The sequence below is a fragment of the Salvelinus alpinus genome, chromosome 26 (genome assembly GCF_045679555.1).
Source record: "Salvelinus alpinus chromosome 26, SLU_Salpinus.1, whole genome shotgun sequence".
Classification (NCBI taxonomy): Eukaryota; Metazoa; Chordata; class Actinopteri; order Salmoniformes; family Salmonidae; genus Salvelinus; species Salvelinus alpinus.
Genome location: NC_092111.1, coordinates 12,778,175 through 12,922,353, shown reverse-complemented (window position 1 = coordinate 12,922,353; position 144,179 = coordinate 12,778,175). Strand labels below are relative to the sequence as shown.

The window sequence follows — 144,179 nt, the reverse complement described above, 5'->3', positions numbered from 1 at the left end:
AATTTGTCAGTAGACAAATTTTTGATTCCCCCTCTTCACGTCTCACTAGAGACGTGACAATAGTAAAACATCTAGCCATCACTAGTCATCAAATTGATACTCAGGCTCAGCTTCCTCAATAGCAAGGAGTGGGTACATCTGACCCCTATCGACCTGCTTTGGGTCAATAGCAGAGGTAATGACTCTAGTAATCAGAGTGCGAGCGCATGGAATGCAACAGCAACCACAAAGGGTTAGGATAGCCACAAAAACAGCAACGGACACTAGGACAGAGGAGATCAGGGTCTTGTAGTTACCAAACGCATCCATCCAGGAGTCCCACATAGTAGTGTCAACTCCGGAGTGTTGTTTCATCTTCTCATTAAGCATGCGAAGACCCTCTGGGGCGACGGTAAGGCTACCATCATTTGCTGTATTATTGGGAATGAAAGTACAACATTGCTCCCCAAACATGGCACAAACACCTCCGCGTTCAGCCAACAACATATCTACCGTGATTCTATTTTGAAATGCCATCAGGGATGTAGCTGCCAATTGGCCATGGACCGCCTCGAAGCCTTGTTGAGTCCAAAATCACACATTATTAACCAAAAAACGAGAAAATGTTAAACCCTCAGGTCCATCCCTCTATACAACCTGTACCAGGTGGGCTCGTCGCTACCCGGGAACTTCAAACCTTCACAACAGGGAGGACAAACATCACTTTTTATTCATTCGACAACCTCAACTACAGCAAACCAAGGGGTCCTCTTCTGTCAGGCCCACTCTCCTGCGAAAGCTTGATTCCGTATCAGCCTCTCCAACTGGAGCATCAAGCAACGGCATCATACCAGAGGTCCTTGCCACATCTGTAACAGACTTCTTCAAACAAGGTATGATACAGGCAGCACAGCACATGAGCATAAGAAAAACAACAACTAGAGTCAGAAATCCAGTAACCATCATTGTAGTGTACTTACCAAACCAACCACCCAGCCAGGGGAACAGTCCACTCTCCTCCACACCTGCAAGACCCTTCATCTCCACTGATAACCTTGCCAACCCACTCAGAGCTTTTGAAATGCTCCCATCCGGACTAGTATTGTTTAGGGACAAACGTGCAACACTGTTCTCCAATCATTTTACATACACCTCCCTGGTTGGCCAGAATCATGTCCAGTTCTAGTCTATTTTGTCTACTGGTTTGAGAGGTAGCATCCAATCGTTCAGCCATCCCCGTAAGTACTGTGTGGGTGTAGTTAACAAATCATTGTTGATTATAGTAGATATAATTGATCCAGGCATTCTGCTTAGCATCAACAATAGCTGGGCCAATAATGGGCAATAAATGCCACAGGCCATCATTCCTGTTTAATGTCTGGAATTCGTGGGGGACCCCTATTGGGACCCAACAGGTTGGTGTGGATGTTATCTGTACTCTCGGACCAAGGAGCGTCACGTTTCTGGCGTCTCCTGGGTTGGCCCCGAGCCTTTGTGTCATGTGCAGATCACAGGAGGTGGTTAGCTGCAACCTCAATAATAGTCAATGGTGTTATCAGACTGGCCAAAGCACATGTGCCCTGACAATCTCCTTTCAAAATGTGGGGTCAACCGCCTGGCAGGTCCACACATCCACCATACATCAGCAACACCTCTAGTTAATAGTGACATTAGTGATGCAGGCAGTAGTAGGGAGCCTCCCATAGTCTATACCTCTACCTGTACCAGTGATACAGCTGTAATATCCCCCATATGCCTTAACCCCCCATGGTGTCTTGTGGGAGGGACTTCTGTACCAGATTGGAGAGCTTAGGTGATGGCGTGGGACTTGGTCTTGAAGTGGTGGAGGAGGCCGGCTGAACCCTGGTCCGTTGGAACTGGTGGTGGTTCTGGCAGCACTGTGATGGTAACATCCCCATCGTATCCTAATCAGACAGCTCAGGACTACAAGCAGTCCTGTAAAAACCCCACCCTCTCCCAGAGAACACATCATCAGCCAGAGATCAAGCAACACTTTCACTTCTATGAACGTACACAGTGTTGAGAGGTCGGGGTCAGGGATTCTTCATTAAGGAGTTGATCCCCGAGCTCTATTAGCAACGGTTCTTCTCCTTAACTCTGTGATCATTCGGCAGTGTCAGTGTGTCTCACCCTCCAAGTGCGATATGCCCCCAGGTCGAGTGAATCACCTTCTCCTTTAATTCACCTGTAACGCATAAAATCCTGGACATACAAGTTTGGCTAACAAACAGTTTCTCATTTGTTCTATCTGATTATATATTTAACTTCTATACCCATTTGTTAGCTAGTAATTTTTAATTTTAAATTAGTTTATTATCCAATAGGCCCCATCCTATCCTAGACCACAGTGTACCCCTCTCCCGTTTGATACCTGGCTCTGGCCAGGTATCAACCTTACCTACTCTTAATAATGACTTAGGTAAGATTAGTAAAATATTATTATATTTAAATGCTTATGTATTTTCCTGCCCTATAGGCTTAAAATATCTCCTGTTCAAACCTCAATGTATCATTTCTTCTCCCATTTATTATTGATGACAAATGGGATTTTTTCTGTTGTATTACCAAATCAATAACAGCCCATTCAAAACCGTCATAGCCAATGTTTAAAAACAGAAACCTGACTCCTCTGTGGTTAAAACTGCAATTATGGTCAAGAGTTATAAACTCTATTATAATCAATTTACCTCAAAATTAGTATCCCAAATGACCACAATTTCATTATCCTCACTACATTCCCCCGTGGGTGATCAAACCACATGAAAATGCAATGAAAACAGGTCAAAAGGTTACATCACCTCCTTACATTCGTGTTCCATACTATGTCTAGACATACTAAAATAACCCTTTATCTTAAAAAATCCCTTGTCTAAATAAAACTCAGAAAATAATCCTCCTAATATATATATAAGTGTACTCCTTTAAGATATCTTATCTCTGGGAACACGGAAACCCTTAACCCAAACGTTTACTACAAAAACAAAATTATGTCACCAGCAACCAGGCTCCCCGTCGGCTGGGAGACCGTTGAGTGCTGCAATACTACCATCTTCTGTCCATTCTCTGCACAGCTCTCCACCAGCTCTATTCAACCTTCTCAATTTGAGCCATATTAGTTTCTTATTTTAACTTTTGTTTTATAATTATTATTATTATTTTTTAATCTGTTATTACCTAGTTAGACTAGAGTGTCCGTGACATACATCCATGGGGATCCGGTTATAGTTGTTCTATTAACCATGTGAAAGTGCCCAGGGACACCCCAAATATCAGTAGGAATATCACAAATAAGGGGCCGATATCCCTAGCCTTGCCCAGGGAGGGAGAAATGTCCCTCTAACTGGGCGAGGTTCCTTTTTCAGGGGAGGCGGAGTTTGATGCCGCATCACCTGAGTCAGGAGTGTCTTCATTTAAAATCGAATTTAGGCCGCTTAAATCAGCTCTGACTTCTGTCAGTGTTCTAGAAGGGATTGGGGCTGGAGTGCAATGTGTGAGGTGGTGCCAAGGTGCGCCTGATTTACCTTTGACCTGGACTGAGTGTGAAGTAACCTCCCTCACTTCGTACGGTCCAGTCCACCTGGGTTCTAGCCACTTTCTCTTGTGGACTTTAACCCCCACCCAGTCACCTATTTTTTACCTTCAGTGTTGGCGGATCTCCCGTCAGCTCCCCCTCTTGGACCTTGTGAATCTGTGTGGAGAGAGCTGCAGAAAGTTCTGTCAATTTTCCCACATAATCAGACATTACAATTTGTTGTACATCAAGGGCGGGCATATGACCTCCCTCCCTTGGTGGACCAGGCATGACTCTTCCAGCCATTATCTCATGAGGAGAGAGATGGGTGCCTGCACCTGGAGAGGCTCTCATGGCCATCAACGCCAGGGGCAGGGCTTCAACCCAAATCAACTTCAAACCTGCACATACATTTGATTGGCGCGTTTCACGAGGCTTTGAGATTGTGGCCTGTACACTAACCCAAACTTGTGCACAATACCCAATCTTTCCTCCACCTGTCTCAGGTGTTGGTTACTGAAATGGGACCCGTTTGTCGGATCGGATTTGCCTTGGAACTCCATACCTTGGTATGAGTTCAGTCTGCAGCCACTTAATGACTGACCTGGCATCCTCACGTGCTGTTGGTATTGCCTCGACCCATTTGGAAAACCTGTCTACCATTACCAAAAGGTACCTTTTCCCATTAGTCACATTATCTGGCCCCATGTCAGTGTAATCTATGCTGATGTCCTGAAAACAAGCGTTAGGGACTGGGTATGAACCCATGGGCGTTTGATATGGTTTCTTTGGATTGTGGCTACCACAAATGCTGCACTCATCACAAAATAAATCTGTCATGTCTTTCATGTGTGGGTGCCACCAGATGTGGGACACCTTCTGTAAAGTCTTTAGTTTGCCTTCGTGTGTGGGCCCATGAGCTTCTCGTATTAGTTCTGGACAGAGGTTTGCTGGGGCCACTAGTCTGCCATCATGACATCTCCACAGTTCATCAGGTCCTTTGGTGGCCCCTTTCTGTCCCCATACTGAGTGTTCATAGGGTCCTGCTGTGAACTGGAGTTCTTTTATGTGTTGCTTTGTGAGCTCAGTCCGAGCTGGTTGGGTCTGTAGTACCATTTGTCTCGGGGTGTATCCGCCAGCTTTCTTGACTGCTTTATCAGCTGCATCATTTCCCTCGTTGACTCTGTTTTTCAGTTGTTGGTGTCCTTTACACTTCATGATGGCCACCTTCTCAGGTAGTAAGACCGATTTAATCAGTTTTTCCATCTGTGCCTTGTGTTTGATTGGAAGGTTTCCTGTGGTGGTGAAGTTGCGTCTCAGCCATTGTGATCCATTCGTATGGACTGCTCCATGAGCATAAGCTGAGTCGGTGTAGATGTTCACAGTCTTCCCTTCAGCTCTTTCCAGTGCTTGTGTCAAACCTATGATTTCAGCTAATTGGGCTGATGCAGGTTGTGGGATGGTAGCAGATTCCAAAGTCACGTGTGATCCATCCGGAAGCTGCTGCACCACTGCGTATGCTGCTATGTTCCCTTCTTCTCCTCTATAGCAGCATCCATCTGTGTACAACCATAGGTCAGGGTTGGTGAGTGGTTCGTTCCCCAGGTCAGGTCTCAGTTTCAGTTCTTGTGCAGCTCTTTCTGCGCAGGAGTGGGGTAGTCCTTCTTCAGCATTGAGTGCGTCTGCCATGTTTTTGTCAGTGTTGACAAAAGTGATGTGTGATTGTGTGCATTTATTCTGGATTTTTGTTTTTCTTTCAGCGCTGAACGTGAATTCTTTGCTCATCAGATATGCTGCAACCCCATGGTGGGTGTGGATTTCCAATGGATGGCACATTACCAGATGAGCTGTTTTCTTTTCTTTTTTTTATTTTTTCTTTTTTCAATAGCTTTTGCCACTGCAGCCACATACCTGGAGCATGTGGTTTGTCCTACTTCAATGTGGTCCAGTTTGGAGGAGTGATACATCAACACTCTTCTCTCCCCCTCTTGTTTCTGGAAAAGGATGGATGATGTAAATCCTTCTTTTTCAGAAACATCCAGATGGAACTTGTTTTTGTAGTCAGGTGCTGTTAAGGCTGCTGCCACTGAGAGATCTGTTTTCAAGAGTGCAAAAGCCTTTGATGCTTCAGTATTCCAGGTCAATGATGAGTGTAGGTTAGTGGTGGGCAGCTTCAGGGCCATGGGGCATATTCGTCAGACATGCCCTGGAAAGGGGGAGGTGATTGCTGATTCGGGTCTGGATTGGGGTGATTGTATGCGGGTTGAAGGGCCGCACGTGGTTGATACATCATGGGACGGACCCCTCCCCCTCTTCTGTCCTGCATTCTCTGATCTAAGCATTCATTGAATTTGAGTTTGGGGGCGATGGTTGTGGCTATTTTGTCGTTTAAGCTATGTCTGGGTCTTTTACTATCTTGTTGTACTTAGCCCGTCACTGGTCGCTCTCCAGCGATGTATTCTTGGTGCCGACACAGACTTATCTCTTGTGTCCCACCTCTTTACACAAAGAATTTTATTGCCGTATATTTAGTGAATTATTTTACTATTTTCCAAAAGTATTTCAGCAATATCCTCTTGGAACAATATATTAGTAAATTCAAGCGTTTCTAAAATAATTATTAAAACAATTTTAGGACCTATTTTCAGCAAGTATTTTATCGGTATATGTTTTCCCAAAGTATTTCAGATGCGTTCTTTTGGAACAATACGTTAATAAATTCAAGCGCTTCTGAGATAACTATTGAATTAATTATGGGACTTATTTTTCTCAATAAGTTTTATTTCTCCATAATTAATGAATTATTTAAATACCTTCCCAAAGTATTTCAGTTATATCCTTTTGGAACAATATATTAGTAAATTCAAGCGCTTCTAGAATAATTATTTAATTAATTCTAGGACTCATTTTTCTCAAAAAATATTATTATCACATATTCAACTAATTAATTAAATACTTTCCCAAAGTATTTCAAACGTGTCCTTTTGGGACAATATATTAGTATATCCTAGCGCTTCTATAATAATTGTCAAATGAATTCTAGTCCTTAAGGCAATACCAACAGCTCAAGAGGGAAACATCAGATTAATACAATCAAGTCATCACTCAGCACGGCGGCCGCAACACGGCTCAACTTTGACTCGGCGGTCACTTCAACACAGCCTTACTGTAGAATACCAGTAGTTAACAATCAGTCTCGTGAAACGGTCAAGCAGTTACATTAATTTGGAGAGTTCAGGTTTAATTCCTATACTCCTAGTTCAAGCAATAACTTCTTACCAACGCTCCTAATCGAAAAATAGTTATCGCCTAGTCTCGGTTCTGCTAATGCAACTTATTTCATCAATTCCTCACTGTTACATCAGACTACTTGGAATACATTCAGAATATCAAGCATAGACTTCTGTCTACTGGAATGCCAACTCCAGTAGGCTCAGGTTCGCTATTACCAACTTGATCACACAATATCAAGCATAGACTTCTGTCTACTGGAATGCCAACTCCAGTAGGCTCAGGTTCGCTATTACCAACTTGATCACACAATATCACATTTCATCATTTCACATCATTTCATCAATTCCTCACTGTTACATCAGACTACTTGGAATACATTCAGACAAAATTCATTTAATTCCTCACTGTTCATCAGACTACTTGGAATACATTCAGACAAAATCCATTTAATTCCTCACTGTTCATCAGACTACTTGGAATGGGATTTTTAACGCAGATATCCTTACACAATGCCTTTGTTTTAACGTTCTTTATACAAATTTAACAGAAATTCATACTCACGCCCAGTCACTGATCTTAAATTTTGTTATATTCTATAATACAATATGCAGATTTTTGATTTAACAGGCTCTGCTTACCTTTATTTGTCGAGCTCTTAGATCAGTTTCCTGGGATGAGTTGAATTCCCGATGGCTCCTGTGAACAGGTCACCCGTCCTTCTGGAATCTGTCTCAAACTTCTCTTTTCTCACATCAACTCTCTATAGACCGAATTCAAAGGTTGACAAACCATCCTCTGCTACCAAGTTTTGTTGATGATTCGTTACTAGAGAAATGAGACCAAGTCAAGATGCTGGACAGGGTGGATCGGTATTTAGTAAGACAGTTTATTCAATGTAAAGATATCTGAGCAAAGCGTGCTGCACGGCCCCTATTCGTCTAGTTCTTAGAGAACTATCGGAAGAAGAGACCCGAAACATATTGCGCAGTTCAAGTTATACAGTAAATGACGTAGGTAGATTCTTGTAGTTCGTTCTCCTGACTGGTCGCGGTAAGTGGAGGCCCGTTCCCTCCACGCTGGTGCCCATGCCTCATTGGTTCCTGGCACTGTTCTTTGTTCCTGGAAACCCAGCCTAAAGCAAGGGTGTGTGTGTGTGTGTGTGTGCGTGTGCGTGTGCGTGTGCGTGTGCGTGCTCGTATAATGGCATTCCTCCCTTATCAGTGGTAATAAAAGGTCTGAGTCAGCCATTCTCCCCTACGTGGGGGAGTGAGGTTTGTATCTGTTACGGGCAGATGGTGTTTAACTGTGGGGTGTAGCAAGATATTTGCAACAAAGTCTGCTTTAACTTTTACTGCCTCAGAAACCCGGATCCGGGAGCACCCCCCACCCCCCACACACTGATTAGCATAGATAGCATAGCTTCAGAAGTAGATAGTAGCATCTAAATATCATTAAATCACAAGTCCAAGACACCAGATGAAAGATACAGATCTTGTGAATAAAGCCACCATTTCAGATTTTTAAAATGTTTTACAGGGAAGACAAAATATGTAAATCTATTAGCTAAACACGTTAGCAAAATACACCACTATTCTAACTCCATCAGTTTCTTACTCCTTCAGGTGCTATCACCAATTCGGCTCAACTAAGATATTGATAGCCAATAACCTATAAAAAAAACCATCAGATGACAGTCTGATAACATATTCATGGTATAGGATAGTTTTTGTTAGAAAAAAGTGCATATTTCAGGTAGAAATCACAGTTTACAATTGCACCGACCATCACAAATCCACTAGAATTACTAGATAGAGCAACGTGTATGACCAATTTACTCATCATAAAACATTTCATAAAAATAGACAAAGCATAGCAATGGAAAGACCCAGTTCTTGTGATTTCAGACCATATTTCAGATTTTCTAAGCGTTTTTCAGCGAAAACACAATAAATCGATAAGTTAGCATACTACATGTTCCAACGTTACCAGAGCATCGATTCCAGCCAAAGAGCGCTATAACGTAACCACCGCCAAAAGATATTAATTTTTTCACTAACCTTCTCAGAATTCTTCCGATGACACTCCTGTAACATCATTTTACAACATACATATACAGTTTGTTCGAAAAGGTGCATATTTAGCCATACAAAACCGTGGTTACACAATGAAAATACTAGGAAATCAAGCCTCAATATGTCTGACGTCATCTATCAGAGTGATCTAGTTTAATTAAAAGCTAATCATATACTTGACTAAAAAATACAGGGTTGACAGGAATCGAAAGACAAATTAGTTCTTAATGCAACCGCTGATTTACATTTTTAAAATTATCCTTACTTTTCAATACAGGGTTGGCCAAGTGAAGCTATACCAAACAAAATGGCGATGTATGCGTTTAAAATATTTCGACAGAAACACGGTTTATCATATTAAATATTGCTTACTTTGAGCTGATCTTCCATCATATTCTTGGGCAATGTATCCTTTCTATGTTATAAACGTCTTTTGGTCGATAGATGTCCTCTGTCCTTCGAAATGTCCACTAACAACGACCGAGACCGCGAAACGTTCCCAAAGCTAGAAAGTGCACGACAAATAAATTCCTCAGAATCGCACTAAACGGATATAAATTGCTATAAAACGGTTAAAATTCACTACCTTATGATGTTTTTAACAACTATAACGACTGAAAACATGACCGGAGAAATACTGCTGGTTAGAAAACGATTTGGAACGAGGCAGGTCCGATGGCCTTCACGCTTGAGGCGCACGTTGAGAAAGAGGGGTCTCTGTACATTTTTGTCATTTATAATGGCTGTGAACGTCCCATAGAGTTCATTGAAAACGTGATGACGTACAGACACCCAGAGGAAGACGTAGGTAGTGTCGGTTTCTTCATAGCATTCACTGTGGCCTTATAAACAGACCCCAGATCAGAGGTAAAAATTTCTGAAATCTGAACCCTGTCATGAAAAGTGCTGTAGAAATTGTTCTGTACCACTCAGAGACAAAATTTCAACTCCTATAGAAACTATAGACTGTTTTCTATCCAATAATAACAATAATATGCATATTGTACGATCAAGAATTGAGTACGAGGCAGTTTAATTTGGAAATGTAAAAAAAAAAATAATGCTAACAGCTCCCCCTATTGACAAAAGGTTAATAAGGAAGGCATTATTACAGTATTATAGCTATGTGTTAAGGTCAATGAAGACAACATTTCTTACACTAGGATGCGGGGATTGAGCTCGGGGCGATTCCGGTGTGAGTTATCTGGCCCAAATTTATTACTTGGGGCTCGGGCCGATTCCGGTGATAATTATCTGACCCAAATGTATTACTTGGGGCTCGGGCGAATTGGGGCTACTCTCTGGAAGATGAATACACGGGCTGCTTTATATAATTAACATTTCATAATACATTTTTCCATATTTTCTCATTGTTTCTGTGATCAAAACATACAATTAACATTTAAATGAAATGATTTTAGAGTCCTGTGTAGTATTTTGATACTTTGTGCAATTGATAAGCTTTAAAAACGTTATGGATGAATCCTCCCGAGTGGTGCAGCAGTCTAAGACACTGCATCGTAGTGCAAACTGCGTTGCTACAGATGCTGGTTCGACCCGTACTTGGCCGCGACCGGGAGACCGATGAGTCAACGCACAATTGGTCCAGCGTAGTCCGAGTTAGGGAAGGGTTTGGCCTGACGGGATGTCCTTGTCCCATCGCGCTGTAACGACTCAGGCACGCTGACACGGTCACCAGGTGTATTGTATTTCCTCCGACACAAAATGTTTTTTTTTGTGGATGGGTATGTATGTATAAAATGTATAATAGTAATATTTAAAAATACTAAATAGGGTAATTTTGTATACATTTATTTAAAATTTGCATTGGGCCGCTTCTGGGGGATTCTGGTGAGATGCCGGCAAAGTTGGCTGAATTCCGGTAGACGGAAACGGCCCGATGTACTTGGGCCGATTCTGGGCAGTTATTCATTTTTATTATCTCGTACTCGCAAATGCTTCAATGTATTTCTTTGTAGGCCTTGAAATAATTGAAATAATATAGCCTAAATAATTCATTTTCGTTCTTTGTTAGGCTCCCTGTCTAGCTCCTGCCCTATTTAGAGTGTTTATATGCTGTTTAATATGACATGTAGTCTGAAATTATGTTCGCTTCTTACATTAACCTTTTCATGTTTATTCAAATACTTTTCATTCAAATCCATATGGTTTGGTTTCAATACTGTAAAACCAATTGGTAGGTCCAGGTAGTCACAAAAATAGATGGATGTTGATTCAATAGTGATTTTAATGAATGTAGCGAATTTGGAGCAGGAGTATTGTTCCTGTGAGCTTGGAGCGTTTTTTAAAATCAGAGTGGTAGTAAAGAACATGGAGCACTGGAGCTAAGCACAGCTCCATGAGTGATGAGCAGGATTTCCAACCGCTCAACTCCGCTCACATACTCTGCCTCACATACTCTGCCGTGGACAAGAGCAGGGGAGGAAAGATCCCCTATATAGTAAAGGCATTGCATGAAACTATCATCGTCGTTTTAGCTTCTTATAAAAAATGTCATGCCATTCTACGTAATTCTACTTATTAGCGGAATCTCTTTTTAATACATTACCAAAATTAAAGGCTAACAATGGATGGATAAATAGATATGCCTGTGTGTTCATCTTAACATATTTCTCCAATGCCAAATCAGTGTGTCTTGTTTGCATCTAAACTGTCCCTGTTTGCAAAAAATTAAAGACGTCATTAGGAATCTGAACATGGTACTTTCATAAGTTAGGCCAACCTTTCCACCCCAGACAGAGTAGGCCAACCAACACAGAAACATGTCAGCTTTAACTGCTGGCTACTCTTCTTCCATGGCTTAACCCAATGAGGGTAGGTCACAAGTGTTTCACACCCTGATCAGTTTCACCTGTCCTTGTTATTGTCTGCACCCCCTCCAGGTGTCGCTTGTTATCCCTGGTGTATTTATCCCTGTGTTTCCTGTCTCTCTGTGCCAGTTCATCTTGTATGTTCCATGTCAACCAGTGTGTTTTTCCCGTGCTCCTGCCTTTTTTCTATTCTCTTTTACTAGTCCTCCTGGTTTTGACCCTTGCTTGTTTTCTGGACTCTGTACCCGCCTGCCTGACCATTCTGCATCTAGGTCTTGCCTTGTGCCCTTATAAGCTGTCTGGGTTTAAACATCTTCTATTGTACAGAAATTGAATATCTTAATCAATTGATTACTTCCCAAGCAAAGTCAGCCTCGGCATATCAAAGAAATTAAACAATGATAACCCCGTATCCCTCTGAGTCACGTCTTTCCTGGGTATTTTACACCGTGTTTCTAGAATAAAGCATTGCTGACCAAAGCATTGTCATAGATCAATTTATATAATCAGATCCATTTTATTTTCTTCAAAATCTTCTAAGCTAACAAGGGGTAGGCCTCTGCTTTTTGACATTTTCTTTAATAAAAGGAAGGCCTATGGTATACACCCTCAATTCGAGTTACATTTAACAGCCCTTCACTGACACGGAGGTAGAGATTGCATGGTGGGTGGAGGAATTTACCAACAAATCTATGGATATAGCAGCCTATAGCCTAATTTCGTCTGTCAAACAGGTAGGCCTACCTCTTATTTCTTAAATAGGAAGAACTAGGCTCCAACACAAAGCCCTCTTGTTGTTAGTAAAGTCTAATTAAAATGAAGACTGTTTAATAAATGAATTATGCCTATTTGAATTTTCCCACTTTCAGTAGCCTACCATGAGCTGTCCATTTGCAATTGATTGTGCACGGCTGCTCCATCAAGTTCCAGCACCACAATGTAAGTTACTCGAATCTGGCTTATTGTTAAGTCAAACTCTGTTAAATACATCATGGACAAGGAACATTGTTTTTAATCAATTAAATTATAGCAGCCGCAAGCTATCAAAGTTGACCTCTGGTCCTCCTTATCATCTTTACGCTCTCCTTCTCAAACTTAACCTTTTCTCAATATAGGGGGTGCTGTTTCAACGTTACCATTTATCGTTCCCAAAATAAACTGCCTCGTACTCAATTCTTGCTCGTACAATATGCATATTATTATTACTATTGGATAGAAAACAATCTCTAGTTTCTAAAACCGTTTGAATTATGTCTGTGGGTGAAACAGAACTCTTTCTGCAGCGAAATTCATGACAGGAACTGCGAAGGTCTGAAAACGAGGCTCTGTTCTCAGATCAGTTTAAAGCTCTGTATGTATCCTATGGGTCGACATGAACTGCACGCGCCTTCCCCTGGATGTCAGTAACCAATGAGAATTGGAATGGAGTTTCTACGTAGATCTCAGACCTTATAAAAGGGCATGGCATAGGGGGTGCGCTCTTTTCGACGTTCATCAAGACGCAAAGGAGGACCTCAGGATGGCATGCTCAAAAGCTCTCGTTATAGGCCTAAGATATATCCCTCTGTGATTTAATTCGATATAGGTGTTAGAAACATCATAACGAAGTTATTTTAAACCGAGTTATATCAGTTTATGCGAGTATATTGTGATTTTCGGAATTTCCTTAGTATTGCGTTTTGAACATTTGGGCATGTCTGCGCCACATAGCTATTGTTAGCTGCTAGTTCCAAAGTTGAAGAGGACGTTTTACAACCGAGCAACGATTCTTTTGGACAAAGGACAACTTGCCCAAGATTCTGATGGAAGCTCGTCCAAAAGTAAGAGCTATTTATGATGTTATTCCGTATTTATGTGGAAAAATGTAAAAGGATTTGTCCGCCATTATTGCGGCACTGGTCTGGCTGTAACGCACACTGTATGTCTAGTAACGTTAATTTTAAAAATCTAACACAGCGGTTGCATTAATAACTAATGCATCTTTCATTTGCTGTCCAACCTGTATTTTTTTGTCAAGTTTACGATTATTTATCGATTAGATTAGGTGCCTCTCCAAGATGGCGCCGGCCAGAATGCATGAAATGCTGCTACTGATCACATTGTATAACCACGATTTGTGCTGCTAAATATGCACATTTTCAAAATATTACACAAAACCTATATGCATTGTGTAATATGATGTTACAGGACTGTCATCTGATGAAGTTTATCAAGGTTAGTCCAATTATATATCTTTTGCTGGATTGTTACGATCGCTAACATTTGCTGCTGGTAAATGCGGTTGTGTTTCTGGCTATTGTGGTAAGCTAATATAATGCTATATTGTGTTTTCGCTGTAAAACACTTAAAAAATCGGACATATTGGCTGGATTCACAAGATGTTGGGCTTTCATTTGCTGTACGCTGTCTATTTTTCAGAAATGATTTATGATGAGTAATTAGGTATTTGACGTTGGTCTCTGTAATTATTCTGGCTGCATCGACGCTATTTCAGATTGCAGCTGCAATGTAGAACTGTGATTTATACCTGAAATATGCACATTTTTCTAACAAAACATATGCTATACAATAAATATGTTATCAGACTGTCATTTGATGAAGTTGTTTCTTGGTTAGTGGCTATTTATATCTTTATTTGGTCGAAATTGTGATAGCTACCTATGCAGGAAAAAAATGGTGGAGAAAAAAAAGTTGTGTCTTTTGCTATCGTGGTTAGCTAATAGATTTACATATTGTGTCTTCCCTGTAAAACATTTTAAAAATCAGAAATGATGGCTGGATTCACAAGATCTGTATCTTTCATCTGGTGTCTTGGACTTGTGATTTAATGATATTTAGATGCTAGTATTTACTTGTGGCGCTATGCTAGGCTATGCTAGTCAGCTTTTTTTTACTGATGGGGGTGCTCCCGGATTTAACCTTTTTAAGGACAAGGCCTAATCAAAAATTGTTTCCGGAAGAAACCTTTGACTCTCCTCCTGAACTGCCACCATACCCCTACACAGCACAGCCATTGATTAAGCAGCACACAAACACGTTTTTGATCAGGAAGAGCAGAGCATCTTCCTAGTAAATCCTAGTAAATTAGGATCACCACTTTTATTTTAAGAATGTGAAATGTCAGAATAATAGCAGAGAGAATGATTTATTTCAGATTTTTATTTCTTTCATCACATTCCCATTGGGTCAGAAGTTTACATACACTCAATTAGTATTTGGTAGCATTGCCTTAAAATTGTTTAACTTGGGTCAAACGTTTTGGGTAGCCTTCCACAAGCTTCCCACAATAAGTTGGGTGAATTGTGGCCCATTCCTCCTGACAGTCAGGATTGTAGGCCAAAGTACGTTCATCTCTACGAGACAGAATGCGTCCCCTTCCTGAGCGGTATGACGGCTGCGTGGTCCCATGGTGTTTATACTTGCGCACTATTGTTTGTACAGATGAACGTGGTACCTTCAGGCGTTTGGAAATTGCTCCCAAGGATGAACCAGACTTGTGGAGATCTACAATTTTTTTCTGAGGTCTTGGCTGATTTCTTTTGATTTCCCCATGATGTCAAGCAAAGAGGCACTGAGTTTGAAGGTAGGCCTTGAAATACATCTACAGGTACACCTCCAATTGACTCAAATGATGTCAATTAGTCTATCAGAAGCTTCTAAAGCCATGACATCATTTTCTGGAATTTTCCAAGCTTTTTTAAAGGCACAGTCAACTTAGTGTATGGAAACTTCTGACCCATTGGAATTGTGATACAGTGAATTAGAAGTGAAATAATCTGTCTGTAAACAATTGTTGGAAAAATTACTTGTGTCATGCACAAAGTAGATGTCCTAACCGACTTGCCAAAACGATAGTTTATTAACGAGAAATGTGGAGTGGTTGAAAAACGAGTTTTAATGACTCCAACCTAAGTGTATGTAAACTTCCGACTTCAACTGTATAGCCTAATATACAACTAATTCTAAGACACTGAGAAATATATACATGTTATCATTTACATGACCCTCCCCTGGACTAGATTTAAAAAAATACTAACCCTCCCTTTGACTGAAAATGAGAAAGCATGACCCTCCCCCATTTTCCTGCGTGTAACCATTATGTACATTTTGATCAGTCCCCATAGTTGCCGCGATGTCATGTGTCCTACTTATATAAGCACACTCATAACAACCTAAGGATTACAAAACTTCTATTCGATCAAATAAGCCACTCGTAGCTAATAGGCCATACCTTTTTTTGTTAACCAAATTCGACACACTCATTGACCGCGAAACAAAAAATCCTCCCTTGGTGAGCAAAAAAAAAGTAAACGCCACCTGCTGGAGAAAACAGTTTCTGGGCCCAGTTATCCCTTCGCTTCGCCTCTTTCTCTAGGCAAGAGTGATATAATACGAAGCAATCTAGATCTACTCAGGCTGTTAAAAAGCTAGCCAGCTTCAGTTAGCTTCACATTCCAGCTCAAGTTTGTCGTGGAAATTCGAATCAAAAGGAAGAGACTGCAGATTCTTCAACAACACGTTTTTATTATACGATTTGCAAATCTGGAGCTGATTCACAAACCACTCAACAACAGTGCAGAGTTAAGAGCCCAACAAACAAAAGTTAGTCTCAGGCTTTATAGGAAAATACAGCCTCTGTCTACGTGGCAGTTTAGCACGTGTGTGAGATGATGGTGGGAACATAGCGCCCAAACAAGTGATAACACCAGTTTTGTTACTCCTTTCTGCTGATAGTTGGCACTGCTGCTCAAGCTAGCCTCTTATGGATCTGACACTGCTTTCAGTTTTCGCCTAAAATGACATACCCAAATCTAACTGCTCAGGACCTGAAGCAAAGATATGCATATTCTTGATACCATTTGAAAGGAAACACTTTGAAGTTTGTGGAAATGTGAAGTTAATGTAGGAGAATATAACACATTAGATCTGTGATCTGTGAAATGCCAAAATGTAATATTCCAGGTTAGGCACAATTTAGATTTTGGCCACTAGATGGCAGCAGTGTATGTGCAACGTTTTAGACTGATTCAATGAACCATTGCATGTCTGTTCAAAATGTTGTCTCAAGACTGCCCAAATGTGTGTGGGTGCTGTGCTTTGGCAAAGTGGGTGGGGTTATATCCTGCCTGTTTGGCCCTGTCCGGGGGTATCGTTGAACGGGGCCACAGTGTCTCTTCCGACCCCCTCCTGTCTCAGTCTCCAGCATTTAAGCTGCAATAGTTTGTGTCGGGGCGGCTAGGGTCAGTTTGTTATATCTGGAGTATTTCTCCTGTCTTATCCGGTGTCCTGTGTGAATTTAAGTATGCTCTCTCTCTTTCTCTCGGCGGACCTGAGCCCTAGGACCATGCCTCAGGACTACCTGACCTGATGACTCCTTGCTGTCTCCAGTCCACCTGGTTGTGCTGCTGCTACAGTTTCAACTGTTCTGCCTGCAGCTATGGAACAATTGCCTGTTCACCGGACATGCTACCTTGTCCCAGACCTGCTGTTTTAAACTCTTTAGAGACAGCAGGTGTGGTAGAGATGCTATGAAACTGACATCTACTCCTGAGGTGCTGACCTGTTGCACCCTCTACAACTACTGTGATTATTATTATCTGACCCTGCTGGTTATCTATGAACATTTGAACATCTTGGCCATGTACTGTTATAATCTCCACCCGGCACAGCCAGAAGATAACTGGCCACTTCTCTCTAGGTTTCTAGGTTCTGGCCTTTCTAGGGAATTTTTCCTAGCCACCGTGCTTCTACACCTGCATTGTTTGGGGTTTTAGGCTGGGTTTCTGTACAGCACTTTGTGACATCAGCTGACGTAAGAAGGGCTTTATAAATACATTTGATTGATGTGCCTAATTGGTTTATTAATACATTTTCAAGTTCATAATTGTGCACTCTCCTCAAACAATAGCATGGCATTCTTTCACTGTAATAGCTACTGTAAATTGGACAGTGCAGTTAGATTAACAAGAATTTAGGCTTTCTGCCCATATCAGATATGTTTATGTCCTGGGATTTTCTTTTGTTACTTATCACGTTAGCTCAACCGTCCCGCGGGGGACACACTGATCCCTTAGAGGCTCTAGCCTATGTTCTCTTCACATCCCCACACAGCTGTGCCCTTGAAAGATATGAAAATAACAGGGTGGATGAAAAACGTGTCACTCTCAGAGGCTCTTTGTCTTTGGCTGCATGACCAAGTTGCTCAGAAACAAGAGGAAAAACACTGGCTTCTTTACTTTCATGAGAGAAACAGACAGTGGAAATGTACAGGTTTTAAGGCTCATGTGCATGTGCATAACAAAGTTTGTAATGTTGCCACCATAGGCTTCAACTGTATACACTTACATTTTTTTGAAAGAAAAGAAAAATTTGAAAGAAAAATTTGTACAAAATTAGCAAGCTACACTGTGAAGTAGGCTATTAGAAGTATTTTATTATTTATCATTAATACTGTCTTTGGTGTGCTTATCAATGCACACAGCAACTCCCCCCCCCACTCTTACTGATAAAATTGTATAAAGTCATACATAAGTTTTACTGTGTGTGAACTTTCAAATGCATTCTGTCATTACTAAATGTGTAATGTGATAGGTATTTTAAAATGACTATTTTTAACACCCCAAAAATTATTTGATTAATATGTTTAATCGGTAGTCTTCCTCAAATGAATCAAATCAAATCAAATCAAATCAAATTTTATTAGTCACATACACATGGTTAGCAGATGTTAATGCGAGTGTAGCGAAATGCTTGTGCTTCTAGTTCCGACAATGCAGTAATAACCAACAAGTAATCTAACCTAACAATTCCACAACTACTACCTTATACACACACAAGTGTAAAGGGATAAAGAATATGTACATAAAGATATATGAATGAGTGGTGGTACAGAACGGCATAGGCAAGATGCAGTAGATGGTATAGAGTACGGTATATACATATGAGATGAGTACTGTAGGGTATGTAAACATAAAGTGGCATAGTTTAAAGTGGCTAGTGGTACATGTATTACATAAAGATGGCAAGATGCAGTAGATGATATAGAGTACAGTATATACATATGAGATGGGTAATGTAGGGTATGTAAACATTATATTAAGTGGCATTGTTTAAAGTGGCTAGTGGTACATTTTTACATAATTTCCATCAATTCCCATTTTTAAAGTGGCTGGAGTTGAGTCAGTATGTTGGCAGCGGCCGCTAAATGTTAGTGGTGGCTGTTTAACAGTCTGATGGCCTTGAGATAGAAGCTGTTTTTCAGTCTCTCGGTCCCTGCTTTGATGCACCTGTACTGACCTCGCCTTCTGGATGATAGCGGGGTGAACAGGCAGTGGCTTGGGTGGTTGTTGTCCTTGATGATCTTTATGGCCTTCCTGTGACATCGGGTGGTGTAGGTGTCCTGGAGGGCAGGTAGTTTGCCCCCGGTGATGCGTTCTGCAGACCTCACTACCCTCTGGAGAGCCTTACGGTTGTGGGCGGAGCAGTTGCCGTACCAGGCGGTGATACAGCCCGACAGGATGCTCTCGATTGTGCATCTGTAGAAGTTTGTGAGTGCTTTTGGTGACAAGCCGAATTTCTTCAGCCTCCTGAGGTTGAAGAGGCGCTGCTGCGCCTTCTTCACGACGCTGTCTGTGTGGGTGGACCAATTCAGTTTGTCCGTGATGTGTACACCGAGGAACTTAAAACTTTCCACCTTCTCCACTACTGACCCGTCGATGTGGATAGGGGGGTGCTCCCTCTGCTGTTTCCTGAAGTCCACAATCATCTCCTTTGTTTTGTTGACGTTGAGTGTGAGGTTATTTTCCTGACACCACACTCCGAGGGCCCTCACCTCCTCCCTGTAGGCCGTCTCGTCGTTGTTGGTAATCAAGCCTACCACTGTAGTGTCATCCGCAAACTTGATGATTGAGTTGGAGGCGTGCATGGCCACGCAGTCGTGGGTGAACAGGGAGTACAGGAGAGGGCTCAGAACGCACCCTTGTGGGGCCCCAGTGTTGAGGATCAGCGGGGTGGAGATGTTGTTACCTACCCTCACCACCTGGGGGCGGCCCGTCAGGAAGTCCAGGACCCAGTTGCACAGGGCGGGGTCGAGACCCAGGGTCTCGAGCTTGATGATGAGTTTGGAGGGTACTATGGTGTTAAATGCTGAGCTGTAATCGATGAACAGCATTCTCACATGGGTATTCCTCTTGTCCAGATGGGTTAGGGCAGTGTGCAGTGTGGTTGCGATTGCGTCGTCTGTGGACCTATTGGGTCGGTAAGCAAATTGGAGTGGGTCTAGGGTGTCCGGTAGGGTGGAGGTGATATGGTCCTTGACTAGTCTCTCAAAGCACTTCATGATGACGGAAGTGAGTGCTACGGGGCGGTAGTCGTTTAGCTCAGTTACCTTAGCTTTCTTGGGAACAGGAACAATGGTGGCCCTCTTGAAGCATGTGGGAACAGCAGACTGGGATAAGGATTGATTGAATATGTCCGTAAACACACCAGCCAGCTGGTCTGCGCATGCTCTGAGGACGCGGCTGGGAATGCCGTCTGGGCCTGCAGCCTTGCGAGGGTTAACACGTTTAAATGTTTTACTCACCTCGGCTGCAGTGAAGGAGAGCCCGCAGGTTTTGGTAGGGGGCCGTGTCAGTGGCACTGTATTGTCCTCAAAGCGGGCAAAAAAGTTGTTTAGCCTGTCTGGGAGCAAGACATCCTGGTCCGCGACGGGGCTGGTTTTCTTTTTGTAATCCGTGATTGACTGTAGACCCTGCCACATACCTCTTGTGTCTGAGCTGTTGAATTGCGACTCGATTTTGTCTCTGTACTGGGACTTAGCCTGTTTGATTGCCTTGCGGAGAGAATAGCTACACTGTTTGTATTCGGTCATGCTTCCGGTCACCTTGCCCTGGTTAAAAGCAGTGGTTCGCGCTTTCAGTTTCACGCGAATGCTGCCGTCAATCCACGGTTTCTGGTTTGGGAATGTTTTAATCGTTGCTGTGGGTACGACATCGTCAATGCACTTCCTAATGAACTCGCTCACCGAATCAGCATATTCGTCAATATTGTTGTTGGACGCAATGCGGAACATATTCCAATCCGCGTGATCGAAGCAGTCTTGAAGCGTGGAATCAGATTGGTCGGACCAGCGTTGAACAGACCTGAGCGCGGGAGCTTGTTGTTTTAGTTTCTGTTTGTAGGCTGGAATCAACAAAATGGAGTCGTGGTCAGCTTTTCCGAAAGGGGGGCGGGGGAGGGCCTTATATGCGTCGCGGAAATTAGTATAACAATGATCTAGGGTTTTTCCAGCCCTGGTAGCACAATCGATATGCTGATAGAATTTAGGGAGTTTTGTTTTTAGATTAGCCTTGTTAAAATCCCCAGCTACGATGAATGCAGCCTCAGGGTGTGTGGTTTCCAGTTTACAAAGAGTCAGATAAAGTTCGTTCAGGGCCATCGATGTGTCTGCTTGGGGGGGAATATATACGGCTGTGATTATGATTGAAGAGAATTCCCTTGGTAGATAATGCGGTCGACATTTTATTGTGAGGAGTTCTAGATCAGGTGAACAGAATGACTTGAGTTCCTGTGTGTTGTTATGATGATCACACCACGTCTCGTTAATCATAAGGCATACCCCCCCGCCCCTCTTCTTACCAGAAAGATGTTTGTTTCTGTCGGCGCGATGCATGAAGAAACCAGCTGGCTGCACCGACTCCGTTAGCGTCTCTTGAGTTAGCCATGTTTCCGTGAAGCAGAGCACGTTGCAATCCCTGATGTCTCTCTGGAATGCTACCCGTGATCGGATTTCATCAACCTTATTGTCAAGAGACTGGACATTGGCGAGTAGTATGCTAGGGAGTGGAGCGCGATGTGCCCGTCTCCGAAGCCTGGCCAGGAGACCGCCTCGTTTGCCCCTTTTACGGCGTCGCACAGGGTCGCCGGCTGGGATCAGATCCATTGTATTGGGTGGAAGGCAAAACACTGGATCCGTTTCGGGAAAGTCATATTCCTGGTAGGAACGATGATGAGTTGACGTTAATCGTATATTCAGTAGTTCCTCCCGACTGTATGTAATGAAACCTAAGATTACCTGGGGTACCGATGTAAGAAATAACACATAAAAAAACAAAATACTGCATATTTTCCAAGGAACGCGAAGCGAGGCGGCCATCTCGTTTCGGCGCCGGATGTTTTGTCGGGGATGATGACCCAATCTTTGCGAGAGGGAGGATATCTGATTTAATTGGTCCAGTCATTTCATTCAGGGTCAGTGGAGTTAAGCCTGTTGCATGCTTCCCAGTCGAAACAGTTTGCAAATTTATGATGAAATTGTGAAGTTTTTGTTCGTTTTGGTGTATGTCAGGTTTTTTTGGCTATTCGCACACACGTCTTTTCTTGAGAAAAGTCGAATTTCAGTATACGAAGTCTATGCCCCTTCGTCGTGATTGGTTAAAAGTAGGGGTAGGAACTATGGATGGGATTCTTCAATAGTGTTTGCTGTCATTCAACGAGAGAGACTGGAGAGCGCAGCAGCAGCTAGGCCCTACTGTCTGCAGTGCACTATTGTACTGGACAAAAATACAAACGGCCAATCAAAGATGTGCATTTTTGTCACACAACACAATTCCACATATCTCAAGTTGAGGGAGCGTGCAATTAGCATGCTGACTGCAGGAATGTCCACCAAAGCTGTTGCCAGAGATGTTAATGTTAATTTCGCTACCAGAGAATTTGGCAGTACGTCCAACCGGCCCTACAATTGCAGATCACGTGTAACTATGCCAGCCCAGGATCTCCTTTTTTTAAAACCTTTATTTAACTAGGCAAGTCAGTTAAGAACACATTCTTATTTACAATGACAGCCTACCAAAAGGCCCCAACTGCAGGGACCGGGGATGAAAAATATAGGACAAAACACACATCACAACAAGAGACACCACAACACTACATAAAGAGAGACATAAGACAACAACATAGCATGATAGCAACATATAACAACACAGCATGGTAGCAACACCACATGACAACAATATGGTGGTAACACAACATGGCAGCAGCACAACATGCTAGCAGCACAAAACATGGTACAAACATTATTGGGCACAAATGCAAGAAGATAGAGACAACAATACATCATGCGAAGCTCCACAACTGTTAGTCAGTAAGAGTGTCCATGATTGAGTCTTTCAATGAAGAGATGGAGATAAAACTGTCCAGTTTGTGTTTTTTGTAGCTCGTTCCAGTCGTTAGCTGCAGCGAACTGAAGAGAGGAACAACCCAGGTCTGATGATACCAAGATTGAACTCTGGCCTGAATGCCAAGCGTCATGTCTGGAGGAAACCTGTCACCATCCCTATGATGAAGCATGGTGGTGGCAGCATCATGCTGTGGCGGTGTTTTTCAGCAGCAGGGACTGGGAGACTAGTCAGGATAGAGGCAAAGATGACCAGAGCAAAGTACAGAGAGATCCCCAGCCAGAGCCCGGACTTTGACCCGATCAAACATCTCTGGGGAGACCTGAAAATAGCTGTGCAGCAGCGCTCCCCATCCAACCTGAAAAAGCTTGAGAGGATCTTCAGAGAAGAATGGGAGAAATTCCTCAAATAAAGGTGTGCTAAGCTTGTAGCATCATACCCAAGAAAACTTAAGGCTGTAATTGCTGCCAAAGGTGCTTCAACTAAGTACTGAGTAAAGTGTCTGAATACTTATGTAAATGTGATATTTCCGGGGGGTTTTCTTTTATACATTTGCAAAACTTTCTAAAAACCTGTTTTTGCTTTGTCATTATGGGGTATTGTGTGTAGATTGATGATATGTTTTTTTTAATACATTTTAGAATAAGGCTGTAACCTAATAAAATGTGGAAGGCACTGTATCTACACTATGGACTTTTCTACAATCTCAGACAAGCGTAGGACAGCCCTAGTGTGTCACTGCCTCAGGACAGAGGTTTTTCAGAGTGCTTGGATTGGCTCCTACATTCACATGCTGCAGTCAGCCTACTACCGAACCACTTCCCCGGGAAAGGGCTAGTGCTCCTCCGACACTACCGGTTACGGAAAAGACACAAACAGCCCAGTGAGTCCATTCAAAGCTACGTGGCTAATCTGAAGTACTTGGCTAGTTTTTGTAACTACAGGGCACTTCAGAACAAGATCATCAGGGATCAACTGATAGAGGGGACGTTATCTGAAAATACATGGTAGAAACTGCTTTTGGAACTGAATAATTTAACTTGGAGCTATTAAAAGAGCACTCCAGGTTGAAGCGGCTTTGGAATGCTATTATATGCCAACAGACGGCTCTACAGCATACACTCGGCCCCCATCCAGTCTCACACAGCATCTTAAGCCCGCGCAGGCGCCCTACAGCGATCACTCGCTACGCACGCCCTACCACTTCGATAGCTGTATGGACACAGACACTGGCATGCCTGTGCAGCGGGCACACAGAAAAAAATTAAGAGACGTAGCTGCGGCAACCGTGGGGCTAGCTCTCACTTTTCAAGGGCTTCAAACTGCCCAGCCAGTGGAAAGATATGCAAGATGGACATTGTAGGCATGCTCCAGTTCCCAGTGCACTACGGCACCAAGCACCTACCGTCATTCACATTTCACGTTGCTAAGCTGGGTGCCAAGCTCCTGGGCCTCAACCTCTTGATCACACAGACCTGAGTGGGTCAGCTATCCACCACGTTATCTGCACATGGCAACAGAACTGGCCAGCTCTGTTTGATGGACGTGACCCTAGTCATGCGGTCCCTGCAGCGCATCTCCTTTGTACTGCGTGATGACGTCACAAAAGATCTCCAGTCATAGTTGGAGGCAGACATCATCAAGACAGTCAATACTGCCCCCTGGATTTCAAACTTGGTCATCGCAACCAAGAAGTCAGGTGGAATCCAGACCTGTGGATCTCCATGCTGTGAACAAGGCTGTTGTCCCAGAGAAGTAGCCCTTGCCTACAGCTGAGGTTGCTGACCGCATAATTTCACTGCTGCAGGGTCTTCACAAAGCTTGACCTGGGTTAGGATTATCTTCAGGTGCCCCTACACCCAGCCAGCAGAGACCTCACAGCCTTCTTCACACACGCTGGCGTGTTCAGATACACAAGCATGCATTTTGGCCTTAGCTCCGCCACCAGCTGCTTCCAGATTGTGATGAGAACCATCCTCGCTGGAATACCTGGGGTGGCAGTCGATCTGGATGACATCGTGGTCCACGGCCCTGACTTCCACATTCATGACCATCGACCCCACAGAGTATTTAATGCTCTAGTGCAGAACAACCTGACCCTAAATTGCGAAAAGTGCACATTTGCAGCTCCAACCATTGAGTTTGTGTGGGCAAAAGGCATTGCCCCACTCATGTCTAACACTGAAGCCAACCACCAAATCCCGGAACCTACCTCAGCCTCTCAGGTGGCCTCATTCTTGGTCATGACAGCCTACTACCTCTGGTTTCTGGCCCACTACTCTCAGACCACAGAGCCCCTTCGCCAGCGCCTCAAGAAGGACGAGCCATGGGCCTGGACTGCAGCCTGCTCAGAGGCGGTCCACTCACTGAAGAGCCAGCTCACCACAGCCCCAGTCTTGGCTCACTTTGACCCAGTCTGCCCCACTATCGTCACCTGTGACGCCTTAGCTGGAGCACTAGTAGCTGGCCTCTCACTGCTGCAGAATGGCATCGAGAGGCCGATCTCTTTCGCCTGTGTCTGCCCATGCGAAAGGTGGTACCTCTACGTGTACAGTAGGCTGTAACCGACCACCAGTCCCTCATGATGCTACTGTCAGTCTCAGGAACTGGCTACAAGTCACTTCGGCTGCGCTCGATGAGCCGACCGCAGTAGCACTATCAGCTGTAGGACTATCAGCTGTAGTTCACTCCTGGGAAGGATAACGTGGTAGCAGACCTCTCACGCTCCACCGACGCTTGACTTCCCTTCAGCCAGCCGTCTCACAGGAAGAGCTGAGGCAAGCATCTGAACAGGACCCCACGCTGTCTACCCTGCACACCCACATACTCACTAGATGGCCACTACGTGAGTACCTTTCCCCAGGGTGAAGCACGAACTTTCTTGCTGGGAAGATATCTGTGTCTCTCAAAGGTTTTGCACTGTGGTCCCGAGTGGCCTGTGTGCGCATGTTCTATCCATGGCGCACTAAGGTCAAGCAATGATGTCGAGACCTCACCTGGTGGCCAGGCATCGACCACAACATCGAAGCCCTGGTCAGGGATTGTGCTGCATGCCTCCTCAGTGGAAAAACAGGTTATTCTGCCCAACCCCCCCTGCAGTTTCTTGCATTGGCAATCCCATCCCTGGGAGCAAATCCAGCAGGACATCTGTGGTGAGATCCATAGGTACGCAGTCCCTCACCATCAGCGCTTCCTGGTGATGGCGTATGACATCCACTTTCCAAGTGGCCAGAAGTTGTTCCTGTCAGAACTGTCACAACACATGGCCATCGTGGACAGCCTGTTTGCAAGGTGGGGTCTCACCCTCACCACGGACAATGGGCCCCAGCTAACCTCTGCCGAGTTCTCCTCTAATCTCAGCAACAAGGGAATCAACGCATCCGCACGGCCTACTACAACCCACAAGCTAACGGAGGGTTAGAATGCTTCAACCAAACGCTGAAGAATGGCATCAGAGCGCACCTATTTTGTTGATAATTTGGACTATGAAAGTAACTCGTGCAATTCAGATGTCGGGATTGTGAACAATATGTGATTGAGTGAAGGAACATCAGATGCACTCTGAGTGGTAGCGCAGCACTTGAGTATGCGCTTTACCGCACTTCTGTGTTTTCCGATCACAATTCAATTTGATTACGAGTAGCCTATCAAGTGTGATAAACGGATATGATTAACAACGTGTTTGGCACACCCCCTATTGTTCACACCCCTTGACTTTCCACATTTGTTGTTACAAAATGGGATTAAAATGAATTGAATTGTCATTTTTTGTCAACGATCTACACAAAATACTCTAATGTCAAAGTGGAAGACAAATGCTAACATTGGTAAAAATTAAATAAATAAAAACACTAATATATCTTGATTAGATATGTAATCCATCCCCTCAGTCAATACATGTTAGAATCACCTTTGGCAGCAATTACAGCTGTGAGTCTTTCTGGGTATGTCTCTTGGTCCCTTTCAGACAATTTTTGTGAACTCAGTGTTCGCAGAATTTTTTTGTGGGGTGTGAACACTACAAAAGGAACTCATACCCCTCAAAAGAGCCCCGGAAGCAAACTAAACTGAGACCATCTCGAGAGGTAGTCGGAGATCGGTTTGCTTTAATTCCACGGTCCTGTTCCCTTTTTTAGGGCAATGTGAACACAAAGCTCCCCCGGTTCGCTTGTCATTATTTCCGCACCACACACTAGATTACTGAAACACAGTTTCACCCTGCTATAACCCCTCACATTGGTGCCACAAAAGAGAGAAGATGATGATGTGCAGGTTCGTGGAAAAACGTGCCGTTTTTGGATATTGATTAGTGATCGTTATGGAGGCACAGAAATTTCAAAATATCTGTGGAGTTTTGTACTGACATGATGTTCAGATTATTTGTTTGCAATACGTGATCTATAGGTTTAGATAGCTTCATAAGTTGTTTATTCGATTGTGGAGTTTGAATAGTGAGAATATTTGGTGAGAATCACAACATAGGGTACAAAATGAAGGTCTTGACGTTAACTCATTGAAGATGACATTTAAAATGGTAATTTTTTTACAAATAAAATATAAATTAGACTTTTACTTAACTAGGCAAGTCAGTTAAGAACAAATTCTTATTTACAATGACGGACTACACCGGCCAAACAAGGACGATGCTGGGCCAATTGTGCGCCGCCCTTATGGTAAGGGTAAAGTTTAGGATTCAGGGTACGGACGTTTCAATGATCCCGGATAGCACTAACCACAACGTCAATGTTAGCTCTTAAAGGGGCAATAGACTACATTGGGTGTACAATGTTCAATTACAGCATGATCTAATCTGCAGTATTGTTCTGCTATTTACTAATTATATTTACATGTTAATATTATCTTCTGATTATAATTATTATGTCTCATCTTTTAACTAAATGCAATCTATTAGCTTCCAAATGTAAGTAGGTATATCTAGCTGTCCGATAACATGATATGATGGAATGGCTTGTCCTGCACTTTGTAAAAACCCAGAGTGCATCGAGTGAATGTTGGAAAAATATCTTGGTTACTTTTTAAACATAGCAATGTGAATGCAAAGAGGAGGACTCTGACCACAAAATAGGTGAAGTGAACTGGCAAAATAATTGAGTCCTCATTCAAAGGCAAGGGCAGTGTGAATACAAAGAGAAGTGAATTATTTAGCTTTTTGTACCCCAGAGTTCACTTTAAAGAGGATTGGTTATTTTAAAGAGGGCTATATGAGCCTCCCGAGTGGCGCAGCGGTTTAAGGAACTGCATCGCAGTGCTAGAGGCGTCACTACAGACCCACGCTCGATCCCGGGCTGTGTCGCAGCCGCCCGGGAGACCCATGTATCATGACACAAGGCGAGACCCAGATGCAGACACAGGAGGCAGATGGTTGGAGTTTAACATGTTTAATAAATCCAAAGGAAGTAGGCAAGAGAATGGCCGTGGACAGGCAAAAGTTCAAAACCAGTTCAGAGTTCAGGAGGTACCGAAGGGCAGATAGGCTTGAGGTCAGGGCAGGCAGAATGGTCAGGCAGGTGGACATGGAGTCCAGAAAACAAGCAAGGGTCAGAACTGGGAGGACTAACAAAAGAAGAAAATGCAAAGCAGGGAAACAGGAAAAATGCTGGTAGGCTTGGACTTACAAGACGAACTGGCACAGAGAGACAGGAAACACAGGGATAATTACACTGGGGAAAGCAAGTGACACCTGGAGTTGGTAGAGATAATAACGAGGACAGGTGAAACAGATCAGGGTGTGACACCATGAGGCGGCGCACAATTGGCCCAGCATCGTCCGGGTTAGGGGAGGGTTTGGCTGGCTGGGATGTCCTTGTCCCATCGCGCTCTAGTGACTCCTTGTGGCGGGGTCATGTTTTCGCAAGACGCATGGCTCTCGACCTTCACCTCACCCAAGTTCGTACGTGATTAGCAGCGATGGAACAAGTCTGTAACTACCAATTGGGGAGAAAAAGAGGTAATAAAAAAAGCTATACAGTGGGGCAAAAAAGTATTTAGTCAGCCACCAATTGTGCAAGTTCTCCCACTTAAAAAGATGAGAGAGGCCTGTAATTTTCATCATAGGTACACTTCAACTATGACAGACAAAATGAGAAAAAAAAATCCAGAAAATCACATTGTAGGATTTTTTATGAATTTATTTGCAAATTATGGTGGAAAATAAGTATTTGGTCACCTACAAACAAGCAAGATTTCTGGCTCTCACAGACGTGTAACTTCTTCTTTAAGAGGCTCCTCTGTCCTCCACTCGTTACCTGTATTAATGGCACCTGTTTGAACTTGTTATCAGTATAAAAGACACCTGTCCACAACCTCAAACAGTCACACTCCAAACTCCACTATGGCCAAGACCAAAGAGCTGTCAAAGGACACCAGAAACAAAATTGTAGACCTGCACCAGGCTGGGAAGACTGAATCTGCAATAGGTAAGCAGCTTGGTTTGAAGAAATCAACTGTGGGAGCAATTATTAGGAAATGGAAGACATACAAGACCACTGATAATCTCCCTCGATCTGGGGCTCCACGCAAGATCTCACCCCGTGGGGTCAAAATGATCACAAGAACGGTGAGCAAAAATCCCAGAACCACACGGGGGGACCTAGTGAATGACCTGCAGAAAGCTGGGACAAAAGTAACAAAGCCTACCATCAGTAACACACTACGCCGCCAGGGACTCAAATCCTGCAGTGCCAGACGTGTCCCACTGCTTAAGCCAGTACATGTCCAGGCCCGTCTGAAGTTTGCTAGAGAGCATTTGGATGATCCAGAAGAAGATTGGGAGAATGTCATATGGTCAGATGAAATCAAAATAGAACTTTTTGGTAAAAACTCAACTCGTCGTGTTTGGAGGACAAAGAATGCTGAGTTGCATCCAAAGAACACCATACCTACTGTGAAGCATGGGGGTGGAAACATAATGCTTTGGTCTGTTTTTCTGCAAAGGGACCAGGACGACTGATCCGTGTAAAGGAAAGAATGAATGGGGACATGTATCGTGAGATTTTGAGTGAAACCCTCCTTCCATCAGCAAGGGCATTGAAAATTAAACGTGGCTGGGTCTTTCAGCATGACAATGATCCCAAGCACACCGCCCGGGCAACGAAGGAGTGGCTTCGTAAGAAGCATTTCAAGGTCCTGGAGTGGCCTAGCCAGTCTCCAGATCTCAACCCCATAGAAAATCTTTGGAGGGAGTTGAAAGTCCATGTTGCCCAGCAACAGCCCCAAAACATCACTGCTCTAGAGGAGATCTGCATGGAGGAATGGGCCAAAATACCAGCAACAGTGTGTGAAAACCTTGTGAAGACTTACAGAAAACGTTTGACCTCTGTCATTGCCAACAAAGGGTATATAACAAAGTATTGAGATAAACTTTTGTTATTGACCAAATACTTATTTTCCACCATAATTTGCAAATAAATTCATTAAAAATCCTACAATGTGATTTTCTGGATTTTTTTTTCTCATTACAGGCCTCTCTCATCTTTTTAAGTGGGAGAACTTGCACAATTGGTGGCTGACTAAATACTTTTTTGCCCCACTGTATGTGAAAACACCCTAAGAGCTTTTCACACCTGGATTGTACAATATTTGCCCATTAGTTCTACAGCTGCACCATCGAGAGCATCTTGACCGGTTGCATCACAGCCTGGTTTGGCAACTGCTCGTCATCCGACCGTAAAGCGCTACAGAGGGTAGTGCGTACGGCCCAGTACATCACTGGGGCCAAGTTTCATGCCATCCAGGATCTATATAATAGGCGGTGTCAGAGGAAGGTCCAAAAAATTGTGTCCTTAACAGCTTCTACCCCCAGGCCATAAGTCTGCTGAACAATTAATGAAATGGCCACCCGGACTAACACTATATTTAAACACTATTGCACACAGAGTGAGTGGATGCAACTTAAATGTTTACTCCTGAACTTATTTTGGCTTGCCATAACGAAGGGGTTGAATACCTTTTAACTCAAGACATTTCAGCTTTTAATTTTGAATGAATTTGTACATTTAAAAAAAAACATAATTTCACTTTGACATGATAGGGTATTGTGTGTTGGCGAGTGACAAAACATCTCAATTTAATACATTTTAATTTCAGGCTGTAACAACAAAATCTGGCAAAAGTCAACGGTTGTGAATACTCTCTTCAGCTTAATTAATGAAAAAGATCTAGGCTGATATTTTTATTTAATTTAAGTTTTTATCAATTGAAACAAAAACTTTATATTGTGGTATAATACGGCTCTACAGTGGATGTTAGCTGTGTTACTGTGTGTTGGTAACCAAGTGGGAATTTACCACATCTGGGAAAAACGGGTAATTACTCGTTAAATCAGTCATGAATCCCCATGTGACAGGGGGATTGGAAGGTTGTTGTGTACAACAGGGAGGGGCAATTGAATACAAGATTCTATTATTATTTAAATCTTTGAAAATGTCTTGCCTGTCTATGTATGGGTAATAGGGTTGACGAGTTATGCTCGACCCGCTCAGTTTTTCCCCACAAAACACCATAAAATGACAATTTCACACTAGGATTTGACTATTAGATCTTCAAGTGTTTCTTTTGAATTAATATTTTAAAAGGAATAGTTTCACCATATTAAAACATACAGTTATGAATATAACTACTGCTCCCCGAAGGAGGGAACTAGGTATAACATTCTATGGGGAGTCAATGACCAATCATCTTCACTTGAAGAAAACTGAAATCACGCCCAACGGGCAGGGTTGGGTAGGTTACTTTCTAAATGTAATCCGTTACTAGTTACCTGTCCAAAATTGTAATCAGTAACGTAAATTTGACATTCATTTTTCACATGTAAATAGAGCTTTTCAGTGATGCTCAAAGCATGCCATTCCATGAGCACAGCATTTATTTTTCAACTTGAATCAATGAGCCCAATCAGTCCTCCATGGCAACAAAATCATAAACAACAGAGTGGGACTGGCTAATAAGTCCTTTTTGGGGTCATGCTCAAGTTAAACAATTTGGCTAATCTATCCTTCCATATTTCCAAGTCGTATTCTTGAAGATCAAGGGGTATAACATTTATTGGAATGACTGGAATTCTGATAGACTTTGGTTTTTAATGTAAAGATATAATTTAATCGTATTATTATATGTAGTAGAAAGCGATGGGTTATAAGAAGCCTACATATCCAACCCATAAAGTTAAATGTAACATCCATATATGGCCAGCTATGTAATCTTTAACATTGATTTATCCTGCAATAGATGTCGTTCAATTGGTAACATACATTTTTGTCTTCTTCTAAAATCCTTTTATGGGGAAAGTAATCTAAAAGTAAAGGAATGTAATCAGATTATGTTACTGAGTTTGTGTAATCCAAAAGTCACGTTACTGATTACAATTTTGGACAGGTAACTAGTAACTAACGGACTACATTTAGAAAGTAATTTACCCAACCCTAGTAACAGATTACATGTAATCCGTTACTCCCCAACTCTGCCAAAAGGTCAATGGATGCCGAGCCCGCCCTCGGAAGCTCCTACCTTCCTGGCTATAATAACGGGGCTCGCATTAAGTTCCTCAATTCAGTACTGCTCTTCAGCGAGCCCAAACCCCCTGACGGCATGGGGCCAAAATATGTTATACCTCATTCCCTCCTTCAGGGAACAGTAGTTATATTCATAACTGTACATTCCCTTTCAGTTGGTCACTCTTTATAACATACAATGGGGACATACAATCACGGCCTAGGTCAGCTCAGAGGTACCAAACTAGGAGGCCCACGCCAGCCCAAGCTAACACAGGTTCCACCGGCTCCAAAAAAAAGGGTTACACAGAAGCCACATTTTTCCCTAATATTTACCCGAGAAGCCTGAACAATCAGAGCCTCATAAGGCCTGAACTGTCAGAGCCCCATATAGGGAACTAGAGCCTCCTGTAACTTGGCTATGTGCACTGATACACTGCCACTGCAGCCCAAGTCCATAGAACCTTCGGTTATTGCGAGCCTGAAATTTCAGAACCCGTACTTGGTAAAGCGCACACGCGTGCTGCATAGAAAATCGACCAGAGTCGATAAAGCAAGGCAGCCCGAGGCTCAAACCCACAGGAAACCCGAATAATGCACACTTTACGCACTGCTGCACTAGTTAAATCAGTCAAAAACCTTCACCCCAAGGCAGTCCAAGGTTCAAACCCACAGGGAACTAACACCCACTACCAGACACAGACATAAGAACACTATGAGCCACACTGGGAGCAGTTACATCCAAGCGATAAAACCTCAAGGGTATGTGGGGAACTCCAACTCGCTGCAGCACAGATATCACCAATCGCCATGTCGCTGAACAATGGCCAAGAATCCGCCACACCCCAATCCATCATGGCCAACTAATCATCCCCCTCATTCCTGTATAGCACTTTGAATACCTAAGGAAAAGTGCTATATAAATCCAATCAATTATTATTTATTATTAATAGAGTGAGCATGCACACCGCTTTGCTGTCATAAACCAGGAAGAAAGCCTCCACAATCCAATGAGAAAGACGCTGGTTAGAAAGCGCTCTACCCTGAGCTGGATTAGCGAAACAGACAAAAAACTGGTCACAAACTCAGATACAGTGCCTTCAGAAAGTATTCAGACTCCTTGACTTTTTTCACATTTTTTTAGGTCTAATCCTTATTCTAAAATGTATTAAATATTTTTTTCCCCTCATCAATCTACACGCAATACCCCAAAATGACAAAGCAAAAACAGGTTTTTAGAAATGTTTGCTAATTTAAAAAAAAAATGTTTTAATCACATTTACATAAGTATTCAGACCCTTTACTCACTACGTTGTTGAAGCACCTTTGGCAGCAATTACAGCCTTGAGTCTTCTTGGGAATGACGCTACAAGCTTGGCACACCTGTATTCGGGGAGTTTCTCACATTCTTCTCTGCAGATCCTCTCAAGCTCTGTCAGGTTGTATGGGGAGCGTTGCTGCACAGCTATTTTCAGGTCTCTCCAGAAATGTTCGTTTGGGATCAAGTCCTAACTCTGGCTGGGCCACTCAAGAACGTTCAGAGACTTGTTCCGAAGCCACTCCTGCATTGTCTTGGCTGTGTGCTTAGGGTTGTTGTCCTGTTGGATGGTGAACCTTCGCCCCAGTCTGAGGTCTTGAGCGCTCTGGAGCAGGTTTTCATCAAGGATCTCTCTGTACTTTGCTCCGTTCATCTTTGCCTCAATCCTGACCAGTCTCCCAGTCCCTACCGCTGAAAAACCTCCCCATAGCATGATGCTGCCACCACCATGCTTCACTGTAGGTATGGTGGCAGGATTCCTCCAGACGTGATGCTAGACATTCAGGCCAAAGAGTTCAATCTTGCTTTCATCAGACCAGAGAATCTTGTTTCTCATGGTCTGAGGTGCCTTTTGGCAAACTTCAAGCAGGCTATCATGTGCCTTTTACTGGCTTCCGTCTGACCGCTCTACAATAAAGGCCTGATTAGTGGAGTGCTGCAGAGTTGGTTGTCCTTCTGGAAGGTTCTCCCATCTCCACAGAGGAACTCTCAAGCTCTGTCAGAGTGACCATCAGGTTCTTGGTCATCTCCCTGACTAAGGCCCTACTCTCCCGATTTCTCAGTTTGGCCAGGCAACCAGCTCTAGGAAGAGTCTTGGTGGTTCCAAACTTCTTCTATTTAAGAATGATGGAGGCCACTGTGTTCTTGGGGACCTTCAATGCTGCAGACATTTTTTTGGTAACCTTCTCCAGATCTGTGCCTCAACACAAACTTGTCTCGGAGTTCTACGGACAATTCCTTCGACCTCATGGCTTGGTTTTTACTCTGACATGCACTGTCAACTGTTGGACCTTACATAGACAGGTGTGTGCCTTTCCAAATCATGTCCAATCAATTGAATATACCACAGGTGGACTCCAAGTTGTAGAAACATCTCAAGGATGATCAATGGAAACAGGATGCACCTGAGCTCAATTTCGAGTCTCATAGCAAAGGGTCTGAATACTGATGTAAATAAGGTATTTCAGTAAAAAAAAAAGGCCAGAAAAAAAGGCCACGAGCAGGGCAGTCTTGTAGGAAAGGACCTTGAAGTCCACAGACTCCAATGGTTCAAATGGAGGCTCTCACAGAGTACCCAGGACCAAAGCCAGGTCCCAGGTCGGTGCCATAGGGTTAGACGCTGGTCTGAGCCGACGCAAGCCTTTCAGGAACTGCACCACCAGAGGATGAGAGCCTGGGGTAGAGGCTTTAATCCCTACATGACACGCCGAGATGGCTGCCGTATAAACCTTCAATGTGGCAAGAAAGGCCATACTCAAAAAGCTCTTGCAAAATGTCCGTCAAAGAGCTCTGAAAAGGAGTTACTCCTTTAACTTCAAACATCAACCCTCAAACATGCGCCACTAATTTGTTTACAACCCTCTCAGAGGGCGCACGCGCCGACTGTACAGTCGTAATCACGTTCGAGGGTAAACCCCTAGATGTCAAATTCAACCTTTCAGGGCCAAACCCACAGATTCCATATCTGTGGTCATGGGTGCCAAATACTCCTGTACGCCTGGGACAATAGATCCCCACGACACGGAACCCTTTTATTATAATTTTTTTTCACCTTTATTTAACCAGGTAGGACAGTTGAGAACAAGTTCTCATTTACAACTGCGACCTGGCCAAGATAAAGCAAAGCAGTGCGACAAAAACAACAACACAGAGTTACACATAGGATAAACAAAAGTACAGTCAATAACACAATAGAAAAATCTATATACAGTCTGTGCAAATGGAGTAAGGAGGTAAGGCAATAAATAGGCCATAGTAGCGTAGTAATTACAATTTAGCAAATTAACACTGAAGTGATAGATGTGTAGATGATGTGCAAGTAGAAATTCTGGTGTGCAAAAGAGCAAAAAAGTTAATAAAAACAATATGGGGACGAGGCAGGTAGTTTGGTGGGCTATTTACAGATGGGCTATGTACAGCTGCAGCGATCGGTAAGCTGCTCAGATAGCTGATCCTTAAAGTTAGTGAGGGAGATATAAGTCTCCAACTTCAGCGAATTTTGCAATTTGTTCCAGTGATTGGCAGCAGAACGGGAAGGAAAGGCGGCCAAAGTGGGTTACATTGAGGATGATTGGTGAGATATACCTGCTGGAGCGCTTGCTACGGGTGGGTGTTGTTATGGTGACTAGTGAGCTGAGTTAAGGCGGAGCTTTACCTAGCAAAGAGTTATAGATGACGTGGAGCCAGTGGGTCTGGCAACGAATATGTAGCGAGGGCCAGCCGACGAGAGCATACAGGTCGCAGTGGTGGGCGGTATATGGGGCATTGGTGACAAAACGGATGGCACTGTGATAGACTGCATCCAATTTGCTGAGTAGAGTGTTGGAGGATATTTTGTAAATGACATCGCCAAAGTCGAGGATCGGTAGGATAGTCAGTTTTACAAGGGTATGTTTGGCAGCGTGAGTGAAGGAGGCTTTGTTGCGAAATAGGAAGCCGATTCTAGATTTAATTTTGGATTGGAGATGCTTACTATGAGTCTGGAAGGAGAGTTTACAGTCTAGCCAGACACCTAGGTATTTGCAGTTGTCCACATATTCTAGGTCAGAACCGTCCAGGGTAGTGATGCTAGTCGGGCGGGCGGGTGCGGGCAGCGATCGGTTGAAGATTATGCATTTAGTTTTACTAGCGTTTAAGAGCAGTTGGAGGGCACGGAAGGAGTGTTGTATGGCATTGAAGCTCGTTTGGAGGTTTGCTAACACAGTGTCCAAAGAAGGGCCAGATGTATACAGAATGGTGTCGTCTGTGTAGAGGTGGATCAAGGAATCACCCGCAGCAAGAGTGACATCATTGATATATGGGTGGGGACCCCCCACCCAACAGCTGGATGGTCTCCGGGAAGCAGGGTTGTCTGCCCACCCAGGAAAGTAGATCCGCACCCACATTGAAAGATCTGGGAAGGTGCATCGCCCTGAGCAACAGGAAATATGCACTGCTCCATACGAGCAGATAACGGACCAGGTTTAGGAGAGAGGGGGACCTTGTCCCTCCCTGCTTGTTGATGTACACCACCACTATCCTGTTGTCGGACCTTACCAACATACTGTACATACATAAGGACGAGCGATGTCAGAGTGGAATTGATTAAGATACAGTAGAATAGTATAGAAAACAGTATATACATATGAGATGAGTAATGCAAGATATGTAAACATTAAGTGACTAAGATACTGTAGAATAGTATAGAATACAGTATATACATATGAGATGAGTAATGCCAGATATGTAAACATTATTAAAGTGACTAGTTCCATTTCTTTAAAGGTGCCAGTGATTTCTTGTCTATGCCTATAGGCAGCAGTCTCTAATGTGCTAGTGATGGCTGTTTAACAGTCTGATGGCCTTGAGATAGAAGCTGTTTTTCAGTCTCTCGGTCCCAGCTTTCATGCACCTGTACTGACCTCACCTTCTGGATGATAGCGGGGTGAACAGGCAGTGGCTCGGGTGATTGATGTCCTTGATGATCTTTTGGGATTCCTAGGACATCGGGTGCTGTAGGTGTCCTGGAGGGCGGGTAGTTTACCCCTGGTAATGCGTTGGGCAGACCGCACCACCCTCTGGAGAGCCTTGCGGTTGCGGGCGGTGCAGTTGCCATACCAGGCGGTGATACAGCCCGACAGGATGCTTTCAATTGTGCATCTGTAAAAGTTTGTGAGGGTTTTAGGTGACAAGCCACATGTCTTTAGCCTCCCGAGGTTGAAGAGGCTCTGTTGCGCCTTCTTCACCACACTGTCTGTGTTGGGTGGTCCATTTCAGTTTGTCAGTGATGTGTATGCTAAGTAACTTGATGCTTTCCACCTGCGGTGGACAGGACACTGCGGTCCTGTTGATGTAGATAGGGGGGTGCACCCTCTGCTGTTTCCTGAAGTCCATGATCATCTCCTTTGTTTTGTTGACATTGAGTGAGGTTGTTTTCCAGGCGCCACACTCCCTGCCTATTTGAAGACTTGGAGGCGTGGCATGTTGGGGGCATGGCTTTGTCTTAGTGCTTTTTGGCCTCCCAGGAGACGGATTGTCATGCCAGTTAATCTGTTATGTTGTGTTCTGTGAATAAATGTTCAGCTTTCATACTACCAGTTCTGTAGGCTTAAAGGTGTGATATGTAACTTGCAGAGTGACTTGTCCAAATTCATATAGAGACGTGTGTTATATATCTATCGTTCTCATTGAAAATAAGTCTAAGAAGCGGTAGATATGTTCTACTTTCACTTCCCGTTCTTAAAACTTCTTGTCAATAGGGGGGCGCCATTTCGACTTTGTAAAAATTCGTTCCCAAATTAAACTGCCTCGTACTCAATTCTTGCTCGTACAATATGCATATTATTATTACTATTGGATAGAAAACACTCTAGTTTCTAAAACCGTTTGAATTATATCTGTGAGTAAAACAGAACTCAAGTTGCAGCTAACTTCCTGTCAGGAAGTGAGAAATCTGAAATCGATGCTCTGTTCCAGGGTCAGTTTATTAAATTGCATGTAATCTATGAGTCGACATGCACTGCATACGATTTCCCCTAGATGTCAGTAAGCAGTGAGAATTGGAATGGTGTTGCTAGGCAGATCTGAGGCCATATAAAGGCTCTTGGAACCGGGGGTGCGCTCTTTTCAACGTTCGTCATGGCGCAAGACAGACCTCAGGATGGCATTCTGAAAAGCTCTCGTTATAGGCCTTAGATATATCCGGCTCTGATTTTATTCGATATAGGTGTTAAAGACATCATAATGTAGTTATTTTAAACCGAGTTATATCAGTTTATATCAGTATATTGCGATTTTCTGATATTTCTTTGTGCTGCGTTATGAAGAGTTGGGCACGTCTGAAGACGACAATCTACAACCGAGCAACGATGATTCTGGACAAAGGACCACTTGCACAAGATTCTGATGGAAGCTCATCAAAAAGTAAGAACTATTTATGATGTTAATTCGTTGTTCTGTTGAAAAATGTAAAACTATTATTCCGCCATTAATTTCGGTGCGGTCTCGCTTTAGCGCACGCTGTATGTCGTAGTAACGTTAATTTTAAAAATCTAACACAGCGGTTGCATTAAGAACTAATGTATCTTTCATTTGCTGTCCAACCTGTATTTTTTAGTCAAGTTTATGATTAGTTATTGATTAGATTAGGTGCCTCTCCCAAGATTTCTCCCGACATTTTGTTGGCAGCTTGGCTACTATTCTCATTGTATAACCACGATTTGTGCCGCTAAATATGCACATTTTCGAACAAACAATATATGTATTGTGTAATATGATGTTATAGGACTGTCATCTTATGAAGTTTTGAGAAGGTTAGTGAAAAAATGTATATCTTTTGCTGGTTTATTCGCTATCGCTAACGTGCATGAATCAATGCTGCTGTGTGGTTGGCTATTGTAGTAAGCTAATATAATGCTAAATTGTGTTTTCGCTGTAAAACACTTAAAGAATCTGAAATATTGGCTGGATTCACAAGATCTTTGTCTTTCATTTGCTGTACGCTGTGTATTTTTCATAAATGTTTTATGATGAGTATTTAGGTAATTCACGTTGCTCTCTGTAGTTATTCTAGTTGCTTTGGTGAGAGTTGTGATGGTGGCTGCAATGTATTTTTTTCATTTTTCGAACAAAACATATGCTATACAATAAATATGTTATCAGACTGTCATCTGATGAAGTTGTTTCTTGGTTAGTGACTATTTATATCTTTATTTGGTCGAATTTGTGATAGCTACCTATGCAGGAAAAAAATGGTGGGAAAAAAAAGTTGTGTCTTTTGCTATGGTGGTTAGCTAATAGAAATACATATCGTGTCTTCCCTGTAAAACATTTTAAAAATGAAGAAATGATGGCTGGATTCACAAGATGTGTATCTTTCATTTGGTGTCTTGGACTTGTGATTTCATGAACATTTTATATATGATATCCCTGTGGCTTTAGGCTAGGCTATGCTAGTCAGCTTTTTTGATGGGGGGATCCCGGATCCGGGTTTGTGACTCGTTAGAGGTTAATTTTGGATTTTGGGGTCTTTTACTTTCGATTTTGTACACCAGATGAAAATACAATATTTTGGGTTATGGAAAATATATTTCTCAGCGGTTTAGATTGTGCAATGATTCTCTACACTATACTGAAATTATAATTTCACCAACCAGGAAACAGCAGAGCGTTTTCTGCATAGGAAAAAAAATGGGGCCAACAGAGAGGGCCGGCTCGCTTCTAGTCCTTAGGAAACTTTGCAGTATTTAGTTTTTTTAATGTATTATTTTTTACATTGTTAGCCCAGAAAATGTTAGCCGATTAACTCACCAGCATTACGACCAGTGGATCCTTTGTTCGCACCACCCAGAGAATGTCAGCTGATTCTAGAGGCCGACCCAAAACAACGGCGCCGGTGGAGAGGAATTCGGAGTGGTCTTCTAGTCAGACTTAGGAGGCGCGAACACCACCCACTGCTTCCGAGTATATTATTCGCTAATGTTCAGTCCTTAGATAACAAAGTTGACGAGATCAGGGCAAGGGTTGCTTTCCAGAGAGACATCAGGAATTGTAACATTCTCTGTTTCCCGGAAACATGGCTCTCTCGGGATATACTGTCAGAGTCGGTCCAACCATCTGGATTCTCAGTGCATCGTGCCGAATAAACAACTCTCCGGGAAGAAGAGCGGGGGAATGTTTCATGATTAACGACTCATGGTATAATTGTAATAACATACAGTAACTCAAGTCCTTTTGTTCACCTGACCTAGAGTACCTCACAATCAAATGCCGACCATATTATCTCCCAAGAGAATTGTCTTCGGTTATTGTCACAGCTGTGTGTATCCCCCCTCAAGCCGATACCACGACAGCCCTCAAGGAACTTCACTGGACTTTATGCAAACTGGAAACCATATATCCTGAGGCTGCATTTATTGTAGCTGGGGATTTTAACAAAACAAATTTGAGAGAAAGGCTACCTAAATTCTTTCAGCATATCGACTGTAGCACTCGCGCTGGAAAAACTCTGGACCATTGTTACTCTAACTTCCGGGATGCATACAAGCCCCTCCCCCGCCGTTATTTCGGCAAATCTGACCACGACTCCATTTTGCTCCTCCGTTCCTATAGGCAGAAATTCAAACAGGAAGTACCCGTGCTAAGGACTATTCAAAGCACGGCTGACCAATCGGAATCCACGCTTCAAGATTGTTTTCATCACGCGGACTAGAATATGTTCCCGGGTAGCTTCTGAGAATAATATGAATGTATACACTGAGGCGGTTACTGAGCTTATCAAGAAGTGCATAGAAGATGTTGTACCAAATGTGACTATTAAAACCTACCCTGACGAGAAACCGTGGATAGATGGCAGCATTCACGCAAAACTGAAAGCACAAACCACCGCATTTAACCATGGCAAGGTGACGGGGAATATGACAGAATACATTCCCTCTGCAAGGCAATCAAACAGGTCAAAACATCAGTATTGAGACAAAGTGGAGTCGCAATTCAAGGGCTCAAACATGAGACGTATGTAGCAGGGTCTACAGACAATCACAGACTACAAAAGGAAAACCAGCCATGTCGTGGACACCGACGTCTTGCTTCCAAGACAAGCTAAACACATTCTTTGCCCGCTTCGAGGATAACACAGTGCCACCGATGCAGCCAGCTACTAAGGACTGTGGGCTCTCCTTCTCCGTGGCCGACGTGTGTAAACATTTAAACGTATTAACCCAGCCCAGATATCCCTAGCCGCTTCCTCAGAGCATTCGCAGACCAGCTGTCTGGTGTGTTTACGGATATATTCAATCTCTCCCTATCCCAGTCTGCCGTCCCCACATGCTTCAAGATGGCCACCATTGTCCCTTTACCCAAGAATGCAAAGGTAACTGAGCTATATGACTATTGCCCCGTAGCACTCACTTCTGTCATCATGAAGTGCTTTGAGAGACTAGTCAAGGATCATATCACCTCCACCTTACCGGTCATCCTAGACCCACTTAAATTTGCTTACCGCCCCAATAGGTTCACAGACGATGCAATCGCCATCACACTGCCTTATCCCATCTGGACAAGAGGAATACCTATGTAAGAATGCTGTTCATTGACTATAGCTCAGCATTCAACACCATAGTACCCTCCAAGCTCATCATTAAGCTCGAGGCCCTGGGTCTGAACCCCGCCTTGTGCAATTGGGTCCTGGACTTCCTGACGGGCCACCCCCAGGTGGTGAAGGTAGGAAGCATCATCTCCACTGATCCTCAACACTGGGGCCCCACAAGGGTGCATGCTCAGCCCCCTCCTGTACTCCCTGTTCACCCATGACTGCGTGGCCAAGCATGCCTCCAACTCAATCAAGTTTGCAGCCGACACAACAGTAGTGGGCTTGATTACCAACAACGACAAGACAGCCAACAGGGGGGAGGTGAGGGCTCTGGGAGAGTGGTGTCACGAAAGAAACCTCTCACTCAAAGTCAACAAAACAAAGGAGATGATTGTGAACTTCAGGAAACAGCATCCTCTGGAAAGTTTTAAGTTCCTTGGTGTAGACATTACTGACAAACTGAAATGGTCCACCCACACAGACAGTGTGGTGAAGACGCTGAAGAAATTTGGCTTGTCACCTAAAACCCTCAAACTTTTACAGATGCACAATTGAGAGCATCCTGTTGGGCTGTATCACCGCCTGGTACGGCAACTGCACCGCCCACAACCGCAGGGCTCTCCAGAGGTGTTGTGCAGGTCGCACCACCATCTCAGGTGGCAAACTACCTCCCCTCCAGGACACCTACAGCACACGACGTCACAGGACGCCCAAAAAGATCATCAAGGACAACAACCACCCGAGCCACTGCCTGTTCCTCGCGAGGCGAGGTCAGTACAGGTGCATCAAAGGTGGGACTGAGAGACTGAAAAACAGCATCTCTCTCAAGGCCATCAGACTTAAATAGCCATCACTAGCACAAAGAGGCTGTTGCCTACATACAGACTTGAAATCATTGGCAACTTTAATAAATGGAACACTAGTCACTTTATTAATAATGTACAGTATACATATCTGGTATTACTCATGTCATATGTATTCTGTATTCCATACTATACCGTTGAAGTCAGAAGTTTACATACACCTTAGCCAAATACATTTAAACTACATTTTTCACAGTTCCTGACATTTAATCCTAGTAAAAATTCCCTGTCTAGTGGGTCAGTTAGGATCACCACTTTATTTTAGGAATGTGAAATGTCAGAATAATAGTAGAGAGAATGATTTATTTCAGCTTTTATTTAATTCATCACATTCCCAGTGGGTCAGAAGTTTACATACACTCAATTAGTATTTGGTAGCACTGCCTTTAAATTGTTTAAAAAGTTGGGTGAATTTTGGCCCATTCCTCCTGACAGAGCTGGAGTAACTGAGTCAGGTTTGTAGGCCTCCTTGCTCGCACGCTTTTTCAGTTCTGCCCACAAATGTTCTATAGGTGTCACGTTCCTGACCTTATTTCCTTTGTTTAGTCTTGTTTAGTTGGTCAGGACGTGAGCTGGGTGGGCATTCTATGTTATGTGTTTCTATGTTGGGTTGTCAACTAGCCTGATATGGTTCTCAATCAGGGGCAGGTGTTTTACGTTTCCTCTGATTGAGAACCATATTAAGGTAGGCTGTTCTCACTGTTTGTTTGTGGGTGATTGTTGCCGTGTCTGTGTTTGTGCGCCACACGGTACTGTTTTCATTCATTCGTTTGTTCACGTCGTGTGTTTTTCGTCTTCGTTGCTTTATTAAAAGATATGTATTCAACCCACGCTGCGTTTTGGTCCGATCCATGCTCCTCTTCAGACGAGGAGGAAGAAGAGCGTCACAATAGGATTGAGGTCAGGGTTTTGTGATGGCCACTCCAATACCTTGACTTTGTTGTCCTTAAGCCATTTTGCCACAACTTTGGAAGTATGCTTGAGGTCTTTGTCCATTTGGAAGATCCATTTGCGACCAAGCTTTAACTTCCTGACTGATGTCTTGAGATGTTGCACCAATATATCCACATAAGTTTCCTCCTTCATGAAGTCATCTATTTTGTGAAATGCACCAGTCCCTCCTGCAGCAAAGCACCCCCACAACATGATGCTGCCACCCCCGTGATTCATGGTTGTGATGGTGTTCTTCGGCTTGCAAGCCTCCCCCTTTTCCCTCCAAGCATAACGATGGTCATTATGGCCAAACAATTCTATTTTTGTTTCATCAGACCAGAGGACATTTCTCCAAAAAGTACGATCTTTGTCCCCATGTGTAGTTGCAAACCGTAGTCTGGCTTTTTTATGGCGGATTTGGAGCAGTGGCTTCTTCCTTGCTGAGCGGCCTTTCAGGTTATGCCGATTATAGGACTCGTTTAACTGTGGATATAGATACTTTTGTACCTGTTTCCTCCAGCTTCTTCACAGGGTCCTTTGCTGTTGTTATTATGGGATTGATTTGCACTTTTCGCACCAAAGTACGTTCATATCTAGGAGACAGAATGCGTCTCCTTCCTGAGCGGTATGACGTCTGCGTGGTCCCATGGTGTTTATACTTGTGTACTATTGTTTGTACAGATGAATGTGGTACCTTCAGACATTTAGAAATTGCTCCCAAGGATGAACCAGACTTGTGGAGGTCTACAATTTTTTTCTGAAGTCTTCGCTGATTTCTTTTGATTTTCCCATGATGTCAAGCAAAGAGGCACTGAGTTTGAAGGTAGGCCTTGAAATACATCCACAGGTACACCTCCAATTGACTCAAATTATGTCAATTAGCCTATCAGAAGCTTCTAAATCCATGATATCATTTTCTGTATTTTTCCAAACTGTTTAAAGGCCCAATCAATGTATTGTATGTAAACTTCTGACCCACTGGAATTGTGACACAGTGAGTTATAAGTGAAATAATCTGTCTGTTAACAATTGTTGGAAAAATTACTTGTGTCATGCACAAAGTAGATGTCCTAACCGACTTGCCAAAACTATAGTGTGTTAACAAGATATTTGTGGAGTGGTTGAAAAACGAGTTTTAATGACTCCAACCTAAGTGTATGTAAACGTCCGACTTAATGTACATGCAAATGTACATGCAAGGCTATTCCACCAAATTATGTAGGGTGGCAGCAGGTCAAGAAATGCTAGCAAAGACATCATAGGTAGTGTCCCAAAAATGTACCCCAAAAAATTTAAAAAAAACATACATTACTTTGTATCTTTAACTCTTTGTGTTTCATAAATTTCCTTCGAATCGCAAGAGGCTGAATGCATTCGGAAAGTATTCAGACCCCTTGACTTTTTCCACATTTTGTTACGTTACAGTCTTATTCTAAAATGGATTAAATAAAAAAAATGTCCTCATCCATCTACACACAAAACACCATAATTGCAAATGTATAAAAAAAAGATACCTTATTTACTTAACTATTCAGACACTTTGCTTTGAGACTCGATATTGAGATCAGGTGCATCCTGTTTCCATTGGTCATCCTTGAGATGTTTCTACAACTTGATTCTAGTCCACCTGTGGTAAATTCAATTGATTGGACATGATTTGGAAAGGCACACACCTGTCTATATAAGGTCTCACAATTGACAGTGCATGTCAGAGCAAAAACCAAGCTATGAGGTCAAAAGAAATGTCCGTAGAGCTCCGAGACAGGATTGTGTTGAGGAACAGATCTAGGGAAGAGTATCAAAACAATTCTGCAGCATTCAAGGTCCCCAAGAGCACAGTGGCCTCCATCATTCTTAAATGGAAGAAGTTTGGAACCACCAAGACTCTTCCTAAAGCTGGCCGCGCGGCTAAAGTGAGCAATTGGGGAAGAAGGGTCTTGGTCAGGGAGGTGACCAAGAACCCAATGGTCACTCTGACAGAGCTACAGAATACCTCTGTGGAGATGGGAGAACCTTCCAGAAGGACAACCATCTCTGCAGCACTCCACTAATCAGTATTTTATGGTAGAGTGGCCAGACGGAAGCCACTCCTCAGTAAAAGGCACATGACAGCCCGCTTGGAGTTTGCCAAAAGGCAGCTAAAGGACTCTCAGACCATGAGAAACAAGATTGAACTCTTTGGCCTGAATGCCAAGCATCACGTCTGAAGGAAACCTGGCACCATCCTTATGGTCGTGGCAGCATCATGATGTGTGGATGTTTTTCAGCGGCAGGGACTGGGAGACTAGTCAGGATCGAGGGAAAGATAAACAGAGCATAGTACAGAGAGTGTCTTGATGAAAATCTGCTCCAGAGAGCTCAGTAACTCAGACTGAGGCAAAGGTTCACCTTCCAACAGGACAACAAGCCTAAGCACACAGCCAAGGCAGCTCACATTGTAAAGGCTTCGGGACAAGTCTCTGAATGTCCTTGAGTGACCCAGCCAGAGCCAGGACTTGCACCCGATCGAGCATCTTTGGAGAGACCTGAAAATAGCTGTGCAGCGATGCTACCCATCCAACCTGACAGAGCTTGAAAGGATCTGCAGAGAAGAATGGAAGAAACTCCCCCAAATCAGGTGTACTAAGCTTATCGCATCATACCCAAGAATACTTGAGACTGTAGTCACTGCCCAAGGTACTTCAACAAAGTACTGAGTAAAGGGTCTGAATACTTATGTAAATGTGATATTTCCGTTTATTTTTTATTTAAAATAAAATATATTTTTTAATTCATGTTTTTGCTTTGCCCTTATGGGGTATTTTTGCCCTTATGGGGTATTGTGTGTAGATTGATGAGGGAAAAAGAATAAGGCTGTAAAGTAATAAAATGTGGAAAAAGTCAAGGGGTCTGAATACTTTTCCGAATGCACTGTATCTCACCAGTGAAAGCATCCAAGCGATCAAAACAGCGCAACTGTCTCTGTATGTGTAGCCCATCATGCTGGTCAAAAAGAGTATGACATTGTTGCCTCCCGTAACATTGAATGCAAGGGAAGCCAGCGAGCATTTGGCCTCCCTTGATAAAAAAATATATAAAATAATAGCCAATCAGCGTTGAGCTAAACTGAGTGAATTCAGCTGCGATCAAATACTTATGTCATGCAATAAAATGCAAATTAATTACTTAAAAATCATACAATGTGATTTTCTGGATTTTTGATTTTAGATTCCGTCTCTCACAGTTGAAGTGTACCTATGATACAAATTACAGACCTCTACATGCTTTGTAAGTAGGAAAACCTGCAAAATCGGCAGTGTATCAAATACTTGTTCTCCCCACTGTAGGTTGTAATATGGCTTTTTTTCCCCTGGCTTGGCTTCCCCAGTGATTTTACCCACTCATCGCTACTGCCCTATTCCCTATTTAGTGCACTACTTTTGACCAGGGCCCATAAGGCTTCCCACTGGGCACACTGGTTGAATCAACGTTGATTGTCTATTGTCTATTCGTCTATTCCATTTACGTCTGTGCCCAGTGGGTTTGGTTAAAAGTAATGCATTATGTAGGGAATAGGGTGCTATTTGGGACACAGTTTTTACAGCGTTAGGTCTGTAATTGCTTGTTTGAGTCTGCTCCCATGTTAATGTCCAGTACCTCTGTGTTTGTCCATAGTGATTCATTTGTAATAGTCTGTATGAGTGGTCCAGATGGCTTGTCTAGAGTTGGGACTTGTCCCAAATGGCACCCTACAACCTATATGGTGCACTACTATTGACCAGAGCCTGTGGAGTTGGTCAAAAGTTGTGCGCTATTAGGAAATAGAGTGCTATTTGGGATGCAGCCTTGGATGGAGCCTTGGAGTCGGGTGCCTCCAGCCTGGTCTTAAAACCACTGCATTCCATGGCGAATCAAGAGATTTGTGGCCCCATGACATCATAGCCTATGGAATGAGCTGACACAATCGCTGTGTGGAAAGTGACCTTGGTAACGAGGAGAGATTGAGTGAACTGGGTTGTGATAAGACATGATAAGTTATTAAACAAAACAGACGAAGACGAAAACGAACTATACTTGATATAACTAACAAAACAACAAACGATGTAGACAGACCTGGACGTAAGAACTTACATGTAACACGAAGAACGCACAAACAGGGAAATGACTACATAAAAACCGAACGAACAAAATGAACAAACAAACAGTCCCGTATGGTGCAACATAGACAGACACTGACACAGGAGACAACCACCCACAAACAAACAGTGTGAAAACACCTACCTTAATATGACTCTCAATCAGAGGAAATGAAAACCACCTGCCTCTAATTGAGAGCCATATCAGGTCACCCTTTAAACCAACATAGAAACAGAAAACATAGACTGCCCACCCAAACTCACGTCCTGACCAACTAACACATACAAAACTAACAGAAAACAGGTCAGGAACGTGACACATATACACATATACAGTATGGATGAATGCATAATAACCCTTTCGGCTGAACTCTGAGCTGTGCACACGAGGTTACATAACCCACACTCACTTTCATTCATTCACTCACTAACTTACCCTGTGAGCTTGAAAGAGCACAGTCTGGAGAAATGAAGCCCAGGAGGCCTGAGGCTGGCTCAGCACAGAGTGAGTAAACCTGAGGAGGGTCTCGGAGGAGGGCATTTCTAGTTCCAAAATGGTAGGGAACATAGTAGGGAATTCCTAGGCGGTCATTGAAAATAAGAATTTGTTCTGAACTGACTTGCCTAGTTAAATAAAGGTTAAATAATATATCTTTTTTTAAATAGTGCACTACTTTTGGGACCCTTAGCACAACGTCTGCTAATCTGGACAGCAAATCACTTCCTATTGATCGAGTAAGTGTTCTCTCTCCTCAGGAAGTGCATGAGAGACCCTGCACTGTATTTCACAGCAAGCTGGATTCTGGAGTCTGTTCAATCCATTCTTCAATCCATTATTTTCTAACAGCATCTGTCCTCCCAAGTATGAGTGTTTATTTAGGTGTGACTGTATTTTGTTTTGGCTGTCGAGTTCAGAGGTATGTGGGAGAATGGGAGAGCAAAGTGTCCTCACACAAATCAGAGGCAGTAATTTTACCCTTTGCAAATGGGTGCGGGCCGAGTCCACGGAAGAGGGGGTGGGGAACCTTTTATTGAGCTCATACTGTAATTAGGTACAGCTGGGAACGAAAGCTGAGGAAATAGTACCGTTCTCAATATGAAATTATTTTCTTATAGTCCCTCACTCACTCTTTCCCTACCACTCCCAGTTTTTCCCCTTGTTCTTGCCAAATGTCTTTCAGACACAGTTGTGTTCATAAAATATGGATTCTCTTTGGGAGTTTTAAAATTCTAAATGGACAAAGGGTGAGGGATGAGGAAAGAGAGCACATAGAGGACAAGGAGGATTGAGAGGAAAGGGTGTGGAGGAGAGAAGGAGAGGGCAAGTTGCCGGGAGGGACGAAAAACAAGGGAAGGATGCATACAAAGATCATAGGCAGGGGGAAAGGAGAAAAGAAGGGAGAAGGAGGTGGTACGGAGCGAGAAAGCCAGAACAGCTGGGTCAAGGTCTTGGTTTAAATCAGTTTCACAAAGCTAATAAAATCAGGTTTTGGAAATACATGATTCATTTATAATTGTTTTAACAACACAGTTTGAGGATGGTTTACAGTTGCTTCGCTAAGACATTGTGAAGAGAAATACAGATAGGGTTTTCATGCGTTATACTGAGAATAAATACAGCTTAGTTGTGGAGGAACAATGATAACATTACAAAGCCATTACATGCTATTACGAGAACATTATACATGAAAATAAACTGGCACAAGGCTTTCACAACAATCAAACTCTGTCTGACAAAACACATACACCTGACGTCTTGTTAACTACAATCTGAATGACTGGAAGATTAAACAAGCAAAAGGAGTAGGTAGAAATAAAAAAAACTGGAAATGTTTGACAGTCTTAAAAGTCTTTCATTCTCGTTGATATACTCTGGTGCACACAACATCCCCAGCGCTCATTGTCTGAAAGAAAATGACAACAAAATGAATACAAAACTCAGATAAATCAAACACATCCTTTCCCCCCCCCAAAACACAGTTAAAGGATCACTGTTTGTAGGCAATAGAAATGTATGCTTTACCAAAATTAGTTCACCATCATCGGTCACTTCACGGGTCCAGGCAGTCTTAGGGCCCTCCCCTTTCTGCAAAGTCTGCTCACAGCTGATCTTGCTATCTGTCTCCCAGCGAGGGGTACTCTGGAGGACATAGGAAGAAGGCCCATGCAAGGGTTTAATAAGTGACACTGCATGTTGTAGTGAAGTGGCTAGATAAACACAGTAGATCTGTGTGTGACCCTGAGGCTTCTCATTTGGTACTCAGTACTGTTGCGGCATGTTACTGCTTCTTCAAGTCTGTTAGGCGTTATGTTTGCTGCCCTCCACAAACCATAAAGAAAATGAGAATACTAAACCATCACATAGAACAAATATCAAGATACACACAGATTTTTCCCCACATGCTTATACAGACCCCTGATTTCATACACTGAGTACTGGCAAAATATGCACGTACAGAAATAACCAAAATATTTCATGCAACATATGTAGAGATGAAGACTGTGGAAATGGAGTGTTACGGTGCAAGGGCGTCCGTCCACTGTGTCCTCATTGAAGGACTGGCCTACGGTGAAGGAGACATGGGTGGTGCGTACGCTGGTGGAGGTCTGGATGGAGAGACTCTCTCCCTGCTGGGTGATCTCTACTGTAGGCCTGGAGGCTGCAGCCACGGCTATCTTCCTGACGAACACGTTCACACCTGGTCATGGGGATCAATAAGGTATCACAGAAGTAGATGGAGAATGGAGACCTTGGATGTGTCCTAAATGGCACCCTATTCACTACATAGTGCACTAGTTTTGAACAGGGGCCCTATGGGGCTTTTGAAAAGTAGTGCATTATATAGGGAATATGGTTCCATTTGGGATGCATCCATTGTGATGAAAAGCCATATTACAGCCATCATTCATAACCATTGATTTATGGGTAGTGGGAACGACATCAGCGGAGAGGGAGGGTTTGATCTCAGACAGAGCTCTCATTCATTCAACTTCAAGGGATGAGTAGCGTAGACCTGACACACAAATAACAGTATCTTACATCAGACTGACTTTCATTCCTCTCGCCTATTCAAAGTAAAATTCTTATCCCTGAATAAAAATCAGACAAACCTTCTCATTGGAGCAAAATTTATCTTTGAAGGGAAATACTGCTGTTGCCCACAAAGAAACCCCTGGAGCGAGTTAGTTGAGGAGTCCCAGGGTGCTGAGGGAATGTTAGTCTCAATACCGGCTGACTGAGGGGGCCCATTTCAGGGTTAAGTTCCGTTTACACTGGCTTTAATTACAATCTCATGAGGTCTTGGTTTGAAATGAGGGAAAATATAACATTCCTCCATGGGCTATTTGTCTTTACATTTTAATAGATGCCAAGGCCCTCCTCTGGCCTTTCTATGTGTGTGTGTGTGTGTGTGTGTGTGTGTGTGTGTGTGTGTGTGTGTGTGTGTGTGTGTGTGTGTGTGTGTGTGTGTGTGTGTGTGTGTGTGTGTGTGTGTGTGTTTAGGTGACTGAATGTGTAGGTGGATGGGTGCCTCAAAAAGGATAACAAAGGACTTTTAAAACAATAAATCAAGCAAGAAAATTATTGGAAATAATAATGAATGAATTCCCCATTAAAACCAAACATGTGCACAGAGAAGTATAAACACTTGAGTGGTATATGTGGCCACAGACCAAGCTGGTTTAACATTTCACCCCATAGCCAAGAGTGGGATGCTTCTCAGGACGCTTTAGTCTTTTCGTGCCTTTGGTCCTTTTTGCCACATTTCTGACACATTTTGGACATATCCTTGACAAAGGCTAGGGCTCCATAGATTGAAAAAAGGTAATTGCAAATGCAATAATAAGTGCATCTGTGATTTGCAGAATGTATGATGATCTGAGTCGATATATTTACAGACATGTCTACTACTACTTCAAATAGTATGCAAATATATAGCCGCGGGAAGTTGTTTGGGGGTGGGGATGCAGAATTTGTATTTTGCCTGCGCTGATGACGTCTATATGGGTCTGCTAATACAGGACTAGTAAAGGCCCAGTGCATTACTTTAGCGTTTAAAAAAAAAAAAAAATGTATTTCAGTGTTTACCAGAATTTGTATCTTGAGTCTGATAATTATCTGTACAAAACAGTTTATAGTACTTGTGGAATATAAAAATACTTGCTTGATATCAGTGGCGGTCAGTGCCGTTTCAGACGAGGGAGGACAATTTTTTTTAATGAACATGGCCATATTTCTATTACAGCATATTGGATGACTGTCGTTCATATTCTACTCACCCAGTTAAATGTAACAGCGATAGGTTTAGGCTACAACATGAAACTCAAATTTTCCCAATACCCATCATGAGGTTGCTACAACCTAGCCTATGAATGAAAGTTTACAACGTAGGTGCACACAGGTCGAGAGATAAATTTGATGTGACAGACAGTGACATTCAATACCGCCTTGCACACTCTTGCCTGCATCTAGCTGATAGTGGCTGTAATCATTACTCCAACAGTTGCAAACAAGAGTTTCTATTGGACAAATTCAGGTATGTTTATCCCTGTTTTGTTCTGTTTAGTTCTGTTAAAGAAACGTTTTTCAACAGAATCAACGGGCAATAAATTTGTAAAACCAAAGGCTTACCTTGACTTGGAAGAGTTCCAGGGTTGTGTTGGATAGACATAGCCAGCTAGTGTTTCAGTATGCTAAACTAGCTAGCTGCATTAGCTAGTAAGTGAAACTGAAAGTGAAATGATGAAATCTCTCTCGCTCTATATATATATATCTATATATCTTGCTTCTCCTTCATTTTGGAAGAAATTAATTTGTTCAAAAGTCTTCAACTATTTTCTTTCTCTCTCTTTGAGTCAACTACTCACCACATTTTCTGCACTGCAGTGCTAGCTAACTGTAGTTTATGCTTTCAGTACTAGATTAATTCTCTGATCTTTTGATTGGGTAGACAACATGTCAGTTCATGCTGCAAGAGCTCTGATAGGTTGGAGGACGTCCTCCGAAAGTTGCCACAATTACTGTGTAAGTCTATGGAGGACAGAAGGTAGCTGTCCTCCGGCTACACCATGGTGCTACCCTACAGAGTGCTGTTGAGGCTACTGTAGACCTTCTTTGCAAAATAGTGTGTTTTAATCAATTATTTGGTGCCGTGATTATATTTAGGGCAGTTGTATCAAAAAAAATGTAAATGTTTTATTTTTATGAAATTCACTGAGGAGGATGGTCCTCCCCGTCCTTCTCCGAGGAGCCTCCACTGCTTGATATACACTACCGTTCAAAAGTTTGGGGTCACTTAGAAATGTCCTTGTTTTTGAAAGAAATTACCTTTTTTGCCAAAGCCAGATGCTGATTTTTTTTTATCAGTCTGCTAATACTACTAAAAGGCGAAAAGGTGAGATTTTTTTTTTTTAATAACAGATTTTATTTATATTTATAATTTTAGGCCTAATTCAGATTTTTCAGGGGGTGCTACAGCACTCTCAGCACCCCTACTTCTCGTGGCTGTGTGAAAATACTCACCCAACGCTTTAAGGAGTTCTTCAAAGTTTTCAGAAGTCTTCATTTTCCACATCCCAGAGAAGTTTGCAATTTTACGGTCCATTTCTGATGTAAATAGTTTGTTATAGTAGTCGATCATTACAGAAAAAAGATAGTCAACATTATTATTTTGTTCTTTGCAGAACCATAAAATAAACTGTTTGCAGCTCTTCTGATTTTTCTCTGTGTTTTGTCTCTCAGATTGGGCACTGTTGCTTGCTGCTCTCTGTTTGCTCCCTCTGCCTCCTCTCTCTCTCTCTTTCATTGAGAGGTTGATTCAATCTGGTCGGCGCACTCCCTTTTTTGGCTCATGTCTTGTTTGGCGTAAGCGCGACACGCACGCCCTGGGTGGTAATGAATAGCAAGAATCCCACGATGGAACCAAAGACCATGGAACCAATGAGCACGCTCCACCCAGGTGCCTGTTTCTTCTTCTCAAGCATTGGTGGAAGAATCTAGAATGTTGACTGTATATTAACGTAAAATAGCCTACAGAAATATGTAGACGCTAGATCTATTACTATTACATGATATAATATTGCTTTTTGTAAGCTAGGTTACATACATTTTTAGTAGGTGTAAACTTTTATATCGTGCAAGTTGAATAGAGTAGGTTTTTATTGCCAAACAAACTGCAAGAAGATACCCCCTTATTAAGAAAGTATGCTTGCACTTTGAAGTTGAATGGCGCCAGCGGGGTAAATCTGGCTGTGGACCTCAAATCAAGAATTTGGGCAATTGAGTAATGGGATAAGAAAGGAATATAGTAGCTCCTATTGAACATGTCAAGTTTGTTAAAGAGGATCCCATCCTAAAGAAGATTAAGATGGGAATGTGAAATCAGATGGGTTGGGTTGGGTTAGCTCCTGGGTTGGGTTAGCTCCTATAGAAAGAGGAGAGAAGTGTAGAGGGCAATGAGATGATACCAAGATAAGAAATCCGGAGTTGGGTGATGTCAATCATAGACCCATGGTAATCATCCATATGAGGATATTTCCTATCATGGACTGGCTCTTATCAATGAGCACATTAGAAAAATTGCATATTGACAATAGATCAATAAATCAATCAAAAAATCATATTATTCTCAAAGAAGTTTATGCAATATAGAGCCAATGGGGTACAAGTCCTTCACTCCCTTTTACTGATCTAAATATAATAATAATTAAAAAAATATATATAAATATTTGTAATCATGCCTTAATTGCATTCACAAATCTATTAAAGAATAGGCTACCTTAAAGCACAGAAATGTTTCTTGTTTGACACATAGGCCTAAATTCTGTGAGAAACTAAGTTCTAGACCTTTCTGGAACAGAACACAGTTTCAAGTCTTTACATGTTTGTGTGTTTGCAAAATGACAGACATATATTGTAAGTAACTGAAGAAAGGCCACTATCTCTTCCTCATAGCTCTTTCCATCCCTTTGGTTGCACTCCAGTGAAAATCCTATCTTCCAAAATAAAAGTCATGACATTCAAGCAACTCACTTGTCATATAACAATAACGGAAAGTAGGGGAAGTGAGCATGTTAGTCTGCAATCATACATGTGAGTCTGCGACCATACAATTTGTCACCCTTTAAAAGGTGTTGCTTAACAGAGTGAGAGATCAAAGTCAAATGGACCACAGCAACAGAGGGAGACTGGGGTGAGGGTGTAAAATGAGACCCTCTCTCTCTCTACCGCTCTCCTCTCAATTCAATTTAAGAGGCATTATTGGCATGGGAGACATATGTTAACATTGCTAAAGCAAGTGAAATAGATAATAAACAAAAGTGAAATGAACAATAAAAAATTAACAGTAAACATTACACTCACAAAAAATCCAAAAGAATAAAGACATTTCAAATGTCATATTATGTCTATATACAGTGTTGTAATGATGTGCGCAAATAGTTAAAGTACAAAAGGGAAAATAAATAAACATAAATATAGGTTGTATATACAATGGTGTTTGTTCTTCTCTCTCACCCCCCCGCCCCATCCCTATCCAAATGTCCAGAGGTAATTATGAGACGCCCATTTCTCTCTCTCTAAATGTCAAGAGATAATTACCAACCAATTCTGTCCCACTGGTTCCTTCTCCTCCACAGCCTCTTACAACCCCCCTCCCTCTTCTCTTCTCTTCTCTTCCTCTCCCTCCTGCCAAGAACATTTCAACAAGTCTGGATCAAAACTGATACCCCTGGAAACCTAATACTGTATATTCAACCAACCAAAACAATTAAACCCAAAACATGTAGCCATGTTCTTTGCAGAATATTCTAGTGGTAAATATTCTGGTAAACATCCCCATGTCATTTACCTCTGCTTTCCCATTAGAGCAGCTCAATAACATACTTCAGAATTCAAATGAATTCACCCCCTTTAATCTCTACCTGAAGAATACTGTTGAGCCTGAAATCACATAGTGCACTACTTTTAACCACAGCCCTTTGGACACAGTCTATGAAGCTAAGAGGCCCAGCTGGGAACTTAGTTAGAGAAAGGAGAAGGTCCTCTGGTAAAAGGGAAATGTGAGGACGTCTAGGCCTTGTTGTAATGACGACCGGTATCATTTCAAACTCTTGATTGTTCATGTTTCCCCTGAATGTTGTCTCATTTTACAGGAAATAATCACCGAGGAGCAATTGAGGGAAACAGGCATTCCCAATGTATGATTGTGTGTCGGTGTCCTCATAGGGTCAATTCCATTTAATTTCAGATGACGTGATGATTGACATTCAATTCAAGAATAAATAAATAAAAGGCAATTAAAAAATAAGTTCATAAGTTCTAAGGATTTTCATTAGTTCATTAATTTGATTTGAATTCAGATGGCCTTAACTGATGGAATTAAAACGGAGCTGAGTGTAATGAATATTGTTACATTAATGCACTCCATATTGCCATTTTGTGTTGAATGGTGGAAACACAGGTAAGAAATGTAATGGAATAAAAACAACATAATCTAGTACCACCACATTGATATGACTTTTATAAAACAGAGCTACCTGATTTGTAGTAATTCAATATTTGTTGACATGATTATGAAATATGAATCTTGTTCTGTCCAATATAATAAAAAATATTTCTGTTGAGTGCATGATAAATGTAAAGCTTCATCACAGGATAGGATGTCGATGTAGCGCCATCTAGTGTTGAATGCGATTTTCTGATGATGATTTTCTATTATTGCGGAAAATAAGATTTTGTACTATTTTGCTTCCACCCTTACGACTGCATGTAGTGTACCAGTCACAAAATGTCTTTGTTTTGTTGCTTGGACGGTCATAGTCCAAGAGGGCAACGCCGGCGCCAGTAGCGGTCAGTGCCGTTTAAGATGAGGGAGGATTAAAAGAAAAAATCATGAGCATGGCCTTATTTCCATTAAAGCAGATTGGATGACTGTCATTCATATTCCATTCACCCAGTTCAATGTAACAGCGATAGGTTTAGGCTTCTACATGATACTCACATTTTCCCCGATACCCATCATGAGGTTGCTACAACCTAGCCTATGAATGAAGCTTACAACGTAGGTGCCCACAGGTCGAGAGAAACATTTGAGGCGACTGACAGTGACACATGGAGAGACAGTGACACATTCAATACCGCCATGCACAATCTTGCCTGCATCTAGGCGATCTAGGGCGTTATCATTAGTCCAACAGTTGCAAACAAGAGTTTCTATTGGACTAATTCAGGTATGTTTATCCCCGTTTTGTTCCGTTTGCTTCTGTTTAAGAAACGTTTTTAAACAGAATCGGTAGAATGAATACACCTCTTATCATGCAGAAATACAGTTCACTTTCATAGCAGCCATGATGTATTCCTTCTCGCATCTATAAGCTCTCCGCCTCTTACCTTTTCCCTTCGCTTGTGGACTTCAATGCACAACACATCAGCTGTATGTGACCAGGCGAAAAAACCTTTCCAAGCCAAACCATATCATAACCGCCACACAAAGCCTACATCATTGTCACCATATTAGCTAAAGTAACGTCATAGTCAACATAGCTTATAGAATTAATACGTTAGTAAACCCGCTACAATAATGCAGTAATGTTACAGTGTCAGTAAGCAGTTCAGCACTTGGCAATAAATTAGTGAAACCAAAAGCTTACATTGACTTGGAAGAGTTCCAGTGTTGTGTTGGATAGTCATAGCCAGCTAGCTAACACAGCATCCCTCTGTTTGACCATGGTGTTTGAGTAGGCTAAACTAGCTAGCTGCATTTGCTAGCTAAGTAATTGAAACTGAAAGTGAAAAAATGACAAATCTCTCTCTATCCCTCTCTTGTTCAAAACTGTTCAACTATTGTCTTTCTCTTTCTTTGAGTCAAATACTCACCACATTTTATGCACTGCAGTGCTAGCTAGCTGTAGTTTATGCTTTCAGTACTAGATATATTCTCTGATCCTTTGATTGGGTGGACAACATGTCAGTTCATGCTGCAAGAGCTCTGGTAGGTTGGAAGACATCCTTCGGAAGTTGTCATAATTACTTTGTAAGTCTATGGAAGGGGGTGAGAACCATGAGCCTCCTAGGTTTTGTATTGAAGTCAATGTATCCAGAGGAGGACAGAAGCTAGCTGTCCTCCGGCTTCACCATGGTGCTACCCTACAGAGTGCTGTTGCGGCTACTGTGGTCCTTCATTGCAAAAAAAGTGTGTTTTAATCAATTATTTGGTGACGTGAATATATTTAGTATAATTTTATCTAAAAATGGTCACTTTTTAAATGTTTAACAATTTTACAACATACAGAAGTGCGCTGGTTATCAAGGGGCAAAGTATGGACACGTTTTTTTGAACTGAGAGACGAGCTTAAAGTTTTATTTACTGACCATAATTTCAACTTGTCTGACCGCTTGCATGATGACGAGTTTCTCACACAACTGGCCTATCTGGGTGATGTTTTTTCTCGCCTGAATGATCAGAATCCAGGATTACACGAACTCTAAAATTAAACAAAATTATTGATTATTATTATTTGTGCCCTGGTCCTATAAGAGCTCTTTGTCACTTCCCACAAGCCGGGTTGTGACAAAAACTCACACTCATTGTTATGTGTAATACATGTATTGTATATTGTGTGTGTGGCAGGCTTACAATGATGGCAAAAAACAACATCTGAGAGTGCGCTGACCCTGGTGCTACGCAGCTGGAGGTTGAATGTTTGAAGGGGTACGGGACTATAAAAAGTTTGGGAACCACTGCCGTAGAGGATTGGAGTGATCCATATAGCTCACATAACCGTGGTTACATACGTAATCTTCACTCCAATATATTGGTATACCCGTACCAGATGTAGTCGGTGCTAGAGGGACCTGGCCAAGAAGAACGAAGCCCAGCTGGCCGCCACACAGATATCAATGAGGGGCACTCCTCTCAGTAGAGTCCAGGACGCAGCCACACCTTGTGTTGAATGTGCCACCACAGATCCCAGCCAATGGGCTGTAGTAATTGTGTCCACGATCCAGGGAAGAGGCCGGAGATGGAACAGGCCCATTGGCATGGAACTGGATTTGTGTTTGGGGCACAAATCAGCCAATCGTGCAGGTAATTGAGGATCAACAATCCTCGGGACGTGAGAGGTGCCATGACAGCGTCCATGCACTTTGTGAAAGTGTGGGGTGCCAAGGTGAGGCCGAAGAGAAGAACCATGAATTCGTAAGCCGTCCCTTCGAATGCGAATCGGAGGTACTGCCAATGAGCAGGGTGAACAGGAACATAGAAGTACGCATCCCTCAGGTCCAGCATCATAAACCACTGGTCCCTGGGCACGGCCTGCCCCAGGAGTGAGGATATCTCCAGCCGCAGGGTTTTCTTCAGGGGGTTGGCCACCGTGGTAACATGAAGGCTCCTGAAGGACAGGGGCCTGCACCGGAATTGGAGTCGGTACCCCTCGAGCATTGTGGACAACACCCAGGGGGACTCCACACCCTCCTCCCACTTTGCCCTTTGAGACCGGGAGAAGCGGCTGAGGCCGGGGAAGGGTGTGTCAGGGGTCCTGCCGGGGCCCGCCTCTCTGGCGCACCGAGCGCAGGCACGTCCCTATGGCGTTGACGGTTGACAGGTTGTTGCTCCACCGCACGCTGTGCCCCTCCACGCTGTCCTCCCTCAGCAAGTGGCGATGGGGCAAGAGAGGGACCTCACCGTCGTTCGGGTGCAGGTGGGTGGCGAGGTCCATCTGCCTTTTTCCCAGGGCCTGAGGAGGCGGCATGAACATCTCAGGGTCTCCCAGTCCCTACGAACCTTATCTGCTCCAGAATGTCATCAAGCCTTAGGCCAAACGTCAGCCCTGGGGTGATGGGGTAGTGGCAAATGTGCTCTGGAGAAGAGCTGGCAGATGGGATTGGGCCAGCCAGAGATGGCACCGGGAGGAAACCACCTGCGCCATGGCCCGTCCGTTGGCGCGGGCCACATCCCTCTGGAGCAGGGAAAGCAGGCGAGACAACTCCATCGCTTCCCGAAGGAGTTCCTCTGTGCCCTCTTGCAGCCAGGGCAACAGAGTCTACGGGTAGGCCTGCAGCAGCATGGTCACATTGGTAAGGCGGCCAAGAGAGCAGAGGGACCCATATGTGGCTTTCGAGTCCACATCAAAGACTCGGGGGGGGGGCTCCCAGCTTCAGTCGCGGATTCTGCCCTATAATCTCCCGGTCTGGGAGGACCATGGCAGCTATCATGGTGTCCATGGTCGGGTACTCCCGGAGGCCGAGTGACTCCGCGCCCGCAACATAACTCCATGGTCCAGTCTCTGCTCGAAGCGTCCACTGGCAGAGGCCCAGCTCTCCTGCAAGGTCTTGCGGAACTCAGCAGAGATGGAGACAGATGGAGAGTCATCACTGTCCACCAGTTTGATGTCCAGTGCAGTGGCTACCCAGATGAGTAGGCTCCTCATAGCCTCTCGAGCTGCTGGGGGGCGATGAAGCCCCGCTGCCAGCTTCTGATGGCCTGTCAGCCTGGTAGCCACACTCACGGTGGTGAACAGCACCAGCATTGTCCCCCAGGAACAGCCTATCACTGGCCAACAGGGAACAGCTGTCGTCGCCATCGAAGCTATCAACCTCCTGACGCAGGGCATGTGCTCTCCGTTCAAGGCGATCCCAGCGGTCCGACTCCTGTCCCCGTCCAGCACTGGCAGCAGATGGGCTCTGCCTGCGGTGGCTCCAGCCACGCTTCCTTTGAAGGGTACTGGGCCCAATAGAGGGACTAACAGCTCGCTGGCACACCACTCCTGAGGGAGGGAGCTTGTCCCCAGCCTGAGCCCGAGCGACCCAGTCGGGCTTGCCCTCCAATTGCACCAGGTGCAGGCGTTCTGAGAACACCGCAAAAAACAGGCATCGTGTAGGGCGCTCCACCGCCCTGGCAGGCTTTTCTGATGGCGGCTGACCACCTCCAACATAGAAGTGGCGTAAGTCAGAATCAATGATTTTCGAAAGCGGGCTACATGTACACTGAGTGTACAAAACATTAAGGACACATTCATAATATTGAGTTGCATCCCTCCCTTTTTGCCCTCAGAACAGCCTTAATTTTGCACTGTTGGTGGTAGGTGCACTTGATTCAGGTGCCCTGCCCCACCGGGTAGGCAAAGTGTTCCCATTTTAAACAATTTATCTTGTCTGAAAATACAAACTCCACATACCCAGCTGACCGGGAGATCTGTGGCTAAATCGAGTGCGCCTACTGCGCTGACCAATCGGATAGCTCTAATCCCTGTGCCTACCTACAGCTTCCACAACCACAGCAAAGTTTGATACTAGCCTACATGAGATTTCATAACGTTTAAAACCATGACCAGAGAAAGACTGTCAAAGAATACAGCAAAGAGCTGCTGTTTTTTTGAGTGACTTCATGTCTAATTTTTACTCAGCACTGTCAAGACTGTTTTTATTCAACACTATTACAAAACATAAAACACGCTTCTCTCTACTTCTACTCATGCTGCAGCTGCAATGAATGAGTAGCCAAGTGTATCAATAGCCCTGCGTTTTTTAAATTATTAGCAGCTTATTGTGTCTATTTTAATATCAAGGAGTATTTCACTTTCTCTAGTCATAGGTACAAATTAAAGGTCGACCGATTAATCGGAATGGCCGATTAATTAGGGCCGATTTCAAGTTTTCATAACAATCGGAAATCGGTATTTTTGGACACCGATTAGGCCGATTTTTAAAAATATATTTTTAACACCTTTATTTAACTAGGCAAGTCAGTTAAGAACACATTCTTATTTTCAATGACGGCCTAGGAACGGTGGGTTAACTGCCTTGTTCAGGGGCAGGATGACAGATTTTTACCTAGTCAGCTCGGGGATTCGTTTTTGCAACCTTCCGGTTACTAGTCCAACGCTCTAACCACTTGCCTTACATTGCACTCCACGAGGAGCCTGCGTGGCAGGCTGACTACCTGTTACGCGAGGGCAGCAAGAAGCCAAGGTAAGTTGCTAGCTAGCATTAAACTTATCTTATAAAAAACAATCAATCTTAACATAATCACTAGTTAACTACACATGGTTGATAATATTACTAGTTTATCTACCGTGTCCTGCGTTGCATATAATCGATGCGGTGGCTGTTAATTTCTCATTGAATCACAGCCTACTTCGCCAAACGGGTGATGATTTAGCACTGTCGTTGCACCAAACCTAACCATAAACATCAATGCGTTTCTTTAAAATCAATACACAAGTATATATTTTTAAACCTGCATATTTAGTCAATATTGCATGCTAACATGAATTTCTTATAATTAGGGAAATTGTGTCACTTCTCTTGCGTTCCGTGCAAGCAGTCAGGGAATATGCAGCAGTTTGGGCCGCCTGGCTCGTTGCGAACTGTGTGTCCATTTATTCCATTCCTAACAAAGACCGTAATTAATTTGCCAGAATTGTACATAATTATGACATAACATTGAAGGTTGTACAATGTAACAGCAAAATGTAGACTTAGGGATGCCACCCGTTAGATAAAATACAGAACGGTTCCGTATTTCACTGAAAGAATAAACGTTTTGTTTTCGAAATTATAGTTTCCGGATTCGACCATATTAATGTGTGTTATTATGTTATAATTAAGTCTATGATTTGATATTTGATAGAGCAGTCTGACTGAGCGATGGTAGGCAACAGCAGGCTCGTAAGCATTCATTCAAACAGCACTTTTGTGCGTTTGCCAGCAGCTCTTCGCAATGCTTCAAGCATTGAGCTGTTTATGACTTCAAGCCTATCAACTCCCGAGATTAGGCTGGTGTAACTGATGTGAAATGGCTAGCTAGTTAGCGGGGTGCGCGCTAATAGCGTTTCAATCGGTGACGTCACTCACTCTGAGACTTGGAGTAGTTGTTCCCCTTGCTCTACAAGTGCCGAGGCTTTTGTGGAGCGATGGGTAACGATGCTTCGAGGGTGGCTGTTGTCGATGTGTTCCTGGTTCGAGCCCAGGTAGGAGCGAGGAGAGAGATGGAAGCTATACTGTTACACTGGCAATACTAAAGTGCCTATAAGAACATCCAATAGTCAAAGGTTAATGAAATACAAATGGTATAGAGAGAGATAGTCCTATAATTCCTATAATAACTACAACCTAAAACTTCTTACCTGGGAATATTGAAGACTCATGTTAAAAGGAACCACCAGCTTTCATATGTTCTCATGTTCTGAGCAAGGAACTTAAATGTTAGCTTTCTTACATGGCACATATTGCACTTTTACTTTCTTCTCCAACACTTTGTGTTTTTGCATTATTTAAACCAAATTGAACATGTTTCATTATTTATTTGAGGCTAAATTGATTTTATTGATGTATTATATTAAGTTAAAATAAGTGTTCATTCAGTATTGTTGTAATTGTCATTATTACAAATAAATAAAAGAAAAATCTGTATCAGCTTTTTTTGGTCCTCCAATAATCGGTATCGGCGTTGAAAAATCATAATCGGTCGACCTCTAGTACAAATTCATGTTGTTCATGAGGCAGATGCGGTGCGACTCAAGTTTCGCCATAAGGTGGAAGACTATGTCCCTCTCTCTGGTCAGTCTCACCAGAGGAAATGAAGGAGAAAGCATGGACGGTGAGAATAATGCTGTGTTGAAAATCACTGGGAACTCGCGATTCTCCTACTTCCCGAGCGTTCAAGACAACTGGGAACGCTGACAAAAACTAGATCCGACTGGGGAAAATCGTTTTGAGCGGTCATCCAACTCGGAAACGCTGACAACTTTCTAGAACTCCAACTTTCTGACTTGAAGTTCACTGACGTCATGATTTGACCTTGTTTTTTCAGAGTTCCCAGTTGTCTTGAAAGCACCATGACCGTCAAATGCAGGTACACTATATATACAAAAGTATGTGGACACCCCTTAGTGGATTAGGCTATTTCAGCCACACCTGTTGCTGACAGGTGTATAAAATCGAGCACACAGCCATGCAATCTTCATAGACAAACATTGGCAGTAGAATGACCCGTACTGAAGAGCTCAGTGACTTTCAACGTGCCACCTTTCCAAGTGCTGTTATTGTGAAGTGGAAATGTCTAGGAGCAACAAGGGCTCAGCCGCGAAGTGGTAGGCCACACAAGCTCACAGAACGGGCCCGCCGAGTGCTGAAGCGCATTGCGTGTAAAAATTCTGTCTGTCCTCAGTTGCAACACTCACTACGAGTTCCAAACTGCCTCTGGAAGCAACGTCAGCCACACTGTATAACCCATGTGCGATAGTCATCTTGTTCAGTTCCCTTCCCTTTCTTGGGTACAGGAACAATGATTGACATCTTGAAGCAAGTGGGGACACCAGACTGGGATATGGAGAGATTGAATATGTTCCTAAACACTTTGTAAGAACATTGGAGAAGGACCTCCCAATGAAAATGTAATTGCTTGATTAATTAGGCCTGCTAATTTATAGATCAAATGATACATGTTTTAGGAATGGTTGGATCATACAAAAATATCAATAAATGGCAATTATAGGGAATAATTTATCTACACTAATTAACAAAGATGCACAAAATTATACATTTTGGGGAGCAATACTTGCATGGCAGTTTTGGACAAATGCAGAATATGCATGCCTACCCCACTAGAACAATATGTTATTTACTGTCAAGTAGTTGCTCTCAGCCTAGAACTCTACCATAATCCAGTTATGAATTGTCCCAGTATACATATATCTTTGGTGCATCAGGCTGATCCAAGTTGATGACATCAGTTGTTGTCCGGTGTTCTCCACGTGGGGTCGAAACCGTTAGCACCTAGACTAGTGACTAGTCAGTTCTACATTACGATAATGCAGGACAAGACACCTCAGCCACACTGTATAACCGGTGTCGTTACTGCCTCGTGTTTTTCCTTGTTGACTACTGTAGTATACAGCCACAGCTCTCCACACGTCTCACACGTGACAGTGAGAGAGGCATGACAAGTAACAGTTACTGGCCAATCAGTATTTATGTAGTCACTGAGTGGTTATATTCTCAAGCAATGAGAGCGCTGTGTACCATCTGCTAACCAACCACGGCCGAGCACACAGTTCAGCACGTGTAGCGCATGGTAGCGATTCACATGTTACCCCTCGCTGTACTGAGGACTTTGAAAGGTAAACGGAATCTAAAACGAGGGAAAGGAGTAAACAGTACTGAGACGTTGAGAACAGAGGACTCTACAACTATAGCGCGCCATCAACATCAGTGTTTGTCATTGGTTTTTGAATAAGATCTTCCTACAATTGCAATTGGAGAAGGAATACCGGTTATTCAACTAGTTATCCATTTGACTGTTTTATTGAATTGTCTAAGCATCGTCTTCATCCTAAAAGGTAATATATATATCATAGGCTATAGACTACTGTAACTTTTTATGTTTTTCTATACATATTTGCTTCCCCATATCTATTTTAACTAGCTTTGAACTTTCAAACCTGCACTCTTGGTTACAATATTTAAGCCAAAAGTCTAATCATTATTGGTTGTGCCTTAAGTATGCGCTGGTTCAGGATCAGCTTTCCCTGCTCTAGTCTGAACCTTCCATCTTGGCTAACGCCTCAAACCTGGAATCAGTTCATGTCTTTACAGTTGTTTCTATGTATGTTATCTATATATATATATATAAGCGCTTCATACAGTACAGACTAACATTGAAAGTAAAAGCATAGCGAGTTTATGAGAAGCATTCAATGAACATACACAACTTTGTAATGCGTGAAACAATGTAGCGTATAATGCAGCCTCTGTCATTTTGTTTTAGGATAATCAGTTAGTTTGATGTTACAGTGGTCAGATCAGATGTTTGAAATGTAACTAATAGCTGACAAAATCCTACAGCCATACAGTCAAACTCCACATGACCTTGTACGTCACACCCCCACACAGCACATGTTCACATGTATAACAAAGCAACAGCTGGTGGAGTTTATACCAAGATCAGTGACTAACAGCATTCCTTCTTGAATATTTATTAGGGGACACACCTACTAGTTTTCTGGAGCATGATGTGAAAACCCCAAATTTGCATTGTTATTGTTTTGTATTCATAGTTTTAATTTAAATTGTGATAGATATGACTGCAATTTTGTTAAAGGGGGGTTTTCTACATACAGCACTTGTTGTAATGCCTAGGTCAGCATTAACTCTACATCAGTTACTCTGAGGTATTTCTGATATTCCTTGTGACTGATCTCTCTCTTTCTCTAGGGATGCATTTGTTGAGCATGTCCACCAAATGGCCGACCTATGATTCCCGCTCCTCCACCCCCAGCTTCCTCCTCAGCGAGAGCGACGTGACTGAGGACGAGGCAGACATTGATGTCTTCAACTCCGAAAGTGAGGGAGATAGCTCAGGGGGTGGCAAGACCTGCTCAGTACCCTTCTCCCTGGCCGGGGGTGGCGAGGCAGCCCCTAGGTTACACTGGTCCATGGCTGGGAGTGGACAAGCAAAATGCTTTCCTCACACCACCACCTACCCATCCATGGTGGCTTCCCCTGGCAGTGCTGCGTTAAGCACAAAGGGAAGCACAGAGGAGACCATGCAAGGAGACCTGGCCTTCGCTCAGAAAGTGAGTTTTGTTGTTTAAAGACTGCTTTGACTGATTTGAAAATACTGAGTTACTGATTTTTGCATCCAGAGACATTATCAGACAGTGGATATATATGTTTTCTGTTTCCCTTCTCTCCTAGTGTTCAGAGCTGCGAAGGTTTATCAGACCCCTGTTGGAGCTTCTGAATGGACTCAAGACGGGGAGATTTGAGAGAGGACTTAGCAGTTTCCAGTCGAGCGTTGCCATCGACAGACTCCAGAGGATCCTGGGTATTCTTCAGAAACCTGAAATGGGGTAAGCAAACCAAACCATCTTGTGTATGTCTAGCAAATGGTAATTTATGGTGTAGTTACAAATTTACTTTAAATGTTTCATGTCGTAAAATGTTTTTAATGACAGTACTCTTTCCACAGAGAGAAATTCCTCCGCACCCTCCTGCAGGTAGAGATGATGCTGAAGATGTGGTTCCCCCATGTGACCCCTGTCGCTGCCACCCAGAAACCCACACCCAGTCTTCCGCCACGATGGCACCAAAATCAGCTGTGCATGCCAGTCAAGGTGGGTCTCTTACTGCTCTAGTTATCGCTGTTTAATATATCATTGTCATAATGATTCTCACACAATCTATAATATGTAAGACTTGTATCTCATTTGTTTTTCTTCACTCTTGCTCCATCAGAAGCGCAAGCTTAGCTGGTTGGACTCTGACTTCCCCAGTGCCGCCGCACCCAGTTGCAAGCGCCTGCAGCGCGAGGACAATTACCAGGAAATGACCTCACAAGACTCTTGCCCGTTGAGCAGAGACACCTATAACCTGTCATGTCTGACTGTCAGCAAGAGAAGAAAGGGAAATAAGAGGCTTGAAATGTCACCTTGCTCAGCATGTGGTAGCCCAGCCACACAAGACAGCCGTGTCTCCTCAACCCTCCTGGTGTTTCACTCACATCAGCTCTCCCTCCATGGACATCAGCCACAGAGGTGCCACGGCAGGCCTGGCACAGTGAAGACAGAGACAGATATTGCATCAGTGGAAACCCAAAGGAGGGGTCAGTCTATCCCCATATTACTGAGGTCCATGAAACAAGAGCCGGAGTAGAGGATATAAAACTGAACTCGGAAGTCATTGCACCGTTTGACCATTTTTTGTCAGTGTTGGAGAGTTATTTATTTTTTTATTGAAATGTACCTGGGAATATTTTTTTATGGTTGATGTGATAAAGCAGTGGTTTAATTTTTCAATTTTTATTTTATTTTTTATACTGATTTGAAAGAAGATAATTTTTGTATTTCAGAATTATCAACACAAATACAATCACATGAAATACACTATGCAGAAATATAAAAGGAAGTAACATAGCTCAAGATTTATGGAATACCTTTTAACCTTACATAAACTCAGTTAGTTATGATAAAGTTATCAATAGTAGTGAAGCATAAAACATTGACAATACAATGAAAAACATTACAAGAACCTGTTAATCTTTCAGCGGCTCCAGCACAGGGAACAGTGAAAAAGGCAGCTGATACAACTGCCACTAAACCTCTGCCAACCAGTGGCAACAAAACCATTGCTTTTATTACACACTCTGCCGAGTCTGTTAGCCACAGTTTAATGTAACTATTGACTAAATCCACCTCAGTGTGAATACTAACAAACCCAGTAGCATGCAACTGGAATGACAGCAACCACTAAGAACTACGAGAGGAGAAATAACAACTGTTAGATTTAAGGTATTACTCATAAAATAGGTCTGCTTGAAAATCCTGGGTGAGGACTAGAGCATATTCATTGGCTTAATGCTTTCTAATTTCATTGATTTATTTGATAAAATACATTTGTCCTTTATTTTTTTGATACGTTTGTCAGTTTTCTATGGTGTGAAAAGAAAATAATTTTGACGAATAAGTCATCGCCAAAACTATTTTGCACATGAATATTTTACATTTGATAACAAATGAATTTGTACCTTATAAATGTTACTATTGTGACGACGCAAAACACAAATAATTTTGAATCTTCTAGAAGTGTTTCTATTGGATTGGGAGAAAATACGTAAAAACCTGTCATTAGGCCATTGGGTATTTGAACCACAATGTTTTTGCTTAGCAATTATCATTCATGTTGAATGACTCTATCCCTGGCCACTTTCAGAGAGTCTCTTGAGCTGTAACTATCTAGATGGGGATAGGGGGGAAACCAAGAATAGCTGGGTACTGATTTGATCTACTGACTTAAAGATTTTTTTTTAACGACAACAGTTAAGCCTAATACAGGACAACCGAAACATCATGATCAAAATCAAATCAACATTTTGTGAATGTGTGTGGGTTTTGTATGGGAATGTCAGTGTTGTGTGAGTCAGTGTTTGTACGTATAGTCTAGTGAGTGTGCATGGGGTCAGTCAGTGCGAGATAGTCAGTGCAGATTTTTTGGGTGTCATTAATTGACTATTTAGCAGTCTTATGGCTTGGGGGTGAGTTACCATACTGGTAGTATGTGTTATTGTTCTTAACCATGCCAAGGAAAGGCCCAGGTAGAGGACAACAGAGAGATCACTGCATTAGTAAATACAGGTTACTGTGTTCAGGCAATGCACAACCCTTCCTATAAACTGTTCAAACAGCCCGTTGGGGAGTTTTTTATTTTTCCCGTGAGGGAATATTCTAATTTCATGTCATGTTTTTGGTGTATGTAGATCCTATGTTTTGCACATTTTCTCTGTATATCAAAAGAGGACAGATGGTTGGGCTGAGAAGGATATTTTGCTGTTTAATGTTGTCTTCCTTGATTCAATCCATTTCCTTTGCCTCCGCTCTTCCCAACACCCTCCATCACATTTTTTGGTTGGGCATAATATAAGTGTTTTGGTTATACACAATGTACTTGTGCTTAATATTTTATATATAATTGTTTCAGACCTAAATTGTTTTTGATAAATTGTACCCTTTTTGCTAAAATAAAGTCATGTTTTTGTTAATCAGAACTTGAAATCTGCCACATAAATTCAAATGATTGAATGACTGTGGCCCTGTGACATGAGAATTCATGAAGGCCTCCAGGCTACAGCAAGAAAGAAGGGGTGCTCGACAACCATGACAAAAATCCAACAAAATGGCTTACCAAGAAAAACGTCCAAAAGGACTACCGGTGATTCGAGGCAGAAATGAGTTGGCGCACTCAACAAAAAAGGCAGAGATTCATTTCTTATTTGCTCAAGATTTATTCCATTGTTAGGATGAGTACAGGTGACTGATGTCAAGCTGGCAGTCACCTGTACTCGTAGTACTTTTTTCAGATGAAGACGTCAGCCACCTCTACTCATCCTAACAATGGATTAAAGGGGCAATCTGCAGATGCTACAATTAATTTAGAATTTATAAATGAATGATGTATACCCCATTGATTCTTGAACAATATAACTTTTAAATGCCTCATGGGCTTTGTTCAATTGTCACACTCCCATCGGAACCTAAAATATAAGCTTGTTTTACTCCAATGTTTGTAAACATTATAAATGTATACAAACACTGTATACGGTATATTGTTTCAACTGTGGATATGCCCTTTAAAGCCTGAGCAAATATATATTATAACCCACTTGGTTAGAGCCCTGAATGCTGATTGGCTGGAAGCTGTGGTATACCACGAATATGACAAAACATTTAAGTCATTTAAACACAAAACATTTATTTTTACTGTTCTAATTATGTTGGTAACCAGTTGATAATAGCAATAAGTCACCTTGAGAGTTTGTGGTATATGGCCAATTTACCATGGCTAAGGGCTGTATCCCGGCACTGCGTTGCGTCTTGCATAATAACAGCCCTTAGCCGTGGTATGGTATATTGGCCATATACCACACCTTCGGGCCTTATTGCTTAAGTATCCAGCTGCAGTCCTATAGCATGGCTTGTCACCAAAAGTGGCCTTTCACTAAATATGTATATTATTACCTATACTATCTCCTTTCCTTTCCTCCTTTCCTAGTTCCCTTTCCTCCTTTCCCTCCCTAGCTCAATTTCCTCCTTTCTTTTCCAAGCTCCTTTCTGATTTTCAATTCCTCCTTTCCTAACTCCCTTTTCTCCTTTCCTAGCTGCCTTTCCTTTTCTCTTTTCCTAGCTTCCTTACCTAGTCAATTTTCTTCTTTCCTTTCCTAACTCCCTTTTTTCATTTCCTAGACCCCTTTTCCTATATAAATGTTGTTCCGTTCCTAGCTCCCTTACCTCCTTTGCTCTTCTCCTAGCCCCCTTTCCATCTTTCCTTTTCCATCTAGCTCATTTTCCTCCTAATTTTCTAGCTCCCTTTTCTTACCTAATTTTCCATCTCCCTTACCTTTCCTCCTTTGCTAGCTCCCTTTCCTTTCCTAACTTTTTAATTTGATTTTAAACACAATACAACCACACTGTACTGGATACAGTACAATGCCTTTGAAATCATCGAGAATGACACAAAAACATTAATTTCCATCGTGGTCCTCTTGAAAATAAATGAAAACAAAATATACACAAGATTATAACATGAAAACAAAATACTAGGAAAAGAGCTAGGAAAAGAGGAAAGGAAGCTAGGAATGGAAGAAGTCAAACGCAGTTAGGAAAGGATAGGTGGGAAGGGAGTTAGGAAAGCAAAGGATGGGAGGAAAGGAAGAAAAGGGATCAAGGAAAGTATGCTAGGAAAGAAATATATATATTTTTAAAGGAGGAAAGGAAGATAGGAAAGAAGGAAATGGAGCTAGGATAGGAGGAAAGGGAGTTAGGAAAGTGCTCTTGGAATGTAAAGGGAAAGAAAGAAAGATGCAATGATTTTAGTGACAGGCCATGCTGAGCTGCAGCTATTTAGCCACATAGTGGCGCTACATTCACATTAAATCGTCTGTTTTGAATGAGTTTTCTAGTAACGACCAACCAACTCTATAATAATACATTCCTTTGTTGCACAAGTTGTTGAAATAAAACCAATGACATAATATACGTAATCGTTAGCAAATACAGTAATAACTGAATGTACTGTTAAAACAATAGCAATTTACTAATGTGTACAGCCAGCGCGGCACCATACCGCACAAGTGCACTCTTGACTAGGTTGATCACAACGCGCGACAGGCAAGAACCAGCTAGCTTGTCAGTTCAAGGCCTGGAAAATGGCTGCAGGATCTGGCGCGTCAAGCGGCCACGGTCGTGGTTCGCCTGCGGCCCTAGAGTCAACTTTGGATCGACGGTTTCAAGGAGTGACGAACACAATGGAATCAATTCAAGGACTATCAAATTGGTGTATCGAGAACAAGAAATACCACAGTCTTATCGTGCGTTACTGGATGAAATGGTTGAGGAAATGTGAGTTGCTAATTTTAACTAGCTAACGTTAGCTGGTTTGCCTGGCTAGCTTAGCCAACTTTAGCTAGATAACTGTTAGCTAGCAACTTATATTAACATATGTAGCTATGGTTACCGATTGTTGAAACCATCTCATCTAGTTAGCTAGAATAACAGGTGTGTGTTCGTGACATTGGTGCACAAGACAGGGATGTCATGTGAAACAAAAGCCAGTTTGTTAGGTAACGTTAGTTAACGCGGGTGTGCGCAAAGTAGTACCCTGGAGCTTCTTAGCAAGCTAGGTAAATGCTGCCTTCCTAGCTAGGACTTGGAGTCTCAGCAAGACAATTCTGTCACTACAAGCTGTTGACATCTAACTAGCAAATGTTTGTTGCAACGTATCTGGTCAGTTGTTGACAAACAATGGCTTTAGGGAACGAATATTCTCCGCATAGATGTAACGTTAGTGCAAAGCTGTTCGCTATAAATTCTACCCTGGAATAGGTTCTCCTGTTCAGACTATCACATTCCTTGAAGCCATTGCCATCCCTGGTTTTTGTCTGGATGGATGGCTACCTTTCTCTGTTCTTAGCGGTCTTGATGGGATGAAATTAGAATCACAATCATCAGTTTGAATTAGAAGATGTGTCCAAAACAGTAAAATAATCAAGATACATGTTAGCCATTTCTCGAGCTAGTTAACTAGTTAGTAACTTTTATAAACATGTAGCTAGGCTAAGTGGTAACGTAACAAGTCAAACACTAGTTAACGTCATTGATGTTATTGCTACTGTAACTTACTGTTTACTACATAGTAGTTATTACACACTAAACATAGTAATGTGTGAGGAGCAGACATGAGTAGGCTAACCTCTCATTTTGGGAGCTTCAGTTGTTGTAGGCCTATAGGGAGTGTATAATGCTTGTGTATGGTACTAGCAATTATTATTGCCAATAATTGAAGATGCCTGGATGTATTGTGTTCTCCCAGAAACTGAAAAACGCTGTGCTGTTGCTATAAAGCCGTACAGTGGAGGTATCATAAAACCTAGCGGTCAAACAGGGAAATGGTTCCAATCGTTTTTATCACCATTCATTTTTCCCATAGGGGATTTTTAGAAACACTTAAAATAAGGACTGTGTTTCGTGTAGGCTTACCCTGGCGTAACGTTTTGATAACCATGTAAATCTCTCGGACAAGGTGACTTTGGCCAATATATTCTTCTCTATTTACTCTCTAATTTGAATAGCTAACTGACATCAAAGTAGACATAATGCAAAACTACAAATCCCTGCAAGCTCCTGCACCTCATCTCTAGCTGGCACCTTTGTTAACAGGTACATTTAAAGAAATGTAGCCAACTTATTCATTATTAACTACATTTAGCTAGCATTAGATAGTTAATCGAGAGATACTTAGCTTTGCCTCGATTCGGCAGTCTTGTCCATATCATCATGGCATTTGGAGTTCTTTATGATAGCCACATTAGCAGCTAATTAGCGGTGCATTTTTTTGGGGGGTAAATACAGGCAAATATATTGATAAAAGTCACCTTGTCCTAGAGAGATTTACACGGTTATCAAAACGTCACGCTAGTGTAAGCCTACACGAAACACAGCCTTTATTTGAAGTGATTCTAAAATCCCCTAAGGGAAAAATTAATGGTGAAAAAATGATTGGAAACATTTTTCTGTTTAACCGCTAGGTTTTATGGGTATTGTGACTCATACTGTGGTATTCTATATGCTTTCCTCTGCATTTTTGTTAATGAGCTTTGGTAGTCCATATTGATCATTTCAATATGTGCTGTGTTGTTGTAGTACTGCTAAAGTATGCCTAACTGTAAATTACGGTTTGATGCTGCTCATGTTTTAGTCCTTAAAGTGGCAAACAGCAGTTGAAACAATAACAAAGCGATCTCCACGCCTATGTTTCGGTAAAAAGCTGAGAGATGGGGCTGGAGAAATGTAACCACTATCAAATGCATAGACAAAGCTAAGGATGCAAGGACTCACCATCTATGATATCAAAATGATTGTTTCAACTACAGTACCAGTCAAAAGTTTGTACATGCATACTCAAGGGTTTTTCTTTATTTTCTACATTGTAGAATAATAGGGAAGACATCAAAACTATGAAATAACACATGTGGCATCATGTAGTAACCAAAAAAGTATTAAATAAATCAAAATATATATTATATTTCAGATTCTTCAAAGTAGCCACCCTTTGCCTTTTATGACAGCTTTAAACACTCTTGGCATTCTCTAAACCAGCTTCATGAATAATGCTTTTCCAACAGTCTTGAAGGAGTTCCCACATATGCTGAGCACTTGTTGGCTGCTTTTCCTTCACTCTGCGGTCCAACTCATCCCAAACCATCTCAATTGGGTTGAGGTTGGGTGATTGTGGAGGCCAGGTCATCTGATGCAGCACTCCATCACTCTTCTTCTTGGTCAAATAGCCCTTACATGCGGACCACACCGCTTGCGTCGCGTGTGGGAGCGTTGCAACATAAATGTACACATACATGTTATTCAATCATTGCAACCAAACTGCTCGTGCGCCTCAGCGAGCGTCTGCGTGGCCATGCGCTAAAATAGAAATTGGTTCTATTTGTGACGCTCAACGCGCTGCAAGTCCACCTCTCCCATCTCCTCATTGGTTTTTTGAAGCATATACCCACGTGGGAGATTGAAAAATGGACTGACGTCCACACTCCCAGTCGGTTGTGGTAATAAAGTTGGTAACACCTTAAAGTTGGTTGCGAACCGCCATATAAAGTCCAAAGAAGTAAAAAAGAAGCCTGAGGAAGGAGGAGAGATGACATAACGGTAAACCGAATTCCTTTCTCATCTGTGGATTAATTGTCGGAGTAAAGGACTTTGTGTATTTCAGGTAAAATAACAACCCAATGTTTATATCCCAGGACAAATTAGCTAGCAACAGCAAGCTAAATTTCCATGAATGTTTAATGCTTTTCGACCTGTCCCCAAATGAATATAATTGGTTCAGAGTTTGTTTTGATATTTCATGCTGCGTGTCCTGGTCGTGTCTGGTGTGTGGGGTACAAAATCAACATGCGTGCGATGGCGCATGCGATGGCGATGGCGCATGATCAGCATGTTACACAGCCTGGAGGTGTGTTGGGTCATTGTGCTGTTGAAAAACAAATGAAAGTCCCAATAAGCGCAAACCAGATGGGATGGCTTATCATTGCAGAATGCTGTGGTATCCATGCTGGTTAAGTGTGCCTTGAATTCTAAATAAATTACTACATATTTGTCCACCAGCAAAGCACCCCGACACCATCACACCTCCTCCTCCATGCTTCACGGTGGGAACCACACATGCGGAGATCATCCGTTTTCCTGCTAAGCGTCTCACAAAGACACGGCGGTTGGAACCAAAAATATTAAATTTGGACTCATCACACCAAAGGACAGATTTCCACCTGTCTAATGTCCATTGCTCATGTTTCTTGGCCCAAGCAAGTCTCTTCTTCTTATTGGTGTCCTTTAGTAGTGGTTTCTTTGCAGCAATTCAACCATGAAGGCGTGATTCATGCAGTCTCCTCTGAACAGTTGATGTGTCTGTTACTTGAACTCAGTGAAGCATTTATTTGGGCTGCAAGTTTTGAGGTTGGTAACTCTAATGAACGTATCCTCTGCAGCAGCGGTAACTTTGGGTCTTCCTTTCCTTTGGCGGTCCTCATGAGAGCCAGTTTCATCATAGTGCTTGATGGTTTTTGTGACTGCACTTTAAGAAACTTTCAAAGTTTTTCAAATTTTCAAGATTGACTCATCTCCATGTCTTTAGTAGTGGTTTCGTTGCAGCAATTCAACCATAAAGGCTTTAAAAGTTATAGAAATTTTCCAGATTGACTGACCTTCGTGTCTTAAAGTAATGATGGACTGTCGTTTCTCTTTGCTTATTTGAGCTGTTCTTGCCATAATATGGGCTTGGTCTTTTACCAAATAGGGCTATCTTCTGTATACCCCTCTACCTTGTCACAACACAACTGATTGGCTCAAACGCATTAAGAAGGAAATAAATTCCACAAATTATCTTTTTACAATGCACACCTGTTAATTGAAATGCATTCCAGGTGACTACCTCATGGAGCTGGTTGAGAGAATGCCAAGAGTGTGCAAAGCTGTCATCAAGGCAAAGGGTGGCTACTTAGAATCTCAAATATAAAATATATTCAGATTTGTTTAACACTTTTTTGGTTAATACATGATTCCATTTGTGTTATTTCATAGTTGTGCTGTCTTCACTATTATTCTACAATGTAGAAAATAGGAAAAATTAGGAAAAACCCTTGAATGAGTAGGCGTGTCCGAACCTTTGACTGGTACTGTATGTTTTGAAGATGTATAGTGTTTGTTTACATTTATAAACATTGGCGCTTATATAGGTTATAGGTTATATTCTTCCAGAGTCAATGGGTAGACCTGCATATCATGAATTTCTAAGTCCCAAAATGGATGTAACAACTGCAGATTGCCGTTTTTAAGGTAATTTTCTGTGAGTGGGAAATTCAGTGATTGTGGTGAAAGAGAGCGGGGAGTGAGAGTGAAAGGCTGGGGGAGAAAAAACAATGACATACCTGATAATATTGAAACATGTTGTTGGTTGTGAAGGATCCAATGGATGGGTTGGGTCATTATGCTTCCTATTCGTCCACATTACTGTATCTCTGTCAATGCTTATATGACTTCTATTCATGTACAGAACAGCACTACACATGCACTGTATTCAAGTATCACTGAAATTCAATGATTGAATTTTCAGTCAGGTGGCAGGCCCTGTGTTTGCAGTGTCAGATGTGACTTTCATTGCTGTGTAATAGCCTAATTATGCTTATTCTGTGTACGTTGTCGTAAAACAAATGCTGATGGAACCTCAATCGACAGTGATGGGCTTTTATTACGCTGAGTGATCATCCATAGCCTACACTGAAGGGCCAAGCAACAGCTGAGATGTGTAAAGGTGTATTGCCATGCAACTTGGTGAATGGGTCCATTTACATGATGCCTTTACAGACCTAGTTTAGGAACAAGTGGTTGCTTTGGAGGCGGAGCTCTCTTGAGTTTTTCAGAAAACCATGACTTGTTTGCTAGTGTGAGCCCCTGCCTTTACGCACCAGCAGCTGATGTAGGATATGCTTAAAAATGGTATGATGTAGGCCTTAAGTAGAGGTCGACCGATTATGATTTTTCAACGCCGATACCGATTATTGGAGGACCAAAAAAAGCCGATGCCGATTTTTATATATATATATTTGTAATAATGAAAATTACAACAATACTGAATGAACACTTATTTTAACTTAATATAATACATCAATAAAATCAATTTATTCTCAAATAAATAATGAAACATGTTCAATTTGGTTTAAATAACGCAAACACAAAGTGTTGGAGAAGAAAGTAAAAGTGCAATATGTGCCATGTAAAAAAGCTAAAGTTTATGTTCCTTGCTCAGAACATATGAAAGCTGGTGGTTCCTATTAACATGAGTCTTGAATATTCCCAGGTAAGAAGTTTTAGGTTGTAGTTATTATAGGAATTATAGGACTATTTCTCTCTATACCATTTGTATTTCATATACCTTTGACTATTGGATGTTCTTATAGGCACTTTAGTATTGCCAGTGTAACAGTACAGCTTCCGTCCCTCTCCTCGCCCCTACCCTGCTAACTAGCTAGCCGTTTCACATCGGTTACACCAGCCTAATCTCAGGAGTTGATAGGCTTGAAGTCATAAGTTTAATGCTAGCTAGCAACTTGCCTTGGCTTCTTGCTGCACTCGCGTAACAAGTAGTCAGCCTGCCACGCAGTCTCCTCGTGGAGTGCAATGTAATCGGCCACAATCGGTGTCCAAAAATGCCGATTACCGATTGTTATGAAAACTTGAAATCGGCCCTAATTAATCGGCCATTCCGATTAATCGGTCGACCTCTAGCCTTAAGGGCAAGTTTGTTTTTCATGGCCCATTTCCCCGGGTGGGTGAAGATTTCACTTAAGGACTGATGATCTAAAATGTACAAATTGGGCCATGCAAACGAACTTGCCCAATGTAGGCCTGAAACCTTCTTAGAGTTAGTGTCTGCCTTTTATGGTGTGACATCAGAATAACTGTCTTTATTATGTTGGCTAATGGTGGTTAACTGCCTACCTCTTTAGCCTATATATGACTTTCGAACAACTGTGTTGGTGATGTTATAGTGCAGGGGTGTCAAACTCATTCCATGGAGGGCCTAGTGTTGGCAGGTTTTTGTTTTTTCCTTTCAATTAAGCCCTAGACAACCAAGTGTGGGGAGTTCTTTACTAATTAGTGACCTTAATTCATCAATCAAGTACAAGGGATGAGTGAAAACCCGCAGACATGATCTAGTTAAGCAAACGTGTCATTTAGCTTGCTTCATCAGAGATTAGGCTTTTGGAAAGCTTGACATCGGTAAAGTTGTCAGTATGACTACTGTCATTACCACTAAACACTGTGTGTTACAAAACATTAAGAACACCTGTTCTTTCCATGACTGACTGACCAGGTGAATCCAGGTGAAAGCTATGATCCATTATTGATGTCACTTGTTAAATCCACTTCAATCAGTGGAGACAAAGGGGAGGAGACAGGTTAAAGAAGGGTTTTTAAGCCTTGAGACAATTGAGACATGGATTGTGTATGTGTTCCATTCAATGGGTGAATCAATACTAGGAGGGTGTTTAAGGTTTTGTACCCTGTTTATCCCCTGAAAGTTAGCTTGTTAACTAGCTAGCCATATTGACGTGATCAGTTATTAGCTAGTTAGCCAATTTGACGTGGTCCATGAATCAATGTAGCCTATCATGTCTGTCAGCAGCAATCGTGATTAAACACTGTTGAAAATGGGATAATGTTAGCTAACTTTGCTAGGTAGGCAGGCCTACGTTGGTTGGAGAAAAAAGTATGTTAGGTCTACTTACCACTATGTTTAGCCAACTGTACAAAGTTTCTACCGGTATCTTGCAAAGGAAACATTATCAGCTAACAGTGCATCGGCAAATGCTTCTGCTGCTTGACAGGCAGACCCCACAAGGGACGGGGAAATGAACCTAAACCACTCATACTTGTCAGGTATAGTTTTATTTTATATCACTCAAATATCCAATTAATGGTTGCCAATATTGAGCGATATCGTAAGGCTACTCTAACGTATCTGAAAGTACATGATCAATTGATGTTTACTGATCATGAAAAGCATGCGGTTACCTGCTGTATAACTCTGATAGAGATAAATGTGCGCAATTGTTTTGCATGGAATAATCAGAAATGTGTAGTTCTGACTATGCTCTTCAAGAGGTGATATTACAATAAATCAATCAAATGTATTTATAAAGGCCATTTTACATCAGCCAATGTCACAAAGTGCTATACAGAAACCCAGCCTAAAACCACAAACAGCAAGCAATGCAGATGTAGAAGCTCGATGGCTAGGAAAAACTCCCTAGAAAGGCCAGAACCTAGGAAGAAACCTGGAGAGGAACCAGGCTCTCAGGGGTGGCCAGTCCTCTTTTGGCTCTGCCGAGTGAAGATTATAACAGAACATGGCCAAGATGTTCATAGATGACCAGCAGGGTCAAATAATAATAGTCACAGTGGTTGTAGAGGGTGCAACAGGTCAGCACCTCAGGAGTAAATGTCAGTTGGCTTTTCATAGTTAACATCTATTTAACAATCCCTTAAATGGCATGCAGTTGTCAATGGTTTTAGCGAAACTGGGGGTGTCCTTGCCCCCAGCAGGCAAATCGAACACTCTGCACCTTATTGTGACTTTTTATTGAAAATGACCTATAGGATCTCTATGAGAATAACAATGTTGATGTCATAGTGGCTAATAGGGCTGGGAATTGCCAGGGACCTCATGATATGATATTATCACAATACTTAGGTGCCGATACGATATGTATTACAATTCTAGATATATATATTGCGATTCAAAACTGTGATTACATTGCGATTTCCATGGTCCAAACTAGAGGTCGACCGATTATGATTTTTCAACGCCGATACCGAAACCGATTTATTGGAGGACAAAAAAAGCAGATGCCGATTTATAAAAAAATAAAAATTATATACACTGCTCAAAAAAATAAAGGGAACACTTAAACAACACAATGTAACTCCAAGTCAATCACACTTCTGTGAAATCAAACTGTCCACTTAGGAAGCAACACTCATTGACAATAAATTTCACATGCTGTTGTGCAAATGGAATAGACAAAAGGTGGAAATTATAGGCAATTAGCAAGACACCCCCAATAAAGGAATGGTTCTGCAGGTGGTGACCACAGACCACTTCTCAGTTCCTATGCTTCCTGGCTGATGTTTTGGTCACTTTTGAATGCTGGCGGTGCTTTCACTCTAGTGGTAGCATGAGACGGAGTCTACAACCCACACAAGTGGCTCAGGTAGTGCAGTTCATCCAGGATGGCACATCAATGCGAGCTGTGGCAAAAAGGTTTGCTGTCAGCGTAGTGTCCAGAGCATGGAGGCGCTACCAGGAGACAGGCCAGTACATCAGGAGACATGGAGGAGGCCGTAGGAGGGCAACAACCCAGCAGCAGGACCGCTACCTCCGCCTTTGTGCAAGGAGGAGCACTGCCAGAGCCCTGCAAAATGACCTCCAGCAGGCCACAAATGTGCATGTGTCTGCTCAATCGGTCAGAAACAGACTCCATGAGGGTGGTATGAGGGCCCGACGTCCACAGGTGGGGGTTATCATTCCTGTCTTGCAGGAAATCACGCACAGAACGAGCAGTATGTCTGGTGGCATTGTCATGCTGGAGTGTCATGTCAGGATGAGCCTGCAGGAAGGGTACCACATGAGGGAGGAGGATGTCTTCCCTGTAACGCACAGCATTGAGATTGCCTGTAATGACAACATGCTCAGTCCTATGATACTGTAACACACCGCCCCAGACCATGACAGACCCTCCACCGCCAAATCGCTCCCGCTCCAGAGTACAGGCCTCGGTGTAATGCTCATTCCTTCGACGATAAACATGAATCCGACCATCACCCCTGGTGAGACAAAACCACGACTCGTCAGTGAAGAGCACTTTTTGCCAGTCCTGTCTGGTCCAGCGACGGTGGGTTTGTGCCCATAGGCGACGTTGTTGCCGGTGATGTCTGGTGAGGACCTGCCTTACAACAGGCCTACAAGCCCTCAGTCCAGCCTCTCTCAGCCTATTGCGGACAGTCTGAGCACTGATGGAGGGATTATGCGTTCCTGGTGTAACTCGGGCAGTTGTTGTTGCCATCCTGTGCCTGTCCCGCAGGTGTGATGTTCGGATGTACCGATCCTGTGCAGGTGTTGTTACACGTGGTCTGCCACTGCGAGGACAATCAGCTGTCCGTCCTGTCTCCCTATAGCGCTGTCTTTGGCGTCTCACAGTACGGACATTGCAATTCATTTCCCTGGCCACATCTGCAGTCCTCATGCCTCCTTGCAGCATGCCTAAGGCACATTCATGCAGATGAGCAGGGACCTGGGCATCTTTCTTTTGGTGTTTTTCAGTGTCCTAAGTTTTCATAACTGTGACCTTAATTGCCTACCGTCTGTAAGCTGTTAGTGTCTTAATGACAGTTCCACAGGTGCCGGTTCATTAATTGTTTATGGTTCATTGAACAAGCATGGGAAACAGTTTTTAAACCCTTTACAATGAAGATCTGTGAAGTTATTTGGATTTTTACGAATTATCTTTGAAAGACAGGGTCCTGAAAAAGGGAGTTTATGAAGGAAAACTACTGGAGTTAGGTGCAGGTACAGCTAATTAGCGCAAAAATAATATTGCGATATTGTCAAAATTATACGATATATTATTTTAAAAAATCCGATATGTAACTATCAACCCCCCCCGCCCCCCACACACACTAGTGGCTAAAGCCTGGCTTTATAATGTTACTGGACGTGTTCAAGCAGACCATCGTTGATCATCTCCTTTCAAAGTGTGTTGCATTATGGGTATAAAAATTGTCAGACTTGCGACAACTACACGTCGACTGCATGAGCTTTACCAAAATCGACGCTTCTCACCAAATGTACCATGCAGCCATGACCTGCATTATGGGAGGTACTATTTGTCAACCAATCATTAAGGTGTCCAAAGAAGTGACTGAAACATGAACCAACTTTGCCATGATTCTAAACAGTCCCTCCAGGATTTCGCAGACATTTTTTGTGATATGTGCGGGCAAAAATGCTTGATTTTGCAGCGTCAATTCTGACATTTTGTATGGCAATATGCAATGATTTTGTCTAATTTGTCACGCATTCGCTGAGGGAAAAAGTTTGACATGTGGCTTGATTGAACCATATTATGCAGTAAATGTGCGTTTATTGGTTGAAATTACAAGCCCTCTTTTTATAATGCGGGAGTGGGTTTTATGCAATAATATTAGGGCTGTCCCTGACAAAAAGAAATGTTCGACTGAGTCGTCTTTTCTTTCAACCAATCGGTCAATGTTTAAATGTGTATTTTTCGTAATTTAAGGAAAGGGAAAGGGGGATACCTAGTCAGTTGTACAACTGAATGCATTCTGCAGAAATGTGTCTTCCGCATTTCCTCAGAGAGGTGCGGGGAGCTGCCATAATCGACATCCATGTTTTCGGCGCCCGGGGAACAGTGGGTTAACTGCCTTGCTCAACCTTTTGGTTACTGGCCCAACGCTTTAACTATTAGGATGTGTTGGCAGCAGGTAGCCTATGTGTTTTAATCAAATCAACTATATGCACTGAGCTTGTCTGATGCTTTAAGCGCAATGTTTGATTAAATAATTAAGACACACAAATTACTACACCACAGAACATCACAAATGAGACCACAGAACATCAGTGTTTATCGTGTTGTCCGTGTTGCTGAAGCTGCAAAATAATTAAACCGCAATTTCTGACAAAGTTCTGTTACCGAAATTTGTTTAGGAAAGCATGCACCCTTTTCGTGATCAGGCCTGAACCCCATAATCGCATCAATAAATTGTTTATAACAAACTCCGAACACCATAACACATGACAGCAAAATGGATGCAAAAGACATGACAAATAAACTTGAATTGGGGGAATGTTTGCTGGTTGCTCAGGAGGTAAAGGAAGTCAGATGTGTTTAATACATTTGGCTAGTTGTGTAAAATACTGGAGCTCAAGAAAAATAAGTTAAGGAGCAAGCGCTGCGTGCATATTATGTGTGCCAAAAAGGTGCCGTTAGATTACAATATCCTTTTTATGACCGTTTGGAACAATGTAAACTACACTAGAGGTCGACTTCAAGTTTTCATAACAATCGGAAATCTGTATTTTTGGGCGCCGATTTGCCGATTTTTAAAATTAATTAATTAATTATTTTATTTTTTAAATATATATTTTTAGACCTTTATTTAATCTTTATTTAACTAGGCAAGTCAGTTAAGAACACATTCTTATTTTCAATGACGGCCTAGGAACGTTCTGCCTAGGAACGACAGATTTTTAACCTTGTCAGCTCGGGGGATCCAATCTTGCAACCTTACAGTTAACTAGTCCAATGCTCTAACACCTGATTACATTGCACTCCACGAGGAGCCTGCCTGTTACGTGAATGCAGTAAGCTAAGGTAAATTGCTAGCTAGCATTAAACTTATCTTATAAAAATCAATCAATCAATGACTGTCATTGCTCCAATGTGTACTTAACCATAAACATCAATGCCTTTCTTAAAATCAATGCACAAGTATATATTTTTAAACCTGCATATTTAGCTAAAAGAAATCCAGGTTAACCAGGTGAAATTGTGTCATTTCTCTTGCGTTCATTGCACACAGAGTCAGGGTATATGCAACAGTTTGGGCCGCCTGGCTCTTTGCGAACTAATTTGCCAGAATTTTACGTAATTATGACATAACATTGAAGGTTGTGCAATGTAACAGGAATATTTAGACTCATATTTAGCCACCCGTTAGATAAAATACGGAACGGAAAAATCGTTTTGTTTTCGAGGTGATAGTTTCCGGATTAGTCAAAGGTATATGGTTTAGAGAGAAATAGTCGACGCGTTATAATTCCTGTAATAACTTGCGGCTGAACTTGAAAGGGGTTCCTTCGTTATTTTACCGTTCATGTCTTCCATAGAGAATGTCTTGATCTCCTTCAAATAAGGTCTGTGTTTCGTGCAGGCTTAATAAACCGCCTCGACGTTTCGATACCCGTCTAAACCTCACTAGGATAAGGCAACGTTTGTCAACATATTTTCATAAATCCACTCTACAAAAAAAATGATCTTCGCTTATATTTAGCCAATATTGATCAGAGTTACCTTGTCTTATGGATATCTACACAGTTATAAAATTGGCACGGTGGTGTAAGCCTACACGAAACACAGACCTTATTTTAAGTGAATCTAAAAAATATCCTATGGAATAAATGAAGGAACCGCTTTTCAGATTTTGCTAGGCGTCATGGGAATTATGACTCGCACTTTGGTCGTCAATTCTTACCATGCCCATTATTAAAATAGGACTTCCTGCATATAGAAATGACAGTTTTTGTTTTCAACATTCATCACAGGTATCTTAAACTCTATTTTTATTTAAACAGTTGAGAGTATTTGTCTCCTAAGCAGACTCTTCAGTATCATTGTCACTTCAGAGCTGTGTGTGTGTGTGTGTGTGTGTGTGTATTTATGTATTATATTAAGTTAAAATAAAAGTGTTCATTGTTCATTCAGTATTTTTGCAATTGTCATTATTACAAAAATGTGTGTGTGTGATGTATGATATATATATATATATATATATATATATATATATATATATATATAAATATATAAAATATATATATATAAATATATATATATATATATATATATAATATATATATATATATATATATATATATATAAAATATATATATATATATATATATATATATATATATATATATATATATATAAAATTATTTAAATAAATTGGCCGATTAATCGGTATCGGCTTTTTTTGTCCTCCAATAATCGGTATCGGTATCGGCGTTGAAAAAATCATAATCGGTCGACCTCTAAACTACACAAAATAAATTACAAGCTTACCAGAGTGTCTGTTGTAATGTTTTTTTGCAAATACTTTATTGTAGCAAATACTAAAAACAGTTGCATTCATTCGTGAATGCAATTTCCAAAATGGAACAGTTTATTTGTTTACGCAAATTTTTCAAGGATTGCTTTGTTAGTTTATTTAAAAACTAAAATGCTTGATTGCATTTCAAATCATGAATGTGTCGTATGCTGTCTGATGACATGAACGAATGAATGATTGACTGATACAGTAGCGTATACAACTAATAAAATATAGGGCTAAGTAAGTTAGGCTATTATGACTAAAAAGGATGCACTCTTAGGCCTTCAGCTCGATGGTGGTTATACAAGACTCCAATACTAAGCCAACTAATGGTGATGACATTACTTATTATTATAATGATGGTTGTAATAATAACAATAAGGAGATCAAGAAAAAGGAGAATTATTCTAAGTATAATTTCTTTGACAATTTGGAACAGTGTAAACAACACTAAATCAGTTCTAATTACAACCAGAGAGGCTGAGCTAACGGAAAAAATGTAAAGCCTTTATTAGAGCATACAGCTTTCTCTAACGGGTTGTGGTTTTGTGCGCACGGAATCAGTAGGCTATTATACACTCAAACAGGCAACAGAAGCAGGAACTATCTTATATCTGTAGATATATATGTATGGTTTATAAAACCAAGAAAATGTAACGGTTAGGCTATTGATTAAAGACCTAATTAAGTTGGGGTTTCCTCTTTTCTTAGACAATAAGGCAACAGCTTTTTTTCTCGTCTCCTAACTCCGCTGCTGCCTGTTCTGTGCTGAAATAGTGCGGTGATTGGTCAAATTTGCAAGCGCTCACATAATATGCAGGGAATGCAAAAAAATATATATATATATTTTGGTGCATTAGCATCGAGTAGCCCCTGCGATATGCAACTTTTCAGGGAAGTCAGGAACCAATATGCTCAGTCAGTTAGGAAAGCTAAGGCTAGCTTTTTCAAACAGACATTTGCTTCCTGTAGCACTAATTCCCAAAAGTTTTGGGACACTGTAAAGTCCATGGAGAATAAGAGCACTTCCTCCCAGCTGCCCACTGCACTGAGGATAGGAAACACTGTTACCACTGATAAATCTACGATAATCGATCATTTCAATAAGCATTTTTCCACGGCTGGCTATGCTTTCCACCTGGTTACCCCTACCTCGACCAACATCTCAGCACCCCCTGCAGCTACTTGCCCAACCGCTTCTCCTTCACCCAAATCCAGACAGCTGATGTTCTGAAAGAGCTGTAAAAATCTGGATCCCTACAAATCAGCTGGGCTAGACAATCTGGACGCTCTCTTTCTAAAATTATCCGCCAAAATTTTTGCACCCCTTATTACTAACCTATTCAACCTCTCTTTCGTATCATCTGAGATCCCCAAAGATTGGAAAGCTGCCGCGGTCATCCCCCTCTTCAAAGGGGGAGACCCTCTAGACCCAAACTGTTAGAGACCTATATCCATCCTGCCCTGCCTTTCTAAAATCTTCGAAAGCCAAGTTAACAAACAGATCACCGACAATTTCGAATCCCACCGTACCTTCTCCACTATGCAGTATGGTTTCCGAGCTGGACATGAGTGCACCGCAACCACACTCAAGGTCTTAAACGATATCATAACCGCCATCGATAAATGACAGTACTGTGCAGCCGTCTTCATCAACCTGGCCAAGGCTTTCGACTCTGTCAATCACCACATTCTTATCGGCAGACTCAATAGCCTTGGCTTCTCAAATGACTGCCTCGCCTGGTTCACCAACTACTTCTCAGATAGAGTTCAGTGTGTCAAATTGGAGGGCCTGTTGTTCGGACCTCTGACAGTCTCTATGGGGGTGCCACAGGGTTAAATTCTCGGGCCGACTCTTTTCTCTGTATATATCAATGATGTCGCTCTTGCTGCTGGTGATTCTTTGATTCACCTCTACACAGACGACACCATTCTGTATACATCTGGCACTTTGGACATTGTGCTAACAAACCTCCAAATAAGCTTCGACGCCATACAACACGCCTTCCGTGGCCTCCAACTGCTTTTAAATATTAGTAAAACTAAGTGCATCCTCTTCAACCGATTGCTGCCCGCACCCTCCCGCCCGACTAGCATCACTACTCTGGAGGTTTCTGACCTAGAATATGTGGACAACTACAAATACCTAGGTGTCTGGTTAGACTGTAAAACTCTCCTTCCAGACTCACATTAAGCATCTCCAATCTAAAATTAAATCCAGAATCGGCTTCCTATTTTGCAACAAAGCCTCCTTCACTCATGCTGCCAAACATACCCTCGTAAAACTGACTATCCTATCGATCCTTGACTTCGGCGATGTCATTTACAAAATAGCCCCCAATACACTACTCAGCAAACTGGATGCAGGCTATCACGGTGCCATCCGTTTTGTCACCAAAGCCCCATATACTACCCACCACTGTGACCTGTATGCTCTCGTTGGCTGGCCCTCACTACATATCCGTCGTCAAACCCACTGGCTCCAGGTCATCTATAAATCTTTGCTATGTAAATCACTCATGCTGCCAAACATACCCTCGTAAAACTGACTATCCTACCGATCATTGACTTCGGCGATGTCATTTACAAAATAGCCCCCAATACACTACTCAGCTAGCTATAACCTGGAAGGTTATAGCTAACTTATGTAGTTAACTAGTTGTCTAATGTTAGTCAAACAAGCTAACGTACCTTTCTTGCAGTTTCTCTTGCAGAAGCACTCAGGTGATTCATGTGAATTGTGTTACGCTCTGCAGGGCTTCTGCCTTATCTCAGCTCACTGGTCACCATAGCAACACCCACCCGTAGCACACGCTCCAGCAGGTATATTTCACTGGTCACCCCCGAAGCCAACACTTCCTTTTGGCTGCCTTTCCTTCCAGTTCTCTGCTGCCAATGACTGGAACGAATTGCAAAAATCACTGAAGTTGGAGACTTATCTCCCTCTAACTTTAAGCATCAGCTGTCAGAGCAGCTTACTGATCGCTGTATCTTTAAATAGCACACCCAACTACCTCATCCCCTTATTATTACTTACCCTCTTGCTCTTTTGCATCCCAGTCTCTCTACTTGCACATAATCATCTGCACATCTATCACTCCAGTATTAATGCTAAATTGTAATTATTTTGCGTCTATGGCCTATTTATTGCCTACATTCCTACTCTTCTACACTTGCACACAGATTTTTCTATTGTTATTTTCTATGGTGTCATTGACTGTACGTTTGTGTAACTCTGTGTTGTTGTTTTTGTCACACTGCTTTGCTTTATCTTGGCCAGGTTGCAGTTGTAAATGAGAACTTGTTCTCAACTGGCCTACCTGGTTAAATATAGGTGAAATAAAAAAATTCTTGTGGATTTTGGATGGCTAATTGTTGTTACAATTGTGGAAGCAATATTATAGATCTAAATGATAGTAGAGTTTTAGGTTATAGCTAGCTTATGTAGTTAACTAGTTGTCTAATGTTAGTCAAACAAGCTAACGTACCTTTCTTGCAGTTTCTCTTGCAGAAGCACTCAGGTGATTCATGTGAATTGTGTTACGCTCTGCAGGGCTTCTGTATTGCCTGCTGGTTCCTGGCGTGCCGTTTCTCGCGTAGGTGCATTCTGAAGCGATTCAAGTGAATTGTGTTTCGCGCCGCAGAGCGTCTGTATCGATCACTTTGGCACGCTGTGTTTCTTGAGTTGCAGGCTGCCTGCCACAACTCACAGAGCTAAGTAACCTTCAGAACTGTGTTGAACCCAGACAGATGATATATTTACTAAGAAAAGCGAATGTGCTAGTTACAGAACTTTATTAAAACTATGTTTGGAAGAAATAGGATGCTTTTTTTTTGGTGTGGCAGCAATGATTGTCTGCCGTTGCGCATCGCCACACTTAAATGAATGCAGAGGAAACACTGCCTTGACTTATTCCACATTTTGTTGTTACAGCCTGAATTAAAAAATATATTAAATATATGTTTTCCTCTCACCCATCGACACACATTACCCTATAATGACAAAGTGAAAACATGTATTTTTTCCCCCAGGTCTTGCCAAAGATTTTCATGTAGATTTAAGTCAAAACTGTAACTAGGCCACTCAGGAACATTAGCTGTCTTGGTAAGCAACTCCAGTGTAGATTTGGCCTTGTGGTTTAGGTTATTGTCATGCTGAAAGGTGAATTAATCTCCAAGTGTCTGGTGGAAAGCAGACTGACTGAACCAAGTTTTGATCTAGGATTTTGCCTGTGCTTAGCACCATTGTGTTTCTTTTTTGTCCAGGAAAACTTCTTAACGTACCCATAACATGATGCAGCCACCACTATGCTTGAAATTATGGAGCGTGGTACTCAGTAATGTGTTGGATTGGATTTTCCCCTAACATAACACTTTGTATTCAGGAGTTAATTGCTCTACCACATTTTTTTGCAGTAGAACTTTAGTGCCTGTTGCAAAAATATTTGTATCCTGTACAGTCTTCCTTCTTTTTACTCTGTCGATTAGGCTAGTATTGTGGAGTAACTAGAATGTTGTTGATCCATTCTCAGTTTTCTCCTATCACAGCCATTAAACTCTGTTTTAAAGTCACCATTGGTCTCATGGTGAAATCTCTGAGCGGTTTCCTTCTTCTCCGGCAACTCCGTTAGGAAGGACGCCTGTCTCTTTGTAGTGACTAGGTTCATTTATACACTATCCAAAGGGTAATTAATAACTTCACCGTGCTCAAAGGGATATTCAATGTCTTTTTTTTACCCATCTACCAATAGGTGCCCTTCTTTGCGAGGCATTGTAAAACCTCCCTGGTTGGTCTTTGTGGTTGAATCTGTGCTTGAAATGTACTCATCGACTCAGGGAACTTACAGCTAATTGTATGTTTGGGGTACAGCGATGAGGTAGTAATTAAAAAATAATGTTAAACCCTGTTGTTGCACACAGAGTGAGGCCATGCAACTTATTATATGACTTGTTAAGCACATTTTTACTCCTGAATTTATTTAGGCTTGCCATAACAAAGGGCGTTGAATACTTTAAACTTTTAATTCTGTATTAATTTGAAAAAAAGTCGAACAATATCACTCCGCTTTGACATTAATGGGGTATTGTGTGTAGGCCAGTGACGACAAAATCTAAATGTAATCTATTTTAAATTCAGGCTGTTAATGGAACAAAATGTTGAAAAAGTCGAGGGATATGAATACTGTCGGAAGGCACTGTAGGTCCATTATCTTTTTTACCAAATAGTTTATATTTGGTTGTAGTCATTCATGTTTAAGTGAAAGCATTTTTTCATCCCATTTAAAAAATATATATATTGTTATTAGTTTGGACTTTGGTGTCCCGAAAAAAGGCTTAGGCGGCCCGCCCAAGGGTTTCTATGGCAGAAATCATCATGTCACCCCCCCCAAATGCTAACCTCACTTGTTATTGTAACTTTCTCACTCATCAATATTCAGGATTCTTTCAGGATTTTCCGTAATCATGGTAGCATCCCCATTAATGTAGAAGTGTTTAGAAACATATTCTATTCATATTTAAATTTGTATCATTTCATATCCAAAGTGCTGGAGTACAGAGCCAATAGATAAAAAAATGGGTCACTGTCCCAATACTTTTTAAGCTAACTGTAGTTGTTCAACCGCTTTGGGAGTTTGATTTGAATAATAGTGTGGCTAAATGTCATTGTAGCCTATTAAATGCTGCTTTGTTTAGAACGCAGGTGAAATCTTTGAAAACTATTTTTTGAGGAGATGGCTTGCAGATATTTGAAAGCTAATGGGACCCTTGAAAAAATGCTTTGTCTTGGTATTATATAGAACCATAACAGTATCGGTGACAATGATGCCGTCATCACCTGCTAAAGGTATTGAGAGGTTGGGGTTAGTTTGACAACGATGGGAAAGCAGGGAAAATAAGCATATTTTTTTTCTTATTTTATCATTTTTAAATGTAGAGCCTACTTGGCCTTGGGTATAGCTTTGTGTCACAGCCTTTGAAAGTGGAACAGCCCAGGGTCTAGGCCAGGGTATCTTGGACCCGGTGCAAGGCTTTCGGCCTGCATCTGTTAAACCACCCAAAACATGGTTTCAATCAGTGCAGGACAGGATGAAGAGTAGCCTAGTTTGTACGAAACGCAGGCAAGTTAGCCTTAGGTTACGAGAAGGCAATGTACACGTAACTACCAAAATAAAGCAAACACTTGAGTAAACGAGGGATACAAAGTATATTGAAAGCAGGTGGGGTGCTTGGTTTAGGTCCAGTCAACCCCTTAGAGGGCAAGGTAAACACCAAAAAATACGCAGCCATTCTGAGTGATCACCTTCAACCTATGGTGAAGCATTTCTACCCTGATGGGAGTGGTCTCTTCCAGGATGACAATGCCCTCATCCACAGGGCACGAGTGGTCACTGAATGATTTGATGCGCATGAAAACGATGGAAACCATATGCCATTGGCTGTCTGTCACTAGAGCTCAACACAATTGAACACTTACGGGAAGATTCAGGAGTGGTGGCTGAGACGGTGTTTTCCATCACTATCAACAAAACGGCAAATTATAAAATTGATTGTGAAAGAATGGTGTCGCATCCCTCCAATAGACTTCCAGACACTTGTAGAATCTAGGACAAGACTCATTAAAGCTGTTATGGTGGCTCGTGATGGCCCAACGCCCTATTAAGACACTGTTACCTTTTATTTTGTCAGTTACCTATATAAGCCTATTGCTGTAGTAGTGTCAGTGTCGGGTACTGAAAGGCTTGACAAATAGGAAGTTGTATGGTATTTGTGTGTGTAACACTTGTCATGCTCAATTTTTGTACAGTTCTACCACTTAAGTTTTCAATTCAACTATTCTCCCTCTCCCTCCTTTCTCCTGGCAGCTGAGGCTTCTCACCGTCTCAATTTGTTCTACCTCGCCAACGATGTCATTCAGAACTGTAAGAGGAAAAATGCCATCGTCTACCGTACTGCCTTCGCCGACGTGCTCCCTGAGGCCTTCCAGCTGGTCAAGTGAGTAAACCACACACACTGTGTTAGTTTGTGGCCTCTAGATGCTGATCATGGGTCGGTTTAGCATTTCCCCCCACTAATGGTTAGGATTGTGGGAGGGTGAGCAGATCCTAGCTCTGTACCTATGGGGAAACTTCACCCTGGAGTAAACCACACGGTCAGGGTCAGAGCTAACGTCGACAATACTTTTGTTTATTCACCATACGAGTCAATGACCGTCCCAAATGGCATCCTATTCGTGTTCCCTTTATAGTTCACTACTTTTGACCTGCGCCAATGGAGCTCTGGTCAAAAGTAGTGCACTATACACTCAGTGGCCAGTTTTTTAGGTACACCCCGCTCATGAAATGTATCGTTCCTACAGACAGTGAGTCACGTGGCCATGGCTTGCTATATAAATCAGGCATCGAGGCTAGAGGTCGACCGATTAATCGGAATGGCCGATTAATTAGGGCCGATTTCAAGTTTTCATAACAATCGTAAATCGGTATTTTTGGACAACGATTTGGCCAAATGTAAAAAAATAAAATAAAATAAAAATAAAATAATGTACACCTTTATTTAATCTTTATTTAACAAGGCAAGTCAGTTAACACATTCTTATTTTCAATGACGGCCTAGGAACGGTGGGTTAACTGCCTCGTTCAGGGGCAGAACGACAGATTTTTACCATGTCAGCTCGGGGGATTCAATCTTGCAACCTTACAGTTAGTCTAGTCCAACGCTCTAACCACCTGATTACATTGCACTCCACGAGGAGCCTGCCTGTTACGCGAATGCAGTAGAAGCCAAGGTAAGTTGCTAGCTAGCATTAAACTTATCTTATAAAAAACAATCAATCAATCATAATCACTAGTTAACTACACATGGTTGATGATATTACTAGTTTATCTAGCGTGTCCTGCGTTGCATATAATCGATGCGGTGCGTATCGTTGCTCGAATGTGTACCTAACCATAAACATCAATGCCGTTCTTAAAATCAATACACAGAAGTATATATTTTTAAACTTGCATATTTAGCTAAAAGAAAACCAGGTTAGCAGGCAATATTAACCAGGGGAAATTGTGTCACTTCTCTTGCGTTTATTGCACGCAGAGTCAGTGTATATGCAACAGTTTGGGCCGCCTAATTTGCCAGAATTTTACCTAATTGTGACAAAACATTGAAGGTTGTGCAATGTAACAGCAATATTTAGACTTATGGATGCCACCCGTTAGATAAAATACGGAACGGTTCCGTATTTCACTGAAAGAATAAACGTCTTGTTTTCGAGATGATAGTTTCCGGATTCGACCATATTAATGACCTAAGGCTCGTATTTCTGTGTGTTATTATGTTATAATTAAGTCTATGATTTGATAGAGCAATCTGTCTGAGCGATGATAGTTACCAGCAGGCTCGTAAGCATTCATTCAAACAGCACTTTCCTGCGTTTTGCAAGCAGCTCTTTGCTGTGCTTCAAGCATTGCGCTGTTTATGACTTCAAGCCCATCAACTCCCGAAATTAGGCTGGTGTAATCGATGTGAAATGGCTAGCTAGTTAGCGTGGTGCGCGCTAATAGCGTTTCAAACGTCACTCGCTCTGAGACTTGGAGTAGTTATTCCCCTTGCTCTGCATGGGTAACGCTGCTTCGAGGGTGGCTGTTGTCGATGTGTTCCTGGTTCGAGCCCAGGTAGCGGTGAGGAGAGGGACGGTAGCTATACTGTTACACTGGCAATACTAAAGTGCCTATAAGAACATCCAATAGTCAAAGGTATATGAAATACAAATGGTATAGAGAGAAATAGTCCTATAATTCCTATAATAACTACAACCTAAAACTTCTTACCTGGGAATATTGAAGACTCATGTTAAAAGGAACCACCAGCTTTCATATGTTCTCATGTTCTGAGCAAGGAACTTAAACGTTAGCTTTCTTACATGGCATATATTGCACTTTTACGTTCTTCTCCAAGACTTTGTTTTTGCATTATTTAAACCAAATTGAACATGTTTCATTATTTATTTGAGGCTAAATTGATTTTATTGATGTATTATATTAAGTTAAAATAAGTGTTCATTCAGTATTGTTGTAATTGTCATTATTACAAATAAATGTAAAAAATCGGCCGATTAATCGGTATCTGTTTTTTTTGGTCCTCCAATTATCAGTATCGGCGTTGAAAAATCATAATCGGTCGACCTCTAGCGTCTGTAAGTTGTTGAAGGCCAGCATCGCGGAGTCGCCTCTTCACTATTGACGTTGAGACGGGTACTATTTAATGAAGCTGCCTGTTGAGGACTTGTGAGGCGTCTGTTTCTCAAACTAGACACTCTAATGTACTTGTCCTCTTGCTCAGTTGTGCACCGGGGCCTCTGACTCTTTCTATTCTGGTTAGAGCCAGTTTGCTCTGTTCTGTGAAGGGAGTAGTACACAGCGTTGTACGAGATCTTCAGTTTCTTTCCAATAGACTGACGAGTTTCAGAAGAAAGTCTTTGTTTCTGGCCATTTTGAGCCTGTAATCGAACCCACAAATGCTGATGCTCCAGATACTCAACTAGTCTAAAGAAGGCCAGTTTTATTGCTTCTTTAATTAGGACAACAGTTTTTCAGCTGTGCTAACATAATTGCAAAAGGGTTTTCTAATGATCAATTAGCCTTTAAAAATAATAAACTTGGAATAGCTAACACAACGTGCCTTTGGAACACAGGAGTGATGGTTGCTGATAATCGTCCTCTGTACGCCTATGTAGATATTTCATTAATAATCAGCCGTTTCCTGCTACAATAGTAATTCACAACATTAACAATGTCTACACTGTATTTCTGATCAATTTGATGTTATTTTAATTGACAAAAAATGTGCTTTTCTTTCAAAAACAAGGATTGGTGTAGTGTATACTTGCATTTCCACAGAGGTTCTAGGAGGAAGCGGGGCCTTGACTAGACCAGTGAGAGGAACCTATTATGTTCCTGACTAGCAACTGTCTAGATGTGCAAGGAGTTGACTCCTGGAAGGAGGGTATAAATGTATGTGCTTGTGTAAACATGTCTTTGTCTTTACAGATGTTTGACCCATTGCGTGAATAAACTTGGTTTGAGCTTTTTCCTAGTCGTCCGTCGAGTAAAAACTCTAAACTTTGTTTAGAACCTAACAGTAGTTTGTTAATGATGTGGACACCAAGAAACTTCAAGCTGTCGACCTGCTCCACTACAGCCCTGTCAATGAGGGTGTGCTCGGCCCTCCTTTTCCTGTAGTCTATGATCAGCTTCTTTGTCTTGCTCACATTGAGGGAGAGGTTGTTGTCCTGGCACCACACTGCCAGGTCTCTTACCTCCCTATAGGCGGTCTCATTGTGTCATTGGCAAACTTAATGATGGTGTTGGAGTTGTGTGTGGCCACGCAGTCATGGGTGAACAGGGAGTACAGGAGGGGACTAAGCATGCACCCCTGAGGGGCCCCTACGTTGAGGATCAGTGTGGCTGATATGTTGTTGCCTACCCTTACCACCTGGAGGCAGCCCATCAGGAAGTCCAGGATCCAGTTGCAGAGGGAGGTGTTTAGTCCCAGGGTCCTTAATTAACTTAGTGATGAGCTTTGAGGGCACTATGGTGTTGAATGCTGAGCTGTAGTCAACGAACAGCATTCTCACATAGGCATTCCTTTGTCCAGGTGGGAATAGGCAGTGTGGAGTGCAATATAGGTTGTGTCATCTCTGGATGTGTTGGAAGGTTATGCAAATTGTAGTGGCTATGGTTTCTGGGATGATGGTGTTGATGTGAGCCATGACCAGCCTTTCAAAGCACTTCATGGCTACAGACATGAGTGCTACAGGGTGATAGTCATTTAGGCAGGTTATCTTGGCGTTCTTGGGCACAGGGACTATGGTGGTCTGCTAAAAACATGAAAATGTCAGTGAAGACACTTGTCAGTTGGTCAGAGCATGCTCTGAGTACGCGTTTTGGTAATCCGTCTGGCCTTGTGAATGTTAACCAGTTTAAAGGTCTTACTCACATCGGCTATGGAGCGCAATATCACACAGTCATATGGAACAGCTGGTGCTCTCATGCATGGTTCAGTATTGCTTGCCTCGAAGCGAGCAAGTAAGGCAATTAGCTCGTCTGGTAGGCTCGCGTCACTGGACAGCTCTTCTATGGGTTTCGCTTTGTAATTCGTAATAGTTTTCGAGCCCTGCCACATCCGACGAACGTCAGATCCAGTTAGTAGGATTCAAACTTAGTCCTGAATTGAAGCTTTGCCTGTGATGGTTCATATAAGGGCATAGCAGGATTTCTTATAAGCGTCCAGATTAGTGTCCCGCTCCTTGAAAGCGGCAGCGTTGCCTGTAATCCATGGCTTCTGGTTGGGATGTATACGTACGGTCACTGTGGGGACGATGTTGTCGATACACTTATTGATGAAGCTGGTGACTGATGTGGTATTCTCCTCAATGCCGTCGGATGAATCCCGGAACATATTCCAGTTTGTGCTAGCGAAACATTCCTGTAGCTTAGCATCCGCATCATCTGACCACTTCCATATTGAGCGAGTCACTGGTACTTCCTGCTTTAGTTTTTGCTTATAAGCAGGAATTAGGAGAATAGAAATATGGTCAGATTTGCCAATGGAGGGTGAGGGAGAGCTTTGTACGCGTCTCTGGAATGAAAGTGATCTTGTTTTTTCCCTTCTGGTTGCACATGTGACATACTGGTAGGAATGAGGTAAAATGGATGTAAGTTTTCCTGCATTAATTAAAGGCCCCGGCCACGAGGAGCGCCGCTTCTGGGTGTGCGTTCTCTTGTTTGCTTAGGAGCCGTAAAACTTTAGCCTCCGATTCATTGAAGAAAAAATCTTCGTCCAATTCGAGTTGAGTAATCGCTGTTCTGATGTCCAGAAGCTCTTTTCGGTCATAATGTTTCTGCCACCGTATGTTAATGTAAAACAAAAGGTACAAAAAAACGCACATTAATTATAAACAAATACCACAACTGGTTAGGAGCCTGTAAAACGGCATCAAGCTCCATTCTCTCAATCTGCAGCAACTGCGTGATGTCATCGTGTCAGCATGGACCAACATCCCTGTGGAATGTTTCTGACACCTTGTAGAATCCACACCCGAAGAAATCGGGGTGTTCTGGAGGCAAAGGGCGTTCCGACCCAGTACCTCATTGTGGTTGAAATAAGGGGAGTTTGATCTTCTCATCAGGGCTACTCTATCACTTTACACATCATTGACATGTCAGTGAAGAACTTTTCTGTCTCCTGTCCTGCAGTAATGTGGGAGACTCTAAGGTGATGAAGTCAGTGGACAGGATATTATCCATCTGGGAGGAGAGGAGTGTGTACACAGAGGAGCTCATAGCTGAGCTGAGGGCCAGTCTGGTCAAAGAGGAGTCACCTGCTGCTTTAGAAACACCTAAAGGTGAGTGAATCAGTTCCAACCATGTACCACCAGCAGAGTAAACTGTGATATACTGCATGTTTTGAATATCATGGGAAGTGTCTTTCGAAATTGTACAAATGTCAAGATAATGAGGCATCATGTTTATTGTTGTACTTCACTTTTAATTGTGTGGCATTTTAGCTGTTCTGTTCAATGCTTGTGTGTTGTGTTAACTTTGTCATGGACATTTCTTATGTAATTTCAGCTCCAGTCAACTCTAAAGCTGCTCTTCAATCTAAGATTGTAGCTGAATTTGTCGTAAGTGTCCACTACCCACTCTATAGGATAGATTCTATGTTCTGCTCTGTTTAGCTTCTTTTTTTAAATCTCAATTGTATATTTAGAATTTTTTTACTGCATATCCTCTCGAGAAATGACCAAATCGTACCAAATTAACTGTAACTACTGCACTATGAGAACTGTAAATACTTAAAGTAAATGCTTGTACTACAAAGCTAGTATGTTGAGTTGAACATGACCTTAACTATTGCCATGTCCTGTGGTGTGGCTCTCTGACGGTGTCCTGTCATGCAGCCCCAGGCATTCATCGATCATCTTTCTAAGTACCACAGCTCTGTGGAGGAAGTGGAGCTAAAGGAGAAACAGCTAGCAGCCATGAGGGTGGACGTCTGCAGCAGCGAGGACCTCAAGAGACTGAAAGGTAACAAGGTTTAGGCTGACACACAACCTCCTGCAAAGTCGTCCATGAGCATTGACTCTGTCTGTGTCCCAAATTGCACCTTATTTCCTATACAGTGCAACTTTTGACCAGGGCCCACGTCCTCCTGTAATGTTGTCAATGAGGATTGGCACAGGAACTGGAAAAGACACGAGGCATCTCTTACTACTCAGAAAGAAAAAAGCCTTGACCCCTGTCTGGCCGCTCTGACCTCGGAGGAGATGAGGCTTGTTTTTAGCCTGACCAAGTCTTTATTATTTCTCTCTCCAAATCAACCACCCCTTCAGATAAGGCAGGGGGGAAGAGGCACTCCAAGGACTTTGAGGATGGCAGTGCGAAGCTAAAGGAGTTTGTGGCCTTCCTTGACCGGCAGATCAAAGGAGGGTCCCCTCTGTTGAATGCTCTTGGCAACGCAGACATTTTCTACGAGATGCAGTATAAGGAGGTCAAGATAGTCGCCAATGTGAGTAGCTGAACTAGATGGTGTCCGTAATGCCTTTGCATCTGTTGTGAAAGGTTGAAAGCGGTTCTCTTTGGTTTTAGTGGCGGGCTTTAGTAGTAAGACTTGAGTTGCATAGATTTGTAAAAAATAATTGGCCATGTGTTTGAGTCTGAGTGTTTTTTTAAAAACTTCTATTTAAGGCGTACAAGACGTTTGCCAACCGGGTGTCCCACCTCAAGCGTAAGCTGGACAGCCTCAAGGCCACCTTACCAGACCTGGACGAGTCGCCCCTCCCCTCGCCCTCGATGGATGCCCCGTCCCCCAATGGCTCAGAGTCCCCCTTCCGTGGCCTGGCCGACCCAGAATCTGACTTGGATGGCCTGGCCATGGATGATGAGGCGGAAATTACTCTGGGGGAAGCACCCAGCCCCCTGTCCTCCCCTGGTGGCTCCCCAAAGCAGGGCTTCACTGTCGGGGAGTTAGACAACCGCGACGTGGAGGACATGGAGCTCTCGGATGAGGAGGAGGCAGAGAGCGTCGGTATCATAGGTGAGGGGGAATGGCAGGTGATGCGGAGCAGGGATTGGGCGCAGGGTGTTAAGGGACAGGATGTATTACTTTCATGTGCCTCATTATAGTTATAAGACTAGATTGTATTGCAACTTGTTTCCTCTGTTTTCACAGTTGAGGAGCGAGTTGAAAGTCCCGTCCCATCTCCAGACCCCATTCCTGTGCCTGTTGTCACACAGCTGCCGCTGGCCACAGAGGCAAAGCCTGTCCCACAGGCCACACCCTCCCCAGCTCTCATGATCCCAGTGACCCCTACAACCAACCTATCAGGCAACCTCGCCAATGTAGACCTGGGTAAAATTAGCTCTATCCTCAGCAGCATCACCTCTGTCATGAAGAAACCAGGTGAGAAACTTCAGCTATTGTAACATCATAAAGGCACTACATGCAGGCAGCCACTGTTGCATCAACGGCACAGTTATTCCGATGGCACATCATAAGCACCATTACATCATCAACACTGTTACTCTGATTTTGCAGTCCAAGGCTGGGGTCAATTCAACCCTTGAATTAAAATTCCAGAAGCAGAATTTTGTTTAATTTGAATTAAAAGTAGAATTTTATTAAAATAAATTAAACTATGATGTGAAACATGAAAGTCTCATTCCTTTGACAAATCTTTTACCAAAAGCATCTCAGTTAATCCTTTAAAAAATAGATACCATTTCAAATATTAGCTTGATTATAACTCAAAGATGTCGAACAGTATTTTTGTGTGCTTTTGTCATGAGATGTTAGGTTGTTCTGGTGTGTTTGATTTGATCTAATGCCTTCTGGGGAAATAATTTAATAACGTGTAAGTGAAATATAAATGATTGAAGACAACATACAAAATTATCTTAGAATATTTATTGTTTTAGGGGAATGAGTTAAATTAAATGGTTCAACCATGTGTTAAACATAGTATTGGCTACCATACATTATGTATAGTATGTATGTACAGATAAATAATAGCCATTTACACTGAACAAAAATAAGCTGAAATAAAAGATCCCAGACTCATACTCATTGGTTGGGCCTAGCTCCCCAGTGGGTGGGTCCAGGCCCACCCATGTCTGCACTCCCTGCCCAGTCATGTGAAATCCATAGATTAGGGCCTAAAGAATTTCAATTGAATGATTTGCTTATATGAACTGTAACTCAGCAAAATCTTTGAAATTGTTGCAAGTTGCGATTTATATTTGTGTTTAGTATAAATTGCCGTTACCTATTTGAATTTCATTGAATTAAGTTCAATTTCCTTTAATTCAAATGGTGTTTTCTGTGGGGTGTGGTCAATTAAAATGTAATACAATAATTGAATTAGAATTAAATTCACAATTTAATTCAGAATTGACCCTGAGGCAGTTGGCCACATCATCGACGCTGTTATTCTTATGTCACTTGTAGCCTAGTATTGTTCCTTTTAGCTACTGTTACATCCTCAAAACATCCTGTTGATTGTGACAACCATAACATTCTATTACATTACTATTACATTGTTAAACAGCATAACATCTTGTGAAGTCAGTGTAACTGAGAAGCCATTATTTAGAGCATTTACCAACTATTCAGTCTACTGGTCATTAACAAGGTTCCGTCACGGTGATCATCGACAACACATATTCCACTACCCCATGAGGATAATAATAAATGGCCGATTATAAAATCTGTATTTTCCTCCCTCTCCAGGAGTGAGTCCAGGTGCTTCTTTGGTCTGCCCCTCCTCTCCAGCCAAGACCACCCCTCCTGCCCCAGTAGCCCCCCAGGTAGCCAGCCCTCTGGCCAGCGTCCTGTCCAGAGTGGACATGACTCCCGAGGCGCTCCTCAGTGCACTGTCCAAAACCCAGGAGCAGGCCAGTGGGCGACATGGTGAGAAACTGGGGTAGAGCAAATGTCAAAGAGCGACTGAACTCATCGATTCCCCATGTTTTTCTGTCGCTCATTAAGAAAAACACGATTTCAGTCTTGAGGGTGTGGTTTGATGTGAGTGTGTTATCATACCCTGGCAGTTACTGATGTTTGTAGCTCTTGAGACACCGTAGCAACAAACTAGCCTACCACTTCCTCAAAGTAGATCATTTTGACTTTTTTTGCATAGGAGGTTTTAATCACACAACTTTACATCTAGCTAAGGTGTTTGGTGCAGTATTTCTTAAGTAACAAAAATGTGCATGGAAACTTGTAGTGCTCTGCAGACTATAGAGTCTGCTGCTACTATCTATTACCAGAGTATGCATCTGTCTGGCACATCTGTCATGTTTCATAGCGAATCGCGTTACATAACAGGTCGTGGTGGGACACAAGATGCTTGCAAATGGGTTTTGAATTTTAGTTTTTTAAATAATAAGTGGCAGATGGGACACAAGTAAGTATGCATCACCTCAATTCTAATTTAGCCTAAAACAGTGGCAGACTCCGTGCTTGACTTGGGCAGGTCATAGAACTAAGTACCGGCACCTCACATTGTCTACTGCTTGAGTTCCTGCACCTCTACAGTTCCTTCAGAAAGTATTCACACCACTTAACTTTTTCTACATCTTGTTGTTATATCCTGAATTTTAAATTGATTAAATTGAGATTTTGTGTCACTGGCCTACACACACTAACACATGAAGTCAAAGTTGAATGATGTTTTTAGAAATGTTTACAAATTAATTAAAAATTAAAAGCTGAAATATCTGGGTATTCAACCCCTTTGTTATGGCAAGCCAAAATAAGTTCAGGAGTAAAAATATGCTTAACAAGTCACAATAAGTTGCATGTACTCACTCTGTGTGCAATAATAGTGTTTAACATAATTTTTTTAGTATTACCTCGTCACTGTACCCCATACATACAATTATCTGTAAGGTCCCTCCGTCGAGCAGTGAATTAAAAAGTGTATTCAACCACAAAGACCAGGGAGGTTTCCCAATGCCTTGCAAAGAAGGGCACCTATTGGTAGATGGGTACAACAAAAGCAGACATTGAATATTCCTTTGAGCATGGTGAAGTTATTAATTACACTTTGGATGGTGTATGAATACACCCAGTCACTACAAAGATTCAGGCATCCTTCCTAACTCAGTTGCTGGAGAAGAAGGAAACCGCTCAGGGATTTCACCACGAGGCCAATGGTGACTTTAGAACACTGAGGATGGATCAACAACATTGTAGTTACTCCACAATACTAACCTAAATGACAGTGATAAGGAAGCCTGTACAGAATACAAATATTCCAAAACATGCATCCTGTTTGCAATAAGGCACTAAAGTAAAACTGCAAAGAAATTGACATTTGGTCCTGAATACAAAGCGTTATGTTTGGGGCTAATCCAACACATCACTGAGAACCATATTTTCTTTGTTATTTTTTATATATATTTTTAATCCCTTTTTCTCTCCAATTTCGTGGTATCCAATTGGTTTTTACAGTCTTGTCCATTGCTGTAACTCCCGAGAGCTGTGCGTCCCCTGAAACGCAACTCAGCCTAGCACTGCTTCTTGACACAATGCCCGCTTAACCCGGAAGCCAGCCGCACCAATGTGTCGGAGGAAACACTGTACACCTGGTGACCGTGTCAGCGTGCACTGCGCCCGGCCCGCCACAGGAGTCGCCAGTTGCGCGATGGGACAAGAACATCCCTGCCAGCCAAACCCTCCCCTAACCCGGACGACGCTGGGCCAATTGTGCGCCGCCCCATGGGTCTCCCGGTCGCGGCTGGCTGCGACAGAGCCTGGACTCGAACCAGCATCTCTAGTGGCACAGCTAGCACTGCGATGCAGTGCCTTAGACCACTGCGCCACTCGGGAGGCCCCCTTCATATGTTCAAGCATGGTGGTGGCTGCATCATGTTATGGGGGTATGCTTGTAATTGGCAAGGACTAGGGAGTTTTTTGGGGGGGATAAAAATAAACGGAATAGAGCTAAGCACAAGAAAATAAGGAAAAGCTGGTTGTCTGCTTTCCAAAACACTGCAAAACAAATTCACATTTCAGCAGAAATATACACTGGAGTTGAAGAATTGTAAAAATGATGTGCAAATATTGTACAATCCTGGTGTGCAAAGCCCTTAGAGACTTACCCAGAAAGACTCTCAGCTGTAATCGCTGCCAAAGGTGATTCTAACATGTATTGTCTCAGGGGTGTGAATACTTAAGTAAAATTGTATATATTTCTCTATTTCATTTTATATAAATTTGCAAAAATGTCTAAACATGTTTACACTTTGTGTGTGTGTGTGTGTGTGTGTGTGTGTGTGTGTGTGTGTGTAGATGGGTGAGAGAAAAAACATCTATTTAATCCATTTGAATTCAGGCTGTAACATAACAAAATGTAGAATAAGTCAAGTGTTATGAATACTTTCATAAGGCACTGTAAGTGGCCACTCCATAAAGTGCTCATGGACCAAGTGTTCTGTAAACAAATCCAACAAAACTCAGTTTTTCAATATACAGTGCATTTGGAAAGTATTCAGACCCCTTGACTTTTTCCACATTTTGGTATGTTACAGCCTTATTCTAAAAATGGATTAAATAGGTATTTTGTCTCTCACCCATCTACACACACACACACACACACACACACACACACACACACACAGTACCCCATAATGACATCAATCTACACACGATACCCCATAATGACAGAGCAAAAACATTTTATTTTTTTTGCTGCAAATTTATAAAAAAATGAAAAAACGATATTTTATTTACATAAGTATTCAGATCCTTTGCTATAAGACTCTAAATTGAGTTCAGGTGCATCCTGTTTCCATTGATCATCTTTGAGATTTTTCTACAACTTGATGGGAGTCCACCTGTCTATATAAGGTCTCACTGTTGACATTTCATGTCAGCAAAAACCAAGCCATGAGGTCGAAGGAATTGTCCATAGAGCTCCGAGGCACAGATCTGGGGAAGGGTACCAAAACATTTCTGCAGCATTGAAGGTCGCCAAGAACACAGTGGCCGCCATCATTCTTAAATGGAATAAGTTTGGAACCACCAAGACTCTTCCTAGAGCTGGCCGCCCGGCCAAACTGAGCAATCGGGGGAGAAGGGCCTTGATCAGGGAGGTGACCAAGAACCTGATGTTTACTCTGAAAGAGCTCCAGAGTTCCTCTGTGGAGATGGGAGAATCTTCCAGAAGGACAACAATCTCTGCAGCACTCCACCAATCAGGCCTTTATGGTAGTGGCCAGATGCAAGCCACTCCTCAGTAAAAGGCACATAACAGCCCACTTGGAGTTTGCCAACAGGCACCTAAAGGACTCTGACCAGGAGAAAAGATTCTCTGGTCTGATGAAACTAAGATTGAACTCTTTGGCCCGAATGCCAAGCGTCACATCTGGAGGAAACCTGGCACCAACTGTATGGTGAAGCATGGTGATGGCAGCATCATGCTGTGGGGATGGTTTTTAGGCACTGGGAGACTAGTCAGGATCAAGGGAAAGATTAACAAAGTAAAGAGAGATCCTTGATGAAAACCTGCTCCACAGCCCTCAGGACCTCAGACTGGGGCGAAGCCAGAGCCCGGACTTGAACTCGATCGAACATCTCTGGAGAGACCTGAAAATATCTGTGCAGCGACGCTCCCCATCCCAACCAACAGAGCTTGAGAGGAACTACAGAGAAGAAAGGGAGAGACTCTCCAAATACAGGGGTGCCAAGCTTGTAGCGTCATACCCAAGAAGACTCGAGGCTGTAATCGCTGCCAAAGGTGCTTCAACAAAGTACTGATTAAAGGGTCTGAATACTTATGTAAATGTGATATTTAAACCTGTTTTTGCTTAGTCATAAATTCAGAGATCCCGATTGTAATTTTGGTGCGCAAAGAAAGGAGTCATGAGTTCATTCAGGTGCGTGTGCCAGGCTCATTCTCTTAAGGACAACCCAGAGTATGACGCCATGTCATCTTGTAACTACATAAAATAGTGATCATAAACATTGACACTGTGTATGACATAAGTTTTATGATATGGAAATGTGAACTGCACATTTGGACTTGTTGTATGACATCAAAGCGATATTTATTGGAATCCTCAACGTCTCATCTTTCAAAATACATTGAGTCATCTTATTTCACAGCATTACCTTCATTTGCAAAAGTTGCCCAATTACCGGGAGGACTGGGGGCAACTTCTTGTCGCGTGGTGCTCAAGTTGAGAACGGTTGTCCCTCATAGTGGTCCCATGTGGCTCTGTTGGTAGAGCATAATGCTTGCAACGCCAGGGCTGCGGGTTTGATTCCCACGGGGGACCGGTACGAAATAGTATGATAAATGTAGGCACTCACTACTGTAAGTCCCTCTGGATAAGAGCATCTGCTAAATTACTAAAATGTAAATGTAAAACCGATACAGCACTGTGAAGCGCAGAGCCAGAGCTCTGACGTAATGTATGGCATGTTACTGTACAGCCACTACATTCCAAATTTAGGTGCTTATTATGTTCAACCCGCATACGGGGGTACGAGACAAACACTGATTTAGAGGGTGAAAAAACATTGTTTCTAATTGACAGAATGTTGCTAATTGGGTAGCAAATATGGAGACAGACAGAGAGTATACATCTCTACTCTGTTATCACTTATTGTACTGAAATGTTCAGATTCGTACAATTGAGGTTGCCATTCATAGTTGTCATGTATTTTAACACATTTCCTTTTCTCTCTTTTTTCCCGCTCCCTCTTAGTTCTCTCCACTCTTGTGAACAGCCCAACGGGAAACTTCTCCTCATACTCCCCCAGTACAGGCAAGCTCCCTCCCTCCGCCTCCACCCCTACAGTACCCTCTCGAGGCCTTCCTCTCACCTCCTCTACGCTCCAACCAACCCCATCAGCCCCTACAGTGGGGAATACCACCACCGTCCTTCAGGCAGCGTCCCTTACCCAGCCCACACAGCCTCTAGACATCGGCCCTCACAGAGGGCTGGTCCTTGAGCAAGGGAAGGAAGAAAACCCCTCAGCTTCCAGCCTGGAGTCCAAGATCCACAGCTTCCTGCAGGTTAACCCTGGCTTTAATGCCTTTAACCTGGGCTTGACTAGCGAGACCATGCAAGCGGGAGGCAGCGACATCAGCCCCTTAGCGGGTACAGAGACCCAAGTGGGCACCCCGGTGCGGGATGAGGCCGGAGGAGGCACCCCCACCCTGGATGAGTTCTTGGACACTCCAGGAGGAGCAGAGCCCTTCCTGGCCAAGCAAGGTCAGGTCTCTTCTGGGGGAGTTCCTAAACAACCAGATGGCAGCCTGTCTCAGTCTCCAACTGCCTACCACAACCAAGCCTGGCAGGATCCCAACAACCCTCATGTCCACTTAGGACCACAACCAGGTGCTCCGAATGGGCAGGGGTACCACCAGTTGCCTTATGGAGGGAAGGAAGAGATGCATGGAATAGGTCCTTCCCTCAGAGAGTCTGGGTTGGCCCATTACCAGCCCATCACGACACAGGTGTCAGCCCCAACCCTCGGGGAGGGGTTACCCAGTAACACACCAGGAGGGGCTCAGGCAGGGCCAAACCCCAGTGTGAGTGAAGGAGGATGGTATGGTAATCCCTACCCAGAGGGACAGGCCCTGCATCCTAACAACCACAACATGGCTGCATCAGGGGCAGGAGATGGCAAAACCCCCATGTCAGGACGGTATGCATACCAGGGGGAGGGGCAGACACAGCCCTACCAAACAAAGGATCCTCAAACTCTGCTTTCCCAACAGGGGGCCAACCCCTCAAGCTTCCTCACCAGCCCTCTGCCCCCCATTCCCCAGCTGCCTCCACCGCCCTTCCCTGGAATACCAGCCCCACCTGCGTCTGTCATTGTGCGAGGGGTGATGGTGCCTGTGGCGCAACCCTCACCAAACCTTGAGATGGAGGATGACAGGGCGGGCGTCAGTGCATTGGGCGGTCCAGTGATTATCAGTGATCACCAGCACAAATCTGCTTTCTACCCTGAGGGCCAACCCTATCACCCAGATGACCTTCATCGCCATGCCGATGACCCCCATCATCACCCTGACGATTTCCGTTGTCACCCCAACGATCTACGCCGTCAGCCTGACGACCTGCATCACCTTGACAACTTCCGTCAGCACCCCCACGACCTCCATCGTCACCCAGACGATCGCTATTATCACCCAGACGATTTCCACCATCTACCTGTAGACGATCCTCATTATCCTTATAGAGTCAGAGAGCGCCTCACTCCCCCCCTCTCTCCCTCAGAAGACCCTTACTACTATAATTACCCTCCACGCAGCCCTTCCCCTCCATATGGTCACAGACCCCCCCTTCACCCTCACATGGACCTGCACCACCCTGACCACATGCCCCTGCCTCCCCATCCTCCACACCGTCCTCTCCACCCAGTTCACCAGCCACACCTGAGAGGCCTCCCGTGGGGTCCCCCACGCCCAACCCTCTGTGGCCCCATGCTCAGGGGGAAACGGCCAGGGCCTCCTTTCGGGGGACACCTCAGAGGGGGACCAGGTGGTCCGTTCTTTCCCCCCAAAAGACCACACCTACCTCCGCGCTTCTGACTTGTCAACTGACTGGGGTGACATCAAATTACAGTGCTTAGGCTCCCGGAATGTTATTGTGGCAGGGGGCGCGACACATCGAGGGTAGAAGAGGAGGAGAGATAAGTTGGGAAGAAGCAGAAGAATTGAGGTGTACTTTTCTCTGCTCCCCTTCTTGGTTTAAGAGGCCTGAGAGGAAGAGGGGAATAGATGAGTACAATTGGAGGAGGAGTAAATTGGGAGGATCTAAAGGAATGGAGGAGAGGATTAGTGAAGACATGGATCTGGAGAAAGAGGGAATGGAGAGGTCGGCCTGAACAACGAAGACACAGCGGAATAGAAGAAAATAAGAGGTGGATATATAATTCAGTTTGATTTTTTGGTCTCATATTTGTTCAAATATACAACGTTAAGTCTTTAATTCATCTTCCACCCCTGAATTAGTGCTAAGCGTGCAATATGCTTGTGTGCATGCGTTAGCGTGAGTGAGCTAAATCTAAGACTACTACTGTTCATTATTTAAACTGCATTTTAAGACGTTATTCTTTTGCAAAGTAGGCCTAAGTGTCAGGGATGGGTAGTTTCTCTTGTCATTTTTCAATGAAAAGTTGAGGCCCGTTTTCTCATTGAAAAGACCTAACCATGATCCCGTCAGCCAGAAGAATTGCTACTCCGTGGTCTCTTTTTGTTTACGTTACATTTTATGTACGTAGACGCAAAGAGAATCGAAACTGAACATCACGTTATTTCCTTCTACAGTGTCCGTTTGTGTAGCTGGGGGGAAACTGATGATAGATTCCATCAATGTTCTGATTTTGAATGTTATATTTGTGAAGCAACACTTTGTTCAGTGCGAAAGATTGAACCTTTTACTGGCTGTGTCATCACTTCTCTCATTTCTCAGAGAAAGATGACACCAGCACAGGGGTAATAGTAGAATACAACAGGGCTTAGGGGTGGGAGGGGGGTGGTATTTTTCTTTTCCCCTAAACATCAAAGAAGAAAAGAAGTTCATTTTGGAATTGGATCAAGAAACTTTCCGCCTTCAGCTACCTTTTACTTGTACTGACTTTAATAAAAACCTGATTTTGAAAACAATGGAAAGCTTCTTTCTTTCTCAGCCTTCGGGAAATGCCTCTCACAGCTGCCTGAGTCATGTTTGCCTATTCTTCTTCCACCACGATTCTTTCCCCATCGTCAACTCTTCCACAATAACGTTAACGCCCATCAGGTTTTGGTCAATTCAAATTTAAGGCAGTCAATTCAAGATGTAAACTGAAGTTCCAATTCAATAATACAACATTTTTAAAAATGGCATTATTGAGAAGCTATTTTCAATGACTTCTCAATAAGTTCAAAGGGAGATGGTATTTATCTATTTGGGGATTTAAAATTCAAATAATTTCCTGGATTCACTGACTAAAATTCTAATTGACCCCAACCCTGATGCCCATGCACTAAACGGAAATCGAACAGAGAAATGTAAGTGCTTAGTCGTCTGTTGTACTGTAGGAAGCAATAGCCTAAGTGAATCGCATCTGTTGCCATGCAACGTGCTACTTAGAGTTAATTAGCTCGTGACCATGTATTAGTTCAGCCAACAAGGTCATACCTTGTAGGTCAGCTTAGAAACACTTTGGGCCTACATCTTACGACACAAGACTTAGCAAGTGTATTAGAGGCATATCATTGCATTTCAACAGTAAACACCAAAGAATTAAACGTGATTATGAAACTTTTGTCGGACCTGGCATGTTTTTGAAAGTAATTTATTCTGCATGCAGGACCTTGTTATTTCAGACTAGGGCCTGTATTCATAGAGCGTTTGAGTAGGTGTGCTGATCGAGGATCAGTTTTCAGCACTCGTACTCTGAGAAGCTTTATGAATACCGGCACAGATTCATACGATGTTGCCAACCGTTTCGACAGATGGTTAGATGAGTGATATTCTCAACTACTAGTTTTAATGGGGGGAGGATCATAGCCCGCTGGTGCCTGATACAAAATGGTTTTGAAACACAAAGTATTCCGTGACGACAGTGCGAACCTCCACTGACCTGTAACTAAAGATATAAAACAACAAGCAATAAAGAATGCTAGTACATTATTTACATGATTGGTTAGATTGACAGGTTGATGGGCTTTTAGATCAGGGGCCTTATTCATAACGCGTCTCAGAATAGGAGTGCCGATTTAGGATCAGTTTTGCAATTTCGATTACAATAAATACGATTTCATGGACAGTTGACCTGATCCTCTGAGACTCTTGATACATATTGCCCAAGGTTAAATTGAATTGAATGGTCTGTCGATCAATTTAGACAGAAAGTACACGCAAAAACAGCTGGATCTGCTGTTGATAGGCTATGTTAAATAATGAATGGTTAGTGAAGGACCTCAATTAAGGTTACCTAAACATTATCCCCGGGCCTTAGGTCAAAGTTTTAGCTGCCAGTGCACACTATTAGAGACGTCTATCACCATAGCCTGCATCACTATGCTTCCATGAAAATACTTTCAGTTGTAGAAAACCAGTACCTCTAGGCATGGGGTCATACACTACATTACCAAAAGTATGTGGACACCTGCTCGTCGAACATCTAATTTCAAAATCATGGGCATTAATATGTAGTTTGTCCCCCCCTTTGCTGCTATAACAGCCTCCACTCTTCTGGGAAGGCTTTCCTCTAGAAATTGGAACATTGCTGCGGGGACTTCCATTCAGCCACAAGAGTATTAGTGAGGTCGGGCACTGATGTTGGGCGATTAGGCCTGGCTCGTAGTCGGCGTTCCAATTCATCCCTAAGCTGTTCGATGGGGTTGAGGTCAGGGCTCTGTGCAGGCCAGTCACGTTCTTCCACACCGATCTTTACAAACCATTTCTGTATGGACCTTGCTTTGTGCACGGGGACATTGTCATGCTGAAACAGGAAAGGGGCTGCCCCAAACTGTTGCCACAAAGTTGGAAGCACAGAATTGTCTAGAATGTCATTGTATGCTGTAGCCTTAAGGTTTCCCTTCACTGGAACTAAGGGGCCTAGCCCGAACCATGAAAAACAGCCCCAGACCATTATGCCTCATCCACCAACCTTTACATTTGCCACTATGCATTCGGGCAGGTAGTATTCTCCTGGCATCCGCCAAACCCAGATTTGTCCGTCGGGACTGCCAGATGAAGCGTGATTCATCACTCCAGAGAACGTGTTTCCACTTCTCCAGAGTCAAATTGCGGCGAGGTTTACACCACTCCAGCTGACGCTTTGCATTGCGCATGGTGATATTAGGCTTGTGTGTGGCATTCATGATGCTCCCAACGAACAGTTATTGTGCTGATGTTGCTTCGAGGCAATTTGGAACTCGGTAGTGAGTGTTGAAACCGAGGACAGACTATTTTTACGCGCTTCAGCATTCTGCAGTCCCATTCTGTGAGCTCGTGTGGCCTACCACTTCGTGGCTGGGCCCGTGTTGCTCCTAGACGTTTCCACTTCACAATAACAGCACTTACAGTTGACCGGGGCAGCTCCAGAAGGGCAGAAATCTGACAAACTAACTTGCTGGAAAGGTGGCATCCTATGACGCTGTCACTTTGAAAGTCACTGAGCTCTTCAGTACGGGCCATTTTACTACCAATGTTTGTTAATGGAGATTGCATAGCTGTGTGCTGATGTTATACACCTGTCAGCAACAGGTGCTGGTTGAATTGGACGAATCCACTAATTTGAAGGGGTGTCCACATACTTGTGGACATGTAGTGTATATTATTCTTCACTAAAAAGATGAGCTTTGATAAATGTTGTAGTTTAAATTAAATGCAGTGCTGGTTTGATCAAATTCTGGCCTTGACCTTGACTTCAATATAAAACATTCTCTATGTGATTCTTTACAATAATAACAATACTAGAATAAGAAGAATTAACCAAACACTTAAATGCTGCCAGGGCACATATGTCTCAAGTAGACTTTGAATAAGTACTGAGGGAATACCCTTTAAGGAAGACTCTTTATTGAAATGGCATTTAAGTGTTGATTGAGCTTAATTGAAAATCATTGTAGCATTTTGTGGCTTTTTCAGTAATGGGAAAAGTGCTTGTGAGCTACCCATAAAAAAACTACCAAAAGATAGATGATTATTTTACATATGACCGCTATGGTTACAAACAGTTTCTCCGTAAGTAACCATGGAGATTTTGTTTTTATTTAACCAGGCAAGTCAGTTAAGAACAATTTATTATTTACAATGACTGCCTACCCCGGCCAAACCCAGACGACACTGGGCCGCCCTATGGGACTCCCAATCACAGCCAGATGTTAGCCTGGATTCGAACCAGGGACTGTAGTTACGCCTCTTGCACTGAGATGCAGTGCCTTAGACCGCTGCGCCACTCGGGAGTCCAAGATCACATAGGCCTATATATTTAAAAAAGGGAATCAAATCTTTCGTGTAGGGTAATATTTGACATAGTGTAGGATGTGTGTGCATGTTGAACACATACAAACGTGGGCAATGTTCAGTATTCGGGCGCTAGATGTCAGTAAAGACTCTCAGGCATTTGTATCGCAGTAGGACCATACGATAACATCTGACTGAGCAATGTTTTGAGACACAAGTAAAGTATCGCACGGTCATGGTTTACATGTAGCGTAGTATTGCCTATTCATAAGGACCGTGCCGCCTCGCCTGGTGAGAGGGTTGAACGTTTCCCCGCCCATTTTAAGAGCCCCGCATTTAAAGTTCTTGGCGAATGTTTTAAATTGTGGCCAATCAGTGCCCGGAACCGTGCATAAAAAATAGCTCCGTGGCCCAATGTTTTTCCCAGGCTCTTTCCCAAGTGCGCGTTTTCGAACTGTGCAGTGTGTAGGCCAGGGCGTGTTCAGCAGGGCGCAACATTTGGATAGAAATACGGTATGTAGAACAAACATGCCTATAATCCGACATGTAGATTAAGGAATCACGTCGGGCCGATTCATTGAATTTCTATCTGCAACGTTCGAGAACGTTTTGCAACTGAACGTGGCCCAGGTGCAGGCACATTCAGGAAACTGACGCACAAACAGATAAGAATGACAGGTCAGAGGCTAATATCCTACAAATTGTGACGTTTTTACGAATGTTGAATGTAAAATTATAGAGTAGAAAAAATGTCAACATGATGCAAAGAGATTGTTATTTGAATATTATAGCCACACTCAATGTGTGCATACCGTCAACGAACATACATGTTAACAAAGGAGCTAATGCATCCCCTGAATTTTTCATGTGCAAATATCTGTGTAGTGCTCACGGAAGGACATTCCATGAGTGCAAAATTACTTTAAAAATAAAACATGACTTGCAGCTATAGACGACCATTTATTTTACAAGGTCTCATGTGACCAAAAAAATAAATAAACAATAGAGTAGCAGCCTTACAGATTGTTTTTAAATGTGTAAACCTTGTGGGGTTTTGTTTTCATAAAACAACTGTGGTGTGAAGTCTAACTCTGGTCTCTGCATTGCTCCTACAAGAATAATTGTTAGCCTAATTTATGATGAAAGTTCTGTTTTATTTGCTTTATTAATTGATTTCCCTCACCTTATCTTACTCTGCTCTAATACCTCTTTTCTTTCCATCCTTCCTTTCTCCTTCTGTTAACAGTAACCTGGATGACTCATGGTGACCTGTGCGAGGAGTGGGAAACCGCTGGCGTGAGTGACATACAATACAACAAGGTCTGATGTTATCTCAATGTCCACTAACCACAGTAATAACACATTTAACACCGCCAAAGAAGTGCTAAGTACAGGGCAGTTTCTCTGACACAGATGTAGCCCTGTGATGGTATAAAATTCAAGATCGAGCAAGAAGTTCTATTGAAAATGCTTTTGAGGCCAGGATTAGGCATAATCTGTGTCTGGGACAACTCCACTACATGACAGGCCATAATGTAGTTCAGCAAAGTAATTATATTGATCAATTCCACAGGTTTGTGATACAATTTTAGTCAAGGTACATTGTTATTCAAGCACCCTCTAGTGGTGCAATGTGACCACAATGTTATTATCAGGGTGGTGGTATGATTCACTAAGGTCTGCGTCGCAAATGGCTCCCTGGTCAAAGTATTGCACTATATAAATAATCTCGTTCCCTGACACTTCCGCCCAAATAACAAAGCCAATAAGATTGATGTGAAATTTCACGGCGTGATAGGCATTGGCTTAATCGGCTTAATCTACCAACCAAGCATCTCCCGCTACACCTTCCCCCACGTTTGTAGAAACACCTTCCCCCACATCCAGTAGAAAGAGGAGTGGGAGGCCCCGGTGCACAACTGAGCAAGAGGACAAGTACATTAGAGTGTCTAATTTGAGAAACAGATGCCTCACAAGTCCTCAACTGGCAGCTTCATTAAATAGTACCCACAAAACACCAGTCTCAATGTCAACAGTGAAGAGGTGACTCTGGGATGCTGGAATGTCATTGTATGCTGCCTTGTGATAAATACAATTTGATTTGAGTAGTGCCTGTTGTCATTGACTCATCATGGACATAACCCATTTTAACATGGACATTGCCATTGAAGGCTACCAACAGTTGAAATTAGTCAACTGGGTGGGGATTTCTATGTTGGGAGCATTCAGCCAATGAAAAACAAGAACATTTACTACTTTAAAATGGAGATGGCCTCAATGGTGCTGCCCATTCTGTAACAGAGAAAAAGATGAGTGCTCTATCTAGCTCTATGTCCTGTGCATCTCCCCTTTCATTGGCTAGAATGGTCACACCTGATCTCACCACCTGCTGACTGCCTTCCATCTTTGAGGACATGTATTTCCATTGTTTGAGCTGTCAATCTACTATCTTGTCAATATAATAGACAATCTTTGGTTGTATCGGTCCGACGTCTTGGCAATAAAGAAATTGTGTTTGTAACTCTCAAAAAACACTTTGTTTGTCATAGACGGACAAGATTAATATGAGCTGAGAGGCGAGTTCATAATGAGTTCAGGAAGCCAACCTTGAGCTCTAAGATGTTCACAGTGATGGGGAAAGACGTTTTGAAAAAATATGCACTTTTTCTCTAACACTAAACATACAAATATGTATTTTACATAAGGAAGGTGAAATCTTATAGTTAGTCGTTTTATAATTTGATGATGCTATATTTAGAAAGCATATGTCATTTCTAGCCTTATTCATACAGTTTTGTTGAATAGAAAATACATCATATAAAATATTCCATATTTGTATCATATTTGTACTGTGTACTTGAGCATTCGTCCTCAAAAGCTACTACAACTCAGCAATTTATAACTATTTTTACCAGAAAGGTGAGATTCTAACCTGTCTTGGAGTATTCTGCATTACTAGTTATTGTTTATGGCCCTCTCATAATAAATAATTACTTTTGGGGATTACGTAGATTACATTTCCGATTACATTTAGTTACATTTAACTAGTTTTAAGGGTGTAGGCTTTCTTTTCAGTGAAGTCATTCACTAGCTAGCTATGTTTTTTGTTAATTAGCTAGATGGAAGTTGTGTTTTTGCAATCCCACTGGCAGAAGTTCATGCCTGAGTCATGCCTCCATTTGTAAATTCGCAAAATTTAAATGATGACAAACACTTTACTCTGTAGGTCACTCCCGTAGAATTCTATGATCACTCCCACTAGGCCCACTTTGATTCGTTTACATCCCAGACTCATATGCGCTGTGCGCAATAGCCTGGGGACGCACGCAGCCTAATACATACCTACCGAGCTCAACTGGCCAACTGGCTGTATTGTTACGATTGATTGTCTGTGTGTAACTGTCCCTTCTCTCTTTGAATGTGTCTCTTGAAAAGAGAGGTAAGGGCTGTGAGAATGAGGAGGACAACCAGAGGGGAGCAGAGTGGTTGAGAGACAGCTGAAGGACATGCCACTGCCACTTAGTCAGGGAAAGTAAATGCAGCCAGAATGAGTGAGCATGGTGCTCCAAACACAAGGCCAGACAGGCTAATCTCTCTGTTACACACACACACACACACACACACACACACACACACACACACACACACACACACACACACACACACACACACACACACACACACACAGTATTCTACTTTGGAAGATTCTGTACATTTAAACCATGTATTTTACTTACCAGATTTGATTAAAATAAAAGCAATAATAACATGTTTACTTCTCTTTAAACAACAATAAAATATTTATATTATCATAGCAAACTGTTTTTATTGCTCAATTACTTGTATCTTTTGCATGAACTATAGGCTGACGTCATGGCCATTGTTGATGCATTATGAGGCACAGTGAGTGACAGTCTAGATACTCCCAGCTGTGTTGATAGGATCATCATATTAATATTTGTGGGATAGATCGCACTTTAAAATGTTTATAGAAAGTGCTATATCTTGAAAATGTCACCGCTGACATGCATCTTTTTTAAATATTTCTAAATCAACAGCAGACAAATGAGCAATTAGTAAAATATCCCTTTTAGTTGGTTTTAATGTAATGATAACTACAATCTGTAGTTCTCTCAGGCTTCTCTTTTGTCATCAGTGAAATTACTACAATATGACAAAAGAGATGATAATTATGTACATAACAAACCCTGGCATTTTAGTGGCTTTCTGGTAATGGTCAACTGATGTCCTTGGTCAGCTACCCCAATTATTTGTATTTTTTCTCTTCTTTTTTCATTGAAATGCACCATCTGAAATAATCTCCTGCCAATTTAAAAAATGTTTTTAAGCATCAGTCATTGTATTTTATCATTAAGTTGACTAAGATGAAATCGAAAGGTAGTTTAAAGTTCTTGGTCCTTTATCCATGCATGTGCGTAGGGATGGAAGAGGGGATAGGATTTAAGGACGGATGACAGATGGTAATCTCACCATTCGAGGGCAAATGAAGTTGTTTGGGTTGGGTACAAGATTGGCAAAAAGAGAAACACCACTGGCTATTTAAAACTGGGATGAACACATTGTGGTTTTTGGCAAGAGCTCATAAATGTTATTTATTGTGAGAAAATATTGAACAGTATGTGATTCTTTGAAGTGCCATGATTATTTAAATTGCCAAATTTTACAAATGTTTTACCCGCATGTCACGTGCAACCAGGGGGAATAGAATCCTAGACTACCTTTACTCCACACACAGAGATGCATACAAAGCTCTTCCCTGCCCACCATTTGGTAAATCTGACCATAATTCTGTCCTCCTGATTCCTGCTTACAAGCAAAAAATAAAGCAGGAAGTACCAGTGACTCGCTCAATACGGAAGTGGTCAGATGACGCGGATGCTGCACTACAGGACTGTTTTGCTAGCACAGACTGGAATATGTTCCGGGATTCATCCAATGGCATTGAGGAGTACACCACTTCAGTCATCGGCTTCATCAATAAGTGCGCCGATGACATTGTCTCCACAGTGACTGTACGTACATATCCCAACCAGAAGCCATGGATTACAGGCAACATACGCATCAAGCTAAAGGCTAGAGCTGCCGCTTTCAAGGAGCGGGAGACTACTCCGGACACTTATAAGAAATCCTGCTATGCCCTCAGATGAACCATCAAACAAGCAAAGCGTCAATACAGGATTAAGATTGAACCCCTACTACACCGGCTCTAATGCTCGTCGGATGTGGCAGGGCTTGAAAACTATTACGGACTACAAAGGGATACCCAGACGAGAGCTACCCAGTGACGCGAGCCTCCCAGACTAGGTAAATGCCTTTTATGCTCGGTTCGAGGCAAGTAACACTGAAGCATGCATGATAGCAACAGCTGTTCTGGATGACTGTGTGATCTAGCTCAGTAGCAACACCGGTAGCCGATGTGAACAAAACCTTTAAACAGGTCAACATTCACAAAGCCACTGGGCCAGACGGATTACCAGGACGTGTACTCAAAGCATGCGTGGACCAACTGTCAAGTGTCTTCACTGACATTTTCAAGCTCTCCCAGAAAGAGTTTAATAGCTACAGCTGAAGTCGGAAGTTTACATACACTTAGATTGGAGTCATTAAAACTCGTTTTTCAACCACTCAACTATTGTTTGTTCACAATAAATTTGTATTGGCAAGTCGGTTAGAACATCTACTTTGCATGACACAAGTAATTTTTCAACAATTGTTTACAGACAGATTATTTCATTTATAATTCACTGTATCACAATTCCAGTGGGTCAGAAGTTTACATACACTAAGTTGACTAGTGTATGTATACCTCCTATAGGAAGGAGGTCAGAGAACACTAAGTTGACTGTGCATTTAAACAGATTGGAAAATTCCAGGAAAGGATGTCATGGCTTTTAAAGCTTCTGATAGGCTAATTGACATAATTTGAGTCATTTGGAGGTGTACCAGAGAACTGGCAGCGTGGTGCCAGGACAACAACCTCTCCCTCAATGTGAGCAAGACTAAGGAGCTGATCGTGGACTACAGGAAAAGGCGGGCCGAACAGGCCCCCATTTTAACATGGCTGTAGTGGAGCGGGTCGAGAGTTTCAAGTTCCTTGGTGTCCACATCACCAACGAACTATCATGGTCCAAACATACCAAGATAGTCGTGAAGAGGGCACAACAAAACTTTTGTTTTTTGGCGTGGGTCCCCAGATCCTCAAAAGGTTCTACAACTGCACAATCGAGAGCATCCTGACCGGTTGCATCACCGCCTGGTATGGCAACAGCTCGTCATCTGACCGTAAGGCGCTACAGAGGGTAGTGCCTTACGGTATTCAGACCCCTTGACTTTTTCCACATTTTGTTACATTACAGCCTTATTTTAAAATAGATTTTTTTTAAATAAAATAAATCCTCTACACAGAATACCCCATAATCACAAATCAAAAACAGGTTTTTAGAAATGTTTGCAAATGTATAAAAAATAAACAATTATCATATTTTATATAAGTATTCAGACCCTTTACTCAGTGCTTTATTGAAGCACCTTTGGCAGCGATTACAGCTTAGTCTTCTTGGGTATGATGCTACAAGATTGGCACAGTTGTATTTGTGGCGTTTCTCCCATTCGTCTCTGCAGATTCCTCTGTCAAGTTTGATGGTGAGCGTCGCTGCACAGCTTTTTTCAGGTTTCCAGAGATGTTCGATCGTGTTCAAGTCCGGGCTCTGGCTGGGCCGTTCAAGGACATCCAGAGACTTGTCCCGAAGCCACTCCTGCGTTGTCTTGGCTGTGTGCTTAGGGTCGATGTCCTGTTGGAAGGTGAACCTTCACCCCAGTCTGAGGTCCTGAGAACTCTGGTGCAGGTTTTCATCAAGGATCTCTCTGTACTTTGCGCCGTTCATCTTTCCCTTGATCCTGACTAGTCTCCCAGTCCCTGCCGCTGAAAAACATCCCCACAGCATGATGCTGCCACCACCATGCTTCACCGTAGGGATGGTGCCAGGTTTCCTCCAGACGTGACGCTTGGCATTCAGGCCAAAGAGTTCAATCTTGCTTTCATCAGACCAGAGAATCTTGTTTCTCATAGTCTGAGAGTCTTTAGGTGCCTTTTGGAAATCTCCAAGCTGGCTGTTATGTGCCTTTTACTGGGGAGAGGCTTCCGTCTGACCACTCTACCATATAGGCCTGATTGGTGGCGTACTGCAGAGATGGTTGTCCTTCTGGAAGGTTCTCCCAACTCTGGAGCGCTGTCAGAGTGAACAAGGCCCTTCTCCCCTGATTGCTCAGTTTGGCCGGGCTGCCAGCTCTAGGAAGAGTCTTGGTGGTTCCAAACTTCTTCCATTTAAGAATGATGGAGGCCACTGTGTTCTTGGGGACCTTCAATGCTGCAGACATTTTTTGGTACCCTTCCCCAGATCTGTGCCTCTTCTTCTTTTTTTTTCTACTTTTTATTTTATTTTTCGCTTTGTCATTATGGTGTATTGTGTGTAGATTGCTGAGGAATATATTTTATTTAATCAATTTTAGAATAAGGCTGTAACGTAATAAAATGTGGGGAAAGTCAAGGGGTCTGAATACTTTCCGAAGGCACTGTATACATATTCTACATTGTAATACACTACCCCTACATGCCATTGTGTGCTGGAGCTATGGGTTTATTTTTCCACTGTAGGGATGCATAACTACTTTTCCCTGAAGGAGGGAAATGAGGCAAAACATACAACTTCAATTGAAGACTTAAAATCATGCCTGACAAGACCAATGAAATCATAAGCGTATCCTATTATAGTGTGGATACAGGAGTAGCCTATTCTATAATAATGGTGCTGTATGTGATGCTAGTATTATTTATCTAATTGATAAATTAAAGTGTAAATGTGGATGGGTACACTGCTTACAGTACTGCTTACAGTATTGTATAAGCAGTGGTGTAAAGTACTTAAGTAAAAATACTTTAAAGTACTATTTAAGTATTGGGGGGGGGGTATCTGTACTTTACTATTTATATTTTTGAAAACTTTTACTTTTACTCCATACATTTTCCCTGACACTCAAAAGTACTCGTTATTTGAATGCTTATCGAGACAGGGAAATGGTCCAATTCACACACTTATCAAGAGATCATCCCTGGTCATCCCTACTGATGAGCTGGTGGACACACTAAACACACATGCAGATGAAAACGTGAATCAATGAAATGATTGTTACTGTGTGAATTAAATTGTCATGTTTGGATTGTTCAAGAGTTCATTAAGAGCTATGTATTTTGTAATATTTTATTGTACTGCAAGTGCTATGGATTTATTGTTACAGGACAGCGGATAGTTCAGAGTTGATTTGATTAGAATCTGTGTTTTCCAGTCTTTTGTTTTAACTAGCTCTAAGTGCAAAGAAATGTTAATTCAGGTTTGGCATGAGTTTCTGCTTGAATTTGGTTCAAATGGAAGTGACTTTGAGAACTAACTACCAAGCTCCTGTGTGTATCAGACACACATTGTTTTCTCTTAGAGATTATTCTGAATTGAAGACACATGTAACCACGCTGTTTTAGCCTATTGGTGACAGTCTAGCCCAGCCTCACATTCAATTCGCGCATATATGTACAACATGTATTTCAGCAGACTTCGTGCATTTTTGTGTGGTTCAATTCGTTCGAAAATACACGAATTTATGTGCTACTTAATTCGTGCGAAAAGACACGAATTTAACCAGTAGGCGACACACAAGCCTTTGCAACAACCATAGACGCGATCGCCTGTATTTCATTATTTATTTAACGTTATGAAAATATATAGATATTTTGTTCTTTTTTTAACCCCTATTAAAACATTGTGGTTGTATGCCTATATGTACTGTTTTCGATTTTTATGAACAGACTTTTCAGTATAGAATGAATGTAAGCAATGCATGATGGCTAATGGTGTTTTATTCGGTTGTAGTTCCATGTATTTCTTAAAAAACAAACGTGTAAACCATTTTTATTGACCAGAATGTAACTGAAAATACAATGGCAGCCTTGCCATTTTTTCCCTTATAACATTTGGGGAAACGTATGCAGTCATTGTAGTCTTAAATTTTGTTGGCCTACCAAAACATTAACCCGTAATAAGGCTAGGGTGGCTGAGTAAGCACCTTTTCACTAGAAGCTTTCTTGTGTTCAAATTACCGTCAGTGCGAAATAGCTAGAAAGCTTTCGTATCTCCACTTGGCTGCACCTACGGTTATGAGAACGATAAATAAAGTGCAATACCTGCGTCGACCTGTGACGAGCAGCAAAACACCGGAAAGCTTCTAGCCTACCGGAAAGTTACAAGAAGAACAAGAATGGTTACCTCATCCGGTCATGTGACATTTGTTGTTTATAGATTTTTCGCCCACACTAGATGTCTGGACCCTGGACAGGTAACAGGTAGGTCGCCAGTTCGTCCCTTGTTGTCAGAAAATACAGCATGCATACACATTCGTTTTGTGTTAAAGTGTTTGGTTTAAAAAATGTGTTAAACCAGTAAGGAAGGTTACGTAACTAAGGTGAATAAAGAAAGTTGCATACACAACATAGAATGTAGAAAGAGGAGGAAGGGAAGCGCTACTAAGGTACACAATAGTACATTTTGGTAGATAGAAGGTGCTCTTTGGTAAAAGGGGTAAATTGGTCATCAAAAAGAAAGGAGGACCAAGCCACTCCTCATATAATTAATTAAAATTTCTCTATTAGTATGGCATGTTCAATAGAAACAAAGTTTAAACTGACGCGTTTCGGCTGCATGGCCTTCGTCAGGGAGTAAAAAAAAAAAAAAAGTCCTCTTTTGTACAGATTTTCCAATTAGCCCTAATTGGAAGAGGGAGTGGTTACAAAATTGATTGGACACACCTAGTAAGCAATAATATACACATTAAAAGGTGAAATACTGTAGCTATGTTATCATAAACATACAACTCCAAGTTAGAAGTATCAGAACACTTAGAAAGGTAGTTCTAACCTTACATATTACTGGGAGAAGTGTCAAGAATAAGAAAGCAATATATTCCATAGTACGCTAGAACACAGCAAAACATGAACAACAGTCTAAACATAGCTGAGGGCAATTGAGCAAAAATGTCCACTAGATGACAGCAAATGAATCTATCACGACCCTACAGGAAGGGTGAGAAATCCATATCTTCATTTAAACCAGGGTATTTAGTGGCCTGTAATTTGTAAATCGCAAAACTTTCCCATTGGTTTAACTGTTTAAGACGGTCCCCTTTTCTAATAGAGGCGGGAATATGATCAATACCCATAGCTTGTAGGGAGGCAGGGTTGCCATGGTGTAAGGACTTGTAGTGCCTTGCCATGGGGTAGTCTTCATTGCCTACCCGTATGGCGTACTTGTGTTCCGCCAAGCGGTCTTGAAGGCGTCTCTTTGTCCGTCCAATGTAGAACACCTTGCACTGTGGACATTCCAATCTATAGATGGCATGAGTGGTTTTGCAGTTAATGAAATGCTTGATGTAATACTCCATTTTGGAAGCTGTGTCAACAAAATACTTATTCTGTGCAATATTTCTGCAATGGTTACATTTAAAAGAGCCCTTGGGTTTGTGGTCAAGCCAAGTTTTTTGAGAGTCACCCGGAAGATAACTGTGGACTAATTTGTCATTTAGGGTAGGTAACAAGTCGTACATTACCGGTAATGTAACCCCTACAGCTCCCATACGTGCATAAATATTCCCAACACAACCCCAGCACCACAGCGTTATGATTTATCATTGCTTTTTGTTTGTCAAAGTAGACCCCACATGGCACAAATGTGAATTTAAACATAGACTCCGTGATATGACCTGAACACGGGCATCAATGATATTGCCCATTGAGCATGAGGCACAAGGATGCACTTGTTAGCATCCTTGTGAATTTCTACACATGTTGGCTGTGTGAGTGACCCAGAACGTGGGTCTACTGCAGGTGCCTTTCCTCAGCTGACAAATCACTTCAACTTATGTGAAAATAAAATCCTTGCTTGTGCTCCATTTGTGCACAAGCAAGCCATGCTTGTGGGAGACTTTTATTAGTGAGCCAGCCATGATAATTGAAATGCACTTTTTAGGAAAATAAGAAAAAGACAAACAAGCCTCCAGGGATTAGGTTCAGATGGAGACAAAGGGATGAGAGAGGACAGATTGTTCCTCAAACCAGGAAGGCAACTACATCCACTTCTGTTGGTAAATTTCATCCCGTCTAGGTGTTTAATTTTATTGGTCCCTGATCTGACTTTTTCCTTTCAAACATACTGTATCATAGCATATCAAACGTTTGTTGCCGTGCCATAGGCCGGTCTAGTACCATCTACCCACAGCACATAATACATTACATGCCGGTATGAGCCCACCTTTCCCTGTCTCTAACTGTTGTCTGTCTCTGATGAAAATACATATTTAACGAAAGGAGAGTCCGAATTCCAGCAAATCTTTTGAATTAAAAACCTTTTTATTACCAATTTTTTCAGCTCCAAGGGCCAGTACATCAAGAGCCAGACTAGTGCACCATTTTGGGCCAGTCACTGAGGAAGAATCAGGTATTGATGAGCGATTGAATATATTAATCTATACAATTCCTTGTTATTCAGTGGGCTTGTAATTAATTTATTGTATTTTTATTAAATCTATCATTGGTAGTTGAAACAATAACAAAGCACACTCCCCTCCCCTGTTTTGGTTAAAAGCTAGGTGATGGTGTTGGCGAAATGTAACAGCTTTCAATTTATTGACAGAGCTATTATTGCAATAACTTACCATCAATGTTATTAAAATAATAGTTTTAACCATATATCATTTAATATAAATTCAAAAATGGCTTTATCAACTTCTGAATGCCCCTTTAAGTCTAATCCTTTCCTTTTTTGCATATCTTATTTTAGAGACAAGGACCAGTGTATTGGAATCCACTCCAGTTTTAAACATTGATGAAGAAATAGGTATGTTTAAATGCTTTAGCTTTCAAAATTGTGGTCATCTTGGTGTTACTGAATTATACTGCACTACATCTTTATTTTGACAGTGATGCAACATTTTTAAATGTGTCTCAAGTCTCCAGAATTTCGGGATTTGAGATCAAATGTTTGATATGAGGTTACAGTACAGAATGTCACCTTTTGTTTCAGGGTATTTTCAGACTTTTCTGATTTACCGTTTTAAAATGAAAGCACTTTATATGTCTAGTTGCAAGTTTTATTAGTCGTATGTACAGGATACTGATGGTAACACCATCCAGCGAAATGCTTACTTGCAGGTAGCTTCTCTACAAAGCAATTGAAAATGCTGGAGTATAGAGACAAATTCAACATTTTAGCATCACTGTCCAAATACTTCTGTAGGGGAGTGCAATAACAACATCCTGGCAGAGCTTTTTCATCCACATTTCCTTTAATATGAAGCAATCTGCCATTCCACATTATGGAGTTTGTCTTAGTTGAATTCATTTACAGAGTCGTTCCTTTTGTAACCACTGTCTGTAATTGTGAAAGCTGGAAGCATTTGCCTTTGAGGAGAGTTTACTCTGTAGTCAAAATACACAGAGTGTACAAAATATTCCTAATATTGAGTTGCACTCCCTTTTGCCCTCAGAACAGCCTCAATCCGTCAGGGCATGGACTCTACAAGGTGTCAAAAGCGTTCCACAGGGATGCTGGCCCATGTTGACTCAAATGCTTCCCACAGTTGTGTCAAATTGGCTGGATGTCCTTTGGGTAGTGGACCATTCTTGATACACACTGGAAAATGTGGATCGTGAAAAACCCAGCAGCGTTGCAGTTCTTGACACAAACCGTTGGACCTGGCACCTACTACCATACCCCTTTCAAAGGCACTTAAATATTTTGTCTTGCCCAGTCACCCTCTGAATGGCACACATACACAATCCATGTCTCAATTGTCCCAAGGCTTAAACATCCTCCTTTAATCTGTCTCCTCCCCTTTATCTACACTGAAGTGGATTTAACAGGTGACATCAATAAGGGATCATAGCTTTCACCTGGTCAGTTTGTCAGGGAAAGAGAATGTTTTGTACTCGGTATGTTTTTGCTCTTTTAAGAACATTCAGAATTTCTATTCGACGATGGGATCAAGTTCTATTGTTTGATATTCCAATTTAGACTTTACTCAATATTTTGGTCTGCCCTGTAATTGAATTTACTGTCGAATCAAAGCTGAGGTTTTTGGCTTGTCACACCATATATTGTGCAGAGATATATTTGCTGTCACCTACTTACACCCCTATGTGCGTTTTAGTAGATTAATTATATAATATTCTTAATTTAATCCTTTTCCCATTTTTGTGTTTTCAAAAAAGCAATACTTCATAGAGAAATTAACATCCTCCTAGCTGACTTAGAAGACCCTGAGTGTTCAAATCCTGCTGTGCCTGGTGCATCACACAGTTGGAGTGTGAGGAAGGAACTCTCACAGGATAGGTGGAGGGAGTCCAGGCCTGAGATTGTAGATTCTCTGCTGGCTGCAGAGCATGCTTCTCAGAAGATCTGTCAGTCATGCAATGTGAAAAGGGCTATTCTGCGATGTAGAGACTGTCTGCCGAAACAGCTTTACTGCAAAGACTGCGATTTCTCTACACATGCAAAGTTCCCCATGCACAACAGACAGTCCATGATCGAGGGGTTCTACACGCCCCTTCCTTTAACTACAGCCATATCTCTCCACAGTGATGGCAAATATGCACTTCATGAACAGGTAGATCTGTTCAGCTCTTTTGAAGAGAATGAAAGTGTCAGCCCCAGGAATGTCCCATCTGGCGTTTATGTGGATTTTGGAGCAGCGAACTGACTTCTTTGGCAGGGTAACAATCAATTATACTCAGCTTTACCAATGTCTGACTTCAGTTTAACTATGTTACATTTTATTACAACACTTTGTGTAACAACTTTATTTCCAGTACTATAACTATGTTAAAACTTCAGGTCTCTTGCTACAGTACGTGTTAGCCTCCTGCACCACTGTCCTGCCATGCACCTTATCTGTGCCCCTCTCGCATCCAATATTTCTGCTCTTTACAACATAAGTACTCGTCCTACTTTTGCATTGGCTTTCACCTGCTTTGCTGTCAACACTATGTACTGGTGCTGCTTTAACTCAAATCCAGTCAGCCATAGTGAATTATAGTATGTTTTGTTTATACTATTGTAAGTTATTTCATATATTTTCTATATGTATTTTTCCCTTACCAGAACGGAATGATCTGTGGGGACACTTTTCAAAAAAGCTTCTTTGAGTGGACGTACTGCCGCTCTGAAATTGATCAGGTCTGTGATATACAGGACTTTGACTGCCCAGCCTGTTCACCCAGCATGCTTGCAGTGTCAGTGGACGGGAACAAGAAGCTGTATCGATTCAAAAAAGGGTATGTAAAACTATTCATAATTGATCAAATAACACCGTACTCTATATCATTTAAACAATCCAAACAAGGTTTGCCTTTTCTTTGTCCAGTGTGAACGTTTTCAAATGCAGTCGAGGTCATTTTTAGCTTAAATGTTTTGAGTTTGTAATGAAATGAATTATCAACAATGTCAAGTGTCCCACAATCAGTTACTGAGGTTGATTGCTATTTCATATGTCATATATTTAATGTATTTCACCTATCCTTTCAAGGACTGATGACAAAGAATTCTTTGATGGCGTATTTATCTGCAAGGATGAGGATGTGTCTGACTTTGTGAACTACGTCCATACAAAGACTAAACATGTACGTTTCCTGTGTATCTTCCAATCTGTGAAATAGGACTGGCCTTGGGCCATCTGACTCAAAGGCAGACTCGTTATACACTATTCCAATAAAAACATATCATTTTGGAGAGATGGTAATCCTCTCTCTTCAAGTCCAGGGTCGTTACACCACTTCCCTCTGTTCAGAAATGCAACACACTTTACAAGTGCTTCTTTTTGACAGTTAATCTCCAACTTCTGATCTCCATTGTAGCAAACACAGGGGGTAGCTCAGCGCCATCAGCTAGATTTTAAAAACCTAACCACTGTCCCGTTAACACTTCCCCCAAACATTTTTTTCTACCTATACTCTTCTACTCCCTTGTCTAGGGTTATGGAAAAGGGGTATGTGGAGCATCCCAGTGGACTGCAGCTGAAGAGTCGTCAAGGAAAACAAACGACAAACTTGATGAAGAGGGACTCGAAGTTGCCGTCTGCCGCCACGGAATACTTCTAAGGAGCCTCAACATGATGCGTGGAGAGATATTTGCGTACCCACTGTTCTTGCAGAAGGAATTGTCTGGCAGCAGGAACATACAATTCATGTGTACGGATGTGATCTGCACATTTTGGCCATACCTGACCAAAGTTGCCCATCATTGTCCAGAGCTCGCCACTCTTCTAGACATGAAGCCACTTCTTTCCGTCGTGCATGCAAAGGCACATCGTTTGAAATGCGAGGTAAGTTTTTCTTTATTAAACTGTTCAAAGAGAATTTCCAGCTTCAGTCCTTTACAAGGCTTCCCATTTTAGATGTTTGTTATTCACATAATTGCAATATTATGTCAATATTTTTTTTTAATGTAAATTAAGATTAAGTGGGGAGGACGGAATCAGGAAGTAGCTGACACAACTCTGGGGGAGGTAGTGGAACAAGGGAACAGCTTCAATCTGTTCCAAGCAAATGTCCAAAGGACGTAAACAATTTGTTTAAGGTTGTTCTATTCAGCTATGTTAATACTTATCTGGAATAAGGAGTTCTATTTGGCTTTTCTAGCAAGAACAGACATGCTAACCATCCAGGCCATGGGGTGGAACAGAAGGAAGAAAAACAACCTGCACAGAGTATTGTCCAGAAGATACTTGAAGGGGTTTTGTGTGGATCAATACATTTATTTTAGAAGTATTATATCTATGCATTTAATTTATTTTAAAACAATTAATTATTCTGTTTTGTTTTTGTCATTATTCTCAGACAACAGCAAAAATCCAGGAGGAGACCCAGACTCTCGAAAAGTTTAAGAGTGATTCGGGTGTAGGTGATGAGACTCTGTACAACTGGACAACGGAAGTTCAGCAATGGGCTAATACAGGTAAATGAATACAAAAAATATATAATCCTAAATGTAACTCTCCTGGACTGTCACCTTGACGGAGTGGAGAGGCTTGCGTACTCCAGTGACCCTGAGCGCTAACCCTTAGAGGGTGTATTCCACCGGCAGGTGCAATCAAGCCGGACAGGTGGAAGGGTAGGAGGCAGACAAAACATTCCCTGGTTATCCAGGCTGGGGCTCACTCATCTCCACATAACAAATAATTTGTTACAGGAACCTTCACAGGCCCTATGTTCCTCCAGGAAGTGAGTGCAACTACTCACCATTGGAGATACGTTGTTAATTTATTGTATTTCAGAGGAAACAAATGAGAACATGGATGGTCCCCTGGTACTACAGAGAACAATTGAAGTCCTGTTTCTTAGCATCAAACAAAGGAAACAGAACCTCTACAGTCAGACAGGTTTGTTACATTTCATGAATATTGAATTGCACTTCATTTCTCTTTCATTTCAAAGCCATGCAATTTAACAAATAATTCCATTCTCCTTTTGTTTTGATGACAGATGGATGCAAGAAAAGACTCTGCGCAGAAAGATATTGGAAGAAAAGGACAAATTGACAGCTGCCATAGGGGAGTACAACACCCTTGTACCAGATTCAGCAATACCATCTGCAGATGAGACCCTTTCCGCAGACCTTCATGCATGGCCTTGGGAGCTGCATGGACAAAGTAAGTAGTATGTTTGTGTGTCACAATAACTATGTTTTGCTATCTTTGTTTGTTTGTTCAGTTGCACAAACACAGACAACACTGCCAGCACTGCCAAAGTTACAAATCCACATTGCATTCTTATGAATCTACAGCTGACCTACTCACAAAGAAAAATGGCCTTTGACCGGGTGATGCTCCTGAGACGGCTGAAGGAGGAAGAGTTAATTGTCCTAAAGGAAGTCAAGCAGCACTGGGAAAGCCTGAAGAGGGAATCGGAGAATGTGCAAGACCTTGCTTCACATGTGGCACTTGACTTAAGCAGGCAAAGTAGGGGAACTTTCATTAATATGTACAATTGATGTTGGCACCCTGTTATTGCTATTGTAATAAAGGAATACTTCATTGTATTTACCCTACACATTACGATTGTTGGTGTTAGGCTGGCAATTGAATCAGTCGGAAGCTGGGAGCAGAGGTCTCTTCTCCATGCTTCAAAGGAGAGTCAGCAGCCTCAGAAGACACCAGGACTCTGTCAAACTGATATACAGCAAAGCTATGGGCCAAGACACCTCCCTCCTAGAAGATAACTTCATAGATGACCTCCTGGAAGAGGACCTAGATGACATCTATGACAGCATCCACTACAGCCCTGATGACGAGGAATCTGTCACAGACTGAAGGTGTTCGTTTGGGTGGGTGCAGTTTGCACTGGGGGAAAAGTGATTCCATTTGTTTTGCATATGTGCTTTATCTGCTTTCCTAAAGAAAAATAGTTTGATCATTTTATGGAAAATAAACTTAGATGTTTCTTCCTTGACAATGTGATCATGTGGCACAGATTTGAGAAGGGCGCTATTTCTGCTTTTGCGCGGTTACATGACCAGGTCCGATGCACCCCTTCAATCTGCAGTTGCTACATCCACTTTTGGATGCTTGAAGAATATAATTTATAAATGCCTCATGAATATAGTTCACCAGCCGTACCCCATCAGATCCCAAAATATATATACACTGCTCAAAAAAATAAAGGGAACACTTAAACAACACAATGTAACTCCAAGTCAATCACACTTCTGTGAAATCAAACTGTCCACTTAGGAAGCAACACTGATTGACAATAAATTTCACATGCTGTTTTGCAAATGGAATAGACAACAGGTGGAAATTATAGGCAATTAGCAAGACACCCCCAATAAAGGAGTGGTTCTGCAGGTGGTGACCACAGACCACTTCTCAGTTCCTATGCTTCCCGGCTGATGTTTTGGTCAGTTTTGAATGCTGGCGGTGCTTTCACTCTAGTGGTAGCATGAGACGGAGTCTACAACCCACACAAGTGGCTCAGGTAGTGCAGCTCATCCAGGATGGCACGTCAATGCGAGCTGTGGCAAAAAGGTTTGCTGTCAGCGTAGTGTCCAGAGCATGGAGGCGCTACCAGGAGACAGGCCAGTACATCAGGAGACGTGGAGGAGGCCGTAGGAGGGCAACAACCCAGCAGCAGGACCGCTACCTCCGCCTTTGTGCAAGAAGGAGCAGGAGGAGCACTGCCAGAGCCCTGCAAAATGACCTCCAGCAGGCCACAAATGTGCATGTGTCTGCTCAAACGGTCAGAAACAGACTCCATGAGGGTGGTATGAGGGCCCGACGTCCACAGTTGGGGGTTGTGCTTACAGCCCAACACCGTGCAGGACGTTTGGCATTTGCCAGAGAACACCAAGATTGGCAAATTCGCCACTGGCGCCCTGTGCTCTTCACAGATGAAAGCAGGTTCACACTGAGCACATGTGACAGAGTCTGGTGACGCCGTGGAGAATGTTCTGCTGCCTGCAACATCCTCCAGCATGACCGGTTTGGCGGTGGGTCAGTCATGGTGTGGGGTGGCATTTCTTTGGGGGCCCGCACAGCCCTCCATGGGCTCGCGAGAGGTAGCCTGACTGCCATTAGGTACCGAGATGAGATCCTCAGACCCCTTGTGAGACCTTATGCTGGTGCGGTTGGCCCTGGGTTCCTCCTAATGCAAGACAATGCTAGACCTCATGTGGCTGGAGTGTGTCAGCAGTTCCTGCAAGAGGAAGGCATTGATGCTATGGACTGGCCCGCCCGTTCCCCAGACCTGAATCCAATTGAGCACATCTGGGACATCATGTCTCGCTCCATCCACCAACGCCACGTTGCACCACAGACTGTCCAGGTGTTGGCGGATGCTTTAGTCCAGGTTTGGGAGGAGATCCCTCAGGAGACCATCCGCCACCTCATCAGGAGCATGCCCAGGCGTTGTAGGGAGGTCATACAGGCACGTGGAGGCCACACGCACTACTGAGCCTCATTTTGACTTGTTTTAAGGACATTACATCAAAGTTGGATCAGCCTGTAGTGTGGTTTTCCACTTTAATTTTGAGTGTGACTCCAAATCCAGACCTCCATGGGTTGATAAATTTGATTTCCATTGATAATTTTTGTGTGATTTTGTTGTCAGCACATTCAACTATGTAAAAAAAAAAAGAAGTATTTAATAAGAATAGTTCATTCATTCAGATCTAGGATGTGTTATTTTAGTGTTCCCTTTATTTTTTTGAGCAGTTTATATTTTTTCTACTCGAATGTTTGTAAACAAAGTAAATGTAAACATACACTAGCATGTGTCAAAATAATTCAACGGGTGAGCTGAGTGTCTGCGGGTTTTCGCTCCTCCCATTGATGAATTAAGGTCACTAATTAGTAAGGTACTCCCCTCACCTGGTTGTCTAGGTCTTAATTGAAAGAAAAAACAAAAACCAGACACTGGGCTCTCCATGGAATGAGATTGACACCACTGGACTATAGCCTCGAAACATGGTGTAAACTATGGTTACATTTCTCCAGCCCCATCCCTCTGCTTTTTACAGAACCATTGGCGGGGAGAACGATTTATTGTTTCACCTGGTGATTTCCGATTTAAACATTATTAAACTGTAATGTACTGTGCTTGTGTGTGCTTATTAGTTTAGTTAATAAAAAACGAAAAAAGGTTATCCTTGTGTAACGGATGTGAAATGGCTAGCTAGTTAGCGGTGGTGCGCGCTAATAGTGTTTCAATCGGTTACGTCACTCGCTTTGAGACCTTGAAGTAGTGGTTCCCCTTGCACTGCAAGGGCCGCGGCTTTTTTTGGAGCGATGGGTAACGATGCTTCGTGGGTGACTGTTGTTGATGTGTGCAGAGGGTCCCTGGTTCGCGCCCGGGTCGGGGCGAGGGGACGGATTAAAGTTAAACTGTTACACTTGTCTTCAAGTAATCGTTTGCATCCTGATGGAGCTACATTAGTCATTGGCTTTTAAGTCAACAATTCCTTATATATGTATGAGATGTACAAATGCTTAACTAGTACTGAGTACTTTGACCAGTTACTTCTTTACTCTCAAGGAGTTTTCCAGAGGGCTACTTTACTTGTACTTGAGTACAAGAACGGACTCCCATCAGCTGCAGATGAAACCGGTTAGTTGAAAAATGTTGCCTAGGATCTACAGGCACTCGCAATGAATCATCAAAAGTATGGACACAGAATGATTGAAGTGATTATTGTATTTTATTATGCTGACCCAATTATGACCCATGACATATTTTGGGAAGAATAATGCATAGCCCTTGTGTGTGCTGCAAACTTGGAAATGTTCCTATTGAAATGGGGGTTGTCCCATCCTGAACAGGCCAGTTGCAAGACAAACTCTTAACGCTACTATTAGCAACACCATATTATTATTGAAATTAGATGAAAAAAATGAAAGTTATGCAGGCAGGTCTGACATTGTGGGAGAATTGTGAACATGCACGTATATATATCTGTGGTCACAGCGTTTGGCCACGTCTTGGTTTGGTCGTTCGGTCAGAGTTTGTTTTTGTTATGTGCGTCGCAATGCCCGTGACGTAATAGGCTGTTTCTACATTTTTAAACTATTCATAAATTATTCTTGCGCAATGTTAATTTCATTTGAATTTCGTAAACATTGTCGGATTCTATTAAATAATTGATGTAACAGATCAATTCTTATGTTACAGAAACCGGAAAAGTTGTGAACTACAAATGTGGCGCCATTTTGTAGTTTTTTTACTAACCCTAACCTGTTTGTTTTTTATCAATATCTTCGCCAATATCATTCTAATTGATGTGTAGAATGATCTGTTAGGACATACATAACGCTGTACTGCATCAGCACATGCCAATTCAATGTCTGAAGTAGTGCACTTTCTGAAATGTGTTTTTCGTCATAACTATTTAAGTTTACATGTGTGATTCTTTTGATTTAATAAGGACCCCTTACTAAACCTTCATGTCAAATAACGTTCGGATATGTTAATCTATTTTTGATTTTAAAAATCATCAAAGTTTGGGGATAAGTCAACTGTTGGTGGCGCTACTGAGCACCCCATGGCCACCAGGGGTATGGGATTGCATAATTATGTCTAATTCATGCATAGGATTATTTGTGCCAAGCCATAAATCTAAACTACAAAAAATATATATATATATATTTTGGGGGGACTCTATGACAAGAGTTGAACTCTTAAATGTAATGTAATGTACAAAGGTTTCCTAGGGATGTATAAAGGTTCATGGCAGAAAACAAGTGTATGTATAGAAATGCTTGTATAAACATTGTTACATCGATATTGACGCTTCTAGAAGTTCAAAAATAGACATTCAACAGTCTATATGTGGCCTTTCAACCCCTATACCCATGACCCACATGGCTGCATAACCGCACCTCTATTGCCATGGTCCTCGGCACATCATATTCCTGATAAGCAACAATGATGAAAATTAATTCTCACTGCCTATTCAAAAAAAGCAGTTGTGAAATTATTTGGCTTTCACCTTCATTAAATATTTTCCGTGGACAACTAGCCTAGAGACCAAGCAGATAGACGGTCTGCCTCTATGCGCTAAACATGTTGCATGCCAATATCACTCAGGGGTAGGCCTATATCCAACATATTTAATGCAGGTAAAGTAATATATGTAATAGCATTATATATACTGTATATATAATCTTTATATATATAATCTATGTTGATTTACACGTAGGCCTATGTATTATAATATATAGCCTAGCTGCGCCTAGCCTATGGGCCTATAATAAACTTGGATATGAATTGCGAAGTTCAAGGTCAGTCGGCCAAAATGCTGTCCCAAAATGCAACATTCTCATCCCTTTTGATGATTCTTTTCTCATTACTGAGACATTCACTAAGTACTAAAGTTGATCAGCCCAATCCACTGCTCATATCTAATGTATCAACATTGTACTATGTGCCTAGGCCTAACATTGTACTATGTGCCTAGGCTTCTGGTCAAAAGTAGTGCACTTTCAAGGGAATAGGGTGGCATTTGGGGAAAAAATGATCCAGTACCTTTATCCATTGAACTAACATTCTTCCAGTAGAAAGACAGAAGGAAACAAGTGTCCTTCAAATCTCAGATTTGCATTAATTTGTTCCAAACAGAATGTTGTAACTTTACTATATTGGAAAAGGCCCACGTAAAATGAAGAACTGTGTATGTTAACCTGTGCGCCTTTTCTAATAGTGCGCCGGCGTTTTATTTCAGGACTACGGAGAGCTACTGTTAGCTAGTGCGGCAGAAATGCAGGGTATGCCGTGGCGAGTTCAGAACCACGGCAGTGGAGACTGGAGTGTCACTAACAAAAACGAAGACCACAAAATGATTTTTGCCTACTGTAAACATTGGCATTTCAAATCACGATATGAATCTGATTTTCAACAACCATCTGACCTACTACTGTCTGATTCATATAGCTTGTTCTTTATTATATCAACTGATTGCTTCTGTATGGGGTGCTTTGGCTGAAAGACCAACACGTTCGATCTGGAGAAAAATAGACTATTAAACTTGCAAATTAACTGTCTTTAGTAACTATAATTGTATCTACTCCATAAGATAATCAGCTATGTGCATTGTGTTATAGAAATAGGCATAGACTAAAGGTAAAAAATGAGAGTGAAATTAAACGTATATATTTAATAACATAGTAAAATGAATCAATACAAACATAAAAGACAAAAATATTCAACTTCTGACTACTTTAATACACATAAGTTAATTTATCACAATACTTTTTGTCCCCCAAAATGGGGGGGCTATGCACAAAATGTGCTGTAATTTGTAAACGGTTCACCAGATATGGATGAAAATACACTCAAATTAAAGCTGATAGTCTGCACTTTAACCTCATAGTCATTGTATAATTTCAAATACAAAGTTCTGGAGTACAGATCCAAAACAACAAAAAATGTGTCACTGTTGCAATATGTTTGTATCTCACTTTATATGAAGAATATCTAAATGCATATTCTCATGAAACTGATTGAGATCAAATGGTTGGCATGCTGATGCTCCATGAATGTTTCAATGGTAAACCATGGTGAATTTGGCCAACCATTTATGATTGACAGTGATACATGTGAAGGGAGAGTGAGGAATATATTTGTGCATAAAGTAGGTTAAACTGGAGAAACGCGGTCCTCGGCCTCGCATTTCTTGCCACTGTAAGACAAGAAAGAAAACATAAGGAATGTCATGTTTTTAAGCAGAAATACAGTGGGGCAAAAAAGTATTTAGTCAGCCACCAATTGTGCAAGTTCTCCCACTTAAAAAGATGAGAGAGGCCTGTAATTTTCATCATAGGTACACTTCAACTATGACAGACAAAATGAGGGAAAAAAATCCAGAAAATCACATTGTAGGATTTTTAATGAATTTATTTGCAAATTATGGTGGAAAATAAGTATTTGGTCAATAACAAAAGTTTATCTCAATACTTTGTTATATACCCTTTGTTGGCAATGACAGAGGTCAAACGTTTTCTGTAAGTCTTCACAAGGTTTTCACACACTGTTGCTGGTATTTTGGCCCATTCCTCCATGCAGATCTCCTCTAGAGCAGTGATGTTTTGGGGCTGTTGCTGGGCAACATGGACTTTCAACTCCCTCCAAAGATTTTCTATGGGGTTGAGATCTGGAGACTGGCTAGGCCACTCCAGGACCTTGAAATGCTTCTTATGAAGCCACTCCTTCGTTGCCCGTGCGGTGTGTTTGGGATCATTGTCATGCTGAAAGACCCAGCCACGTTTCATCTTCAATGCCCTTGCTGATGGAAGGAGGTTTTCACTCAAAATCTCACGGTACATGGCCCCATTCATTCTTTCTTTCCTTTACACGGATCAGTCTTCCTGGTACCTTTGCAGAAAAACAGCCCCAAAGCATGATGTTTCCACCTCCATGCTTCACAGTAGGTATGGTGTTCTTTGGATGCAACTCAGCATTCTTTGTCCTCCAAACACGACGAGTTGAGTTTTTACCAAAAAGTTATATTTTGGTTTCATCTGACCATATGACATTCTCCCAATCTTCTTCTGGATCATCCAAATGCTCTCTAGCAAACTTCAGACGGGCCTGGACATGTACTGGCTTAAGCAGGGGGACACGTCTGGCACTGTAGGATTTGAGTCCCTGGCGGTGTAGTGTGTTACTGATGGTAGGCTTTGTTACTTTGGTCCCAGCTCTCTGCAGGTCATTCACTAGGTCCCCCCGTGTGGTTCTGGGATTTTTGCTCACCGTTCTTGTGATCATTTTGACCCCACGGGGTGAGATCTTGCGTGGAGCCCCAGATCGAGGGAGATTATCAGTGGTCTTGTATGTCTTCCATTTCCTAATAATTGCTCCCACAGTTGATTTCTTCAAACCAAGCTGCTTACCTATTGCAGATTCAGTCTTCCCAGCCTGGTGCAGGTCTACAATTTTGTTTCTGGTGTCCGTTGACAGCTCTTTGGTCTTGGCCATAGTGGAGTTTGGAGTGTGACTGTTTGAGGTTGTGGACAGGTGTCTTTTATACTGATAACAAGTTCAAACAGGTGCCATTAATACAGGTAACGAGTGGAGGACAGAGGAGCCTCTTAAAGAAGAAGTTACACGTCTGTGAGAGCCAGAAATCTTGCTTGTTTGTAGGTGACCAAATACTTATTTTCCACCATAATTTGCTAATAAATTCATAAAAAATCCTACAATGTGATTTTCTGGATTTTTTTTCTCATTTTGTCTGTCATAGTTGAAGTGTACCTATGATGAAAATTACAGGCCTCTCTCATCTTTTTAAGTGGGAGAACTTGCACAATTGGTGGCTGACTAAATACTTTTTTGCCCAACTGTAGATAATAAATCATTCAATATGTAATCGTGAGCAAGGTGTCACGATCGTTATAATAACTGGACCAAAGCGCAGCGTGTTCTGGGTTCCACATCTTTATATTTCTAAGTGAAACTCACAGCAAAACCAAAACAATAAATCTCCAAACGAAACGTGAAGCTAACAATAGTGCTAACAGGCAACTATCCATAGTCAAGATCCCACAAAGCACAAAGGGGAAATGGCTGTCTAAATATGATCCCCAATCAGAGACGACGATAAACAGCTGCCTCTGATTGGGAACCATACCAGGCCAACATAGAAATATAATTACCTAGATGACCCACCCTAGTCACACCCCGACCTAACCAACATAGAGAATAAAAGGCGCTCTATGGTCAGGGCGTGACACAAGGGTTGCACCTATTCCTTTGAAAAGGGTTTTATGATTTTTGGTTAAACCTAATCTGACGTTGGTCAAGTGCCTTCTTCTCCTCTCAAATATAATATTTCAACTACATAAAGAACCTTGTAAAAGTATTCATATCCCTTGGATTTCGCCACAGTTTATTGTGTTACAATGTTGGATTGAAATTGATTTAATTAATATTTTTTTGTCAACAAGCAACTCAAAATGGTGTACTCTAATGTCAAAGTGGAAGAAAAATTTGATTTTTTATAAAGGCATGCCTAAATTAGTTCACAAGTTACATTTGGCTTAACAAATCACATAATATGTTATATGGACTCAATAGGGCTTAACATTATTTTTTGAATAACTACCCATACATCTGTACCCCATACATAGAACATCTGTAAGGTCCCTCAGTCAGGTATTGAATTTCAAGCAACAAAGACCAGGGAGCTTAAAGCGCAGTGTAGATGGGTCACAATAATAAATCAGACATTGCATATCTCTTTAAGCATGGTCAAGTTAATAATTATGGTGTGGATTATGTATTAAACCCCCCAGACACATCAAAGATAGTCGTTCTTCTGAACTGAGCTGCAGGACATGAATGCAACTGCTCAGGGGTGTTACCATGAGGCCATTGGTGATTTTACAGTTACAGGCTGTCATGGTAGAACAACGGAGGATGGATCAACATCATTGTAGTAACGCCACAAGAATGACTTAAACTACAGTGAAAAGAAGAATACAAATATGCAACTGGTATTAATACTGGTATTAATACTGGTATTAATACTGAAAAAAACTGCAAAGGAATATTTCTGGTCTAAATGCAAAGCCTGTTTCCCACCAGACACTGGGAGAGGAATCCACCTTTCAGCAGGACATTTACCTACAACACAATGACAAATCTACACTGGAGTTGCTTACCAAGAAGACAGTGAATGTTCCTGAGTTGCCAAGTTCAAGTTTGGACTTAAATCTGATTGGAAATCTATTGCAAGACTTTTAAATTGTTGTCTAGACATGATCCCCAACATATTGACAGAGCTTGAAGAATTATAAAAAGAATAATGGGCTAATTTTGCACAATCCTGGTGTGTTAAGCTCTAAAAGACTCACAGCTGTAATGACTCTAAAAGACTTATCCAAGAAGACTCACAGCTGTAATCACTGTCAAAGGCGTTTCCAAGGGGTCTGACTACTTTTGCAAGGCACTGTAACATCCAATACCAAGGTACAGCCAAAACCATATGTATTTGGAGAGTGAAGCTAAAATGTGAAATTTGGATCTATACTCCAGAATTTAGTATTTTAAATAAAAGGTTTCATTTACTATAACTTTAATACACTTTAAGTGAATTTGTCCAAATACTTATGGCTTCTTCAAAATGGGGGGACTATATACATAAAGTGATTTCCTTTCTAAATTATGAAAAGGTGACATGTACTATCGCCTCATATGAAACATTTGATTTCAAATCCAAAATGCTGGAGTTTAGAGTCAAATTGTACATTTTAGCTTCACTGTCCAAATACATATGGTGTTGAGTGTACAGTATATCCTCAATACATATGGTATTGAGTGTACAGTATATCCTCAATAAATATGGTGTTGAGTGTACAGTATATCCTCAATACATATGGTGTTGAGTGTACAGTATATCCTCAATACATATGGTGTTGAGTGTACAGTATATCCTCAATACATATGGTGTTGAGTGTACAGTATATCCTCAATTCATTCTAGGAGATTAGTTGAAGTAAACATTCCATCCAGAGCATGGCTTCCACCTCACCTTCTGCTCCTGACCCTTTATTATGCAACAAATAGGAATGTCTGTTTTATTTTAAAGCTGCACTATGCAGAAATCGCACCGCAATGTCATGGTAGCTAATATCAGCTTTGTACAACAGTACAAAACCAAAGTAATAGACTCAATAACAAAACTTAAGAACGGGAAGCATAGAAATAAGGCACACTGTAGAACAGATCTACTGCTTCTTAGACTTGCTTTCAAGTAGAATGGTGATCTGTAACTAACATTTCTATGTGAATTTGGTCGGGCCACCCAGAAAGTTACATATTGCCACTTTAACTACAAGGTCTATGCACGGCAAGTAAACTACAATTGGTGTTGCACTAGGATTAGCCTGTAAATACAGTCACAGGAATGTCAATGTTCTGCAGATTTACCTCCTTTGAAGTTCTATTGGAAAGAATCTTGAGAATAGGGTAAATCATTTTCCCCGGATGCACTGGACAATCTGAAACAATAAATGCATGTATTTATTTAATCACCACCCACCAGAACATGAATAAAGTTAGCAGGACAGTCAATTGCATTATTCATTTTACATCTCTGCCTAGCCTTAGACTACACTCTTAGAAATGGTTCTTTGGCTGTCACCATAGGAGAACCCTTTTTGGTTCCGGGTAGAACCCTTTTGGTTCCATGTAAAACCCAATAGAGTTCTACCTAGAACCAAAAAGGGTTCTCCTTTAGGGACAGCCGAAGAACCCTTTTGGAACCCTTCTTTCTAAGAGTGTACAGTATGCCTGCCTCCTGAAAAGTAGGGGACCATCAATCACTGGAATTGTTTTATACATTTCTGAAAAGCATAATTGAAATTATTGACATCATTAACATTTATGAATAAACAATATAAGTTAGATACTAATTTATCTTTTTGCATGTAGTCATATTTCCTCTTCCTTGGATGGGGTAGGATGGGGTTGGATGGGGTAGGATGGGGTTGGATGGGGTAGGATGGGGTTGGATGGGGTAGGATGAGGTAGAATTGGGGTTGGATGGGGTAGGATGGGGTTGGATGGGATTGGATGGGATGGGGTTGACTGTCATGCTCAGTGAGTTGGAGGGTTTTTTGAGGGTGACAGGACTTTCTCCCCATCTTCTTTAGTTTGGTGTGGGTGTAGCTGGTCTCCTGGGTGGTGGGGGTTATTGGGGGTTTAACCTGGTTGGGGATCTGGGTGAAGCTGGTCTCCTGGGTGGTGGAGGATATCGGGGGTTCAACCTGGTTGAGGATGGGGGTGTAGCTGGTCTCCTGGGTGGTGGGGGATATCGGGGGTTCAACCTGGTTGAGGATAGGGGTGTAGCTGGTCTCCTGGGGGGCAACTGTATCAGACAGTTATTGGGCAGCAACAGGAGGAGGGTTGGAGGGTTGTAGTGTGGGGGTATGGGTGTTGATTGCCACTGCGAAATAGAACATATTAAGGAAATGGGACAGACAAGTGGGCAACAGTTTCCAATTGTGTTAGAATAATTTGTATGATTTGAGATATTGGCTAAAGAGTTCCACTCTGATATTGTATAATGGTGTGAAATGTTTGAGAATTGTAAGAAGATAATATGAAGATGTGTGTAGCTATGTTAGAATTATAATACTAGGGTATTATAGTCTTTAGTAAGGGTGTAAGCAGGGAGAAGTTGTAAAACAGATAATAGAAACCCCTTAGAGGTTTTCTAACCAAGAGGGCCCCAACGGGGGAGGGGAATTGAAAGCCTTGAAGAGTGAGACAAGATTGATGGTTCTTTGTCTACAATGTGGTTAGTCGGAAAGTAATGGTCATTTGAGAAGGGAGTGACCTAAAGATAGGAATGTGTGTGTAGTATAAAAAGACTGAGTCTTCATTTAGGTCTTGAGAATTCTCATCAATAAACAATACTTTCCTTTTGCATTAAGCTGAGTATTTGTCTAATTCTTATCAACCCTAGCATTACAACCTAGGGGGAATGGGTCAAAGCTATAGTCATCATTGGGATTGAAAATTCACGTGACAAATTGGCAAAGGTGAGCATGTATATTTCAGCAATAAGGCCCGAGGAGGTGTGGTATATGGCAATATACCACGGCTAAGGGCTGTTCTTAAGCATGACGCAATGCGGAGTGCCTGGATACAGCCCTTAACCGTGGTATATTGGCCATATACCACAAACCCCCGAGGTGCCTTATTGCTATTATAAACTGGTTACCAGCGTAATTAGAGCAGTAAAAATACATGTTCTGTCATACGGTCTGATATACCAAGGCTTTCAGACAATCAGCATTCAGGGTTGGAACCACCCAGTTTATAGATAAACTTCTACACGGGATATGTGAAAAGAATGTGTTGAAATATTGCTTGCCTGAACTAACTCCTCTACTTTAACAATAACAATAATTATACATGAAACATACATAGCTTTACAATTGTAGAAACTAACAAACAATCAATAATCTAACTAAACAACAGCAGACTAAACAACAGGAAGAAAAACATTCAACAAAACACTTTGGCGCAAACATGCGTCCTTTGTCCTGATCTTGTCCACATTCTGATTGTGCCCACATTTTTAGAAATGCGTCTACACATGCTCTTATCAGTCCACTGTGTCCGCATTGTGAACAGATTTACTGGTCCCGCCTTGTATGCTAATTCTTTGACAGATATTCTTTCAAAATAATACTTATTTATTTATTTTAAGACACATATATATTCCATAAGTCGATGGTGCCACCTGCCAATGAAGGCAGGATGATTTAAATGGTTTTACTGTCAACTCCAGACGTGGTCAGGAAGATCTGATCACAATGCTTCTTTTAATCGTCTACACCGGTCTAAAAATGTGGGCACAATCAGACTGTGGACAAGATCAGAACATATAATGCATGTTAGAACCAGGTATAAAAGGGGCTAAATAGAGGTAAGAAGGGCTCAGGGAAAGGGTGTGACGTGTGAGTATGTGAGTGAAATAGCAGGTGAGTGAGCGAGCAGGTGTTGCGCATATGTGTGAGTGTGTGTACGAGTGTGTGAAACAGAAGAGGTGTGTGGGAATGGTGGAGGGGGAGGTGAGGGTAGGCCATGGTGAAGAGGTGGGTTTTTAGGCGGGACTGAAAGATGATGATGGACTCAGAGTCACAAATGGCTGGGGGGGGAGGGAGTTCCAGAGCCTAGGAGCAACCCTGGAGAAGGCCCTGTCACTGAAACTCTGGAGCTTGGACCTGGGGATGACAAGATGGCCAACTGTGGTTGAGCGGAGAGAGAATGAGGGCTGGTAGGAGAGAAGAAGGTCAGAGAGGTAAGGGGTAGCAAGGTGGGGGAGAGCTTTTTTAGGTCTGGAGGATCTTGTAATTAATGCGGTGGGAGACAGGGAGCCAGTGGAGTTCACAGAGGATGGGGGTGATATGCTGCCAGGATGATTTAGTGGGTTAGAAGATGGGCTGCTGAGTTTTGAACCATTTGGAGCTTATGGAGGGAGTTTGTGTTAGTGCCGGGGAGTAGTGAGTTGCAATAGTCTGTTTGGGAGAAGAAAGCATGAATGAGAGTTTCGGCCCGCAGGACAGGAGAAGGAGTGGCTGACTTGGTGGAATAATTCGTTTTTTACGGTCTGACGTATGTAGTGGTTGAGGGATAGGCTCTTAAGGTAGACAAACATACATATGTATGTCCAAATACCTTTCACAATTGCCTCATACAACCTTTGGATTGCTGCCATTTGAGGTCTGATTCATCATACCACTGTGAGGACACAGTGCAGTTGACGACAAAATGTTATCCTTCTTCCTCTTGCTGAGGAGTAGCAGGGGGTACACTCATACCTTGTGGAACCTGGTATCATTCATGACAAAATAACTTCCAGAAACACAACAAATATCAGTCAAATAATGACATTTAGATTTACAGTCAAATGACACAATGAGACAACAACAAATAAGTGCATAGGGCCTATCATATCCCTAAGCTAGAAATGCAGAAATCTTTTTAGAGGAAAACATAATAAAGCTTACCAGCTTGTTTGCTGCATTAACCAAGGTTGCACATCTTCCATGTTTCATTGTCTTATTTGCCCATTCATCTGTAGGCTTCATTTTTTGGGCCTCTAACTCGACCTTTAGCTGTATTGTTGCACCACAGAACTTGCACTTATTTGATGCTACTCCTATTGATGTGTAGGACACAGCTTACGGCTGGAGCCAGGAGCCATTCTGCATGAAAGGTGGATACGAAAGTGTCAGAAAGAATAGCCCTCTACACATAACTTTGACTGATGAAATGCACCAGGGAGGTCCACACTGGCAATGGGCTTGAATTGACAAGGAGAACTAGAGATTGTGAGATAAAAACTATACTAACAATAGCAATTAATAAAGAGAGCTTGGCCAACTAAGGAGCTGCCGTTGAGTTCGCATTAAACATCAAGCCCTGACCCTTCTCAAACCCACTAAAGAAGTGCTGTGTGTGTGTTTGAAGGTGACATGGGTTTCAATGACTCAATCATATGGGTCAGATCTGATAATGGACCTCGTCTAGTAATAAAACTAAGCCTGAGGCTTTAACATGCCACACTGTAACGTAATGTGTCATACTAACTGTTGACTACTATTGTAACCTAGATGTAGGCTACCTGCCATAACCTCAGGTGCACAGTGCAATGAGTGTCGTTAGTTGACAGATGAAACACTACCTGGGACAGTGAGATTTGGTTACTTATTTTCAGATACAATTTGAATAATCTCCTCACAGTTGGTTTGCATTTTAAAACTACAAGCTGGTTTGTTTTTGAAAACACAAGAAATGGGAAGAAAGCTGAATTAAAAGAGAAAAAGTTTCCACTTACTTAAAATGCAGCCAGATGGATAGATCAAGATATCTGTACCAAGAGGATGTATAGAAAGAAAGAGAGATAGAGAGACTAAAGGTGTCAGCCGTAGGTCTGAGTGGTCTGAAGAGAAGGGTGGTAGGTGTGAAGGGTCTTTATTTGGAGCTGCAAAGTAAAGAGAATAAAACAAGTTTAGAATTGTATTTCACAGCTGTATATGTTGGATACTTATTTTAATAAAAAAATGTAACTGAGCATTAAAATGTACTTAATTTGTAAGTGGATTACATCACAAAAACTACAGGTGGTGTACAAAAATGTAAAGAATGTGAATGATGGATAACAAGATGACCATTGGATAGATACACATTCACTGTGGATGGGAGCATTGCTGTCTGGTGGTCCCAATTCATCCATT

At 42.1% G+C, this 144,179-nt stretch overlaps 4 protein-coding genes across 12 annotated transcripts; 3 read left to right on the top strand and 1 right to left on the bottom strand.

Annotated features, from left to right (window-relative positions):
- Positions 1-49,337: 49,337 nt before the first annotated feature.
- On the bottom strand, positions 49,338-53,758 carry LOC139554730 (cellular retinoic acid-binding protein 2-like). 2 transcript variants are annotated; one of them, XM_071367805.1, is made up of 4 exons: positions 53,372-53,758; positions 50,371-50,549; positions 49,874-49,990; positions 49,338-49,754 (listed from the first exon to the last, which is right to left on the bottom strand). In XM_071367805.1, the coding sequence occupies exons 1-4, from the start codon at positions 53,652-53,654 to the stop codon at positions 49,704-49,706; spliced, it is 630 nt and encodes a 209-aa protein (XP_071223906.1). In that variant the 5' UTR covers positions 53,655-53,758; the 3' UTR covers positions 49,338-49,703. The 2 variants fall into 2 exon arrangements, with proteins under 2 accessions (XP_071223906.1, XP_071223907.1); XM_071367806.1 differs by lacking the exon at positions 53,372-53,758 and adding an exon at positions 52,481-52,895.
- An 11,110-nt stretch (positions 53,759-64,868) lies between these two features.
- On the top strand, positions 64,869-69,389 carry LOC139554729 (uncharacterized). Its single transcript, XM_071367804.1, has 5 exons — positions 64,869-65,187; positions 66,062-66,423; positions 66,545-66,699; positions 66,819-66,963; positions 67,085-69,389. The coding sequence occupies exons 2-5, from the start codon at positions 66,064-66,066 to the stop codon at positions 67,499-67,501; spliced, it is 1,077 nt and encodes a 358-aa protein (XP_071223905.1). The 5' UTR covers positions 64,869-65,187; positions 66,062-66,063; the 3' UTR covers positions 67,502-69,389.
- Positions 69,390-71,329: 1,940 nt separating this feature from the next.
- On the top strand, positions 71,330-125,585 carry LOC139554727 (regulation of nuclear pre-mRNA domain-containing protein 2-like). 6 transcript variants are annotated; one of them, XR_011670886.1, is made up of 14 exons: positions 71,330-71,739; positions 91,716-91,845; positions 97,104-97,252; positions 97,479-97,531; positions 97,808-97,934; positions 98,240-98,415; positions 98,595-98,943; positions 99,079-99,309; positions 100,636-100,815; positions 105,621-107,790; positions 113,074-113,123; positions 123,317-123,385; positions 123,728-123,784; positions 124,434-125,585. XR_011670886.1 is itself a non-coding variant. In XM_071367800.1 (10 exons), exons 1-10 carry the CDS (start codon positions 71,547-71,549, stop codon positions 107,456-107,458), a joined length of 3,426 nt encoding a protein of 1,141 aa, XP_071223901.1. In that variant the 5' UTR covers positions 71,330-71,546; the 3' UTR covers positions 107,459-108,535. The 6 variants fall into 6 exon arrangements, 1 of the variants encoding a protein (XP_071223901.1); XR_011670884.1 differs by having other exon boundaries at positions 113,074-113,147; positions 125,158-125,585; XR_011670883.1 differs by having other exon boundaries at positions 113,074-113,147.
- Positions 125,586-126,080: 495 nt separating this feature from the next.
- On the top strand, positions 126,081-131,581 carry LOC139554728 (uncharacterized). Of its 3 annotated transcripts, XM_071367801.1 has the most exons (9): positions 126,081-126,219; positions 126,915-127,265; positions 127,398-127,501; positions 127,582-127,675; positions 127,780-127,897; positions 128,217-128,321; positions 128,425-128,591; positions 128,726-128,900; positions 129,013-131,581. In XM_071367801.1, the coding sequence occupies exons 2-7, from the start codon at positions 127,053-127,055 to the stop codon at positions 128,478-128,480; spliced, it is 690 nt and encodes a 229-aa protein (XP_071223902.1). In that variant the 5' UTR covers positions 126,081-126,219; positions 126,915-127,052; the 3' UTR covers positions 128,481-128,591; positions 128,726-128,900; positions 129,013-131,581. The 3 variants fall into 3 exon arrangements, with proteins under 3 accessions (XP_071223902.1, XP_071223904.1, XP_071223903.1); XM_071367803.1 differs by lacking the exons at positions 126,081-126,219; positions 127,398-127,501 and having other exon boundaries at positions 127,132-127,265; positions 127,582-127,649; XM_071367802.1 differs by lacking the exons at positions 126,081-126,219; positions 126,915-127,265; positions 127,398-127,501; ... (1 more) ...; positions 127,780-127,897; positions 128,217-128,321 and having other exon boundaries at positions 128,471-128,591.
- The last annotated feature ends 12,598 nt before the right edge of the window (positions 131,582-144,179 follow it).

Coding starts and splice junctions, on each gene's coding strand:
- LOC139554729 (XM_071367804.1), top strand. CDS start 66,064: ATGCATTTGTTGAGCATGTCCACCAAATGGCCGACCTATGATTCCCGC. Junction 66,424..66,544: donor ACCTGGCCTTCGCTCAGAAA/GTGAGTTTTGTT, acceptor CTTCTCTCCTAG/TGTTCAGAGCTGCGAAGGTT. Junction 66,700..66,818: donor CTTCAGAAACCTGAAATGGG/GTAAGCAAACCA, acceptor CTCTTTCCACAG/AGAGAAATTCCTCCGCACCC.
- LOC139554730 (XM_071367805.1), bottom strand. CDS start 53,654: ATGAAAGAGAGAGAGAGAGGAGGCAGAGGGAGCAAACAGAGAGCAGCA. Junction 49,991..50,370: donor TGGACGGACGCCCTTGCACC/GTAACACTCCAT, acceptor TATGTCCTCCAG/AGTACCCCTCGCTGGGAGAC. Junction 49,755..49,873: donor ATGATGGTGAACTAATTTTG/GTAAAGCATACA, acceptor ATTTTCTTTCAG/ACAATGAGCGCTGGGGATGT.
- LOC139554728 (XM_071367801.1), top strand. CDS start 127,053: ATGATGCGTGGAGAGATATTTGCGTACCCACTGTTCTTGCAGAAGGAA. Junction 127,502..127,581: donor CAAGCAAATGTCCAAAGGAC/GTAAACAATTTG, acceptor TGGCTTTTCTAG/CAAGAACAGACATGCTAACC. Junction 128,322..128,424: donor GAACCTCTACAGTCAGACAG/GTTTGTTACATT, acceptor TTTTGATGACAG/ATGGATGCAAGAAAAGACTC.
- LOC139554727 (XM_071367800.1), top strand. CDS start 71,547: ATGGCTGCAGGATCTGGCGCGTCAAGCGGCCACGGTCGTGGTTCGCCT. Junction 97,253..97,478: donor TGCTTTAGAAACACCTAAAG/GTGAGTGAATCA, acceptor ATGTAATTTCAG/CTCCAGTCAACTCTAAAGCT. Junction 99,310..100,635: donor CTCTGTCATGAAGAAACCAG/GTGAGAAACTTC, acceptor CTCCCTCTCCAG/GAGTGAGTCCAGGTGCTTCT.